This window comes from Pelobates fuscus, chromosome 1, assembly GCF_036172605.1.
Source record: "Pelobates fuscus isolate aPelFus1 chromosome 1, aPelFus1.pri, whole genome shotgun sequence".
Taxonomy (NCBI): Eukaryota; Metazoa; Chordata; class Amphibia; order Anura; family Pelobatidae; genus Pelobates; species Pelobates fuscus.
The window spans coordinates 322331271-322475449 of NC_086317.1; the positions used below are offsets into that span (position 1 = coordinate 322331271).

Here is a 144179-nt window from a genome sequence, read left to right on the forward strand (position 1 = left end):
GGAGTGGCCACAGCAGGGCGAAGAAGAGAATTAAAGGTGTGAAAGAGACGCCTGGGGTTGCGGGAACATGAACTAATGAGAGCAGAAAAATAGGACTGTTTGGCAAGGGCAAGGGCTGCACTGTATGAACACAATATGAATCTATAATGGAGAAAGTCTGCCTGGGTGCGGGACTTCCTCCAGGAGCGTTCAGCACAACGGGAGCATCTTTGCAGGTAGCGTGTTTATTTAGTATGCTATGGTTGGGGGCGGGTCCTCCTCGAGGTGCTTGTTTGGAGTGGTGCTGCAGTGTTCAAGGCAGATGTAAGAGTAGAATGGCCCGTGAAGGACAGGAGAGGGAAGGGATGGACAGCAGTTGTGAATCAATGTCAGCTGACAACTGTTGGAGATCAAGAGAATTAAGGTCCCTCCTGAGTTGAGGGGGGTTAGGCTGAGGTTTTTGGGTGAGGGGGTATGTGAGAGCAAATGATAAGAGGTGGTGATCAGAGAGTGGATATGGAGTGTTGCAGATATTAGATACTGTACATGCATAAGTGAAGATTAGGTCAAGGGTATTGCCAGCTACATGGGTGGGAGAATTTGCCCACTGCGATAGCCCGAGGGAGGAAGTAATTGAAAGTAGTTTAGTGGCTGCAGAGGTCAAAGGTGGGTTTATAGGAATATTGAAGTCCCCGAGAATTAGGGATGGAATGTTAGAAGAGAGGAAATAGGGTAGCCAGGCAGCAAAGTGGTCAAGGAAGAGAAGAGGGGAACCAGGGGGACGGTAAATAACAGCAATGTTAGCAGAGTAGGGTTTGAAAATGCGTATTGAGTGTATTTCAAATGATGGGAAAGAGAGAGAAGGGGGGGTGGGAAGAGGTTTAAAAGAGCAGTGAGGGGAGAGGAGAAACCCAACACCACCACCTTTACATTCAGAGTTTCTTGGGTTGTGGGTAAGTTGGAGACCACCGAAGGACAAAGATGCAGGGGTGGCAGTGTCAGAGGGGGAGAGCCAGGTTTCTGTTATGGCTAGTAAATCTATAGAACGAGAGATGAAGAAGTCATGGACAGCAGTGGATTTAGTTATATTGCAAACAGAGCGTGCGTTCCAGAGGGCAGTATTGAAGGAGGATTTAGAGGAACATGAGATGGGTATGAGATTAGTATGTGCTGAGTTTGTTGCGAGGGGGCCGGGGTTAGGAGAGACATCACCAGCAGCTAGGAGCAGAAGGATAGAAAGGAAGTGAAGGTGGGAGTAGGATTTGAAAGTTTTGTAGGAGGGTATGTATGTAGAGGATTTGGGAGGAGTTGGTGGAGATAGGCTGGAAAGGTATGTGTAGAGTGCATGGGATGAATAGAGAGGGGAGGGGAGTAAGGTGGAAGTAATAATTATGGTGTTGCTAGGAACAGGTGAGTGAAAGGCTAGAGATATTTTAGTGATGAGAGAAGTTAGTGTTAAAGTGAAAAATAGAAGGGAGAACATTAGAAAAAATGTGTATTATATAGATATGTAGATCATATATACAAACACACAAATATCAATGAGTGATTAAACCAATGTAAGGATGCAGTGTGTTAAAATAAACTCAGGTGAGGAGAGGTTTAGCGATTTGATTGGTGTGTTAAGAAAACCAGCTGATGTGCACTATCTATAAGTAAGTTGTCGACCATGGGGTGGGATGGTGTGGGGAGGGAAGGGTGGGCAATCTTCCAGAGATGATACCTCTGCTCTGAAGATTCAGCAGGACTTGGTTGCTTGGGAGTGCTGGGTGTTAATGCTGTTTTAAGGGGCCCAGTCTGAAATATAAGGTCTGAGGTTAGAAAAAAAAAAAAGAAATAAAACACACTATTATGGGTGGGGAGACATGGGGCTATTGAGGTAATTAATTAGAGATGAAAAACTAAAAGGAGATAACAAAGATACGTTGCCTTTGAGAGCGTATGGTAGCCCAGGAATGAGAATTATCCCCATGATGGCATAGCATTTGCAAAAGAAGACAACCCAAGGTATTGCAAATGGGGTATGTCCAGTCTTTTCTAGTAGCCATTTAGTCACAAACACTGGCCAAAATTAGCATTCAATTTAGTTTTTTACTTTTTTCACACACAAACAAATATGAACGCTAACTTTGGCCAGTGTTTGTGACTAAGTGGCTACTTAAAAAGACTGGACATACCCAGTGGCGTACACACAACCCATGGGGCCCCGGTGCGAAAACTGATCCGGGCCCCCCCCCCCCCCTCCCTCTTCAGCTCCCTCGCGCGCCGCGTACTGATGCCGGAGCCGGAAGATGACGTCATCTTCCGGCTCCGGTTTCAGTGCGGTGCGCGAGGGAGCTGAAGAGGGAGCAACCAGGGGACAGTGCTCCCTCGCGCTCCCGCCAGCCAGCCGGGTGACAGCAGGGCCAGCCTCGGGGGGGCCCGGAGGTGGCCGGCTCCTGCGCCCCCCAGCAGAAGAGGCTGGCCCAGTGACCTACATACCTGGGTCGCAGGGCGGCCGGGCCCCCTGGTGGGCCGGGCCCGGTCGCAGCCGCGACCCCTGCGACCCCGGTATGTACGCCACTGGACATACCCCATATTGAATACCCTGGGTTGTCTACTTTAAAAAAAAAATATGTGGGGTGTGATTCAGAGATTTATGACAGATAATAGTGTTACAATGTCACTATTGATAAATTTGAAAAATGTATGTTTTGAAACCGCAATATCCTACTTGTACTTATAGCCCTATAACTTGCAAAAAAAAAAAGCAAAAAAGCATGTAAACACTGGTTATTTTTAAACTCAGTACAACATTTTTTATCTATTTAGCAGTTTTTTTCATTAGCTTTTGTAGACGAGTAAAAGATTTTTCAAGTAAAAGTAAAAACATAGTTACATAGTTACATAGTTAGATAGCTGAAAAGAGACTTGCGTCCATCAAGTTCAGCCTTCCTCACACCTGTTTTTTGCTGTTGATCCAAAAGAAAAAAAAAAAAAAAAAAAACAGTTTGAAGCACAATTTTGCAACAAGCTAGGACAAAAAATTCCTTCTTGACCCCAGAATGGCAGTCAGATTTATCCTTGAATCAAGCAGTTATTACCCTACATTGAAAGATTATATCCTTGAATATTCTGTCTTTGCAAGTATGCATCTAGTAGCTGTTTGAACATCTGTATGGACTCTGATAAAACCACTTCTTCAGGCAGAGAATTCCACATCCTGATTGTTCTTACAGTAAAAAAACCTTTCCTTTGCCTTAGACGAAATCTTCTTTCTTCCAGTCTAAACACATGGCCTCGTGTCCTATGTAAAGTCCGGTTTGTGAATAGATTTCCACACAATGGTTTGTATTGGCCCCGAATATATTTGTATAATGTTATCATATCCCATCTCAGGCGACGTTTTTCTAAACTAAATAGGTTTAAATTTGTTAACCTTTCTTCATAGCTGATATGTTCCATTCCTTTTATTAATTTTGTAGCCCGCCTCTGCACTTTTTCTAGTGCCATGATATCCTTCTTTAGAACAGGTGCCCATGTATTTAAAACATTTTTCATCATATTTTTTTTTTATTAAATTACATGAAATTATATAAATAATGGTATGTAAACAAAGCACTTTTTGTCCTGAAAAAAACAAATATATAATTTGTATGGGAACGGTAAATGAGAGAGTGGAAAATTACAGCTAAACACAAACACCACAAAAGTGTAAAAAGAGGCCTGGTTGCAAAGGTACAACATCGCAAAAACAGTCCGGTCCTTAACCCCTTAAGGACCAAACTTCTGGAATAAAAGGGAATCATGACATGTCACACATGTCATGTGTCCTTAAGGGGTTAAGGGGTTAACATAACCCCACAGCACACTCCTACTCTAGAGTTAACCCCTTGTGGACTGTTCTTTTAAAACAAGCTTGTTTTTTGGCATATATCCCTATATACATTAGAATTCATCTGGCTGCTTCTGTCTTATCATCAATAAACACTAGTGACCCAGTACCATCGGTAGCCATGCATGCCCATGCCATCACTCTGCCTCCACCGTGTTTACAGATGATGTAGAGTGCTTTGGATCCTGTGCCTTTAAAGCCTTCTCCATACTTTTTTTTATTCCTCTCTATCTGGTACAGGTTGATCTTAGTTTCATCTGTCCAAAGAATGCAGTTCCAGAACTGGGCTGGCTTTTTTATATGTTTTTTTGGCAAATTTGAGACTTCTGAATGGTTTTACCTTGTGGTGAACCCCCTTTATTTGCTATTATGAAGTCTTCTCTTTATGTTAAACTTGGAGAATGATATGCCTACCTCTCCTGGAGAGTGTTCTTCAGTTGGCTGGATGTAGCAATCGGGTTTTTCTTTACCTTAGAAAGGATCATACGATCATCTACCAGTGTTGTTTTCCGTAGACGACCAGGCATTTTTGTGTTGCAGAGCTCGCCGGTGCATTCTTTTTTTCCCCTCAGGATGTACCAAACTGTTTATTTGCCTATCTTTCTGATGATTTTTATTTTTTTTGCAGCCCAAGATTGGCCTGTTGCACTTGCATTGAGACCTCCTTTGACTGCATGTTGTGGGTGCACAGCAACAGATTCCAAATGCAAATGCCATACCTGGAATCAACTCCAGACCTTTTACCTGCTTAGTTCATGAAGAAATAATGTCCACGAAACAGCTTTTGAGTCAGTTGGCCAATTGCTTTTGGTCCCTAGAATTACATACTAAAAGCTGTAATTCTTAAACCATTCAAATTAAAGCCGAAAGACTGAACATTAAGCTCATAATCATTATTTAACAGCAATTTGAATTCATTTTGGTAAACAGACTAAATAAAACTTGTGTTAGTGTCCAAAAATTTACAGACCTAGATGTACATTTCATTCCTGTTTAAAGAATTGGTTTGTTTTACAATTTTTCTTAACTTCTGTTATTCTTTTGACTTCAGCTTGATTTATTAGTCTGGTGTATTTACATGTCCAACTGACTAACATGACTACGGCAGTTGTTATATTCTGTATGTTTTGCCTCCTTTAGGCATTCAAGTTAAAACCCAACCATTCTAGGGATCGGTACATGCGTCTATCCCAGTGATGGCTAACCTTGACACCGTAAATTGTTTCTGGACTACATTTCCAGACTCTAAAAGCTAGCTGAGCATCATGGGAAATGTAGTCCAGAAACAATTTATGGTGTCTAGGTTAGCCATCACTGGTCTATCCTATTCTAGCTAAGTTAGGGTTAGTTCTGGTCATTCCTGACAGTGTCAAATTCATAATTGATGTATTATGTTTTACTTACCTTACTCTCCCCTAGAACTTCTGTGCTAAAATCTTTTCTGCTCGGTCAGCATGTAGACAGCATGGCCGCGTTCAGTTTCCATTAAACATCTTTAATTTGCGAATTGAGATCCAGCTAATTTGCAGTTGATTCTGTCTAATGATGGCATGTAAAGTCTGTAGTCAATCTGTCATCTAGATTTGTGACGATTACCTTAATACAGATTTACTAGCTAACCAAACTGATACTGCAGTTATATTAGAGGTCATATTCATCTAAAAGTAACTTGTTTTTACTTTCTAGTAGCAAAGGTCAGATCTTGGAGTAGGGTTCGATTTAATCTCCAAGTGCAGTGCTATGGTGTATCTTTTTGTGCTGTGGCCAGGCCACACATTTCACCACTTGGTTCGGGTTGGAGCCCTTCATCGAGAACCCTTCTATACTGGATTTGTGGATATTTGGGTAATAGGAGCATTCTAGTAATATGTCCTAGGTTTGCATACATTGAACAGCTCATATGAGTTTAAATCTTACACTGAATTCTGAGGGCCTCTAGTTAAAGAGTGCATTGTGTTGTAGACAAGGGAAGGCTGGCACCTTTTGGCCAGAGGCAGGTATGAACATAATTCACACAAAACCCACAAATCGCACTGTGGAGCATACAATATATATATAGAACTTTAACAAATGACGGTTGCTAGGAGTTGCAAGGCGTGTCATCATATATCCCTGTAATGTCCATCAATATGACTTGCACAGTATGATACAGCATTCACAGAAATCTGTCCAAGCCTAAGAGATGCAGACTGTTTCCTAACAACTCCATTGCCAACTGGAGTGTGTTGTGAGTGTCATGATCTCTGTCAAAGACATCCAGAGACATTATTCTACAGCCCTGGTCAGCCTCTGATACCTGGGAAATATCCCAATGGGTCATTCAAGGCCTGGTGAACATTCAGAGCACAGGTCATCAGCCCATGCACAATCCCACACGGTGACAGTCTAGAAAAAGCCCTGTGCAAATGCTGCATACTGCCTTACTCCTGCAGAACTGTACAAAAACATATCCCAACATGTCTCCAGGGCCGGACTGGGGATACAAAGCAGTCCTGGAAAAAAATGTTATGCCAGCCCCATAAGTCACTGCGCCATATATTGTCGCATGTAATATGTACGGCTATGTCTTACCACCCAAGATGACAGATGATTGAGTAATATATATATATATATATATATCTTTTTCTAATATAAAATATTGGCCATTTCAGAGTAAAAACTTTTAATTATACAGTAAGCATACTCACATGCAGACACTGACATCTCAATGACACACACAAGCTCATTGATACACACCCTCATAGACAAACAATCTCACTGATATACATCAGCTCATTGACATAATAACACAAGCTCACTTACTAGCAGGCACACACATGCAAGCAAGCTCACTCACTAGCAGACGCGCGCACACACACAGCTTAATGTAGTGGTACTGGTATCTATAGCATGTCTCTACAGGCTTTTCAACGTAAACACTAACTTTTCAGAGAAAAGGCAGTGTTTACATTGCTTCAAAGTGACACCGCTAGTGACAGTCACTCAGACGGTCACTAGAGGTGCTTCCTGTGTCAGTGCACCTACATTCAGGGCCTCCACACTCTGGAGGCGCTGAACGTTCCCCATAGAGATACATTGATTCAATGCATCTCTATGAGGAGATGCTGATTGGTGTAGCGTTTTGCAGTCAATCCTATTGCAAAGCATTGGATTGGCTGAGATCATCAAGCTTGATGATCTTAGCCATAGAGGCAGGGCCAGTCGAGGGGAGACCAGCACGCTGCGTGGTGAAAAAAAGGTGAGCAAAAACACTATTTTTAAACACACATATACCATGACACACACACACCATGACAGGCCATGACACAGACAGACCCACACACACACCATGATACACACACATATACCATGACACACACACCATGACACAGACAGACCCACACACACACACACCATGATACACACACCATGACACAGACAGGCACACGCCCCATGACACACAGACAGGCACACGCCCCATGACAGACAGACAGACACACACACCCCATGACAGACAGACAGACACACACCCCATGACAGACAGACAGACACACACACACACCCCATGACAGACACACACACACACACCCCCCATGACAGACAGACACACACACACACACCCCATGACAGACAGACACACACACACCCCATGACAGACAGACACACACACACACACACCCCATGACAGACAGACACACACACACACACCCCATGACAGACAGACACACACACACACACACCCCATGACAGACAGACACACACACACACACACCCCATGACAGACAGACACACACACACACACACCCCATGACAGACAGACACACACACACACACACACACCCCATGACAGACACACACACACACCCCATGACAGACACACACACACACCCCATGACAGACACACACACACACCCCATGACAGACACACACACACACCCCATGACAGACACACACACACACCCCATGACAGACACACACACACACACACCCCATGACAGACACACACACACACACCCCCCATGACAGACACACACACACACACCATGATACACACACCATGACACAGACAGGCACACGCCCCATGACACACAGACAGGCACACGCCCCATGACAGACAGACACACACACACACCCCATGACAGACAGACAGACACACACACCCCATATGACAGACAGACACACACCCCATATGACAGACAGACACACACCCCATATGACAGACAGACACACACCCCATATGACAGACACACACACACACACCCCATATGACAGACACACACACACACACCCCATGACAGACACACACACACACACACCCCATGACAGACACACACACACACACACCCCATGACAGACACACACACACACACCCCATGACAGACAGACACACACACACCCCATGACAGACAGACACACACACACACACACCCCATGACAGACAGACACACACACACACACACACACCCCATGACAGACAGACACACACACACCCCATGACAGACAGACACACACACACCCCATGACAGACAGACAGACACACACACCCCATGACAGACAGACAGACACACACACCCCATGACAGACAGACAGACACACACACCCCATGACAGACAGACACACACACACACACACACCCCATGACAGACAGACACACACACACACACACACCCCATGACAGACAGACACACACACACCCCATGACAGACAGACACACACACACCCCATGACAGACAGACACACACACACCCCATGACAGACAGACACACACACACCCCATGACAGACAGACAGACACACACACACCCCATGACAGACAGACACACACACACCCCATGACAGACAGACACACACACACACCCCATGACAGACAGACACACACACACACCCCATGACAGACAGACACACACACACACCCCATGACAGACACACACACACACCCCATGACAGACACACACACACACACCCCATGACAGACACACACACACACACCCCATGACAGACACACACACACACACCCCATGACAGACACACACACACACACACCCCATGACAGACACACACACACACACACCCCATGACAGACAGACACACACACACACACACACACACCCCATGACAGACAGACACACACACACCCCATAACAGACAGACACACACACACACACACCCCATGACAGACAGACACACACACACCCCATAACAGACAGACACACACACACACACACCCCATGACAGACAGACACACACACACCCCATGACAGACAGACACACACACACCCCATGACAGACAGACAGACACACACACCCCATGACAGACAGACAGACACACACACCCCATGACAGACAGACAGACACACACACCCCATGACAGACAGACAGACACACACACCCCATGACAGACAGACACACACACACACACCCCCCATGACAGACAGACACACACACACCCCATGACAGACAGACACACACACACCCCATGACAGACAGACACACACACACCCCATGACAGACAGACACACACACACCCCATGACAGACAGACACACACACACACCCCATGACAGACAGACACACACACACACCCCATGACAGACAGACACACACACACACACCCCATGACAGACAGACACACACACACACCCCATGACAGACAGACACACACACACACCCCATGACAGACAGACACACACACACACACACCCCATGACAGACAGACACACACACACACCCCATGACAGACAGACACACACACACACCCCATGACAGACAGACACACACACACACCCCATGACAGACAGACACACACACACCCCATGACAGACAGACAAAACCACACACCCCATGACAGACAGACAAAACCACACACCCCATGACAGACAGACAAAACCACACACCCCATGTCAGACAGACAAAACCACACACCCCATGACAGACAGACAAAACCACACACCCCATGACAGACAGACAAAACCACACACCCCATGACAGACAGACAAAACCACACACCATGACGGACAGAGACACCATGACACAGACAGACACACACACCATGACAGACAGACACCATGACACAGACAGACAGACACCATACAGACACCATACAGACACACACACCATGACGGACGGACAGACAGACACACACCATGACGGACGGACAGACAGACACACACCATGACAGACAGACACACACACCATGACAGACAGACACACACACCATAACAGACAGACAGACACACATTACTACTACCTGCCAGGGGGTCGTGCAGTGCGGCCGCTGGGGAACTTGTGCTGGAGTCTGGCGGCCGCTGTGGGAGGTCTGCTGGTGGCCGCTGGGGGACTTGTACTGGCAGCCGCTGGGGGAGCTGCGCTGTCTCTGCTCTCCCGCGCTGCTGCATGAGACCGCGGCCGGAATGGCCGCGGTCTCATTAAGCGGCACGCTGGGGAGCAGAGACAGAACAACTCCCCCAGCGGCCGCCAGCAGACCCACGTGTCTGCCCGGCCCCAGGTCCCGATGGCCCACCGGGAAATGTCCAGGTATCCCGGTGGGCCAGTCCGGCCCTGCACGTCTCCCACTATTTTAATTTTCAGAAGCACAGTTTGATGCTGAAGCCTTGCCAGCTCTACCATGATAGGCGCCTGGGTGACAATTGCCTCCCATGGTTGTAGACTTATTCATTTGTGGATTGATTATGTAGGTGAAAACCGCACACATTATTACAAACCTTTGTTTAGTTAGCATATGGGCAATAAAATTATTTTGGTTAGGATAGGGAAGTATACATTTACAATAATAAATAAAATATCTTTAATGATAGAAATTAGCATCAATTATCTCAATTGTGGTTTAGAGTTCTTTCTGTGCAATCTAAAGAGCAAAATAGATAAGATACCCAGCCACAAACATACAAGAAAAAAAGTTAGAAGCTACATACATACATACATACTCTTTTCCAACTTGACTCGTCAGACTGTTCCTATCGTTGTTCTGCATATACTTAAAGGGAAACTCCAGTGCCAGGAAAACAATCCGTTTTCCTGGCACTGCAGGTCCCCTCTCCCTCCCACCTCCCACCTCCCAATCCCCGGTTGCTGAAGGGGTCAAAACCCCTTCAGTCACTTACCAGAGGCAGCGACGATGTCCCACGTCGCTGCTTCTCCCTCCGCGGCCGCTCCTCCTCTGCATTACGTCGGTCGGTGTGCGAGACTGATCCCGCCCACCGGCCGGGGAGACCTAATGCGCATGCGCATTAGAGCTCCCCATAGGAAAGCATTGAAAATGCTTTTCAGTGTTTTCCTATTGGGAATTGAGCGACGCTGGAGGTCCTCACACAGCGTGAGGACGTCCAGCGACGCTCTGGTACAGAAAATCTGTGCTATAGACACGGAAGTGCCCTTTAGTGGCTGTCTGGTAGACAGCCACTAGAGGTGGAGTTAACCCTGCAAGGTAATTATTGCCGTTTATAAAAAAACTGCAATAATTACACTTGCAGGGTTAAGGGTAGTGGGAGTTGGCACCCAGACCACTCCAATGGGCAGAAGTGGTCTGGGTGCCTAGTGTCCCTTTAAGTATGTGTATATTTTATAATTATGTGCAGAAGGTTTAATCTATGTGAATGAGTCACCTGTACTGGCAATGCAATATTTGGTCTATTTTTGAAGAACCTGCATATATACACATTAAAAATAATATTCTGATGTAACAAAAAAAGAAAAAAATGAAAGTTATTAAGAGAGTTGTACATTATACATACATAAATCTGATTATATGCAAATCAAGACAAAGCAAAGGAGAAAGTGATAACCGATATTTTCAGATTTTTGGAAATAATATCAAAGATCTTTGTCCATATTTACAAAGACAAACACATACTAACTGTATGACTATATTTGAGGAATACATAGTAATCATATTAAAACATAACTAGCCAAACCTCTTTTAATTTAGGAATGGGACAAACACAGTTCAAGGAAATTCTTCTTACAAACGGTGCAGATACCTGTGGAGTTATCTTCCTAGGATACACTGTAGCATGTTTTACAATGGGTTTGATACAGTTTTGAATCCGAGATATTAATTGCTAAATTATACTAATTAATGATGAGAGTTTACTTTTATTACCTGAGAGCAGATCACTATCCACCATGGTTACCACAGCCCTGCCTGCCACCTACCTTTCTACAGCACAACCCACATCATGAAACCCATGACAAACACACTCACAGCACACCTGATCCCTGTCCATTCACTAACACGCCCATTGCTCGCTGAAGCCACGCCTCCTTTAATTCCCGACCAGAAAGGAGGAGGCTGGGGGGAAAAAACACAACCCACAGAACGTTCGGTAGGCCACGCCCCCTTGGCGAATGATTGACACTTTGTCAGAGAGCTGAGAAACAGGATTAAAGTACACTGCCAGCAGAGGAAATGGAGTGCAAGGTGAGCTGTGCACCCAGCCAGCCGTGACTGTACCATCTCCAGCGGGGCAGGAGGTAAGTGCCACACACAGTGTGCTTTATGATAAAGTTAGGGGGGCAGCCTGTGTGTAATGGAGGCTGCCTGCTGGCAGTGCGATGGAGACAGGTGCAGGGAGCAGCTCAGTTGTGACTAATATTGGACACTCAGATCTGGGCGTTGTGCAGAGCTTCTGTTAAAGAGACCTGTTTATCTTGTCTATCCTTCAATAAGTAACAACCTACCTCCACATAGACCTACCTCCTGTCCTGGGGATGTGCTTCATTTACTGTTCATGAAAAAGGAGCTTGGCAGGAGCTGTGGGTGGGCCCTGTGTGAGAGGTGAAATGCCAGGAGAAGACCTGTGGCACTGCATAATGAGTTGGCACAGTACCACTGAGGAAGGCTTGGAGTTTTTTCTTCGAATTATTTATTTATCAGCTCTCTAGAACGTTAGTTTTAGTGTGTGTGTCGGTGTTAGTTATGCATAATACATACATAATATTTTGTATTTTCTATTCATTGTGGTTGGTAAACATTCGAGTGGGTTATAATATCATAACTGTGATTGGTTAGATACCGATTGGATATATATTACAAATGGATACTTAAATACTTTGCCCAAAAGTTTAAAATGTGAAAACTATGCAGAGATTGGCACTGAAAAGTTGTATTGTGCGATTTATTATGTGCCAACTTTCTGCAGCTATATTAATGGTGTACAATGCTTATTCAAGTAAAAATACTTTTTCATGCCAGATTAATAGCTGCATGTCCAATCACAGTAAATGCTTGGGGCAACATTTGCTCATTGCAGTGCTGTCTAACTTATGGTATACTTTAAATAAAGATATAACGCTTTTGTTGTTGATTTGCCCTCCAGCTTGCTGCTGTCTGCATTTGGATTTGAATAGGGTACCTTTTCCCAATGGCACAAGAGAATGAGACACCGAAAGACAAAATACCCAGGTAACAACTTCGCTAACTAACCAGTAATGATTAATAATAAGTAACCAGCATAGTTACTGGACTATGAAATTCTGCTTCAGCAATTCACTTCTATGTTAATCATAACCGTTTCAGTTAGTACATCACAACTAGCTTTGGCTGGATTCTCCCACAAAAAAACACATCTTTCATGACTGGTATGGTTCTATAACTCACAGTCCTCATTTTATTTCTTTAGAGAGTTTATTATTGTCTTTTTTTAATGATCTCAAAACAGAATGCAATTCATATAGCTCATTTCTCCTAATAAGACATGTGTGGTTTCTCTTGTGTATACTTGATCAATATTCTGCATATGTGATAGATGAACCATAAAGTTACTTATGTTCAAAAAGATATTCTGACATATGAAAAAGCTAATATTTTGTACAATATATGACCGTGGTTCCTAACTTCTTGTAAACCCAAACCAAAGAGCACACTTCAATAAGAGAGAACATTCAAAAGCGCCTCTACTTCTCTCCCCACTCCCTGTTTTTCCTTCTTCTTTTTACCTTCAACACCACCTTACAAATATCGCATTTGATTCAAGCCTTTTTAGAGAAACATGTAAGAATCTAGCAAAATGTATTTTAATTATTTGCTAGATGGAAATACAAGTTTTAATGCTGATACTTTTTTTTTTTTTCTTAAAAATAAAAAAGGAAATATGGACTGCATTCAGCCTATTGCAATTCTGACGTCAATGTGTTTGTGGAATAATGTGAGACGGGTTAAGGCACATCAGTGTGCCATGGATGCCTGGTTGAAAATAATTGATATAAGGTTTTATGAGGCCCGAGAGACCTGATTACTAAAAATACTACTACAGGTGCCTAACCATTTAAGTACTTTCTTTTCCTTATATAGAATTTCATGATAGTACTGTACAAATACTGCATTTGGGCATAACTACATCTTACTCACGAGTTGTAAAAAATATCACGCACTGGTTTCATATTTGTTAAAATTACGCAGAAACAAAATGGCCTGGAAATATTCTTGGTTATGAGTAAATAAACCTCTCAGGTGATTGGAGTGAGATCATCGGAAGCTCAGCAATGTCTCGTATGTTATTTATATATATTTTTAATGTTATAATTTCCTGGTTGTCGCTTGCATGAGGAGGGGCCCTGCCCTACCTTCTCTTTCCACCTTCCCCACTGCACTTATCCTGTGTATATGGAACAATTTACATCCTAAACATACAAAAACATTAACATCTTCACTGCCAGGTTACCTATACAGTATACCTGATTTGTAAACATGCTCAATATGCAAGGCATTCTTAATTGGTGATCTAACATGCTTATTGACTTTACTGATTTAAGTTCTTAGTTTTTATATAAGATAGAGAAAATGTAGTATTTTTAAGGACGTTTGTAAGCAGGTGTTAAACAGACCATATAGGGTCTGGTGCCAGGAATCCAGAGCCAGGGTTGTCTGGGGCTTAACTCTTTTAAATTAGAACACAAAAATAAATAGTAAATTTACTATTCTATTGGCATAAAGGTGTAGTTCAACCAGGCTGGACTAGATCATTATTCCAATAGGAGTAGTCAATTTTCTTTCTTTTTTTTTTTTTGTGTGTGTGTGTGTGTGTGTGTGTTGTAGCAAATGTTTACTGTAGTAATGTCACAGAATTATTCTAGTCTATATTTAGTCCAATGCATTAATAGTCTAGTGAAAGGGAAAAAAAAAATTGGGAAAAATGAGGGCTTGGTGTTTGGTATATCACACTTACTACGTGATGAACAGTATTATAGTAGAAAATGTATGGTCAACAAACACTGCAATTTCTAAAAAAAAAATTATAGACATTAAAAAAAACCTCATTACTAAAGAAGATTTATTGTGCTAACATATTGTATGGAATTATCACATTCTGAGCATTGTCCTATTGTTGGGGCAGCGGTATTAGTGCTTTGGCTGCGCTCAATAGGTATCTAAGAATGGTTTTCCGGTACGTCCCAATGGTGTCTGGTGTAGAGTGTAGGAGAGCTGTTTCTGCGTCGAACTTTACATCCGCCCCTAAGATTTCCTCTGTTTTCTGCTTCACTTCTTCCCAAAACGGCGTAATGAGTGGGCATACCCACCATATGTAATGTTGTGCCCCGGTCTTTCCCACATCTCCAGCATGTGTTAGACTGCACAGAATCTTTCCAAATGCACCTATCAGGTGTTCTGTACCAGAAAGAGAGAAGTTTGTAGTTTGGTAGTGGGAACTCGATGAGCATTTATGGTGAAGAATAAGAATCTTATCAAATTGGGCTGCGGTAAATGATGTATGCGTTCCCAGCGGCGGTGGTGGAATAAGTCGTTGGTGAAATGTCCCACTAGGAGGTGTTGATATAGAAGGGATATTGTCTTGTCCAGGGTAGTCTTGTGATCGCAGAGTGTTTCGAACCATGATAGGTCCCGATGTAGTGCTTCTTTGCATGGGAGTGTCTGGTAGTAGTATTTGAGTTGCATATAGCGAAAGGATTGTAGGCTAGAGGGTTGAGTGCCTTCTAACCGTTCTCTTGGGAGGGTCATACCGGTGTTGTTTAGTATCCTGTGGATGGGGAATCAGTCCCCCACCCCCAGGAGAGTCCACAACATTGGTGGCAGTCCCCCTCCTATCTGAGGGTTATGTTTTATCTGAATCATCGGGCTTGGTGTTTGAGATACATGCGGGGCTCATCTGACAGTATCCCATGTTTTTAGTGTCTGTGCTTCTGTAGAAGATGGTTCAAGGATCGTCTGTGACGGTCTCTTTGCGTTCCATACCGTTGTCAGAAGGGAAGGGCCGATATGGTGTTTATCTACTTCAATCCATTGTTTGTGTGCCGGTTGAGTATGCCACTCCAGTACCCGTTGTAGTACTGTCGCATGATGGTATTTGTGCAAATCAGGGAGCACCAGTCCTCCCCACGCCCGCGTCAGGCATAGGATTTCCTGCCAGAGTCTTGCCTGTTTCCCATTCCATCCGAATTTCACCATTGCGGATCTGAGCGATGTGAAGTACGCTGTCGGCAGGCCCTAAGGAATCGTCTGGTATAAATATAGAATCCACGGTAGCACATTCATTTTGAGGATCGCAATTCGGCCGAGCCACAATATGTGCGGGTATGCCCACGACTTCAGATCTTGCTGTAGTCTTTGTAGCAATGGTAGGAAGTTTGCTCAGTACACGTCTCCCAGATCTTTGGTTACTGCTATTCCTAGGGAATTTTTTTTTTTTTTTTTAGTGAGTCTGCTTGGGCCATCGGGACTGTGATGTTAAGTACTTCGCATTTGGACATGTTCCGTTGGAATCCTGAGACCTCTCCATAGGCTTCAAGCATTGCTGATTTAAGAGATTTCTACCAACACTTATGCTTACTGACCCCAATCGGCCAATAGCCATAACAGCGGTTTCACATATCACATAAAAATTTTCAACTGGTATAAATTACACATATTGTTTTAACAATAGCCAGTCTGTACTTAATTAATTTTCATGAACACATACAGTTGCAAGAAAAAGTATGTGAACCCTTTTGGAATGATATGGATTTCTGCACAAATTGGTCATAAAATGTGATTTGATCATCATCTAAGTCACAACAATAGATAATCACAGTCTGCTTAAACTAATAACACTCAAAGAATGACATGTTGCCATGTTTTTATTGAACACACTGTAACGGATCACCTGGCACCCCAACTGGGTACCTCAGTTGAAGGATGCTCCTAGCGCTTCCTGAGGACTCCAAGCACTGCAGCAGACACCATAACCACCGTAGACTCCTTCAGAGAGCAAAACAGGAACAAGCTCTTACAAGAGCTTAGCAGTGAATATAGCAAGAGCGTATGCAGAGCATAGCAATCCCTTGTAGCAGATTCCCCCAATAAGAGACGGCACTCCAAATTGAGGGTGAAGTAGAACTCATTTACTGGGGCTACCTGCCCGGCTTTTATACAGGTCTCCCACCTGGTGTACACTCCCCTAGGGGACCAGATGGAAGACTGGGACACAAAGGGTAAAAGGACCAATCACAGACTCGCACATTTCAACAATCCCACAATGCATCACAATCCCTCCTCTCTGCCCTGGAGATAATTGGGAAGCAATCCAATTATCTCCAAGAACCGAGGCAAAACTCCATTACACACATTTTCAGTAAAAAGACATAAAGTTACATGTATTACATAAAACATACACATTCTACATATCCCCAGATAGCTTAGATCTGAGCGCACATTATTACCGAATGGCACTCAGATAACATACATACAGTTCAATCGCCATGGAGCCAAAGTCTTTCCCATAGTCTTTTGTTACACGAATAGGCGAGATTGGTTCCGCCACACACACCATGTAAACATTCACAGTGCAGATGGAAAAAGTATGTGAACCCCTAGACTAATGACATCTTCAAGAGCTAATTGGAGTGAGATGTCAGCCAACTGGAGTCCAATCAATGAGATGAGATTGGAGGTGTTGGTTACAGCTGCCCTGCCCTATAAAAAACACACACCAGTTCTGGGTCTACGGTGGTTATGGTGTCTGCTGCAGTGCTTGGAGTCCTCAGGAAGCGCTAGGAGCATCCTTCAACGGAGGTACCCAGTCAGGGTGCTAGGTGATCCGTTAGTCATTTTCAACCAAAGTGTCTGTCTGGCACTCTCTCCCAATTTGGCAACAGAATCAACTGGAGCAGGCTGGATACAGAAATTTTCTGCAGACACTTTGCAGGTTTCAAAACACCAGTTTGTGCATCCTGCTCTTCCACTACCCACACGAAAATTTTTTGTCCAAGCACGGTGGACGATCACTCTCAGGCTCCAAGCACTAGCACCTCTGGTGGAACGGAGAGAACTACCAGAGAAACTGGGTCGTCCCATCATATTCTTTGGAAAATCCCGGATTTGCAATAATTTTAACGTGGGTACGTGTAGCTTCAGTGCATGCAGACTATTGCATATATGCTCTAAATGTTTCAGGGCACATGCAAAAACCATGTGCCCCAATAAAATGTACCCAAAACCGTACTTAATGTCTGTCAACATTCATGCTTTTTCAGCACTACTTACGCATCACCCTTCCAGACATTTAGTAGATTTTCTTATATCTGGATTTTCAGAGGGCTTCCATACAGATATCGTACATATGCCCTCAGGGTATCTAGAATGCCCTAACTTGCAGTCAGCACAACAGAATCCAACGGCTGTAGACTCGCTCATAGCCCAAGAACTGGCAGAGAGGTTTCTATTTGGGCCTTTCAAATCACCACCATTTACAGCATGGCGCACAAACCCCATTGGGATTGTCACAGGGAATTCTTCCCTCAAACAAAGACTTATCATAGATTTATCAGCACCTCACACCTCTGCTACCCAAAGTCTCAACTCCCTCATTCCCTTCGAAGAGTTTCCCTACAATTGTCACCATAGATCATGCCATTACAGCTATCACCCAAGCAGGGGTTGGAGCCTGGTTAAGCAAGACAGACATAATCAATGCTTTTAAACTGCTACCAATCCACCCTACACTCTGGCATTTACATGGCATCCAATGGGCAGACAATTACTATTTCTTCTTCCGCTTAACCTTTGGGTCAAAGAGTAGGCCCAAAATCTGACATATTTGCTGAAACTCTTTGCTGGCTGTTATTAAACATATCCAGAGGCCCCACAGTCATACATTATCTAAATGATTTATTTATTTTTTTTGGTAGAAGAAAACACCGCCTAAAGGAAGCGATTTAGTCTGTTCGACCACTTGGGCGTCCCAGTATCCCCTAAGAAAACTTAAGGCCCAGACACTATCATTACATTCCTGGGCATACAACTTGACTCCGCATCCATGCAAGCAAGCAAGCTTACCACAAGAGAAAATAGCAAACATTCTCAACAGCATCAATCACTACATCATCAATCACTAATCATAATATTTTCCCCAACAGGTACTTGCAACCGCAATGAACTACATACTCTTCTAGGTTCCTTAAACCATGCGCATCATACCACAGGGTCTGGCTTTCATATCCAGACTTCTTTATCTTTTCCCATCTTTTCCCGACATGACGACCATGAACTGTCTTTAGATATTCAAGCCACAGCAGACCTGCACATGTGGAAGAAATTCTTAACCACATGGAATGGTAAAAGCTTGTTCCTCCCAGGATTGTCTGACACGTCAACAATATGGTCAGACGCGGCGTCTACCACGGATTTCGCAGCAATATTTGGGGACGAATGGCTTTGGGGTAGTTGGCCGGAAGAAGTTCAGGATTTGGAAGGTTTTTTTTCACTACCTCAGCTCTTTTTGAGATCTACCCTATTGTAGCAGCTGCTGTGGCATGGGGTAATTTATGGTCAGGGTCATCAGTCCGTTGCAACTCAGACAACCAAGCCACATGTCAGATAATCAACAAGGGCCGTTCATCGTCTCTAACGATCATGAGATTTTTCAGGAAACTCACTTGGTTGGCCGCATGTCACAATTTCTTTTTGGTTTGCATTCATGTACCAGGCCTTTGTAACATAGCTGACAATTTATCTTGATTAAATTTTCAGGCATTTCATCAAGCACTTCCTACAGCCGCTCAAGCAGCCACAGCCACTCCTTCGTTCCAGCAACTAATCCTGGATTAGACATAATTATGCAACATAGCAGGGATCTGTCCATATTAGCACTGTCATCCAATACTCGTAGGATGTACAACAGAGCCTTCACATTGTTCAAAAGATTTATATTAGAACACAACATATCTCAACCTTTCGCTATGACATCATCCTGGGTTTCGCTTCTTTTTGCCATCTCAAACTACAACTATCGTACAACACCATTAAATTTTATTTGACAGGCATACCACACCACATGCCAACCCTATGGCCAAACAAATCTAGCTTTATGTCATCATATCCGGTTCCCCAAGTACCTCTCAGAGATTACCGATAGATAACAAACTTTTTCAATCACTATCAGATCTATTTAAAAAACATTTACTGCTACCACAAACTTGGTCATTAAAGCGGCCATGTACATAGCCTTCTACATTTTTCTCAGGCCAAGAGAGTTCACTATCATCACCACCACTCAGACCGATGTCTTCAACGATCCCACCTACGCTAACACATGGATCAATACATATTGGCTCTCCCAGTGGGTGAACCTCTCCTAAATCCAGAGAGCGTAGCAGGAACAAATCAAGCTCTTACAAGATCTTACTCTGGGGAGCAAGTGATTATAGCAATCCCCAGAGTGTAGGTATCCCTTCCCCCTAGCATGAGCCAAGGCTTCAAGAAAGGTGCAAGTAGGTCTGCTTTATTGAGGGCTACCTGCCCGATATTTATGCAAGTGTGCACCAGGTGGACACTCCCCTAGGGGACCTGATGGAACAGTGGGACAAATATTGGATATTAGCCAATCACAGACAATACAAACAAAACACTCCCACAGTGACCTCACAATCCCTCCTCTATCCTGGAGATAATTGGGAAGTAATTATCTCCCAGGACAGAGGCAAGACTCCATTAACCACATGGTTACAAAAAGACATAAAATTACAATGTTTCAATTAATACATAAAACCTATACATGCAACATATCCCCAGATAGCTTAGATCTGAGCGCACATTATTACGGAATGGCGCTCAGATCACCTACATGCAGTTCAATCGCCATGGAGCCAAAGTCTTTCCCATAGTCTTTTGTTACACGAATAGGTTCCATGCACTACTCACATACTGAAAGTCCCGAACGCCCCGGCAGAAATACACAAATAAACCTTTTCTGCGGGGGAAAATACAGCTATCAGCACAGGGGCCATAGTCGGAAGGCAGGAGGCTAGCCAGTAGTCCCCTCCAGGCACAAGTGGCGAAGGGCACTTCCTCACACCATCAAAACCATTATTTGTATTCCAAGGCTCAGCACTTACTACCGCTACTTTCATGAGATGTCAGGTCACTGTTAACCATGCTAGGTCCCAACCCTTCTACCTACTCGGGTTACTCCTTCCGTATAGGGGCGGCCTCCAGCACCAACATACCAGTTCATATTATAAAATTACTGGGGCGATTGAAATCTGCTGCTTACACAAGATACACACCCAAACCAGTACAGGAAATAAGGAATGCATTTAAGGAAATGTCTGGTTAGTTTATATGTAATTGTGGACTGTATTACATCTTTTGGTTATTCACTGTTTGCCCTTTTTAGTTACAGGCCAACCATATCGTCGGTCCAGGCACACCACAACCAACTTGCTCTTTTATACTATCCTATGCCTATACTAGAACATTACTCCATATATAGCTATGTGCCTCTAACACAAGTATTAAGGCCATTTGGCCTCTAATTGTGTGAGGAACTTATAATTATTCACTAACCTATATAAGGTACACCCCTTACCTGGCTCCATACCATTCAAGGTCAGCATCTGAATGACCCTCCCACCACTCCACATTCTCCCAAATTTTTCCTTTCTTTCTTTTATCTTTCTTTTCTTACTCCTTGGTGGGCCCTCTTTTTATTTACAGGCCTACCGTATCGTTGGTCCCGGCACACCACAACCGACTTGCTCTTTTATACTGTCCAATGCTTATACTAGAACCTTACTCCATATACGGCTATGCGCCCCTAACATAAATATATATCTCTATCCCAAAGAACACCATATTTTTGCTTCTGTTCTCATGACAGGTATACAGGAATGTGTTAAATTTTGAACTCTATGGATTCAAACCATTTCCTAACATAAATAATAAGTACTTGGAACCTTGGAATGTATTTTGGCTAGCATGTTAGTTTGAATCTGACGTCACATTGTCTGAGAGCACATGTTTGAGTGTTCTCTGAGTGGGATGTACAACAAATAATTTCAGTGAGAAGCAATGCTGATGACTGATATGGTTCAGTACTTATTCTTTCTTATACTAATAGGTGTATGTTGACACTCTGTAACATTTTCTGAGCAAGTAAATAATTTTAAACTTTGTACCTGAAGTGGGAACAGGTGTGATTGTCCTACTACATTGTCCATCCCTTCTCCTCTGGCACCAGGGACCAAAAACCCACTAATTTATTTTATTTTTTTACATTTATTTACACCTTTGGAGTGGAGGAATGTAGTCATGCCCTGACACCCTATCCCTCTGCCAAGTTCATTTCCACAAAGACATCATCTTTTATCTTGTCGCTGGTCCTGGTAAACTTCATGAGCCAAAGCAAAAGCCCTCTGTAGCAGGTTCCCTCTGCTTTTAGGAAGCATGCTCTTAAATTTGCCACTAGAATACATGAAAAGAAAAGGTCGTTTTTTTTTGTTGTTTTGTTTTTTAAATCACAACTAAACTTTCACAACTCTACATTTAATTCATAGACAGAAATGTAAAACACAAACATAATAGTATGGGGAAACATACAGGAAACAGTACAACACAATATAACATAACTGTGAAAAGGTGGGGTGGTTTAGGATTTAGTTGTGGAAAGAGTTGTTAAAGAGGGCCCTTGTAAAAATTTGGGCCCCCTCTAGCACAAGGATGGTTAAAATGTAGATCTTTAAGCATGTTTTTCAATGGAGTAAGTGTGTTTTTGGATGTACTGTTGCTATTTGAATGTAGTGGTGTGTTTTTGTATGTAGAGTTGGCATTTACATGCAATTGTGCATTTGTGTGTAGTGTTGGTGTCCTAATGTAGGTGACATATACACTGCCACACATAAATACAGATACATCTATAGATACATACCCCATACTGACAGATAAATGCACTGACACACTAATACATATCTACACACAGATACTCACATGCTGACACAGATGCACATGCACACATTGATACACCCACCTACTGACAGATATACATATACATATACATTCACTGATATATACACACACACACACTGACCCAAACATACATAAATATATAAAAACGGTAATATATATATATATATATATATATATATATATATATATATATATATATATATATATATATATATATATATATATATATACACACAGTGACACATACATATATACACACACAGTGACACAGAAACACACAGCCACACACACACACACACACACACTCATGCAGTCCCATCTTCAGTGCAGGATTATGCACATGCAGTTTCTGACATGCCACTCTAACCAGCACTTGGCCAGTCCTCCTTCTCTCTATCTTCAGCCGTCAGGATGATATCCCGGGAGCAGACAGCATCCATGTATACTGTGAGGAGCAGAAAGGCCTGCTTCTATTCCTTGCTCCTCTTTGTTGCTGGTGGCTCTGTAAAAATCTGGTCCCAGGCTCTGCATATTGCTGGGCTCCCACCTGCGTGGCTTCCATAGAGCGCATGGAGAAAGTGACATGATGGAAATACTGGTTGCTTTACATACTCACATGTACTGTAGAAACCTATGGCCGTTGCTTCCAGTAAGAGCTTTGAACATGCACAATGTGAGCATTATATATTTGCACATTTTGTGCATGATCTTGTAGGGGATGAATTTCATGTTTCATGAACACAGACTTCAGCTAAGGTAAAAATATTGGAAGTGGAGATGCCTTTTAAGTATGACTAGGTAAAAAAAAAAAAAAAAAGTCATGCCAGAATAAAACATCTAAAAATATACATTAAATGTGTGCATCTCTCTTTCATTTTCTTTCCTTTTCTAATGTTGAATCCTCCAAGCACACTTGGTACTGAATTTACATTTTATGTTTAGTAGAATAATATTTTGGCAGATCCTATTAAAATAATAGTAAATTGTATTTATATAAACTGTATTTGTCATATGCAGCCTACGTTTCTGTTCTTTCATCTGTTAGGAGAGAGAGCTCAGCCCAAGTTGTGCATACAGTGTCTAGGCTGGGCCAGATTAAGAGCCCAGTGGGCCTGGTGCTGACAATTATGATGGGGCCTAATTACAGAATTGTCACGGCCCCCGGTGCGACCGCACCAACGATCGGGAGCCGCACTGCTGGGTTCTCCTGACCGGATTCAAGATGGCGCCGACCACGCGGTCGGGGACAGATAAAGCTCTGCCCCCAGGATCACACGCACGTTCTGGGGTCAGAAGCCAGTGGGATATTTAACCTAGGTTATTGCCCTGTCGTGGTTTTCGTTCCTTGTTCCTGAGAGTGCGTTTTCTTGTGCGTCCTGTTTTTGATATTCCCGGTATTTTGACCTTGGCTATTCCTGACTCTTCTGATTTCTGGCTTTCCTTACTTGGCTTTTTAACCCCTTAAGGACCAAACTTCTGGAATAAAAGGGAATCATGATGTGTCACACACGTCATGTGTCCTTAAGGGGTTAAATGGTATTGTATATTTCTGGCTTCCTTGACCTCAGCTATCCCTTGACCATTCTCTGTTTTTAACGTATTAGTCCGGCCATTCTAAGGACCGGTTTACGTTTTTATCATTTTCTGTTCTGTCTATGTAGATGTTACATAGTTCTGCGTGCTGGACCACACTAGCAGTCATGACCAGAATCTTATCGACCATAAACACTAAAACAGTCATACATCTGATGGAGATGGTGTTGGGGGGAAACTCAAAGGATGCAGCTTTAAGAAAACACAATCTCTCTCTAATTTATGCTTTCATCTTTCAAGTAAATCCATACCCCCGAACAGCAGTCTCCAGTGAAGCAGGAAATCAATGGGGACACAGACACTAGGGACACTGAGAGACATGGGAACACAGACACTGGGTGACTAGGGGACACTGAGAGACATGGGGACACTGAGACACTAAGGACACTGGCTGGGAGGCATGGTGGCACTTGTGGACATAGACATGGGGACACTGAGACATTTGGGACACTGAGAGACATGGGACCCGGACACTGGGACACTGGGACACTGGGAGACATGGGTACACTGGGGACACTAGGGACACTGGGAGACACTAGGGACACTGGGAGACTGAGACACATGGGGACACAGACACTGGGAGACTAGGGGACACTGGCTGGGAGGCATGGGGACCCTGGAAGACATGGAGACACTGTGTCCCATGTGTCTCCGTGTCCCAATGTCCCCATGTGTCTGTGTCCCCAGGCCTCCTAGTGTCTGTGTCCCCCATGTCTCCCTGCTGCCTTTCCCCCCATTCTTCACTTACCTGAGCTGTAGGCTGTCTCTGCAGCCTGGGAGCTGCTGTCTCTGTGCTGTATAGCTGTTCCCCCGCGGATCAGTGAGTAGAGAAAGGCAGGGAGGGATATGCTGTAACTTCCTATCCCTGCCTCTCTCCACACACAGTGACCCCTACTGGCTGGTGCTGGTATTGCAGAGTAATCTCCGTTTATACTGAGAAAAATATCTGCATTTGTATTGCCGGTATTACTGCAACACCGGCACGGCCAGGCAGCCTTAAATACCAGCTGTATCAGGTGGCAAACGAGCAGTGTGAGTAAAAAATAAATATATATAATTTTTTATTGTTTTTTGTTTGTTTTTTTAAATGGGCCTATTCCATGGGCCTGGAGCTGCAGCTCCATCAGCCGCTATGTTAATCCGGCCCTGTGTCTAGGTATCAGGTAGGCAACCTTTAGTGGTACTGTACTAGAACAAGATGCTGAAGTCCTTTGGTGTGCCAGTACTATGGGAGGTGTACATGAGACCTGTTTTGTGGAATTGTGTGTTTGAGTGAATATGTCACATTGTATGTTTTAGTGGTGTGGATCTGCATGGGTTATTGCATGTGAGAGGCTGCTTGTGTGGTTATGAGTGCGTATGTGGATTGTCAGTGGTGTTGTGTTGGTTGGGACTGTGTGTGTGTGTTTTGTATGGATGCTGTTTGTAATATTTGTATGAAGGGTAGGCTTCTTCTGCAGCGCTCTGTTTATCCAACTTTGTGAATGGCTTATCTGGGGTCCAGTGGGGATTGGGCTGGCCAGGTACAGGTCAACCGCAGGAGCTGCGATAGCTGCTGTGGGCTGCTCTACTCCGTGCAGATTCATGTTCACAAGAGCTGGGAGGATGTTTCCTGAGATCACTTCCACTAAGTGCTGCAATGCGTAAATAGAGGATTACCCCTCATCCCCTGCAATCACCGCTCAGATTGCACAAGCAAATGTCTGTCTCTGTGAGACCTCTCATAGGCCAGAGACTGTATGACTCCATCAGCCTTGAGTGCTGTGCAAAGGCACCTTGAGGGCCTTGCATGGCACATATGCCATAGATTGATGTCTCCTGGTCTAGATGCTGCCCATGGGCGTCCGCAGGAATTTTTCCAGAGGGGGGCATAATTGTAATGACATCTATGCTTGGCCCCTTTTTGACAGTGTCATGAAGGGGAGGAGCATAGTGATTATCACATAAAGCCAGGATGAATAGCATTTTCACAACTATGGTGTCAGGATTACATGTTTGTATTCCTGACACTATAGTGTTCCTTTAAGCAAATTAAAGGAACATTCTGGTCACCATAACAACTTCATCTAAATGAAAATGCTATGATGCCAGGAAGCCCCTGGGTGCTCTTTCCTTTAAGGGGTTAAACCGCTCTCAAATAGTTTAACCCCAAAGGCTTCCTCCAGCTCCAGGTCCCTCAGTGGTATTCGGCATCTGAAACGGAGTGTCAGGAAGTGCAGATTGACGTCAGGCATGGGTGCCGCTGATTGGCTAGAGTTGACAGTTGACGCTCTAAGCCAATCGCTAGTTCCCGGTTCATAATTTTTTTAAACTTTTTTATGAATAGGGAGCTACTGATTGGCTTAGAGTGCCAGTTGACCGCTCTAGCCAATCAGCAACACCACTACCCAGCGGCACTCTGTGCTTCCTGACACTCAGTAAATAAAAGTGAACACATTAACACTGATATTTTTTTTTACTTGGGGAGATGAGAAGGTCCAGAGTTTCCCTGCCAGGCCCAGGTACCAAAGCCTTATGATGTGGTGTCCAGAATAAAGTGGAGGGTTCACTTCATTTGTCCTTCCTGCTCCAATCTCCTTTTCTTTTCCTTCATTTGACAGTCTTCTTTTTCTTCTGACACTGTCTTCTATATTTGGCTCCTTCTGCTTCTTACTGCTTATTTTGCGCCCTTCTGCTCCTTTCTCATTCTGATTCCTTTCTGCTCCTTGCAGACCCTTTCTGCTCTTTCTCCTACTTTAGCTTTGTGCTCCTTGCTGTCCCTTTCTGCTCCTTCTTCTACTTTACCTTTGTGCTCCTTCTGTCCCTTTCTGCTCCTTGCAGACCCTTCCTGCTCCTTGCTGCCCCTGATCCTTGCATACCCGTCAGGCTCCTTGCTGCCCCTGATCCTTGCAGACCCTTCCTGCTCCTTGCTGCCCCTGCTCCTTGCAGACCCTTCCTCCTCCTTGCTGCCCCTGCTCCTTGCTGACTCTTCATTTAGCCCCCCCTCCCCCCCATGCCTCTGTTGCCTAATCTATGGGCTGCCCCCCATGCCTCACTTGCCTAATCTATAGGCTGCCCCTCCATGCCTCACTTGCCTAATCTATAGGCTGCCCCCCCCATGCCTCACTTGCCTAATCTATAGGCTGCCCCCCCCCCATGCCTCACTTGCCTAATCTATAGGCTGCCCCCCCATGCCTCACTTGCCTAATCTTTAGACTGCCCCCCATGCCTCACTTGCCTAATCTTTAGGCTGCCCCCCCATGCCTCACTTGCCTAATCTATAGGCTGCCCTCCCATGCCTCACTCCCCTAATCTATAGGCTGCCCCCCATGCCTCACTCCTCTAATCTATAGGATGCACCCCATGCCTTACTCCCCTAATATATAGGATGCCCCCATGCCTTACTCCCCTAATATATAGGCTGCCACCCATGCCTTACTCCCCTAATATATAGGCTGCCCCCCCATGCCTTACTCCCCTAATATATAGGCTGCCCCCCCATGCCTTACTCCCCTAATATATAGGCTGCCCCCCATGCCTTACCTCTCTAATATATAGGCTGCCCCCCATGCCTTACTCCCCTAATATATAGGCTGCCCCCATGCCTTACTCCCCTAATATATAGGCTGCCCCCCATGCCTTACTCCCCTAATATATAGGCTGCCCCCCCCCCCCATCCCTCACTCCCCTAATATATGGGCTGCCCCCCCATCCCTCACTCCCCTAATATATAGGCTGCCCCCATCTCTCACTCCCCTAATCTATAGATTATTTTAACCCCCCCCCCCCCCCCCATCCCTCACTTACCTGATCTGTAGGCTGTCTCTGGCTGCATGTGTTGCATCCTGTCCCTGTCTCTCTCCATACACAGCGCCACCTACTGGCCGGCGCCGGTATTGCAGTTCATTTTAAATCTCACACGAAAAATAGCAGAACAAGCTGAAAAATCCAGGTGGGGGGGGCGGCGGCAAGTGCCCCCCCTTGCACCCCCCCTGCGGACGCCCATGATGCTGCCTTTAAAATTTGGATACAATTGACAGCCAGTCTGTTAGCAAATAATCCAGCTGGCTGATTGGCATGAGCCTGAGGCAGAAAAGCTAAATATTTTGGAACTGGCAACAATTCTAAATAGTGTGTGTCCACACACAAATTGCATTTTGTTTTATACAAACACACTTCTCAGTGATTGGCCTTACTTACTAGTGATCATATAATGTTCTCTTTCTAGAATTGATGTGTATGGTTTTGAAAGGCCGGAAGAATTTGATTATGCATTCTATGAAGACTTCTATTCCAGATATCTCCCTATTCTCACAAGAAGAGCTATAAAGTGGTCCAAACTACTAAAGAAGTCTACAGCGGTAGAAAAAAGCCTGAAAGGTACATTCTAACTAACACAACATATGAACTGTTATTCCATAAATAGGATACATGTGAAATTGCCAATAAATGTTCCAGCTTTCCTTCACTTTTACATATAAGAACAACTGTAGCTACTGTGTGAACACCATGAACCAACTAGTGATTTTTTTGTTTGTTTGTTTCTCCTGCAAATAACAATAAATATCCAGGTTTAATATGAATATAAAACATTTATTTAATTTATATGTATTTATCTGTATGTAATATGTATGTATCTGTATTTAATTTATATGTATGTATCCATGTCATGTTGTGATTGATATTTAAATCTCTTTAATTTCAACCCACTGAGTAAATAAGTTGTATATAAAGGGAACAAAGAATACACATAATGGCGTGATTAGGCTGCAGATACCAAACCGTTTCACCAAAACCAGGAGTCCACAAGGAGCACACACAAATCCTACTAGAGATATATAGACTGTTAATAAAGGTATCCTAGTAGTAGTAATAATTAGTTAAAATGTATCCTAATTATAACATCAAATTGCAACTATGTTCCCTGTGGCCAAGATCCCTGCTGTTTTACTGTGAATATGGACATTCAACTTCAGCTGGAATACTTTGGAATATGTATAAAATTGATATGAATAAAATTTATATTGCTAATAAAGAAGTGAAACTTCTAGGTTTGAAATTGTGGCAAGCCGGTACAGGGCCCCTGGTGCCTTGGTTACCTGTGGTTTTACAGAAAACGGTGTGACAAAGAAGAGAAGGATAGAGCAGCCCAGTGGAATCAGAACTACTGCATCAGCATGTAGTGTTTATGGTGCCTAAAGTGGTGTATTTAAGAAAAATGTATTTTTGTAAAAACCCTCACTATATAGAGCATCTAGAATTGACTGAGTACTGGATCTATAGAAACAACATTGTAGTGTTTACCAAATTAGTTTCCATTAACGCTGTTTTCTTAAGGTGTTCACTAATTTCTCAAGATGTGGTTTTAGAAACTATTGACCGTTTTAATCCGATGGCTAAATTTGGTTAGATTTACATCAGGAAGGTCAATCGTAAAGCTGAATTGATTGTTTAACAGTGTATTAAAATATCCACCTAAATAAATGTGGGGTGTGTTAAGCAGGGAATTGATGTTTGTCATTTAAAGATTCCGTTTCCTATTACATAGCACAACAAATATTCAAGTTTCTTTCTCTATACATATTCCTGTATCTCACAGTTGTATTGTCAAGATTTGGTATAGTTTGTGTTAGAATGTTGTGTAAGTGAATATAGCTCTTCCCATAGAAGTCAATAGGGTAGCTGCTATTCTTTTACAAGTAACTATTAGATTATAAGCTTATCTCATCTATATGGAAAATGTGCAAATCAGATAGACCCCCTCCTTCTTCAGGACCTACGGCATGGAGGTTTATCTATGCATTTATGTTAAAATAACTCATATTCTACATATCCAGTTAAAAGTTGATAAGAATTATTGCTAAATAAAGGGCATCCGCAGATATTCCAAAACAGAGCTTTTGGTTTTTGTGGGAATTCTCTTCAGAACCTCTTGAAATAATTTTTAGAGATGTGCTAGAAATAATTTACGTTTCACTGCGTTCATTAGCTCTGACATGGTTTTTGTTTTAAATGTATTTTTTTTTTAACCATTCAGCTCATTTAAACTCCTTTAAATTTTCGTTTGTTTACCAGACTTCATTCAGCCATTAATATCTATGGAAATGAATGAATCTTGTTTGTGACACAGGATTATGGCATAGTTTGTTCAGTGAGCTTTTCATTCTGTTTGTTTATATGGCGATCGCTATTTGTTTTTGGCCAAAACTAAAGAAAACTGCAATCTTAGTTAATTTTGCCTTTCACCTGAAAATGAATGCACATGCCTATTTTCCCATAACAGTAATGGGGAAATTGACATGTTAACAGCTACAGTAATCCATTAATGGTGTCTACAAAAACGCCTTACACTTTCAGTGTGAGGTGTCATTGTTTAAATATATCCACTGCTATTGTCTTGGTGACTCATTTGCAATATTTGAAATATTTATTTAGTCGTTTTAGCATCTGGACCAGTTGCTATTTACTGGATAAATGTTTGTGCTCTGTTGACACCTGAGAGGAAAGCGGAATATTAATCATGTTATGGTAAATGACGGGCTTAATCCTTTTCTCCTGCTCAGGTTTTCATGGCTTCAAAAACACAGAAATTATGGAGCTTCAGAAACACAATTTTCATGGGCCTTAGCGTTTTTGTTATTTTATATATATATATATATATATATATACAAGCGAAGATATATAGATATTTTTTTTTTTCTGTTAAAGTCACATATCACATTGAAATATAACTTGCTCCTAAGTTCTACATATTTTTTCTGCCCATGGCTAAAGCATTTTAAAAGGGTTATTTTAACTTATATTGAATACAGTTTAAATTAACATACCAAGCATGCTGGGAGCAATTGTTTTTTTTTTTTTTTAGCAGACATGCTCTATTTTGAGGTTTAGCACAATTTAGAAATACATTATTTTTAGTAATGGATTTTTGAGACGTGATGTGTAAATTGAATTCTTAATGCTGATTCGAATAAGAAAATAGCTGCATTCAGAAAACAGAGTATTTTAATTTGTCTTCCGATTAAAGACTAAGTTTGCTACCTTGTTTTAACAAATGTTCAGATAAAATGATTTGACAAATTTAATTTCAACCTATAAATGAAGAGCCTTCATACCAACCCATTTTTGTTATGTTTGTTTACAGTTAAGAGGTATATTCGAAAAGGCATTCCAAATGAACATCGCTGTAACATATGGATGATTGTGAGTGGAGCACAGGTCCAAATGGAACAGAATCCTGGGTACTATCAAAGCATTCTGGATGAAGGGAATGAGGATGCAAAACTAAAGGATGCAGTTATTACTGGTAATGCTTTGGTCATGTTTTTTGGCTACACTTTTTTTTTTAATTTTAAAGAATAAAAATCAATGAAAGGACATTCATGTCATTGGGGACCATTTGCTGGCTGGAGATGTCCTTTCTTTTGGTAAATCAGTTTTTTTAATTGATTTTTTTTTTTCAGTATTACAGAGATATTACAAGAGTAGCGAAAAGTAGGTAGGGACGGCCTTTAGGCGTCCTGTGTAAAAAATCTCCACAGCACCCCCTTCTCCCCCGTCATTCATGTATAGGAGTGTAGTGATTGTACAGGGAATTTTATTAAATTAATAATGATTTAAAAACAAATATTCATTCCTCCTTTCCTGTTGGGAGAGGAGCATGCTGATCTGAATTTGGTCTGCTCCTCTACTGGGTACAGACTATGCGTAACTGTCTCGCAAGCTCAGGGACTTGCAGCGCTCTGATTATCCCGAGCTAGGAAGACCGCTACTTATGGTCTGCAGCCAATAGAACTACAGGCCAGAAGTGCCAGACTGCCTCTACATTACAGAGGAGCAGTCTGAGTATGTCACATAATACTGTGATGGGTTTTGCTTTGGGGCTCTGGATTACACCTATTTACCTTGACCTCTTTGGAAAACAAATTTGTAGTAATGCGCTACTTCTCCATTTATCACAGAGCTCCACAACAATAAAACTCTCCAGTAATGCTGTGACAAGATCATACACAATACAACTTGAAGTAATGTGTCAATTAGTGTATCACAAGCTCCCTAACTATAAAACACAGAGTAATGTACATTTTATATTTTAGAGCTCCACTGTAATACATCTCACTATAATATGGGACCGCTTCTATTCAGCATTTATAAATGATCTTGCAATAGGCATTGAAAGCCATGTATCAGTGTTTGCAGATGACACAACACTTTGTAAAGTAATAAAATGTGAGCAGGATCTTGCTTTGCTGGAGAGGGATTTGGATAGATTGGGGGACTGGGCATTAAAATGGCAGATGAAACTTAATGTAGAGAAATGCAAAGTTATGCACTTCGGGCTCATGAGTGCACAAGCAACTTACACCCTAAATGGTAGTGCATCAGGGATAACCACACATGAAAAGGATTTGGGAATTGTTATAGACCACAAATTAGGCAGCAATATCTAATGTCAATCTGCAGTTGCTAAGGCCAGTAAGGTTTTGTCGTGTATAAATAGGGGCATAAATTCTCTGGATGAAAATATAATTTAGCCTCTTTTTAAATCGCTGGTAAGACCACACATTGAATATGCTGTGCAATTTTGAGCATCTGTTCTAAAGAAAGATTTCATGGCACTAGAGAAAGTGCAGAGACGAGCTACAAAATTGATAAAAGGAATGGAGCACTTTATTTACGAAGAAAGGTTAAAAAATTTAAATCTTTTTAGTTTGGAAAAATGGCGCCTGAGAGGGGATATGATAACATTATACAAATATATTCGGGGGCACAGAAGTCCCTCTAGTGGCTGTCTGGTACACAGCCACTAGTTGTGGAGTAAACCTTGAAAGGGTTTACTCCAATAATTGACTTTGCAGGGTTAAGGAAACTGGGAAACTGCACCCAGACCACTTCAATGAGCTGAAGTAGTCTGGGTGTCTATAGTGTCCCTTTAACTCCTTCAGGTTCAAAGACAAATTCTCAAAATAATACGGGAATTGCCTAACTTGGTCCTATTGGAGATAACGTATAATCGTTTTGGCCTTCTCTCTGTTTTTCTTTGCAGATCTAAATAGAACATTTCCTGACAATGTTCAGTTTCGTAAAACTGCTAATCCATGTTTACAGAGCAACTTGTACAATGTCTTAGTGGCTTATGGACAACACAATAGAAGAGTCGGCTACTGTCAGGCAAGTTACACAGATTACTAAATATACCATTTCCAGTATTGGTCTGTAAGAGGTTCAAGTTTGAATGTGATATTTATACCTTGCCATTTGTACGACCAGTGATGGTCATCGGGATATTTAGGGCAGAATGCTAACAGGTTATTGCTGTCATAATAAAAACTACTGACATTATTTCCTTTTATAAATACATTAATATGCAAATTTCCATTATTACACCATGCAGTACTGCAGAACTAATCTTTTTGGAGTCAAATACCATTGATGGAGTATGCAACATATTACAAATTCAGCATTTGCCACCATATGTGACAAGTGTATGTGTGTACATCTATCTATCTGTCTAGATTTGTGTACGGCACATTGAGAAGAATATGGTTATCAGCAAAAATCAGCACGGTTTTATGAAGCACAGGTCATGTCAAACTAACTTGATTGCGTTCTACGAAGAAGTAAGTAGAAGTATAGATCAGGGTGTTGCAGTGGATGTGATCTATTTGGATTTTGCCAAGGCATTTGATACAGTTCCACACAGAAGATTAGTGTTCAAACTCAAGGAAATCAGTCTAGATGAAAATGCTTGTTCTTGGGTAGAACATTGGCTTAAAAACAGAATACAAAGAGTTGTCGTTAATGGTAAATTTTCAAGCTGGACAGAGGTGGCAAGTGGTGTCCCTCAGGGGTCTGTTCTGGGACCCCTTCTATTTAACATTTTTATAAATGATCTTGAAGACAGCATTGAAACTCATGTTTCAGTGTTTGCAGATGACACAAAACTTTGTAAAATAATACAATGTGAGCAAGATATTACTTTGCTGCAGAGGGATTTAGATGGACTGGGCACTCAAATGGCAGATGAAATTTAATGTTGAAAAATGCAAAGTTATGCACTTCGGCGTAAAGAATACACAAGCAACGTATACCCTTAATGGAAGTGAATTAGGGATAACAACACACGAAAAGGACTTGGGAATTGTTATAGACAACAAACTATGCAACAATGTGCAATGTCAATCAGCAGTGGCCAAGGCCAGTAAGGTATTGTCATGCATGAAAAAGGGCATTCATTCTCGGGACGAGAATATCATTTTGCCTCTCTATAAATCACTGGTAAGACCACATATTGAATATGCTGTGCAATTTTGGGCACCTGTTCTAAAGAAGGATATCATGGCACTAGAAAAAGTGCAGAGGCGGGCTACAAAATTAATAAAAGGAATGGAACATATCGGCTATGAAGAAAGGTTAACAAATTTAAACCTATTTAGTTTAGAAAAACGTCGCCTGAGAGGGGATATGATAACATTATACAAATATATTCGGGGCCAATACAAACCATTGTGTGGAAATCTATTCACAAACCGGACTTTACATAGGACACGAGGCCATGCGTTTAGACTGGAAGAAAGAAGATTTCGTCTAAGGCAAAGGAAAGGTTTTTTTACTGTAAGAACAATCAGGATGTGGAATTCTCTGCCTGAAGAAGTGGTTTTATCAGAGTCCATACAGATGTTCAAACAGCTACTAGATGCATACTTGCAAAGACAGAATATTCAAGGATATAATCTTTCAATGTAGGGTAATAACTGCTTGATTCAAGGATAAATCTGACTGCCATTGTGGGGTCAAGAAGGAATTTTTTGTCCTAGCTTGTTTCAAAATTGTGCTTCAAACTGGGTTTTTTTTTTTATTTTTTATTTTTATTTTGTTTTTGCCTTTTGGATCAACAGCAAAAAACGGGTGTGAGGAAGGCTGAACTTGATGGACGCAAGTCTCTTTTCAGCTATCTAACTATGTAACTATGTAAGGTTATGATATAATGTAAATTAATAAGAACAAAAGTCGGTTGAGGTGTGCCGAAACTGACATGAGGTTAGACCTGTAAAAAAGAGGGCAAAAATTTAGGAAAACAATTTCTTTTGCCAGACATATTTTATTTAGCACAACATTATTTAGACATTTCATGGAAAGCTAATCTGATTTCTTTTTCTGGATTAGGGATGTACCTGTTGTAAATGATATGTGTTGGTACGTGATTACTGGAAGCTGCTGTGGCCGCCCCAATACGGAATGAATGGCCAGAGAATGAATGCGGGTTGTGTCCCAGTCTGAGTAACAATGTGCGTATGTATGGTGGTTAGGGGCTTCCCTTGAATGGCTAATAGTGGGGATTCGGGGTCAGTTGTGTAAGCTGTGTCTTGACTAAGTTATCCAATATGTGAATACCACTTGGTAGAGGTAGGGTAATATTTAATCTCTACGGGGGGGCCAGTCTGGCTTGTTTTGGTATGAGATATTGACAGAATATAGTGGTCGTTTACTTTTAGTTAGGTGTTTTCTCTTAAGGCATGACTTAAAGTTGGATGCCTTCTCCACAGAAAATTCCATGGGTCTAAGGAAACAGTAAAAGGCTAAACGGGCTGCGGATTTGATTATCAGATTAGTGATATTTTCAAAAGGGGTCTCGTCTAGTAGATCGGAGATGTTCCTAAATAAATTACTATCTATTGGAAGTGTTTTAATTGGATTATGAATTGTTAGTCTCTGAACGCCTCTAAGGACACTTTTGACTGGGTAAGAGGCTAGGAATGGAGCTTTGTTTGGATAAATAGTTAACATGTAGTGTTGTATGCCTGTTAAGTAAAGTTTGATTGTATTGTATGCTAATTTTAGAGATATGTGGCAAAATGTTGTGAACGCAACCATAGTTTCTATGGAAAAAACATTTATTACATGGTAATCACGTACAAATTTTTTGAACAGATCATATGCTCTGGCATAGGCTTTCTTAGTACTGAGTGACAAACCAGCCTGTGCGAGCGACCTACTGTGACTTAACAGGGTATTTAGAGCATTATTAGGTCTGTGAACTGTGGAGGTTCTTTGGGTTGTAGGTTTGCTGTCAGGTGGACTCTGAAAAATTCCTGCAAATTAGAACGTGAGCGTGCGTCAGCTGTGTTATTCTGAACGCCTGGAACGTGAATACAATTTAGGCAGAACTGCAGATTTGTCGCTAACCGGGTAAGTTTCCTTACTAAGTTCATGATGTTAAGGGACTGAGAGCGGCCTTTATTAAAAATGTTACATGCTGCCAAGTTGTCTGAAAAGCACCTCACTGATTTACCTCTCCACTCTTTACCCTAAATGTGTGCTGCAGCTACAATCGGGAAAATTTCACACAATGCTGAGGTTGTATTGAAATTTTCTAGTGAGGTAGTCTCTGGTAGCCAAGAGTCGTATACCCAGTCATTGCCAAAAATCGCTACATAACCTATGGCTCCTGATGTGTCAATCTAAATTACCGGGAAATTAATGACCTGCCATTCCAAGAGGATAGAAATAAATGCCACATTTTTAAATCGGCTCTAGCTGGTTCTTCTTAGTTCTGGAATAGTCATCGGGGAGACCGTTTAAGAGAGAGAGAATTCTGGAAATAAATTACCTCACCTGTGGAATTATCCTCATCACGAAAATTGAGTGACCCAAGAAGTGACTGTAGCTCTTTCTTGGTGCAAGACCCTTGTGAGGTGCATGTGGCGGAACCAACCTCGCCACTGGCCACTGGAGGAGCCTGGTCACCTGCCTCCTGCCACTGGACTATGGCCCCATGTTTAACACTATTCCTTTTCCCTGCAGAAAGCCTGGTTCGTGCCTTTCTGCGGACTGTTAAAGCCATGCTACCCCAGATAGCTATGCCATGGAGCCCAGCCATATACTGAAAGACTGTATTAAAGACTTTGGCTCCATGGCGATTGAACTGTATGTATGTGATCTGAGCGCTATCCGGTAATAATGTGCGCTCAAATCTAAGCTATCTGGGGATAGGTAGAATGTGCATGTTCTATGTGATAAATGTAACAGTATGTATTTTTGTCTTTTATTGTCCTTTGTCTGCCATGTGGTTAATGGAGTTTTGCCTCTGTCCTTGGAGATAATTGGATTACTTCCCAATTATCTCCAGAACAGAGAGGAGGGATTGTGATGCATTGTGGGATTGTAAGCTTGTGATTGGTCAAAGTCCAATATGTTTCCCAGTCTTCCATCTGGTCCCCTAGGGGAGTGTCCACCAGGTGGGAGACCTGCATAAAAGCCGGGCAGGTAGCCCCAGTAAATCAGTTCTGCTTGACCCTCAAAATGAAGTGTCGTCTCATCATTGGGGGAATTGGATTGTATGCTGATTGCCATGAGTGTAAGCTGTTCATATGGTTTTTCCTGTTCGGCTGTTTAACAGTATTCGTGTGTTTGGGAGTTGGTGAATTTGTGTGTTTCCTGTTCGGGAGTTTGGAGCATCCCCTGGTTCCAGTTCGGGAGATTGGTGAATTTGTGTGTTTGCAATTCGGGAGATTGGTGCTTGCAGTAGCTGTCTGTGCATCTGAAAAGGGGAATATCACCTAAACGTTTTTTAACCTCTTGTGTGCAAAACGGTCCGTTACAGTGCAGATATCGATATATGCTAGAATTCTATCTACCTTTTCTCGAGGCAGGCTAGCTTGCATTGAAACTGAATTAAGTGTTATCCCCAGGAATGTAATCTCAGTGTTGGGACCTTCTGTTTTGTCCGGGGTTACTGGAACTCCTAAATCCTCAAACAGTGACAGCATGTGATGTAGGCTGCTTAGTATGAAGTGGTGTGGTTCAATATAGAGTAAATCGTCCAAATAGTGAATGATTACTGGACATCTGCATTTGTTAAGTAGGAGCCAGGTCAAAGTTTCGGCGAAAATATCAAAAATCTTGGGGCTACTTTTGGAGCCAAAAGTTAGTCTGGTTGCGAAATAGTACTTGTCTTCCCACTTAACGCCATGCAGGTGTCAGAGTGATTGATGGATTGGCAGTAGTTTGAATGCATTTGCAATATCTGTTTTACTCTGAGTTAATGATAGCTTGTATGGCATCGTCTATTCTTGCACATTGTAAAGAGAAATCCTCGGATGGTATCAATGCATTTAAGCTAGGTGTCATGGGAGAGTGAGGTGCTGAAAAATCAATGATGAGTATTTTTATTATTAAACTTCCCTGTAGCTATGCCTAGAGGGTTCGTTCTCCAGGAGGTGAAAGGTGGGGTTGTAAATGGCCCAATTATGAAACCTTTGTCGATTTCTTTATAGAGTAGTTCCTGTAGACTACTAGGGTCAGTGAGTGCTGACTGTAGGTTGGGGCATTCCAGAATTCCTGTGGGGAGTGCAACGAAACCCGTGTGAAACCCATTAGGGTGTTGGCCTCTCGGTGACACGTATAAGATTTTAATATCGATTGACCATGACAAGTGAGGCCCTAACTATAACCTGATGCAAGGTGATAACTATGCGTTGGGCCGATTGGGCTTGTACATCTGATAGTAGGGATGAGTGTTGGCCTTGCGGGATCACTCAACTAAAGGCGAAGAGGCATATGGAATTATACCTAATTGGCAAGGGTTTGTTAACCTTGCGTTACTACCAAACTGTGTTTTGGTTTTTTTTTGTTTGTTTGTTTTTTCACAGATACCTGCTATTGGCCTGTAGGACGTGGTCGGTAAGAATGACCCCTACTTGTTCCTAAAACATGTTATAATGATTGACTTCTAACCTAAACCCCCAGAAGTATGAAAAATGACAAGGACAAACCTAGGAAAGAAACTAGATACTAACCGTATATAATTGGAATAGAGTTGGGGAAGCTTGGACTTGTCCTGGAAGGGCGGTCACTTGAACTAATGTTTGGAGAAACAAACCATGACTTGTTTTAATTTACAGTCCTGGTTATACCAGAAAAAGGACTATAGGGGAAAATACAGGTAGGTAACTTTCATTAATTAAAAAAAAAAAATTCGGTGTTTTTATATTAAAAACTTACCTCCGTTCCAGCGCCGAGCTCCCCGCTAGGCCGCGCCCCCTTTTTCGTCAAAATGACGAAATCGCGGGGCCCAATGGGACGGCTTCGCGCTGCACCAATCGCGTTCTTCATAGAGCGGCATTGAATGCCGCCCTATGAAGAACCTGAGCGCTTTACCGCGCATGTGCGCGGAATGCGCGTTCGCGAGCTGAGCTGTCTGACTGACAGCTCAGCTCGCTTTCTAAAATTATCAATAAGGGGGGGGACCTACTGTCCCCCCCCCGGCCCCCACCCCTGTGCGGCGGGTGGGGGCCCTAAAATTATCAATGAGGGGGGGGACCTATTGCCCCCACCCCTGAGCGGCGGGTGGGGGCCCTAAAATTATCAATAAGGGGGGGGACCTACTGTCCCCCAACCCTGTGCGGCGGGTGGGGGCCCTAAAATTATCAATGAGGGGGGGACCTACTGTCCCCCCCCGGCCCCCACCCCTGAGCGGCGGGTGGGGGCCCTACAATTATCAATAAGGGGGGACCTACTGTCCCCCCTCGGCCCCCACCCCTGTGCGGCGGGTGGGGGCCCTAAAATTATCAATAAGGGGGGGGACCTACTGTCCCCCCCCCGGCCCCCACCCCTGTGCGGCGGGTGGGGGCCCTAAAATGATCAATAAGGGGGGGGACCTATTGTCCCCCCCCGGCCCCCACCCCTGTGCGGCGGGGGGGGGACCTATTGTCCCCCCCGGCCCCCACCCCTGAGCGGTGGGTGGGGGCCCTAAATACAAAGGGGGGGGGGACCCTAGTTAACCCTCCCCCCCCCCCCCCCAAAAAAAAATAGCTCCCTACCTACCCCCCTCACCCTAAAAATAATGAGGGGGGACCATTAACTAAAAACCTGTAAAAAAGAAAAAATGAGATAAAATCAACTTACCATTCGATGTTTTCTTTCTTCTAAAATCTTCTTTCTTCAGCCCCAAATAAAAATCCATAATAACCGACGCAATTAAAAAAAAAAAAAAAAAAAACGAGCGCAAAAAAAAATAATCCATCTTCACCCATGGAGGGCTCCGCGCAGACTGAGCTCCGCAGGGTGGGGAAGGCTTATAAAGCCTTGCCCCGCCCTGCAATTAGGCTAAGAACACTCTGATTGGTGGGTTTGAGCCAATCAGAGTGCTCTTTGTCATTTTACAAGCGTGGGAAAGTGTCAGGGTCTTACCTGAGTTGGGAGTCTGTAGCGCAGATATGTCGCTCACCCTTGCAGATAGCCACAGGCCGAGGTGGTCAGGTAAGAATTCACCTGGCCTGTGGGTCTGTGCACGGGGGCTGTGCAGGATGCAGTACCAAATTCGCAGGACAGGCAAGGACAGAACCAGCAGGATAGTCGAGGGATAGCCGAGGTCAAAGGATGCCAGAGGTTAGAATAAACGTAGTCACAAGCCGAGGTCAAATATACGAAGCAGAATAAACAGGAACACTGGTACGACACAGGAACACAGATCAAAGACTTGACAATGAGTGCAGGGCGAGGCTGGGTTTAAATACCCTGCTAATGAAGATCAGAGTCAGGTGAGAAGCAGACAAGTCATGGTGCAGCCCCCGGTGTAGTAGCCAAGCCAGGATGAACAAGACCGGAATCAGAAGTCTCAGGTAAAGCTGCTGTGGCTCAGAGGCAGAGAGCAGGACTGGGATAGATAAGTACCCCGGTTCAAGTCCCCTGTTGGGAATTCCAGGGGCGACCACGTCTGGCCGTCTGTCTCACAGGTGAGTACCCTGACAGTACCTCCCCCTTCAAAAACGACCTCTGGGCGTAGGTAGGCTCCTCATTGAAACAATCCGTCTCTCCAGAGTCACTCTCAGAATCCGTCGAGTCCCCATAGTGAAAGTCCTCAGTATGGGATCCCTGATTAGCTCGGGATTTCCCAGTACCAGCTTCTGGTACAGCTGACGATCGGTCTAGGTTCCGGGTAGGGGTGACAAAAACTTCCACAACTTCGGGAGGGACAGTGCTCGCAGCTAGCAGTGCTTTTTCGAACACTTCCAAGTCTTTTTTACAGACCGTAGTGCCATTAGAAGCAATGACACAATCCTTAGGTAAATCCTTTTCAAGTGGGCAGGAAGTAGTGGTGGTAATACAGGAAGCAACTTTGGTAGTAAAGGCAGACGACTCTGGAGCAGGAGGTCTAGGAGGGCGAACAGGACAAAGCGTAATGAAGTGTCCACCTTCTCCACAGTAAAAACACAGACCATGGCTTCTCCTTCGGTCCCTCTCCCCCGGTGTGACTTTGCAGTGGACACGTCCAATTTGCATAGGTTCCTCAGGATCAAGTTGAACACAGGATACCTCTGGAGTTCTCCTGGGAACTGGATCATAAGAGGGTATCACCGGGGTGTGGTGACGTAGACTCCGCGATTTTTTAGTAGGTGGAGCTGGCTTGGGCTTAGTGGTCCTGCACTGTGAGTCCAAAGCAATAATAAAGGACTCCCAGCTGACAAGGACAGGACTCTTCCTCTGCAACATTTGGTAAGCCCAAACTTTAATGCGTCCAGACAACAGGTTGATAGCCGCTCTGACCCTGATGAAATCCGTGGCGTAAGTTCGAGGCTTTAAAGAGAACAATACCTCGCAATCCATCCTGAATGACTGGAAGGACGTGTAGTTACCATCAAATCTGTCGGGCATGATGACAAAGGGTTCCGGAGCTGGATGTACTGCGCCTTTAAGAGAAAAAAGTTCCTGCTGCAACTCCGAAACAATCTGGGCCAGGCTGGACACTTGCTGGAGTGAGGGTGAGCACATTTCTGCGGACTCCATAATGGTCAAGTCTTTTGTCAGGGTCTTACCTGAGTTGGGAGTCTGTAGCGCAGATATGTCGCTCACCCTTGCAGATAGCCACAGGCCGAGGTGGTCAGGTAAGAATTCACCTGGCCTGTGGGTCTGTGCACGGGGGCTGTGCAGGATGCAGTACCAAATTCGCAGGACAGGCAAGGACAGAACCAGCAGGATAGTCGAGGGATAGCCGAGGTCAAAGGATGCCAGAGGTTAGAATAAACGTAGTCACAAGCCGAGGTCAAATATACGAAGCAGAATAAACAGGAACACTGGTACGACACAGGAACACAGATCAAAGACTTGACAATGAGTGCAGGGCGAGGCTGGGTTTAAATACCCTGCTAATGAAGATCAGAGTCAGGTGAGAAGCAGACAAGTCATGGTGCAGCCCCCGGTGTAGTAGCCAAGCCAGGATGAACAAGACCGGAATCAGAAGTCTCAGGTAAAGCTGCTGTGGCTCAGAGGCAGAGAGCAGGACTGGGATAGATAAGTACCCCGGTTCAAGTCCCCTGTTGGGAATTCCAGGGGCGACCACGTCTGGCCGTCTGTCTCACAGGTGAGTACCCTGACAGAAAGTTCTTTGGAATTTTCCCACGCTTGTAAAATGACACAGAGCACTGTGATTGGATGGATTTCAAGCCATCCAATCACAGTGCTCTGTGTCATTTTACAAGCGTGGGAAAATTCCAAAGAACTTTCCCACGCTTGTAAAATGACACAGAGCACTGTGATTGGATGGCTTGAAATCCATCCAATCACAGTGCTCTGTGTCATTTTACAAGCGTGGGAAAATTCCAAAGAACTTTCCCACGCTTGTAAAATGACAAAGAGCACTCTGATTGGTTTAAACCCACCAATCAGTGTTCTTAGCCTAATTGCAGGGCGGGGCAAGGCTTTATAAGCCTTCCCCACCCTGCGTAGCTCAGTCTGCGCGGAGCCCTCCATGGGTGAAGATGGATTTTTTTTTTTTGCGCTCGTTTTTTTTTTTATTTTTTTTTTTAATTGCGTCGGTTATTATGGATTTTTATTTAGCCTTTTTTGGGCTGAAGAAAGAAGATTTTAGAAGAAAGAAAACATCGAATGGTAAGTTTTTTTTCTCTTTTTTTTTTTTTTTTTTACAGGTTTTTAGTTAATGTTCCCCCCCTCATTATTTTTAGGGTGAGGGGGGTAGGTAGGGAGATATTTTTTTTTTGGGGGGGGGGGGAGGGTTAACTAGGGTCCCCCCCCCCTTTGTATTTAGGGCCCCCACCCACCGCTCAGGGGTGGGGGCCGGGGGGGACAGTAGGTCCCCCCTTATTGATAATTTTAGGGCCCCCACCCACCGCTCAGGGGTGGGGGCCGGGGGGGGACAATAGGTCCCCCCCTTATTGATAATTTTAGGGCCCCCACCCGCCGCACAGGGGTGGGGGCCGGGGGGGGACAGTAGGTCCCCCCCTTATCGATAATTTTAGGGCCCCCACCCGCCGCACAGGGGTGGGGGCCGGGGGGGGACAGTAGGTCCCCCCCCTTATCGATAATTTTAGGGCCCCCACCCACCGCTCAGGGGTGGGGGCCGGGGGGGACAATAGGTCCCCCCTTATCGATAATTTTAGGGCCCCCACCCGCCGCACAGGGGTGGGGGCCGGGGGGGGGGACAGTAGGTCCCCCCCTTATTGATAATTTTAGGGCCCCCACCCGCCGCACAGCGGTGGGGGCCGGGGGGGGGAAGGAGAGTAGGTCTCCCCCCCCCCCCCCTTCAACCACTATTGTGGACAGTAAGCGTCCCTGTGGGTTCGGGCTTCAGCTGTCAGCTGAAGCTGAAGCTGTTAGCTGAAGCCACGCCCACAGCAGTGCTGACAGGCTATCAGCACACAAAGCGCGTTCACAGTGCTTTGTGTGCTGATAGCCCATCTGATGCATTCACCCAGAATGCATCGGACGAGAGGCCTTTTTAGGGCCTCTGAACTCGGAAGTCCCTCTGGTGGCCGTCTGATTGACTGCAACAAGAGGTGTTCCAAGCTTCCAATGTAAACACTGCATTTTCTCAGAAAATACAGTGCTTACAAGAAAAAGGCTCCGGGTAGCTGTAGCACTCACCTAAACAACCTCATTAAGCTGAAGTTGTTCAGGTGACTATAGTGTCCCTTTAAATGAAAATAAATGAAATGCATTTGGGGAATATGACTGTAAATTGTGCCGAGATGCATCAGACAGAAATAAATGCTAGAGCGTAAATACAATCTCCTAATTAGCATTCTTTATATAGTACTATGCAAGATACACTAGCTACAGCTTTAACCCCTTAAGGACTAAACTTCTGGAATAAAAGGGAATCATAAAGCTCTTAAAAAGAACATCAAGTTAGCACAATTTGTAGTCCGTCTTAACGCAAAAAAAATTGTAGTACAGTATCTCACGGCAAAGGATACTGATAAACAGTGGTTATGGTGCTTTGACTGTCACAAACAAAACTGTTTTAACAGTTGAACCAACCACTTTAACACTGAAACAGAGATTCAGAAACGTTTCTATAGTTCTATAGCAACATCGAATTAATTTATATTTATTAAACCTATATAAATATATTACTAGCTGCCTGTGAAAAATGTACACATAACATAAAAATTAAAATGGGAAATGCCAGAGGCTGTCTCTGTGGTGCATGGTAAATAATTACTCCTAAAATACTATAACAAAAATAACATATCTATGGCTAAACGGTTCTCAGTGACCATTTATTCAAGACATGATTTACCTCTCCTGTGCTTGTTGCACACTGTGCACATCACGGAGTCTATTTAATGCCTGTACTTTGCCAACAATATGGCGACGGAAGTTCCTCTCCTGCCAACCACAACAGAAAGTCCCTTCCATCATATGGTGGCAGCCATTTTTGCCGTAGACTAAAGTTCACTTAGTTCAGTTGGCATGATCCACGTTAAATGGCTGTTGGAATGGAGACGTGAATACGGCAGTGACTGATGGTGGGGTTGCGGCAGGCAGGTATGCATAGCTGTGCGGACCCCTAGGCTTCCACGGAACACCAATTTGAAAACGCTGATCTAGACCAATTTCTTTTAGTTTGAAGACTAACCTATATATAGGAACCGTATCAAATGTCTTGGCAAAATGCAAGTAGATCACATCCACTGCAACACCCTGATCTATACTTCTACTTCTTCCTAGAATGCAATCAGATTAGTTTGACATGACCTATGTTTCATGTAACCATGCTGATTATTACTAATAACAAAGTTCTTCCCAATGAATTCCTGAATATTATCCCTTAATAGCCCTTTAAATATCGTCCAAGCCACAGATGTTCAGCTCACAGGTGTATAATTTCCAGGCAAGGATTTTGAACCCTTTTTAAATATAGGAATGACATCTGCCTTCCTCCAATCCTCCGGTACAATACCTGAAACAAAGGAATCTTGAAATATTAACTACAGAGGTTCAATTATTTCCCCACTTAGCGCCTTAAGTATTCGTGGGTGAATACCGTCCGGATGCGGAGCTTTATTTACGTTAATTTTCTTTAACTGCTGTAGCACCTTGTCTCGAGTCATCCAATCACAGGTTATCTGCAAGTTTTTTTGCAGCAATCATTTGCATATCTCTTGCCATAGGATCCTTATTAATATATACTGAAGAAAAAGATATTTACAATTTCTGCCTTTTCCTGGTCTTCATTAACTAACAGACCCATCTCTGTTTCCAGTGTACCTACACTTTCATTTTTTTTTTTTTTTAGAATTAATGTACTTGAAAAAAATTGGGGGCTTGGTTTTGCATTCTTTGGCTATCAATTTCTCATTTTCTAGTTTAGCCTCTTGAGTAACTTTTTTGCAAGCATTATTGGCTTTCTTATATAAGATGCCTCTGTTTTGTCCGATTTTAAATGCCCCTTTCTTATTTTTAATCTCTTGTTTTACTTCTCTACTAATACAAAATAAGCACACCACGGTTTTGCACATAAAGAGTATTTATTTATGCATAGAAAATTCAACAATATATCATTATAGCAGAGAGAAAGTGCATAGTGTAGTGCTAAACCAGTATATAGTACCAAAACCACAATGTAAGTAAGGTGCTAAATGCAAAAACCCATTAAAAAAGGTATACTGACCAAGAGCAGGAGAAATGAAACCCCAAAAGTACTATGCACTTTCTCTCTGCTATAATGATATCTTGTTGTATTTTCTATGCATGAATAAATACTCTTTTTATGTGCAAAACTGTGGTGTGCCTTGGGATCACTTCTTATTTTTTTATTATATGTATATATCTGGTATGGGAACAGATTATCTTCCTTTAAGAGCACCCTGTACCTTATAAACCACACACTTATTACCCATTTTTTCAGTAATTTTTCCTGTAATTTTATGGTTGTTTACGTCTCTACTAAGCCACATTGGTTTCAATTTGTTTACTTTATATTTATTACCCAATGTACCTTTCTAATATTTGTTTGAATAGTTTCCTCAGTGTTTTTTTTTTTTTTTTCCACTAAGGAGTTTATGCCAGTTGATGCCATTTTTGTTTTAGTCAGTCATAATTATGTCTGTTCTATGGTTATACAGCCATATACACTGCCCTCATCTAAGTATGTTAGTCTGATACTTCAAATCGAGACCATACTAAATTGCAACCAGTCTACTCAAATATCAATATTCATTGAGTTAAACCACCAGGCAGACCAATTGTCAGTGGCATTGATGTGGCTATGTAATGTCGACACTTATTAAATGTCGGCTTTGGCACACTACAACCGACTTATTATAACTATACTTATTGTCCCTGACCACAAATAGGAAGGCCGACCCTGTAAGCAGCGCTAGAAGTTGTGGGCAGAGTTACCCAGCATATTAATACATATGCCTCCCTTTCCTCTGGGCTGATTACTGCCTGGCACAGCCAACCCACTGCTCCCTTTATCAAGCAATTCAATTTTGGTGGACCCTCTCTTTATTGGCCTGCCGGAATGTCAGTTTCGGCCTGCCACAACCAACTTACAGCACGACTACTATAACTCCGTTTGTCTCCAACTACAAATATATATTATTTATATATTATTATATATATTGGCATCAGCTCAGATTTCTAAAATTATAATTCTTAACTTGTACATTGAGATATATATATATTGACATGCATGTGTGTATGTATGTATATTTCTGCGCTCTTGTTTGTTTTATTATGTTCTAAAACACACACTGACTCTAAATCTAAATTAGGCCGTATTTTGCTCATTATTAAGAAATGTGCATCTGAATTGCAAAATTCAGGGAAAATCTCTTAAATGGAACTAAAAATTAAATATCCAGTTAGATGTAATACTGCAACATTGTCTATAAACTGTTAATAAAATTCAGATTTATTTAGTCTCAAAAAGGTATTGAAAACTTATTCAGTTGTCAAAAACTGAATTTGTCCAAATTTGTAGGCACGGTCTAGGTTTTTCACTTTATACCTCTACTGTTTTGTGCACCTTGATTAAGGGTGCTGTAGTGTGATGGTTCAACTCCAGTTTTTTGTGACACAATTGGAAATGGCTTGTTTTGAATCAACAGCAGAACAGATCCCTTTTGTTTTTTTTTGTTTTTTTCCAACCTTGATTACTATATACACTATATATGTCTTACTTGGCCTTTCCCATCATCTTTAACGGTATAAGTTTCTTGTCTGCAACTGCTAAAAGTAGCTATTTTTTTTTTTTTATATTCTTTATTTTTTCTTTGCAAGACAGCAGATACATATCATACATAAAAGCAACAGTACAGAACGGAAATACGGTATGATGGTGTGCAACTATGTAATGTTAATGGTATTCCATGATAACCTCTTCCGTGACGACGCACTGTGCAAGTGTCACATTCCAATGTCCATGCTCGTCCAATATGGTGTTGCCCATAATTTCCAGTCCTGATAAAGCGATCTTAAGTATCGCTGTACATCTCGCAAAGTGTTTTTAGTTTTTTTTAAATCTTAAAACAACAAGATATAACAAGGAACTATCGTAATGTATTCACAATACTATGCAACTAAGGGAGTTATGAATAATCGCATTTGCATCTCTAGCTGTACGGCAAGCCCCCCATAACCCCGGCGGCTGCAAGCAAACCCTTATGCTGGTCTCATAAGATAGTTCAAAATATCGGGATTTCAAAGGTAGGAAAGAAGGTAAGTTTCCTCGAAGATTCGAGTAAAAGGAGATATGCAGATATAAAGAGGGGAGAAAAAAGAAAGGAGAAAGGGAAGGAAAAAAGGGAGGGAAGGCGAGTGGGAATGAGGCGGATTATGGGAAGGAGGTCGGTCCGAGCAGCACCTCTGTTCCAGTAACGATAATAGGGAAGGGGGAGTGATCCCCCTCCACCAGTTATCTGTCCTAGGCGTCCCTGTGAGCAATCGCTCTGCGACATAAGATACAAGTGGGACGGTGGGAGTCCAAACCTCCCAACTTCGTTAGTGTGGCGGGGTTTTAATCAAGAACAATCTTGTCTGGTTACATCTCAGTCGTTAGCTATGCTGTTAACCCACGGGTCCCAGATCTTTTCGAATTTCCTGATAGTCCCCCTAACCTGAGCCGTCAGTTTATCCATCAGATATGTGTCCTTTATTTTATGTTTTGTGAATGCTAAGGTGGGGTGTCGCTCTGTAGCCACGTTTGCGCCAAGGCTCACCTTGCGGTTAGGGTTATTCTGTGGAGGAGGGTCTGTTCTGTTCGTGACCAATTCTCTAGGGATCTCGATAACAGGAATACCCACGGGTCTTGCTCCACCACCCTGTCAAATACATCTCCTAATAACGTCGCTATTTTCTTCCAGTATATCTGCACTATCGGGCATTCCCACCACATATGAATATACGTACCCTTCTGGCCGCAGCTTCTCCAGCATACGTCCGTCGGAACCTTTCCCATGCGGAAAAGTGTCGCCGGGGTGGCATACCATCGGAAAAGGGTCTTATACGATTGTTCTTGCAGGGGTACGCACACTGACGAGGTCGCGGCTGCTTCCCAAATTTCTTGCCACTCAGCTCCTTCTAACACTTCGTTTAAGTCCGCTTCCCATTGATCAGTGTATTTTATGGTCCCCCATTCCGAGGTGTGCGTACTCAGGTGTGCGTATATGCAGGAGATGAGTCCTCTCGGAAACTGTTCCCTGGAGCATATCTTCTCGAACGTAAAGGGCATCTGTGCCGCTCGTTTGATCCTGGCAGCTCGGGCATAATCCCGAAGTTGAATATAACGGAAGTAGTCAAAAGGCTTCAGCGGGGTCCTGCCGTTCAAATCCTCGAAGGAGATCATAGACTGATTAACATATAGATGATGCAGTCTCTGCAGTCCCGCGGTTTCCAAGCCTTTAAAGTCTCGGGCCCGCATACCTGGAGGGAAATCTCTATTTCTCAAGTACGGAGTCATCGGGGATAAAGCGGCAGTCAGGTCATGTTTAAGGGCGTTCGTGTCCCAGACCTTCAAGGAGGTCTGAACCGCTTGGCACGGGACTCTGTCTAGGGGTCTAAATTCTTTTGGGGTCCATATGAGGAATTGGGGGAGGTCCGGGTTCAACAAAGAGGATTCTAAGTCCACCCACCGCCTCTCGTCAGGGGGTGTATGCCACAACACAATCTGGGCTAATTGGGCCGCCACATAGTAATAATAAAGATTTGGCAGCCCCAGGCCCCCCCTCTCTTTCGCCCTGTAAAGTATATTTCGCGACGTCCTATGTTTCCTGTTGTGCCAGATAAACCTACCGATTGCCTGTTGGAGCGGCCCCAAGCTGGATTTGGTCAAGTGTATCGGGAGGGCTTGAAAGAGAAAAAGTATCCGAGGCAAGATATTCATTTTTACCGAATGAATCCTCCCGATCCACGAAATAGGTTTATCTACCCACACCTCCAGGTCACGCATTAATTGTCTAATTAGGGGCACGTAGTTCTGTTGGTGTAGCAGGGAGGGGTTGGCTGTTAGCCAGATGCCTAAGTATTTAATATGATCCCTCACCACTTGGACGTTAAATACTCTCCCGATGTGCGTAATCTCGGCATCGCTCATCCCTATGGGGAGTGCGGACGACTTGTGGAGGTTAACCTTGTAACCGGCCACCATGCCGTAATCTGCCAATATCTTCTGCAGGGCTGTCATTGACTTCAACGGAGCCGTCAATGACAGTAGTACGTCATCGGCGAAGCCCGAGATTACGTATTCCTGTCCCCGTATCGCGATGCCCTCGATCTCTGGGGTGGTGCGTATCTTTTGCATGAGCGGTTCCAATGATAGGACGAATAGCAGCGGCGACAGGGGACAGCCCTGTCTCGTGCCGTTGCTCAGCGGGAATGGGATCGACCTCGCTCCCGTTATCCTAACCTGTGCCCTGACATTAGTGTATAAGGCTTGTATTGTCGTGATAAAACGATCCGGCATCCCGAAATGACGCAGTGTTTCGAATAGGAACGGCCATTTAACTCTGTCGAACGCTTTTTCAGCGTCCAGTGATAGCATCAACGTCGGGATCTGTAGTCGAGCTTGTCTCTCTATGAGATCGATGTTTCGTCTCGTATTCTCGAACAACTGCCTCCCCGGCACGAAACCCACCTGGTCTGGATGGACCAGGCTAGTGAGGATCGGGTTCAATCTGATCGCTAACACCTTCGCTAGGATCTTGGAATCATGGTTAATTAAAGATATCGGGCGGAAATTCTCCGGGAGGGAGTCGTCTTTTCCTGGTTTTGGCAGTAAGACAATATTAAACCATGACTCAAGGTGGGGTACCAGTTCTTCCCGGAAAGTCTTATAGTAGCTTCCGTCGAAGCCGTCCGGACCAGGTGCCTTATTGCTCTTCAGAGTTGATATCGCCGCGTCTATCTCCTCCGCCGATATCTGGCTACTAAGGGTGGTCGCATCGGCTTCGCTCAGTGTCGGGAGATGGATCCCCGATAGGAAACCACGAATCTCTTCCATACGTTTTTGAGGTTCCGTGTCTTCACCTCTGGAGTGGTTGTATAGGTCAGAGTAAAATTCTGAGAATATTTTGGCGATATCATTGGGATCCGTCCGGTACGCTCCCGCAGCATCTTTAATCCTTGTAATATGCGTGTTCCGCGGGCGCGGCCTGAGGGATCTTGCCAACAAGGTGTCCATTTTATTGGCCTTCTCATAAAAGGACCGCCGAGACCACAAGACCGCTCTCGTGGTATCCTCCATAAGTAAGTCGCGAATACTGTGCCTCAACTCTTGTACTGTGTCCAAGTTGGTCCGTGTGGGATCCGACTTGTGTCTCTGTTCCGCCGATCTCAGAGCGCTCAACTGCGATGTCAGCAATTGGGTTTTTCGGCGTTTCTTTAAGGTCGCTTCCCTCATGAGTATTCCCCGAATGACAGACTTATGTGCCGCCCATATTACGGCTTTAGATACCCCCGATGCGGCTTCTCTAAGGAAGTAGTCGGCCAGTTCCCTGCGTACAATTTCAACTATCTCCGGGTCCCTCAACAGGGAATTATTCAGTCTCCACGTCCATGGAGTTGCCGCGCTCAGTTTGTCCAGGGTAATGGAGACATCCGCGTGGTCCGACCAGGATATGGATCCCACCGTGGAGTCCACAATCCTAGAAACAGTCTGGGGGTTGACCAGGAACAAGTCGATCCTGGAATACGTGTTATGGGGCTGTGAATAAAACGTGTAGTCGTTCGTGTCCAGGTGCTGGGCTCTCCAGATGTCGATAAGGCCCGACTGTTGTATAAACGTATGAAGCAGCTTGTCCTGGCCTCCTCTTCTATGGGACCGTGGGAGTCCTCTGCATGGCCCCCTGTCTGCCGCCGGGGATGGGGCTGCATTAAAGTCTCCGCCCACTATCACCATACCATTCGGGAGTGTAGTGACAACTTTGGCGAGGTCTGCCCAAAACTCTTTGGAAGGGTCGTTGGGAGCGTAAACATTGGAGATGTGGATCGTGTGGGAGAACAGGGAACCTGACAGGTGTACGCTACGTCCTGCTGGGTCCGTACTAACTCTATGGAGGCTAATCGGGCATCTCCGATGCACTAGGATGGCGATGCCATTCCTCTTGTTGAGGGCTCTCGCTTCAAAGGTGGTGTTATAAGTGTGGTCTTTAAGTGCGAATTTGGCCGATCTGGGAAGATGTGTCTCCTGTATAAGAGCTATATCCGGGTCTAAACGTTTAAGTTCCCTAAATAAGATCCGCCTTTTTTTGGGTGCGTTTAGGCCCTTTACATTAAGTGAAACCAATTTAATGGGCATGTGTCAAACTATGGTGGACCGCTATGTATAGGCCGTGTCTCGTCCCCGTGTCTTGCCTATGAATTCGGACCGCCTCCTCCCGCCACCCCCTACGAGATAAAAGAGGGAGAAGGGGCAAGGGAGTGGAGAGTGGGGTAAAGGGAAAATAGAAGAGGGTTAGAGAAAGTGATAGAATAACTTTGTACAGAAATCGCCTGGTCTTACCCACAGCCAGGCCACGTTAGGGTAAATGTCCCATTCCCCCCAGCGCCTGATAAGAAAGCCCTGGAGCAGAAGGGACATGGACCAGCCAATGCGGGCACTGTCCAGTGCCAGCTTGCATCTAAAGAGATAAACTCCTCACTCTGGGTGACAAGAGCCCATGCCCGAGGCCTCAGCCTGGCAAAAATGCAATTATTCATAAAAAAAAAAAACGTATAAGATGGAGGCATATGACCTATAACCATGTGCGTTACATTAAGGTATGCAGGAGAGGCGTCGTAAAGCATCAGTCATCCACATCTTTATACCAAACACATTCCATACGCCACAACAGTATACATTTTTATAGCAGCGGAACGAGAAGGCCTGACATTCATTACAACCGCTGCACATTTAAAGATTCGGTGCTTACAGCAGTACTCTAGACAAATCATGAGGCAAACATAATCTATAGCCGAAATGGGGAGAAAGCATTCAGTGTTCAGTCCTGAAGGGACTGGACTAGATGGGAAATCACGTTATATTAATTGTGCTGCCAGTAATTCGCTAGCGTGGCGGAGGAGCCGCCGTTTAGGAGCGCAATCCCATGGAGCACAACCGAGCCGGCCACAGTCATCCCCCACGCAAATTAGCATACGAGAAGCCTGCCGCCGGCTCAGCCGCCCAGGGACCAGCGCGTCCGGACACCAGCAGTAATACACACTTTGTTACGCATTCCCCCTAGCAATTATATGGAGGTCCCCGATCGGGGGGACAGACCTCTCGCGGCGGTGGCAGCAGCCCGTCCTGTTATGTGATTAGGCGATACAGGGGGACACGGTGATATCCGGAGACAGCGTATCTATACGTGATAGAGGGGAAACGCTTCAACCCCAACTGCCCCGACCCCCCTGGACCGGCTTGCCCCTCAACCCTCCCCGTGACTCATAGGAAGCAGCCGCCCCCTAACGGACCCCCGCGTTAAAATTACAATCAGTATAATAAGGATCCGCCTGAAAAGCCCCCACCCCCCCTTTGTCGGTAAAGCTACCATCCCGCACCTCTTAGAAAACCCGCTCTAAGTTTGTTAGCCCGGGGTGTCAGGCCACTGCCCCCGCTCCCCGCTCCCCCACCCCCGGCCTGTGACCCCATCGACTCGAATCCCACATGCCCCCTCCTCGAGAACCAAGCAGCGTTGGGAATACCCCAGCGCATCCCTTGAGGTTTGGGCCTGTGAAATGACCGCAAAAACTGCGTACTATCGAGCGTGAGAGCCCCAACTTCCGCTCGGTTGCTATCCTGCCCCCACCCGTCCGACGAAGGGAGAGGACAAGAGAATATACAAGCCCAAAAAACACATACGTTAAACACGTTTAAACAGGCATGAGCATAAACATGGTCTATACATCGCAAGGGTGTAGAAACTTTGAAGTCTCAGTCTACTAACGACCCCCAGGCCTCCATACGTGGGCGCAGCCCAGCGGGAATAAAACCAGCGGGTGGAGGGGTCCCCCCACCGAGGCCTTCCCCCCCCCAAAAAAAGATGAAAAAGGTCGCTGCACCGGCCAGAGACCCTCCGACCCAAACAATGCCCCCCCGTGCAGGCAACCGGTAGCCTAAACTCTCACCCCTAACCCACCCAAAGACTGGCTCCGGCGGCCCTGGTGCGCCCCACCCATTGGCCCCAGGAGCTCTGCCAAGCGCCCCTCCTAAAAATAGCACAAAAAAAGGGGAGAGAAAAAAAATAATAATAATAATTTGGCTCTCTACACATTGGGGCCCCCCAGGCTTAGCCCGTCACCCGCAAGAGCCCCCCCAACGGTCCCTCACCTACCCAGCCAATAATGCAGGCGGGATCTCACCGCCAACCGCTAACCCACCTGGCCTCGGTCGCCTGCCGAGTACCATTCTCGTGGGAGGGGTCGGAGCTCCTCTACCGCCGGGGGTAACGCCGCTGCCTCGAGGCCATCCTGGATCCCCACGCTCCGCAAGAAGGCAACCGGATCTCCTTCCGGGTACAGGGTTCTAGTGCGCCCGTCCCGGAATGCAAGTAGACGAAAAGGGAAGCCCCAAGCGTACCGCACTTTATTTTTCTGGAGGAGTTCTGTCACCGGCCGCCACCGCCTCCGTTTTTGCAGAGTCTACGGTGTCAAATCCTGGTAAAGGGTAAGTTCAGTACCGCCGTGTCTGATGGGGGCCTCACGCCCGCGTCTCATAAGGGCTTCTTTCGTTTGAAAGAACATGAATTTAATGATAATGTCTCTGGGGCGTTTATCATCCGCACGTTGTTGCCTTAGTGCCCTATGTGCCCGCTCGATATGCCAGTGGGAGTCAGGGATCTCGGGGAGAAGCGGCCTCAGTATCTCCAGTACGACCTCCATGAGGGGGCCTTCACCCTCCTTCTCTGGCAGACCCCGCAGTCGAATATTATTCCTGCGGGATCTGTTCCCCATGTCATCCAGGGCAGCTTCCGCCATAGACAGTCGCGAGGTCAGCGTGTTAATGTGAGCTGTAGCAGTGTTGTGAGCCAGGACCGTGGACTCAACCCGCGTTTCCAGCTCGGTCGTTCTCGCGCCCAGGGCGCATATTTCCGCTTTAATTTCTTTCGTGTTTCTGGCGATTTCGGTGGCTAGGTAGCTACGCACCTCCACCAGATTTGCCAATATCTGTGCGGCACTAGTGTCTGAGACCTCCGACGTCGCCGCCATTCCAGGGCTGGAAGGTGAGTGGGACACTCGCGGGCTCACCCGTCCGCCATCTTGAGCCGTGGATCTCATGGCGCGGGAGGCCGCGAACATTTCAGAGACTGTGTTGCCCTGTTCCGTCTGCTTTTTGGGCTGTTTTTTCAGGGTCCGCTTCTCCATGTCCGTTTCCCCGGTAGCACCCGAGGTTTCTCTGTGAGTTTATGTGCTAAAATAAGCTATTGGCTGTGTGGTCCCAGCGGAGCTTCACATGGAGACGTCCATCTTGCTCCGGCTGTAAACCACGCCCCCTAAAAGTAGCTATTTTAATAAAAGATAAATCTGTGCCTTTATGGAGGGACTTGTTGTGTTTTTTTTTTTTTTTGTCATTCAAAGTTTATTCGTTATAGCCATAGCATACGCAGAGAACCGTAAATATAATAAATAATAATAGTTAAAAAAAACAAATATACTGCCATTGATTTATTAACTTTCGTATCACCATATTTAAACTTTCTGCTTCTTGGTGAAAATTGATTGGGTTTGTAGCCAAGTTAACTGATCTCTCAGATGAGCAACTGTATTGTTGTGAGCTGGCCTGGTGATGAGACGGGTGAATGCCCAGCTCTGTAATTCTCACTTGCAGAGTTCAGCATAGTTCGGTCACTATGGATACAGTCATTGTGAACTTGGCAGGAACTGAGGGTTTTGAGTCTATTTCACTATATGACAAAGACCGGCTGTGAAAGTATTTTACAGAGTCCTGTTGGAAAAACTGAACAAATCTTTGAATCTCATTAGAAGTCTTATTCTATTTCTAGCCACGTACAATGCTAGAAGAATTTTCTCTGTATATGTATGTGTTAATACAATAATGTTGGCCAACATATTTTTATTCCATTTTATTGATCACAGTGGCTCTTTTTCATTTTGGCTTGACACCTATAAATGTCATATACAAACTTTGCAAATGATGATGAGAAATAGAAACGTGAGAACAGATCTCTGAGATAAGCTGGAATTGGGGAATAGTGCTAATGCACAGGTTGATTTGTTCTGCGCCTGCACCCAATGTGTGCTTACACTGTACAAATATATAAAAATAGCCAGGCAAAGAGGGAAATCTCCCTCAATTTGTCAGAAGCATTAATTTATATGAAGGAAAATAGATACTTGTGACAAGGTTATTTAACCCCTTAAGGACCAAACTTCTGGAATAAAAGGGAATCAAGACATGTCACACATGCCATGTGTCCTTAAGGGGTTAAAGAGAATTTAATGTCGAAATAGCCAAATGGGAAAAAAATTCTCCAAGTCCGCTATGCTTCCATTACTGGTGTCACATATAGGATATTGGATAAAGTATTGGCAGATTTATTGTATTGGCGATTGGGCAAAAATAGCTGCCCAATCGCTAGTCTTTTTATGGCTGTAAGCGATTTCATAGACATGCCCCTACAGGTGGCATAACAAGTAGGGGCTTGATAGATATTCTAGACTTCCCTTAAACTAATATGAGGGTGATATTAACCATCATAGACTTTTATTTTCTAATCTAACTCATCCAGGGATTGCATGAAGGGATCTCTGCTGGCAATGAGTGAGAGTTTAAAAATAAAGCAGTTTGCATTATTTTGTTGCAAAATAAATTTTGACAATGAAATTCAGGTAAAATGAACCAGAATATAGATGCAGTTAAGACGAGCTTTGCAAGACTATTTGAAAAAAGAAACTGTTCAAATTGCTATGGTCCAAGAGACACACTGGCGTAAACAGGATGAAAAAAGATGGACCATTAGATCTTTTCCTTTAAAAATTTGTGCTTCTAGAGAGGAGGGGAAAAGGGAGGTGTTGGGGGCGGAGCCTAGCTGTGGAGCCGAGCGGACATTCTCTGTAAGAGCTCCTGGGCCAGATCACACAAATCGTGATATAATCAGGGGGCCAACCGAAAAATATGGACCGAAACAGTCAGAACCCTACTAATTAGGCTTCGATGCACCAGGGGACACCCCACACAAGCTAATCGGACACTGGACTCTCCGGATCGAGGCTTGCGGCCTACACCACGCTGAGCTGAGGAGAGACGGGCCCTCTCCCAGCTCTCGGAGCTGCTGAGAGTTTGCTACACACTGTTGTCCTCCCCCCCCCCCCCCCCCGGACCGGTGGGGGTTATCCCGGTCCACCACGGTGGAATCTTCACTTAAGCTCCAGACCCAGGGGAACACAAGCAGCAGGCAAAGGGCCACAGCACCTAAGATGGCGGCTGCCAGCGCGGAAATTGCGCAAGGGAGCTGCAAAGAACCACAACTGCTATGCGACAGCCTGCCGGCCCGAATTGATCACCTGTTCGCAGAATTTTGGAGGAGATTGCAGGAGAGGCTAGAAACCGGAGCTGAAATAGAAGCGTCGCCAAAGCGGTCTGCCTCTCCCCACGACAGCATCACCCCCATGGCTCCGAAAACAGGCCAGACCAGGCCCCAGCTGATCCAGCGGAGAAAGAGAAAGCGGGGACACCCCACACACCCGACTCAGAGAAGTAGAGCGCGACCACCCACCCGGCGGAGCAACCGCAACAGCGAGACTACCCTGCGGCACCGTGATGCTTACCCTGGGGACTATCCCAGACCCGGCATCCGCAAACAGAGCCCCAAAACAAGCGGACAGATCAAAAGAGCTCACTCACAGCCCAAAGGCTTCCAGACCAAGCTACACGGGACGACACACAAGAGGATGCCGCAGCTGCCTACCGCTGGGACTCCCACAGTGCCGGAGGTACCAGGGAAAGCCCCCTCACGGAATAGGGCCAAGGCTACACTGGGTGACCCGCTCAAGACTTTCCCTAACCAAGGAGATCGGAAGCCAAGTCGGGGAATAGGGTGAACTCCCAACAATGTACTACCTGGGGTGTACATTTCAGTTACTGTCTTGCCTCAATCCCACTGACTGACATGTACCAACCCTTGCCTGGACTACTGGCACTATGCTTCCCAATCATATATGGCCACAACCCCAGGCATAGATGAGGTTTCATCATTTCCTTTTCATTGCGGTGTAATCACAGTGTAATTGCCTCCCCAGGGAGAAAATTGTCAGGGTCACTCCCAGATAGCAGCCGACTGCTTAATGTTTCTGGCCTATTTGTCCTAAAACTGTTGATACCTAAAGTATACACGCTCCTAGCTTTTACTACTGCGCAGCTTTACATTTATAACCTTAAGCGCTACTAACTTGGCTATATATGAATATCTAGGTTAGCATGTTTCAATGCAGAATACTGGTGTCTACTAGCCTATATCTGACTAAGCTTGTTATTAACAATAGCATATAATATAAGTGCCTATGACATGTAATCGCTATCACAAACCGTGTTCTAATATCTTTTATAGGTACTGTACCGTTTTCATCATTGTTTCTTCATGTTATCTTAAAAAAAAAAAAAAAAAGTGCTGAACTGTTGACATTTTACGCCAATCTTGCCCTTAACCTCACTGTATAATTTCGTTTACAAATGTCATTGCGAGCTTGTTAACTAAACTATGCACTATCCTATCACTGCCTCAGCTATGCGGCTTAGCATTATGTGCATTGCCAATTAGTATTTAATATACTGATCCCAAAGCTCAGCAACCTGTTAGTCATGTTTCTGTAGTGCCAGCACTAAACGACACCATTACCAAACCCTATTTTGCTAATCACACACTCACTTGCGCAAACATCCATGGGCTGTCGCCTTCCTGTGGCCCATCCTGGCACCTTAGCTTGAATGTCAACCAGACGTGTTTCCACACGACCACCTAAGCAGTCACTAAGAGCTAACCTGAGACCCACACATACGGTATCACACTCTATGTTACAAGTCCACGAGCCCTACGTGCTCAATATGCTCCCTCCGGACGCTGCACAGGTTACAAGTTAGCCTGTACATACGCTGCAGTTGCAAATTTTGATTGCCTGGAATGCGCTATAGGCGTGGGGCTCTCTAAATCTGTTCATTTATAATCGTTAAGACAACGCTTGCTTTTCATAATGTTATTTTTTCTCCATCGTCTAATCCTCGTTCAATTATAACTACTATTGTTATGCGTTTGTTCTCATACAAAAAAAAGAAAATGTGCAATCCCAACTAATGCCATGTTACTGATATTCTATGTTTATCACACTATGCTTGATAATGCTGTTGTGGCATATGAAGCTTGTTTGTACACACTTGCACGATAAAAATAAAGAATTTTTTTAAAAAAGGGAGGTGTTGCAATATTTTTTGAAAAAGATCTAAAAATAAATATAAAACTCATGGAAATAGATTTAGAAGGGAGATTTGTCATTCTTGTTTGTACAATTAATGATGAACCTTTTACTCTAATATTTATTTGTCCAACAAAAATCACCATAAGCCTTTTGAGAAAAGTATTAAATAGGGCTGAGAAAGTAGGAGTAGGTATAAAGATCTATGCTGGGGACCTTAATTGCACACAAGACCCCCTAATAGACAAGTTCTCTGAAAAGCAAATTCCCTGGGACAAAAAAGTTCTAAAAAATGCAAGGACTTTTAATAACTTGATGAAAAGAGAAGGACTATTTGATATATGGAGACTTAATAATCCTGCAGTCAAATAATTTACGTTTTATTCCTGGCCCCACAATTCTTATTCTAGAATAGATCTTATCTTTGGAGATTCAAAACTGATAGACAGAACTTCTAAAATAGAAATCAAACCAGTAATATGGTCAGATCATGATAGTGTGTGCCTGGAACTGCACAACAATAGATTAAAAAGTAGTAATAATACAATGTGGAGGTTGGATGATACTTTATTATTAAATAAGGAATATAAAGATTACATAGATAGAATGACCATGTGTTAGTTTCAAGAAAATAACAATGGACAAGTTGAGAACGATACTCTATGGTGCTCATTCAAAGCAGTAATAAAGGGACACTGTATAATGCTAAATAAATTAAAGAATAAAAAGACTTACAAGATCTCCATATTGAACTATATAATTTAATTAGGAAAAATAATGCAAACCCAACCAAGGATAATCCGTTAAAAATAGAGAATATTAAATCATAGATCCAGGAAAAAATGTATGAAAAAATCAGAACAAATATGTATAAACTTAAAATTAAATACTATCACAAATCTAATAGAGCTGATAAAATAATGTCCAATATGCTGAAAAAAAGAAATACAATCAATCAGGTTGATAAAATAATAAGCAACTATACCATCTCCCTTCTTCCAGAACAGATAGGGAAAGCTTTTAATGAGTATTATACCAACTTAAATAGTCTTTCAGTAACCACTCCTTCAGAAATAATAAAATAATATATTAAATCAGCTAAATTGAATAAAATAACAGAAATACAAGCAAATAATCTAAATAAAGAGATCACGGAAGAAGAGATCAATATAGTAATAGACTAGAAAATTATAAAAACGCCAGGTCCGGATGGTTTTGGGAATACATTTTATAAAACAATAAAACCCCAATTGATTGGTCATCTAAAAAATACTTTTAATACTGCAGTCAAAAAAGGCAGATTTCCAGACGAAATGCTAAAAGCAAATATCCTACCCATATTGAAACCAGGGAAAGATCCAACTAAAGTCCAAAGCTATCGTCCAATATAAAAATAAAAAAAAAATAAAAATATCGCTAATAATAAAGCTAGTAGACTTTAAAGAAGTTATGAAATAATTGATTCACCCTGATCAAACAGGTTTTGTTCCGGACAGAATGACAAGCAATAATATTAGACGCTTGATAGATGTATTAGACATATCACAACGGAAAGAGAGTCCCATGCTGATCCTGTCTTTAGATGCTGAAAAAGCCTTTGACAGGGTCAGCTGGGACTTTATGAAGTTTACCTTAGAAGAACTAGGTATACAGGGATGGTTGCTAAACGCAATTTTAGCTTTATATAAAGACCCAAAGGCAAGAACAATTGGCCCTGGTATATGCTCAGACTGGTTCAAATTGAATAATGGGACCAGACAAGGATGCCCTTTGTCCCCTTTATTGTTTATATTAACATTTAGAGGTTCTAGTTAATAGAATCCGACACAATGCAAATATTAAAGGATTCATAGCAAAACAAAAAGCACTGAAAGTATCTCTTTATGCGGACGATACTATTTTATTTTTAAGTAATCCGTCAACTTCAACATTAAGTGCAATGTCAGAAATTGAGCTATATAGTGCAGTATCAAACTACAAATTAAATAAAACAAAATGAATTGCAATATATATTATGACAAATCAAGAGATAGATTCCTATCAAGAAATATATAGCTTTACTAAAGCCAAAACGTTCTTATACCTAGGAATCAAAATTTGCAAAACTTAGAAAGCATTATGCAAATAAATTTTATGGTTCTCTTAAAAGAAATTAATTAAAATTTAAAAGAATGGAGAAAATTAGATGTATCCTGGGGAGGAAGAATAAATATTCTGAAATCATACGTTTTGCCAAAATAGATTTATTTGTTTAGAATGCTACCATTAGAAATACCGAAAGCATGGCTGACAATGATTAACAAGGCTTTCTCTAACTTCGTATGGCGAGGGAAAAACCTAGAATTAAAAACGGATTATTATCAAGAGGAATAAAGAAGGGAGGCTTAGGCTACCCAAATATAATAAAATATTACGAAGCAGGGATCATTACGCATGTTATGGCTAGTAAGCTTAAACAAAATAAAGAAGTAGTATGGTGGTGGTCAGAATTAGAAACCAGCCAATTAAGAGACCCCCTAGAGTTAATCTGGAATACAAAAAAATGTAATCTATCTAGATCATATATTTTAGGACAGATCATTCCAATATGGCAAAAAATAAGGAAAAAAATTGATTTGGTCAACAAAATATTCGATTTTCAAAACTTACATATAATAGAACTAAATATGGATAACATTTCCTTAAAATTATTGAGAGAAAATCGAATAAATACATTTTAAAAGATTTGACTAAGGAACTCGGAGCTGAGCGGACGTGTGCTTTATGAGCTTCCACTCGATGGACTGGCCTGGGGAAAAACCCCGGAAAACTCCAAGCGACTGACGCCAAATTAGGCTAAATCGACCTGGGATACTGCGACGACACGGCAGATACCTTTCTCAGAAGTCCACGGTACCGCAAATCGCGGTTACACGTTAAGGCCTGCAGACGGCTAGGAGGGGGAAGGGCGGACGACTTCCCTGCCGACTGGTACGTCCAGCGGACCCACTCTGCTCCTACCCCCCCCCCCTTTGGACCGGTGGGGGTCATCCCGGTCCCCGCTGGCCGGCATCCCGGAGTCTCTCTGGGAACAGAGATGCGGAGGAGCCGCACCCAAGATGAAGGCCCAGCAGCAAACCACAGCAACATACACAAGCACCAAGCAAGCGACAGGACTCCTGGAGGTTTTTGATCAGCACTGTAAGAGCTTCTGGTCGATACTCTGCAACCAGGGCCTAACCCGCAGACAAGCGGTGAAAGCAGTGGCCCCATGGATCCGCCCGGTAACCCAGCGTCGCTGTTATGGGCCCTTACCTCGAATCCCCAAAACTGCCGCCAAGCAATGCAGACACCAGCGACCAATGAGGCGGGCGGGAGAGCCGCATGGCATGGGTGCCGACACTAGCTCCAAAAATCACAGGAGCTGGAGCGTCAGGCAAAACCAACTAACATGTACCTCATATGACACCAGGACCTGGGACCGGCATGGCGTATCTCCACACTCTACAGCCTCTGCGACTAACAGAGGCATAACATGGAGGTCCACCCCACAGTTTAGCGTTGGAGGTAAATCCAGACCGCGGGACACCCTTGAAGAGGCGCAACTTGAAGCACCGAAGGGGAGGTGGGAGAAACATAGGCTTAACGACCCAAGAGCAGGAGCATGGGAGAAAGCCCACGCACGGAACTACTCCATAACGGGAATTGGCTGAGGGACCCACGAACTTCCACAGTAACACGGCTGAACCAATAGCGCACAAAACTGAAAGTGACTTTCGTTCTGTCCCCAAGGTTCTGTCACGTTCACATAGAGTTTGAAGGAGCTCAACTGCAGATTTCTGATTAAGTAGATGTGAATGTGAGGAGTTGAGAAAATAAAGAGATGACAGTTCACCAGGGAGTTAACTGATACTGTGTCTTTAATAATTTTGATTGAATAAACACAGGTACTGTATCTTTAACCCCTTAAGGACACATGACATGTGTGACATGTCATGATTCCCTTTTATTCCAGAAGTTTGGTCCTTAAGGGGTTAAATGGTTCAAGTTGTTGAGTGGATTCTTAGATTAATTTATACAATTGAGTTGAAGCAATAATATGAAGGAAGCAATGTAGCCTTAACTTGCAGAGATTCGTTTTAGCTTAATTGATAGAAAACATCTCATATGGAGGTAGAAAGGTAAATAATTAGGAATTACTCCTATAACGATAGGAGCATGTGTGAGCAGGCTGAGCGTGAGCTCAGTAGTCAGGAAAGTTCGTATAATACAGCGAGGTAACTTAGCTTCCAGAGGAGTTGAAGTTGGTTCCAGAGTGCCTTCCGGAGAGGTTCCGTGGAGAGAGGTTGAGAGGAGTCAAGTGCTAGCCGTGGTCGAGGAAGGAGAAGGAGGTTAGTCGTTTACGAGTCCGGTTCGGTACACAGGTAAGTTTGAAGAGAAAAGTTGCAGCCGGTATGATTCCGCGGTACGCCGTTCATTAATCCAGCGTCTGTTGCCTGGCGCGGTCGCATTATGTAGCGCCATGAGACCGCGTCAGAGGGGGTTGTGGCTACAGTCCGTCAACCCGGAAGAGACATGCAGTGCAAGTAACGGCCATGACAGGTTCCTATAATGTTATTATATCACTCTCCTACAAATTATGTTGCTGTAACCACCCTGACAACTCACACTAGCCTCTGCCAACACTCTTTATACACACCCAGCGGTCATAACATCCTGACATGGGCTATAGCTCTAACCCCAAACATCACTCCTCACTTACCTGATACGACAGAGCTAATCCCTAACGTCCTCAGTAAAATATTCCTGCTATCACGACACAACCACATCAGACCTGTCGTTAATCTACAAAATAAATGTTTCTTACTCATGCGTGTTCAAGCATAACCATATAGCAAGCCCTAGGGCAGTCACACACTTAAAACAGCGAGCATGATATCTTATGAAGACCTAGCATAAGTGTGCATATAATGTCTAACCTGAAGCCTTGTTGATTCAACTGTACATAGCTCCTACCCACAAATAGTCAGTTTCAAGACACGTACAACCTTGTTATGTACTGAAAAAACTTAAGCAACGTACATCACTACTGTTTATATCCTTACAAAAAAGTGCTAGACCCACCGTCTACCCCAATGTTTAAATTGTTTATAATGCGCTAGAGGACTGCCTTTGGGGTCTCTCACAAGCAAATGTTATAATCGTATGCACTACAAAAATAAAGAATTAAAAAAAAAAAATATTTGACTAAAGATGGTAAAATCAAGCCTTATAAAATGCTGGTAGAGGAGTTTAAGATCTCTGCTTATCTCTAACATAGGATGTTTATACCTATGTTAGAGTAAAACATTATTTGGAGAAGGTAGTGTTAGTTACAGAGGGTAAGATGTATGATATATTAAAATCAATCTTGTATCAGAATAAAATAAAGCAGCTCTTTTCTAGATGTGTTAGAATGTTGGAGCCACTGTATAGTTCTGTTCCTCCCATTGCTATTAAATAATGGAATACTGATTTAAAAATAAATATAGAATTAACGGAATGGCTATCTACCTTCCAAAAAATTTAATAAATATGTTCACTCCTTTGTATTGATAGAAACACCCTTCAAGATGGCTAATCAATGGTATATGACGCCAACTAAAATATCAAAATTTGATACAGCTATGGATATAAAGTGTTGGAAATGTAGAGAGGAAAAAGGGAATTACATCCATATGTGGTGGCCATGTAAAAAAGTGATTGTGGTATGGCATTGGGCTCAGTATATTATTCATACATTGTGCGGGGTTAAAATATTTTTAAAACCTGAAATAATGCTATTACATTGCCAATGGCCAAAATTAAATAAAACAAAACAATTTCTAATTACTCGTTTAGTAGCTTGTAAAATCGTAATAGAAAGAAATTGTAAGGGAGACACCCCCTTTAACATCAAGTTAATAACAATACAGTTGGTTTACCAACTTAAAATGGAGAAGGATCACTGCAAATTTATGAATGACAACTGGAACCTGTGGGATAGTTGGGGGAAAAAAATTACTACAAATGTAATATTAATACCATCTGAAGTGTGATAGAGGGGTCGGAAGTCTGGAGAACTCTAGTGGGGGGGTGTTTTTTTTTTGTCTTTGTTTATGTATATGAATGTTTTAATATATATATATTTTTTATAAATGTAATCATTTTTTCTCCAGTTTATGACAAAACTATTTGGATGAATCAAATTTTACCTCTGTGCACAAGTGAAATTTTGAAATCAAGGAGGATTTTTTGTTTCCATTTTTATTTTTTGCCTTCTTTTTGGATAACCCACAGAAACAGATATTTTGGATGGCTGAACTTGATGGAATCTTTTTTTATTTTTTTTATTTATTTTTTAACCTAGACTACTATACGATATGTGAGGCTACCTTGGCCTTTTAGCATATGACTTTTTATTGTTTGATATGTGACTGAATATATTATCATGTTTATATGTGAATCTCCACAATTGCTAAAAGATAGAAACAGGGCCTGACTGGCCCACCGGGATACCGGGGAATTTCCCGGTGGGCCGGTGGACTTGGGGCCGGCAGTGCAGCATTTGATACATTTTATTTTTCCCTCCTGTGAGTTTTTTTTTATGAGGGCTGGGGCAGATTACCTAGGTGGCTGCTAGAGGCTGGTACACAGACAGAGGTGGCAGCCACCTGCAGCAGGGAGGAGTGAGTCTCTCTCCCACATTGCCAGCTCCTCTGCATGGCCAGTCTGATAGGATCCAGCCCCCACACTGCAGCTCCGCCCCCCAACCTCAGCCTGGTGACCTTTCACACAGGAAGAGGAAGTACAGGAAGCACCTGATCAGGATCCACACTGCCAGTGACATGTAATTGTATGATTGATACTGAAAGAGTTAGAGAGAGAGAGAGAGAGAGAGTGTGTGTGTGTGTATATCAGTGAGCTTGTAGTGTGCTTGTGTGTGTATCAGTGAGTGTGTGTATATCAGTGAGCTTGTAGTGTGCTTGTGTGTGTATCAGTGAGCTTGTGTATATCAGTGAGCTTGTGGTGTGCTTGTGTATGTAAGTGAGCTTGTGGTGTGCTTGTGTATATTGGTGAGCTTGTAGTGTGCATCAGTGAGCTTGTGGTGTGCTTGTCTATATCAGTGAGCTTGTAGTGTGCTTGTGTGTATCAGTGAGCTTGTAGTGTGCATCAGTGAGCTTGTGGTGTGCTTGTGTGTGTATCAGTGAGCTTGTGGTGTGCTTGTGTGTGTATCAGTGAGCTTATGTGTGTATCAGTGAGCTTGTGGTGTGCTTGTCTGTATATCCGTGAGCTTGTAGTGTGCTTGTGTATATCAGTAAACTTGTAGTGTGCTTGTGTATATCAGTGAGCCTGTAGTGTGCTTATGTGTGTATCAGCTGGCTTGTAGTAAGCTTGTGTTTGTCAGTGAGCTTGTGGTGTGCTTGTGTGTATATCCGTGAGCTTTTAGTGTGCTTGTGTGTGTATCAGTAAACTTGCCTGTAATAAGCTTGAGTGTGTCAGTTTGACTGTTGTGAGCTTGTGTATGGGGCAGGGAGCTTGTGTGTGTCAGTGAGCTTGCCTGTAGTAAGCTTGTGTGGGTCAGAGAGCTTCTGTGTGTCAGTGAGCTTGTGTGGGTCAGAGAGGTTGTGTGTGTGTGGTGAGCTTGTCTGTAGTTAGGTTGTGTTTGTCTCTAGTGTGCTTGAGTGAATGTCAGTGAACTTGTGTACAGCAGTAAGCTTGTCTGTAGTGAGCTTGTGCATGTGTCAGAGAGCGTTTGTGTGTATCGGTGAGCTTGTCTGTAGTGAGCTCTTATGCGTCAGTGAGCTTTACTGTAAGTCAGTGTGTGTGTGTGCCATTGAACTAGTGTGATTTATTGTGGAACATCCTTTTAATATATATATTTTCTGAAATTATACAATTGACACACTGATGCCGATATGCTGATATCGGCATGGAGTGTTTCCCTGCTTAAAGAATTGTCCCCAAGCAGAGCCAGTCACAACGGACAGGGAGCGTCCTGGAGGGTGGCGGTTATAGCACTGTAACACCCATGGATCATCTAGAGCGAGGGGCTGCTGGTAAGACAAAAGTCTTCTTCAAAGTACATACATATAAACCAAACAAGCATACTATGTGACACAATGAATTAGAGGGCTGGGATAATTTCTTCCAGGGCTGCTTTCTGTTCCCAGTCCGGCCCTGGATAGAAAAGGACAAGAGAAGGGAAGCCACCCAAATATCCCAGTAAACAATAGACATTGATCCTTTTATTGCAGTATTTGTATGGTGAAAAGAATCCACATTTATATCATATTACTTGGTGAATCAACATCTAAAGCAAAAATAAATAAAAGGTATTATGGGATAAGTGAGTCCAGAAATAAGATATTTCTCACTTGAAACATGAAGGAGTCTATGATTATCTGGACAGGAGATGCTCTTGATGAATAAGAGAAAAAGTTGATCCAATGTGTGTTAAAAATGAAACCCTGTATTCGTTAAAACTCTACAAAGGTAAGCATATATTTAAAAAAATCCATAAATGTAGTTTTGGGAGGTAGATGGTAATATGGGAGAATTAGACAATTCACGAAAAGTGCTAGAAATCCTTCACTACCTCAACCGATCCAAACAGAGCCCGCTATCACTAGATGCTGAAAAAGCATTTGATAGACTCACTTGGTGCTTTTAACAAGAAGTTTTGACCAGATATCGCTTTTCGCTTACTTTCCTAAACACGATTTAGGCACTCTACAGTACACCTACAACAACGGTCATGAATTCGGGTTTCAGTTCCGCAGCATTCAAAATCACGAACGGCACACATCATGGCTGTCCCCTCTCCCCACTTCTTTATGTGCTAGTGCTGGAACCACTAGCGATAGCAATTCGTAGCAACCAGGACATTAGAAGGATTGTCCTATACAGTCGGGAATACAACCCGACAATATCACTTCCGAACCTGCACAAAGAAATACAAGAATATAGTAAACAATCTTCTTATCAATTAAATATGTCCAAAACACAAGCCATGTGCATCAACATACCCGGGAGGGATGAAGAGTGCTACAGACTTGCATTTAATGACTGGAGAGACGATTTTCTGACATTCTTAGGGATAAAACTGACCAAATAAGTAAACAACCTCTTGGCAGCCAACTACACCCGACTTCTCAATGATGTGGAAAACACATTAGTCATGGCAGAACAAATTTCTATTGTGGCTCGGCCGAATAGCTGCCACCAAAATTACAATTTTGCCAAAAATTCAATACATGTTCCGCTCACTGCAAATAACTTTACCCCAACCATACCTACAAAGACTCCAGTCCTGCTCAAATTTAGCTTGGAAGGGAAACACCCCATAGTCCCGCACATGCTGCTTATGAGACAGACTGATAAAGGAGGCCTTGGATTCCCCAACCTGAAGGCTTATTACCAAGTGACGCACATAGCAAACATCCCCACCATACATTCAACCACTTACACGCCCCAATGGATTGAGATAGAAACACACTGTAGCGGGGCAGTGGATATGCAAGCAAAAATATGGATACCAAAATGACAGAGGCGCATCTCACAGGGCACCTTACCCACCACTACGCTAATGATAACTATTTGGGACAGACACAGGGACACATTCTGCTCTGCCAGGCCCTGGTCTTTGGCAATGCCATTACGATCAATAGGCCTCTGCAACGAGACATTCCCACACCATGCATTGAAGAAACACACACTAACACATCTACACCAAATATGCACAGAAACAGGCCCGCTCATGCTGCCTGAATTACAACATTCCTCCAAATCTCACTTTCTCATACTGGCAGTTAAAATCACTCTTAACCAAACCCACAGGGACGGACCCCCACCCCACATTTGACACATCCTTCACACCTTTTGAGAAGATGTGCCTTCATCGAATCCCATTGTAAAAAACATTGTTGGTATGCTATAAACTCGGCAATACACACAAAGTAGAACCTACGTGGCATAAAGACCTAAGGAAATCCCTGACACAGGACGAATGGAACAACATATACGCAACACACAAAGGTTTCACAACATGCGCTTCTTACTTAGAAGCCTCACGGAAACTGATGTACAGATGGTACATGGTATCCTCCAGGCTTAAGGCAATATACCCCAACACAAGTGATAGGTGCTGGAGATGCTTCACTCAGGAAGGAACAACGCTTCACATATGGTGGTCATGTGACCTAGTACAGGCATACTTGAAACAAGTCACAGACCTAATTAGGAAAGCGACTCGGTGCATTTTGGAACACAATGATGAAACCCTACTGCTCAAATGCTTAGCCAAACTAATTTTCCTCACACTTACCTCAGCTACCACATTATTAGCGAAAAGATGGAAAACCCCACTGATTCCCTCAATGACGGAAGTTGCTGCTATGATCTCCACCACTCTGGAATATGAAGTGATACTATGAAACATAACAAAACATGGGAACAGTAGTACTACAGCGAAAGAGCTGTGGACAACGTATATAGGGGGTCAGGGAATAATGTAATTCCCCCCCTAGCAACAACATGACAATTCTGTATCTTAACCCAGTGTTTAAACACAGCAAATGGATACCAGGTTAAAAAAAAAAAAAGCTATGCGAGGACACCCTTGTTAAACCCAGTTACACCCCTACCCTTCCCTATGTCCAACGATAAACAGTGAGGAAGGAGAACGCATCCTTTCTCTTTCATCTACGCTATACTAGAGGTAGTCCATCCCCAGAAGATCATACAGTCACATCCAATTTCTGACCCCAAGGGCTCGCTTACGAGAAGATAGACCGCTAGCTCATATGCTTCACACAGGCAGAGAGAAGACACCTAGCCGTTAGACACAGACAGGGATAACAATGTATTTGACCAGTCTGCAGGGTCCCCCCCCCCCCCAACATATAACTGTAAGGTCAAGAGAAGCACCAGGGCATGTACCACAAGGGGTGCATAACAAAATGAACTCAAAGGGCGTGCAACCATGGGAATCATACAGCCCTGGGATACGCAGAGAGCAGGGGATCCAGGTGGTGGTGGTCCACCCCCCACGCAATGAGAAATCAAGGCATGGTACCAGTTTATCCCTACCCCCATCCCCACCTTTTGTTTTCTGTACCCAACTGCATCAATACTGAACCAACTGTGTGATGTATGTATATGCTAAACTGCTGTGCAGCTTCTGATATTGTACCAACATTATATTCCCTCCCCCCTGCCTATTTACCTTCTGTATCCAAAACAAAATAAAAATTGTCAAATTGAAAAAAAAAAACATTATTGCTTGGCTCCGATTCTCGTGAAAACGTAACTTTGCCAAATGTAACCTGTAATCTGTATTTAAATGTCTGTTTCATGATTACTTCTTTAACATGCATTGATATGAATAATGATAAAGAATATTTATAAAATATTATGTGTATACCGTATCACACTATATGTCATTTTATTCCTTAAAGCTTATCTAATAATTAGACATATTTATAATATCCATTCTGTTCTGCACCATATGATTTTATTTTTCCTCTATTGCAGGGTATGAATTTTATCACAGGGTACCTACTTCTTGTTACAAAAGATGAAGAGAAGTCATTTTGGTTGCTAGATGCTCTCATTGGGCGTATTTTACCCGGTATGTTAAACACTACTTGACATATACCTGCTTGTTCTAAATTTTATTCTTTCATATTTTTATCTTAAAGTATTTTATCCGGTCTCCATATTGGACCCCACTGTCGAATTCAGTCTTATTACAGTTTGGATTGCATGTGATGACCAGCCTTTCCCCAAAAATGATCTGGCAGAATTACTTTTTTATTTTTATTTTTTTTTAATTCTTTATTTTGTTGTGCAAAGGTTTTCAAACAAGCATGTGCTGCCATTTCAGTGGTAACAAGCTTATATATATATATATATATATATATATATATATATATATATATATATATATATATATATATATATATATATATATATATATATATATATATATATATATATATATATATATATATAAAAATACAACAGTTCTCAGCACTCACGCTAAAAGTATAAAGTTGTGCCTTAAAAGGCCTGCCGGGTGCCAGACTTCCAGGGAGTTAAATTGTAGATAAATAAAGTAAAGCAAGCTGCACTCACGGACTTATGAATTCAAATGGTGTTTCTTCCATCGAAGGTAGAAAAAAAGAAGATCGACGTTTCGGTCCACACAGGGACCTTCCTCAAGATCAAGTGATACTTGATCACTTGATCTTGAGGAAGGTCCCTGTGTGGACCGAAACGTCGATCTTCTTTTTTTCTACCTTCGATGGAAGAAACACCATTTGAATTCATAAGTCCGTGAGTGCAGCTTGCTTTACTTTATTTATCTATATATATATATATATATATATATATATATATATATATATATATATATATATATATATATATATATAGAATGTTAAGAGAGGCAAATTCATGGCATAGGGGTAAGTAGTAATAGGAAAAAATAACAGTTAAGTTAGTCACAGTGGAGTTGGTCTAGCTGTGTGTGGTAGTCGGTTAAGCAGTCTGTGTGATATGTTGCAGTCTACTGTGGGACTAGCTAGTTGTGGTATGGCTTGCATGCTGGGCAGGCGTGGTAGTTTAAAGGCCCTACAATGGCTTCTGTCAGCGGTATGTCTGGGTGGTCGTTGCTATCAGGAGGGGCATCGTGTGTGTTTTTTAGGCTCCCATGCTTGTAGCTATTCCGCTGTGAGTGTGGTAGGACGGGTGCGTGGGCGTTAGGATAGATTCTGGTGTGGTAGGGCTTCGGGCAGTGCCGTGGTATTGTGCTCTGCCTGTGCATGGGGATAAGAGTCCCCTGACCGTGGGGGCAGGAGGTGTATGCTTGTGTGGACTATGTGTCCTGTTGGGCAGAATTACTTATTTGGCATACTTCACTTTAAGGTCCTTGAATGATAAAATGGCAATAATTAATTTATTGTGGTCGGTCAGTATCTTATGTACTATGGCGTATAAGTTAAAGTGCCACATTAATCACTCCTACCATTAAAGATTATTGTAGTGGTTGTTCTGAGTCTGTGTGTCTTGACCTCGGTTATTTTAGTTTTTAGACTTTCTCCGACGCAAGTATCCTTCTTTCTCTTCAGCCACATTGATAATGTGAAAACTGCACTTCCGCATTATCGAGTGTTGTCTGTCTAACTTGGATGGCAACATTAACATCAGGGTTTAAAGTTTCCACTTCCCCGCTAGCCACTGACCAATGAATTTTCAGCCCTGAAAATAAGAGCAGTAACCTTTATTGCTATGTATTTTAGAAACCTACTTAAAATGCCAATATTATAGAGGGGATACTAAAAACATGGTAATGTTAATTATTTACACCTCTCTGCAAATTTCAATGAGAAAAAGAAATGGGGTGGGGGGAGGGAGGGGGACAATATAGTGATATAGAATGTTTGGACAACCAAAATTACCTTATAGAAGTTTACCATACGTTCCCATAAAGTTATTTTGATTCCTTTATTCCTATTGAAAATAAAATAAAGCAAAAACTAAAAAACAACAGTCTTCAATTATGGACAAAAAAAAATAATAATGTAAAAATAACATGCTGAGAACACACATTTTAAAAATCTTAATACTTTATATGTGGAATTTATTTATTTTAAATGAAAAACTATACATATTATGATTACTTGGCAGTTGTTAGAAATATGTAGATATTTTGTGAAATTAAAATAAAATTCCCAATTTACAAAAAAAAGGCACTTTTTTTTGGTGGTGTTTTTTATTTTTATTTTATTTATTTTTTATATACTGCTGCAGTTATAAACCACTTTGGCAGGAAGACAGGAGAGGGGTATTATTTTAATTCTTTTTTGACATATATTGCACCAACATATTACACAGTGCTTTACAATATTATAAAAGGGGAAATTTAACAGTAAATTTCAAAATGTTACAGAAACAGGTTGATGACAACCCTCTTAAACAAGCTTACAGTCTATAGGAGGTGGGATACTCTCAGTAATATAACTTTGCAGTAGCTCGAAGTTGGTATGGTGCTTTAAACATTCCTTCAAGCTACAAATGGACTAAAACAGAGCTTTTTACAATAACAATAGCTCTCTTCTATTATTTTTTGGAAGACCTTGGAAATCACTAACACAACGCAACTAATTGAAACAATGTAAACATTTTCCCTTTCCACTTCCCCAAACAAGCTTTCTTATTAATATAGTGTATAACCGTTGCAACTAGTAAAAATGTAGATGCAACCAGAAAAAAGTGTTTTAATGGGTATTCAATATGGTGCATATGTAGCATATTACAATTTATATAGTTTAATAGTACATTTTATCATCTACTGTTTATATCTTAAAGGAACAGGCAAAAACACCTCCCATGAATGTTTTCTTATGCTCCGTGGAGCTAACAGTAGTTTAAGGCATGCTGTGCTAGTGTTTGCTTGCTCTCCTCTACCTTCTCAAAGATTAGTATTTGATCTCCAGTTCAGAGGCTTCTCTGATTTGTGCATTCCCCAGCAGCTTCTCTGATTTGTGCATTCCCCTGGATAGACTGAAAGCCTGTGCCCGGGCAAAAGAGTAGGGTTTGTAAAGGCTGCAGACATCTGGTCTGCAGCTTCTGCAAATTTTTTTTTTTTTTTTTAATCTTTTAACATTTTTTCATATAACCCCAAAGAAAACACGCAGAACAAAATAGTTGCATATTTTCTTTGGGGGTTTATATACAAAATAGATATATAAAAAAATAAAAATAAATAAAATTATAAAAAAATAAAAAAATAAAATGGAGTGTTCCTTTAAGGGTCTACAGTCAGCTTGTTTGCAAGATTCTAGAGAATAATAAAGTTCACAATTTATCTTACTAAATTTGTTATCTATACATAAATACTGGCAACGCTGACTTCACCCAGTGGTTTTTGATAGTGTCTTGTTTAATACATTGTGCTATTTGTCAAGGCCTTGCCTGGTATTACTCACTGTAACTTCTGCCCTGGAAGCGTGTCTTGGCAAAACAGTTGCAAGTTACTTGCTGATCATGTTCATTCCTGCTTTCAGGGTTCATTTATTGTAATTTAGGTTTGTACTTCGTTTATCTGCTCTTTAATTAAATCGAAAATATAATGACCACAAAGCTTGTTTAAATGACTCTGAAATTTGGAATCCAGGATAGTCTGGAATCATTGCTTTATTGTGTTAAACCAGTAAGGATGGGGATTTCAGAGCCATGTGCAATATGGTTCAGTGTGGTATTTTGTCAGAAATACTGTATGCTTTGTACACAAACTGGAGTATTTACAGCATTAAAAGTACATTTAAAAATAAAATACTTTTGCAGTTTTCTTAACACTGGGGAATATGGTGTCTCTTCATAAACACACAGGAATAGTAACTGGTATAAGAGCTACTTTGATAGCGGGAATATAAGGTTGTAGTCTTGACCTCAAGGTTCAAGGTCTTAACTGCAATAGAATAAGTGCCAAGAAAATTAGGAATTTAAAGATTAGCATTTTATTTATGGCTCCCTCTGATCTGCAGATTGCAATAAGTAGATTAAAGGTATTTGTATGTCAAGTACATGCTTTATTTTTAGTTGTGTTCATTAGTGACTAGTAGACTTGTTCCACCCTAGTTTTATGTTTGTATTGTAAAACATTTGCATGTAGCTCTAGTAAAAGTATACAGTATATATTTACATCTGCTTAGTCTTTGACTATATTCGTGTACTCTGAGTGCATACTATGATGTTGGTTAATTTGGTTACTTGTGGTGTGATTCTGGATATGTATATGTGGGTTTTTTTTGGGGGGGGGGGGTTTGTTTTAAAAATGTGTTTTTTTTTTTTTAAGGACCGTAACCAATCATTTTGAGGAACAAGGCATTTATTTAATTGTCATTATTAAAGGGATTCTCTAGTGCCAGGAAAACAAACCAGTTTTGATGGCACTGTAGAATCCTGTGGTGCACCTTATCCCACGTTGTTAAAACCCCTTTAGTCATTTACCTGAATCCACACTCTGCCCACGCTCCCCCCCTGACGATGTCAGCTGGCGGGGAGGACCTAATGTGCACTAGGATATTAGGATATTCAATGCTTTCCTATGGGGACTCCGGTGACGCTGGCAGTCCTCATGCATAGCGTGAGGACGTTCAGCGTCATTTAGCACCCATCTCTGGCAGGTCCTACTCTAACAGCCTAATGTCTGCTCGTATGAGATTAACCCACTTACTTGGGGGAAAAATTTAATCTGGGACTCTCTGCAGTACAGTCCAAGGGCCATATTTAGCCTTGTACTACAGAGAGCCCCAGATGGATTTTTTTCCCACAAGTATGTGGGTTAATCTCACAAGAGCAGACATTAGGCTGTTAGTCATACCTGCCAAAGATGGGGTACATTGACGTTGTGGCAGGCTTATGCCATGTATTATTATTAAGTGTTCTTGCATAGCAAGACCACTTACTGTTATCTCACATATATATTATTAAGTGTTCTTGCATAGCAAGACCACTTAATGTTATCTCACATATATATTATTAAGTGTTCTTGCATAGCAAGACCACTTACTGTTATCTCACATATATATTATTATTATTATTATAGCCAAATTTGCCACCCTAACTCCTCCCACAATTTTTACACTACATAAACAAAAATTTACCAAAACGTGCAGATTGTTCCCGATCGGATTGCTATTACTTTGTGGAACGTTTTGGCGAATGGTTCTGGGAATATCGTCGTTCTTGTGGCGAAATTTGTCCCATAGGAATGAATGGCAAAGCTAGAGTGGGAGCTGGCAAAAGCTGAAAAATCAGTACATGATTTCTAAACTGCCACCACTCCCTCATTTTCAGGCCCACCTACACAAATCTTATATCAAAACGTTCAGCTATCCCTGCTGCCACTACAATGTACATGTACACAGCTAAGCCATAGTCCTTATAGTTTTCACAATATGACCATTTGTTTGCAACTCACGGAGTCCATTGACATTCATTGAAACTCCACTCTGCAAAGCTCACATTTGAAGTGCAATTTCTAAACTGCGACTGTGCCTTCATTGTTAATATCTCAGAGACATACTATACATCAAAATGTAGGTCTGGGTCTTGTGATTCTCACAATATAAAGCTCTTCACTGTAGGATTTATAGTTTTTAAAATACAACCGTTTGAAGATGGCAACCGCAAAAATACTCTGACCTGTGCCAGGCTGCAGCAGCAAGTGATGTCATAGACAGGGCCTTTTGCACCTGCTAATGTTTTTATAAATGTATGTTTTAATTTAACTGTGCAACAACATTGCAATTAAATGTGCTATATAAATAAATAATAACAGTTACTCCGCCCACTCCAGTTGTAGACTACTGGTGGAGGCAAGAACACTTCACACAATTTCCACAGAAATTGTAGCTTTTCTACTTATTATTATTCTTATTATAGCCAAATTTGCCACCCAAACTCCTCCCACAGTTTTTACACTACATAGACAGAAATATACCGAAACGTGCGGATTGTTCCCGATTGGTGTGCTATTACTTTGTAGAACATTTCGCTGAATGGTTCACGGAATATCGTCGTTCTTGTGGCGAAATTTGTCCCATAGGAATGAATGGCAAAGCTAGAGTGGGAACTGGCAAAAGCTGAAAAATCAGGACATGATTTCTAAACTGCCACCACTCCCTCATTTTCAAGCCCACCTACACAAATCTTATATCAAAACGTTTAGCTATCCGCGGTGTCACTAAAAATGTCCACGGCTAAGCCATAGTCCAAACAGTTTTCACAATATGACCATTTGTTTGCAACTCACGCCGTCCATTGACATTCATTGAAACTCCACTCTGCAAAGCTCACATTTGAAGGGGCAATTTCTAAACTGCGACTGTGCCTTCATTGTTAATATCTCAGAGACATACTATACATCAAAATGTAGGTATGGGTCTTGTGATTCTCACAATATAAAGCTCTTCGCTGTAGGATGTATAGTTTTAAAAATATGACCGTTTGAAGATGGCAACCGCAAAAATACTCTGACCTGTGCCAGGCTGCAGCAGCAAGTGATGTCATAGACAGGGCCTTTTGCACCTGCTAATGGTTTGTATAACTGTATGTTTTAATGTAACTGTGAAGCACTTTGGGCAACAACGTTGCAATTAAATGTGCTATATAAATGATAACAGTTACTCCGCCCACTCCAGTTGTAGACTACTGGTGGAGGCAAGAACACTTCACACAATTTCCCCAGAAATTGTAGCTTTTCTAGTTATTAAGTGTTCTTGCATAGCAAGACCACTTAATGTTATCTCACATATATATTATTATTATTAAGTGTTCTTGCATAGCAAGACCACTTAATGTTATCTCACATATATATTATTATTATTATTCTTATTATAGCCAAATTTGCCACCCTAACTCCTCCCACAGTTTTTACACTACATAGACAAAAATTTACCAAAACGTGCAGATTGTTCCCGATCGGATTGCTATTACTTTGTGGAACGTTTCGCAAAATGGTTCACGGAATATCGTCGTTCTTGTGGCGAAATTTGTCCCATAGGAATGAATGGCAAAGCTAGAGTGGGAGCTGGCAAAAGCTGAAATATCAGGACATGATTTCTAAACTGCCACCACTCCCTCATTTTCAGGCCCACCTACACAAATCTTATATCAAAACGTTCAGCTATCCCTGCTGCCACTAAAAATGTCCACGGCTAAGCCGTAGTCCTGATTGTTTTCGCAATATGAGCATTTGTTTGCTACTCACGCAGTCCATTGACATTCATTGAAACTCCACTCTGCAAAGCTCACATTTGAAGGGCAATTTCTAAACTGCGACTGTGCCTTCATTGTTAATATCTCAGAGACATACTATACATCTAAATGTAGGTCTGGGTCTTGTGATTCTCACAATATAAAGCTCTTCGCTGTAGGATTTATAGTTTTTAAAATACGACCGTTTGAAGATGGCAACCGCAAAAATACTCTGACCTGTGCAAGGCTGCTGCAGCAAGTGATGTCATAGACACAGGGCCATTTGCACCTGCTAATGCTTTCTATAACTGTATGTTTTAATGTAACTGTGAAGCACTTTGGGCAACAACGTTGCAATTAAATGTGCTATATAAATAAATAATAACAGTTACTCCGCCCACTCCAGTTGTAGACTACTGGTGGAGGCAAGAACACTTCACACAATTTCCCCAGAAATTGTAGCTTTTCTAGTTATTAAGTGTTCTTGCAAAGCAAGACCACTTAATGTTATCTCACATATATATTATTATTATTATTCTTATTATTCTTATTATAGCCAAATTTGCCACCCTAACTCCTCCCACAGTTTTTACACTACATAGACAAAAATATACCAAAACATGCAGATTGTTCCCGATCGGATTGCTATTACTTTGTGGAACGTTTCGCTGAATGGTTCTCGGAATATCTTCATTCTTGTGGCGAAATTTGTCCCATAGGAATGAATGGCAAAGCTAGAGTGGGAGCTGGCAAAAGCTGAAAAATCAGGACATGATTTCTAAACTGCCACTACTCCCTCATTTTCAAGCCCACCTACACAAATCTTATATCAAAACGTTCAGCTACCCCTGCTGCCACTAAAAATGTCCACGGCTAAGCCATAGTCCTGATTGTTTTCGCAATATGACCATTTGTTTGCAACTCACGCAGTCCATTGACATTCATTGAAACGCCACTCTGCAAAGCTCACATTTGAAGGGCAATTTCTAAACTGCGACTGTTCCTTCCTTGTTAATATCTCAGAGACATACTATACATCAAAATGTAGGTCTGGGTCTTGTGATTCTCACAATATAAAGCTCTTCACTGTAGGAATTATAGTTTTTAAAATACGACCGTTTGAAGATGGCAACTGCCAAAATACTCTGACCTGTGCAAGGCTGCAGCAGCAAGTGATGTCATAGACAAAGCCTTTTACACCTGCTAATTTTTTATAACTGTATGTTTTAATGTAACTGTGAAGCACTTTGGGCAACAACATTGCAATTAAATGTGCTATGTAAATAAATACTAACAGTTACTCCGCCCACTCTAGTTGTAGACTACTGATGGAGGCAAGAACACTTCACACAATTTCCCCAGAAATTGTAGCTTTTCTAGTTATTATTATTATTATTATAGCCAAATTTGCCACCCTAACTCCTCCCACAGTTTTTACACTACATAGACAAAAATTTACCAAAACGTGCAGATTGTTCCCGATCGCGTTGCTATTACTTTGTGGAACATTTCGCTGAATGGTTCTCGGAATATCGTCGTTCTTGTGGCGAAATTTGTCCCATAGGAATGAATGGCAAAGCTAGAGTGGGAGCTGGCAAAAGCTGAAAAATCAGGACATGATTTCTAAACTGCCACTACTCCCTCATTTTCAAACCCACCTACACAAATCTTATATCAAAACGTTCAGCTATCCCTGCTGCCACTAAAAATGTCCACGGCTAAGCCATAGTCCTGATTGTTTTCGCAATATGACCATTTGTTTGCAACTCACGCAGTCCATTGACATTCATTGAAACGCCACTCTGCAAAGCTCACATTTGAAGGGCAATTTCTAAACTGCGACTGTGCCTTCCTTGTTAATATCTCAGAGACATACTATACATCAAAATGTAGGTCTGGGTCTTGTGATTCTCACAATATAAAGCTCTTCACTGTAGGATTTATAGTTTTTAAAATACGACCGTTTGAAGATGGCAACCGCAAAAATACTCTGACCTGTGCAAGGCTGCAGCAGCAAGTGATGTCATAGACAGGGCCATTTGCACCTGCTAATGTTTTTATAACTGTATGTTTTAATGTAACTGTGCAACAACGTTGCAATTAAATGTGCTATATAAATAAATAACAGTTACTCCGCCCACTCCAGTTGTATACTACTGGTGGAGGCAAGAACACTTCACAATTTCCCCAGAAATTGTAGCTTTTCTAGTTAAGTGTTCTTGCATAGCAAGACCACTTAATGTTATCTCACATATATATTATTATTATTATTCTTATTATTCTTATTATAGCCAAATTTGCCACCCTAACTCCTCCCACAGTTTTTACACTACATAGACAAAAATATACCAAAACGTGCAGATTGTTCCCGATCGGATTGCTATTACTTTGTGGAACGTTTCGCCGAATGGTTCACGGAATATCGTCGTTCTTGTGGCGAAATTTGTCCCATAGGAATGAATGGTAAAGCTAGAGTGGGAGCTGGCAAAAGCTGAAAAATCAGGCCATGATTTCTAAACTGCCACCACTCCCTCATTTTCAGGCCCACCTACACAAATCTAATATCAAAACGTTCAGCTATCCCTGCTGCCACTAGAAATGTCCACGGCTAAGCCATAGTCCTGATAGTTTTCACAATATGACCATTTGTTTGCAACTCACGCCTTCCATTGACATTCATTGAAACTCCACTCTGCAAAGCTCACATTTGAAGGGCAATTTCTAAACTGCGACTGTGCCTTCATTGTTAATATCTCAGAGACATACTATACACCAAAATGTAGGTCTGGGTCTTGTGATTCTCACAATATAAAGCTCTTCACTGTAGGATTTATAGTTTTTAAAATACAACCGTTTGAAGATGGCAACCGCCAAAATACTCTGACCTGTGCAAGGCTTCAGCAGCAAGTGATGTCATAGACAAAGCCTTTTACACCTGCTAATTTTTTATAACTGTATGTTTTAATGTAACTGTGAAGCACTTTGGGCAACAACATTGCAATTAAATGTGCTATATAAATAAATACTAACAGTTACTCCGCCCACTCTAGTTGTAGACTACTGATGGAGGCAAGAACACTTCACACAATTTCCCCAGAAATTGTAGCTTTTCTAGTTATTATTATACTTATTATAGCCAAATTTGCCACCCTAACTCCTCCCACGGTTTTTACACTACATAGCCGAAAATTTACCAAAACGTGCAGATTGTTCCCGATCGGATTGCTATTACTTTGTAGAACATTTCGCCGAATGGTTCACGGAATATCGTCGTTCTTGTGGCAAAATTTGTCCCATAGGAATGAATGGCAAAGCTAGAGTGGGAGCTGGCAAAAGCTGAAAAATCAGGACATGATTTCTAAACTGCCACCACTCCCTCATTTTCAAGCCCACCTACACAAATCTTATATCAAAACGTTCAGCTATCCCTGGTGTCACTAAAAATGTCCACGGCTAAGCCATAGTCCAAACAGTTTTCACAATATGACCATTTGTTTGCAACTCACGCCGTCCATTGACATTCATTGAAACTCCACTCTGCAAAGCTCACATTTGAAGGGCAATTTCTAAACTGCGACTGTGCCTTCATTATTAATATCTCAGAGACATACTATACATCAAAATGTAGGTCTGGGTCTTGTGATTCTCACAATATAAAGCTCTTCACTGTAGGATTTATAGTTTTTAAAATACGACCGTTTGAAGATGGCAACCACAAAAATACTCTGACCTGTGCAAGGCTGCAGCAGCACGTGATGTCATAGACAGGGACTTTTGCACCTGCTAATGTTTTTATAACTGTATGTTTTAATGTAACTGTGAAGCACTTTGGGCAACAACGTTGCAATTAAATGTGCTATATAAATGACAACAGTTACTCCGCCGACTCCAGTTGTAGACTACTGGTGGATGCAAGAACACTTCACACAATTTCCCCAGAAATTTTAGCTTTTCTAGTTCTTATTCTTATTATAGCCAAATTTGCCACCCTAACTCCTCCCACAGTTTTTACACTACATAGACGAAAATTTACCAAAACGTGCAGATTGTTCCCGATCGGATTGCTATTACTTTGTGGAACGTTTCGCCGAATGGTTCACGGAATATCGTCATTCTTGTGGCGAAATTTGTCCCATAGGAATGAATGGCAAAGCTAGAGTGGGAGCTGGCAAAAGCTGAGAAATCAGGACATGATTTCTAAACTGCCACCACTCCCTCATTTTCAGGCCCACCTACACACATCTTATATCAAAACGTTCAGCTACCCCTGCTGCCACTAGAAATGTCCACGGCTAAGCCATAGTCCTGATAGTTTTCACAATATGACCATTTGTTGCAACTCACACCTTCCATTGACATTCATTGAAACTCCACTCTGCAAAGCTCACATTTGAAGGGCAATTTCTAAACTGCGACTGTGCCTTCATTGTTAATATCTCAGAGACAAACTATACATCAAAATGTAGGTCTGGGTCTTGTGATTCTCACAATATAAAGCTCTTCGCTGTAGGATTTATAGTTTTTAAAATACGACCGTTTGAAGATGGCAACCGCCAAAATTCTCTGACCTGTGCAAGGCTGCAGCAGCAAGTGATGTCATAGACAGGGCCTTTTGCACATCTGCTAATGTTTTTATAAATGTATGGTTTAATGTAACTGTGCAACAACGTTGCAATTAAATGTGCTATATAAATGATAACAGTTACTCCGCCCACTCCAGTTGTAGACTACTGGTGGAGGCAAGAACACTTCACACAATTTCCCCAGAAATTTTAGCTTTTCTAGTTATTATTATTATTATTATTATTATAGCCAAATTTGCCACCCTAACTCTTCCCACAGTTTTTACACTACATAGACAAAAATTTACCAAAACATGCAGATTGTTCCCGATCGGATTGCTATTACTTTGTAGAACATTTCGCTGAATGGTTCACGGAATATCGTCGTTCTTGTGGCGAAATTTGTCCCATAGGAATGAATGGCAAAGCTAGAGTGGGAGCTGGCAAAAGCTGAAAAATCAGGACATGATTTCTAAACTGCCACCACTCCCTCATTTTCAAGCCCACCTACACAAATCTTATATCAAAACGTTCAGCTATCCCTGGTGTCACTAAAAATGTCCACGGCTAAGCCATAGTCCAAACAGTTTTCACAATATGACCATTTGTTTGCAACTCACGCCGTCCATTGACATTCATTGAAACTCCACTCTGCAAAGCTCACATTTGAAGGGCATTTTTAATATCTCAGAGACATACTATACATCAAAATGTAGGTCTGGGTCTTGTGATTCTCACAATATAAAGCTCTTCGCTGTAGGATTTATAGTTTTTAAAATACGACCGTTTGAAGATGGCAACCGCAAAAATACTCTGACCTGTGCAAGGCTGCAGCAGCAAGTGATGTCATAGACAGGGCCTTTTGCACCTGCTAATGGTTTGTATAACTGTATGTTTTTTTTTTTTAATTCTTTATTTTTGTAGTGCAGAAGCTTTATACAATCGCGTGGGAGGTACCCCAAAGGCAGTCCTCCGTTGCATCATAAAACATATATATACAGAGGTACAGGATTAAACTTGCACAATTTTTTGAAGAGATTGAGTTCTGCGATATCCGGTTTCAATTGCCATTACTCGAGAATGGTCAATGCATAAAATAAAATAAACTAGCATAAGCTAACTTGGCAACGCTAAACTTTCTGCTCGTGGGGTAAGTAAGTGAGATGTTGTATCCAACGTTATGGTTACTATGCGAGCCCACTAAAGTGGTTAAGTCCGGTAGGGGAGTCACTTAATGGTTTCGTAAATCAATGTGAGACCACGCTGTTAGTTCAGGCTAGGTAGATTGTGGGGTTAGTAACTGGCCCCCTCTCGAGGCTTTGCTCTTAAACTAAGATAAACTTCAACTATACTTATCTGGGTAAAAAGCGTAGCATTACTTTGGTATGGTGATATCAGGGTATGTTTTTAGGGACTACCGTCAGGAGGGATAGTCAGTGCAGGTTGGGTCAGGGCGGAGTCTAGGATTGTTAAACGATAGTTGAGTGTGTTGCACCGCATCACCATGGTTATGCAAACAGTTATGCTCATTACAGTGGAGGGCAGAACGTTACCCTTTCTTATGGTTAAACAAAATACAAGATAAACTGCCGGTCATGCACCCTTTTAGCCAGCACTATGCATAGTTATATGAGAGAAAAAGAAGAATGATGGGTACCTAATAACGAACATATAGTAACATCTCCTAATAATAGCAGAGACTGGACCCAATATGTATGACCAGTGGGTGCACCCCGGGCTAGTAGCGCTCAATTTGTGGTCTAAAACACGGCACTTTAAGGTGTGCGTTACCACTTGGTCACTGCTGTCATGTAAATTAAGGGAGGAGCAGTGTAGGTCTAGGAGCAGTATATGATTGGCTAGGTGGGGAATGACATAGATGCTTTGTGTAGGACAAATCTATTGCCAGCCGGTTGATAAGGTTAGCCATTGGGGCAAGTAAGTGAGCCACCTGCGTTCCTACGTTAGTTGGTTACCTGGGTTGAAATTTTGGACCCGTCTACGTGCTGTGTTTGTAAACCATTAGTATGATATCCACTATGTGTCCCAGTGTAGTGTGCGGTTTGGTTGTGTAGCCGGGTTAGCTGGCTTATCCGAGAAACCTGGTCTAGTTGCGAGAGCAGTTGTGGTATACCATAATTTGGGAGTATGCGGGTTTAAGTAGTGGGTCCACAGTGTAAAAATAAGTGGGGCTGATGGGATATGGTAATAATGAATGGGGAGTGGATACATCCCGGCCTCCCGTTCCCCTTTTGCGTTCGTTGTGTATGTCCTGGTGTGTTTCCCTCTCTCGCCCATTACGGACTTAGCGTGTAGTGCGCTCTCTGATAAACTGGGAAGTGCCTACCTATTGGTGGAGGGTCTCCGGGTTACCCAACTGGTCCAGTTACCCTGTGTCGGTCGAGCTCCTTGGCATAGACTGTGGCCTGGTGGCATATTTGGCCTATGTGTTAGCATGAAGAGTATGGCAGGACTGGACGTCCTCGAGTGGAGCAACGCCTCCTCGGACAGGTAGTAAAGTGTAGGGGGGCAAGGTTGGCGTTACCTTATTGTGATGCAGCACCCAGGAAAACAAGGGAGGGAGAAAACAAACTTAAATAAAACAAACAAACTTTTGAGTCCCGGTATAGGTGTGCAGAGGCCCCATAGTCTGAGCAGCGGAGGTGGTTCGTACGTCAGCGGGAAAACCAAGGGTGTGGTGAGCTGACAAGTGGCCGCTAAGGCTGGAGTCCTCCATGTCTGCTACCGGCTCTGTGACCGTTTGTGGTGAGGAAATGTGGGCCTCAGTGTCAGAGTTTATGTCCCACTCAAGATAGCCTCATGTGCTGGGGTGAATCTTCGGTGTATCAATCTGTGTTTGCGGTGTGCTCCAGATTAGTCATCCTCAGGAGGCAGTCAAGGAGTGTTCGTGGATCTGGGGTTCTCCGGTCGTTGAGTCCGCTACATCGCGGTCGGGTGAGGAAGCCAGGGGCAATGTGTGCAGTCCGTGAAGCAAGTAAAACAAAGAACAAAGAACCAGGGAGCAACAGTTGGGTGAGAGTCCAGCGGCAAGATGAGCCGCTCCCCGGAATTTCAAGTCTCTGTGGGCAGCTCATGGTGTCGTGAGGGTAAGTGGAGGATCCCGTATCCCTCATTTATGTTGTGATCGAGGCGTATGCGTCCGGCGTATTATTCCTGGGCACGAATGTGGTAATTCGTGTCGGGTCCCAGCTGTGAGTTGGGGAGGTATGGTCTTGGGATCCCGTTTGGGGGTGAGGGAGCTGTGGTAGGCCCATGTTTCGCAGGAGATTTGCTGCGTCCTGCGTGTCGTGGACCTGGTGTGATTTTCCCCCATGCTGTACTAGGAGTGTTTGGGAGGGTCGCCAGCGGTAGGGAATATCGTGTCGCCGGAGTAAGGACGTGAAGTGCTGAAGCGACCTGCGCCAGGCTACGGTGCCTCCGGACAGGTCGGCGTAAAAGGTCAAGTGCATGTTCTCCAATTGCAGTGGAGTTCTGTCTCGGAGGGCAGCGAGGATCGCCGCTTTGTCTTTCCCACTTCTGAAGGTGACTATGGTGTCCCTTGTGGCTGCAGCTGGGGCCTTGGGAGGTTTTGGAACCCGGAAAGAATCTACGGGTGTGACGGACTTGGCCTGGCCGGGGGGTAGAATGGCAGTCAGTATTCGTTTTAATGTTTGCGGCAGCTCCGTCTCCGGCAGCTCGTCTGGGATCCCTCTGACCTTTAAATTATGCCTCCGCCTGGAGTCCTCTTGGGCATCAAAGCGCCGTTCCATTATTAGGTTCCGCCGTTGTAGATCCTGCACTGCTGTCTGCAGTGAGGATATATGCTGTTGGCTGTCTTGGGAGGAGACCTCCAGTGTCGAAATGCGGCCTGTCAGGCCCTGCAGCTCACCTCTGAGAGCAGTGACGTCTGTGAGTATGTTTTTCTGCAGGTCCGCCAGCAATGTTTTCAAGACCCCGGTGGTTACCAAATCGGAATCTGTGTCAGCCCTTGGTTTGGTGGGGTTCGGCTTTTGCTTAGGGGCCGAAGCTGGGGGGTAGTCATCCTCCGCATCCCCAGAGCAGTCATCCGAGTAGAAGTCAGAGCAGCCTCCGTGGAGAGCCGCCATGTTGACTTCGCCCGTGCCGCGTGCTTGCCGCCACATGTCTCCAATTGTCAGTCCCGGAGCTGGTCTGTCCGTCTGCGTTTTTTTACTTTTTCGCCCCATGATGCTGGGTGAGTTCTCTCGTCGGTGTTGTTGTGTTTGGAGGTGAGATTTTTAGTAATTAGAGTCGGTTTTCCCGTTTTTCGCTGGGAGCTCAAGGATTGTGCTTCTGCTTGTCTCGGCAGTCAGGCCCCGCCCCCCATAACTGTATGTTTTAATGTAACTGTGAAGCACTTTGGGCAACAATGTTGCAATTAAATGTGCTATATAAATGATAACAGTTACTCCGCCCACTCCAGTTGTAGACTACTGGTGGAGGCAAGAACACCTTACACAATTTCCCCAGAAATTGTAGCTTTTCTAGTTATTATTATTATTATTATTGCCATTTATATAGCGTCAACAGATTACGTAGTGCTTTACAATATTATGAGAGGGTATTATTATAGCCAAATTTGCCACCCTAACTCCTCCCACAGTTTTTACACTACATAGACAAAAATATACCAAAGCGTGCAGATTGTTCCCGATCGGATTGCTATTACTTTGTGGAACGTTTCGCTGAATGGTTCACGGAATATCGTCGTTCTTGTGGCGAAATTTGTCCCATAGGAATGAATGGCAAAGCTAGAGTGGGAGCTGGCAAAAGCTGAAAAATCAGGACATGATTTCTAAACTGCCACCACCACCTCATTTTCAGGCCCACCTACACAAATCTTATATTAAAACGTTCAGCTATCCCTGCTGCCACTAAAAATGTCCACAGCTAAGCCATAGTCCTGATAGTTTTCACAATATGACAATTTGTTTGCAACTCACGCCATCCATTGACATTCATTGAAACTCCACTCTGCAAAGCTCACATTTGAAGGGCAATTTCTAAACTGCGACTGTACCTTCATTGTTAAGATTGCAGAGACATACTATGCATCGAAATGTAGGTCTGGGTCTTTTGATTCTCACAATATAAAGCTCTTCACTGTAGGATTTATAGTTTTTAAAATACGACCGTTTGAAGATGGCAACCGCCAAAATACTCTGACCTGTGCCAGGCTGCAGCAGCAAGTGATGTCATAGACAAAGCCTTTTGTACACCTGCTAGTGTTTTTATAAATGTATGGTTTAATGTAACTGTGAAGCAGTTTGGGCAACAACGTTGCAATTAAATGTGCTATATAAATAAATAATAGTCACGCCGCCCACTCCAGTTGTAGACTACTGGTGGAGGCAAGAACACTAAACACAATTTCCCCTGAAATTGTAGCTTTTCTAGTTATTATTATTATTATTATTATTGCCATTTATATAGCGTCAACAAATTACGTAGTGCTTTACAATATTATGAGAGGGTGGATGTAACTATAAATAGGACAATTACAAGAAAACTTACAGGAACAATAGGTTGAAGAGGGCCCTGCTCAAACGAGCTTACAGTCTATATGAGGTGGGGTATGAGACACGTTAGGACAGGAAATATCAGTCAAATAGGGTGGGAGTGAAGCAGAGCTGGAGGAGAAAGTAAATCACTACCCTATAGGAGAGAGCAAGAGACAGGTATGCAAGGTAGAGGTTACTCTGGGAGGCCATAAGCTTTCCTGAAGAGATGGGTTTTAAGGCCCTTCTTAAATGTTTGAAGACTAGGGGAGAGTCTGATGGCGGTAGGCAGGCTATTCCATAGGAAAGGAGCCGCCCGCGAGAGGTCCTGCAGCGGTCAGGAGGTGGTCACAGGCAGAGCGGAGGGAACGAGGAGGGGCATAACTATGGATCAGTGAAGAGATATGAGGGGCTAGAATTGTTCAGTGCTTTTAAATGTATGGGTTAGCATTTTGAATTGACTCCTATAGGATACAGGGAGCCAATGTAAGGACTGGCAGAGGGGTGAGGTGTGAGAGGACTGACTAGTGAGGAAAATCAGTCTAGCTGCAGCATTCATTACAGACTGTAGCGGGGCAATACGGCTTTTGGGGAGACCAATCAGGAGAGGGTTACATTAATCCATGTGGGAAATTACTAGAGCATGGACAGGCTCCTTGGTAGCATCTTGTGTCAGAAAGGGGCGGATGCGGGCTATGTTTTTAAGTTGGAACCTACAGGATTTGGCAACAAACTGGATGTGAGGCTCAAAGGTGAGGCCAGAGGCAAGTATGACGCCAAGACAGCGTGCTTGCAAGGATGGACTTATGTGGATATCACTGAAAGACAAGGAGTTCAGTTTTAGAGAGATTTAGTTTTAGAAAGTGTGAGGACATCCAGTCAGAGATGGAAGAAAGGCAAGCAGTGGCACGTTGCAGGACGGCAGATAGAGGCAATAAGTTTGCCAAGAGAGGCATTATAAAGAAAAAACAGAAGCAGAACAAGGACAGAGCCTTGGGGAACACCAACCGAGACAGGACGAGGGGAGGAGGTATCCTTGAAAAAGGAGACACTGAATGAACGTTGGAAAAGAGAGGAGGAAAACCAAGAGAGGACAGAGTCACAGAGACCGATCGATTGAAGAATTTGAAGGAGAGCATGGGTAAAGACAAGTCTTTCCAAAAGCTTTGAGAATATATATAATTTTTCATCATTTTTCATGTGACAACACTGAAAAAAATATGTATAAAATGTGAGGGGTGTACACACACACACACGCATAATATAGTTATATATTATGTGTGTGTGTGTACACCCCTCACATTTTAGTTAATATTTTATCATTTTTCATGTGATAACACTGAAAAAAATTACTCTGCTACAATGTAAAGTAGTAAGTGTACAGCCTGTATAACAGTGTAAATTTGCTGTTCCCTCAAAATAACTCAACACACAGCCATTAATGTCTAAACCGTTGGCAACAAAAGTGAGGCCCAATTAGAGATTTTTCCCTCCCCGGTGTCATGTGACTCAGTGTTACAAGGTCTCAGGTGTGAATTGGGGAGAAAGTGTGTTAAATTTGGTGTTATCACTCTCACACTCTCTCATACTGGCCACTGGAAGATCAATTAGCACCTCATGGCAAAGAACTCTCTGAAAATCTGACAAAAAGAATTGTTGCTCTACATAAATATGGCCTAGGGCCCTAGGCTATAAGAAGATTGCAAAGACCCCGAAACTGAGCTGCAGCACGGTGGGCAAGACCATACAGCGGTTGCACAGGACAGGTTCCACTCAGGACAGGCCTCGCCATGGTTGTCCAAAGAAGTGCAGTGCACATGCTCTGCATCCTATCCAGAGATTGTCTTTGGGAAATAGATGTATAAGTGCTGCCAGCATTGCTGCAGAGTTTGAAGGGGTGGGGCGTCAGCCTGTCAGTGCTTCGATAATACGCCTCACACTGAATTAAATTGGTCTGCATGGCTGTCGTCCCAGAAGAAAGCCTTTTGTAAAGTTTATGCACAAGAAAGCCCGCAAACAGTTTGCTGAAAACAAGCAGACTAAGGACATGGATTACTGGAACCATGTCCTGTGGTCCGATTAGACCAAGATAAACTTATTTGGTTCAGATGGTGTCAAGTGTGTGTGACGGCAACCAGGTGAGGCGTACAAAGACAAGTGTATCTTGCCTGCCATCAAGGATGGTGGTGGGACTGGGCCTGCATGAGTCTGGTCTGGGCCTGCATGAGTGTTGCCAGCACTGGAGAGCTACAGTTTATTGAGGGAACCATGAATGCTAACATGTACTGTGACATACTGAAGCAGAGCATGATCCCCTCCCTTCGAAGATTGGGTCGCAGGGCAGTATTCCAACATGATATCAACCCCAAACACACCTCCAAGACGACCACTGCCTTGTTAAAAAAAAAAAAGCTGAAGGTAAAGGTGATAGACTGGCCAAGCATGTCTCCAGACCTAAACGATATTGAGCATCTGTGGGGCATCCTCAAACGGAAGGTGGGGGAGCGCAAGGTCTCCAACATCCACCAGCTCCGTCATGTTGTCATGGAGGAGTGGGAGGACGCCAGTGTCAACCTGTGAAGCTCTGGTGAACTTGTGGGGATATTTATGGGATAATATTAGTAAACAGTTGAATTGCCCACTATTTCAATTCTCAGTGAAATGTATTCCATATAAATAAAAAGTATTTGTTATAAAAATAGATACAATTTATTGTGACAATTTAAATAATAATAATAAGTAACATGCGTGACAATAATCAATGAATATTCAGTATAACATGGTATGCAATACAATGGCAATACAAAAACATATTTTTTTAATGGTTAACAGCCTTAATTGTCAAGACAAGATTTATGACTGTCTTTCACAGAGACAAAGAAAAAGTTTCACACAGTTTGCAGCATCAAGCCATAAAACTTTAGCTAACAGTTAAAATAACCCTTTCAATGCTGGCTAGACCTCCTAAGTAATTAAAACCTATTGTCACGTGATTTTAAATAAAATAACATTTAAACCAGTTCATTAGTCATTTCCTGGAACCATCCATTAAGAGAAATCTACCATGTTCTATAAGCAGAATTTTAACTTGCCTTAACAGATATTTTATCTTATTTTAGAGCAAATCAATACACCTGGATAAATATCACGATATGCTAACATGTGATATGTCACATTAAATACATAATTAATCTTTTCCCATCTGCAGATTGGGATGTCATAATCATATATTCTTTAGTAACTAAGATTTCTAAATACCGAAATCTAATCGTGATTTATCCAGTCATATATCATGCTATTAGAACATTTTAATTAATTTAGATTAATTAAATGAAACCAGTATATTTACCAGTTGAGTAGATATTTTCATCAGATTAGTAGGTAGTCTCAGGAACTTGTTTGGATTTCTTGCTCTGACTCTGCTTTTCTTTCTTAGCCTGCGATCCTGACTGCCTCCTTTGCATACCCATTGCTTTCTCTGCATACCTCTCTCTTCCCTTTGTCTTAACTTTTAAAGGAAAAATTCACTAGGTGATAGACCAATAGAAACACTGGGGGTGTGGTTACCTTCCAGATAACAATTTAAGTATTTGGTCTATAGAGGGCAGTCTTGTCCCACTAAACATACCTATCCAGGAAAGAGTTAACTTTTCCTGGTGGCTATTTTGACGTCATTTACCTTATCTTTGTGGTTGTTTATAATTTAAGTTTTCTGTCAGTTGAAAGAGATTATTTGGGCTTTCTTCAGACTATGTGTCTCCAAATTCTGCTATAATTTCTAATATGACAGTTATAACTAAGTATGACCCTTAAATTACAATGGGACTCTTATACATTATCGAAAGTAAAATTAAATTATTTAATCTTCTCTGTCACAAATGTCTGGGTTTTAGAATGAATTATATTCCATTAGCATTTAGACAGTCTGTCCATCCCCCGTTCTCATTCCTTATCAACAGGTTTGTATATACTAAGCATTCCTTAGCTTCTGGCAAAGTGGTTAGTTTTACAGAAGGGATAGAAATCTTGTGTCTTTTGTTAACTTGAAAATAACAAAATGGAGTCTGATCTGTTCAGAGTGATTCAGGCAATATACACTTTAATTTCTATCATAGCACAAAATGTCTGCCGATATAAATATCCTGACAAACTCCATGCCCATGAGGGCTAAGGCAGTGCTGAAAAATATTGGTGGCTAAACAAAATATGCACACTTTGGGCCCAATTTTGACATTTACACTTAAGGGTGTACTCCCTTTTGTTGCCAACGGTTTAGACATTAATGGCTGTGTGTTGAGTTCTTTGAGGGGACAGCAAACTGACACTGTTTTATATAGGCTGTACACTTGCTACTTTACATTATAGCAGTAATGTCATTTCTTTAGTATTGTCACCTGAAAAGATATAATAAAATATTAACGAAAATGTGAGGGGGATTATTTCAGTAATTCCGTGGCATTGTCTACATGAACTGTACTAGATTACACAGATTATAAATCTATCCGCACCCCATGTCTGTCCTTGTATCCATCATCACACTTGTGTGAGAGAGAGAGAGAGAGAGAGAGTGTGTGTGTGTGTGTGTGTGTTATCTCTATCTCTTTCAAACCATTCCAGACACCCATCACCTCATTAAGTCAGCTGTTATTTATGGTGGGCCCTGAATTTTGTGCATGTATAATGCTATCGGTTGACATTTCTGTACATTGTTCTAGGCAGAGCAAGTACCACTGTATATGCTAATCATGGCTGACACAGAACATGTAGGCAATAAATTATATGGGAAGGACAAAACAAACTATTTTAATACAGAGGACTTGCTGTCCTAAAGACGTCTCTGATTTAATTTTATCAATAGCTATTATTGATGTTCCTTATTCTGTAGAAAAAGATGCAGTTAACCAAGCATATGTCTCACTCTAGTCAAAACTTGCCCAAGAAGAAAGAATGCCCTGGGCATACCAGTTCTTCATACACACAGCAATATATTGCATATGGTGTTTCTAATTTAGAAATTGTTGATGAGTGCCAGATGGTCCATGGTATCCAATCTCCAAATTAACGCTATATAGAAAGTACATTGAGTTTCAGTCTGGCATGTTGTGCCACAGGAGATTAAATGTGTTACTTGGTCATCGCTGGTGATATAGCTAAAGTAACCAGTGTGAGGATGATACCTTTTACTAAGGATCTCCTAATCTAATTTGTTGACTCCTCAAAGGTTCCTTTAGGTGACTGAAACAGTTTCAATGCTGTTCCTATTTTGGATTTATATTTGCAAGTAATCTATATTATTAGTGTTATTCAACACTCATTTTTTTTTCTAGAATTATTATCCACCAACAATGAGCTGTAAACTTGTGACTTAATAAATAGCTTTGGTGGTGGTGGGTGTGGGTGTGTTCTTTTGTAAATAAATATTTTGTTTTGTTCTAGACTACTACAGCCCTGCAATGATTGGTCTTAAAACAGACCAGGAGGTACTTGGAGAGTTGGTGAAAATGAAGGTCCCAGCAGTTGCTGAACTGATGGAGAGACATGCAGTGATGTGGACATTGGTGGTCTCCCGCTGGTTTATTTGCTTATTTATAGACATTCTTCCAGTAGAGGTAGGTTTCTTCAGTCATTTGTTAATCTTATTGGGCAACCCTAGAATATTATTCAATTCTGAACCAAACTCCTATCTCATTTACCTTGGGGAAATCTTTAAAGGTTATGGCTTATACCAGTGATGGCGAACCTATGGCACGCGTGCCACAGGTGGCACGCGTGCCACAGGTGGCACGCCGGGCCCTCTCTGTGGGCACGCGGCCACAGGTCCGCTATCACTGCAGGGTAGGCACCTGCCTGCCCGAAACGGCAGGCGCCTACTCTGCTTCCGGTTCGGGAGGCAGGGGGAGGGATCTGTGATGCTGATCCCCTGTCCTCCCGCGCGATGCTGTGTGGAGCGTTGCCGAGCGTTACCATGGCAACGCTCCACACAGCATCGCGCGGGAGGACAGGGGATCAGCATCACAGATCCCTCCCCTGCCTCCCGAACCGGAAGCACTGCCTGCCACCACCGGACCACCAGGGATGACGGTACCACCACCGGACCACCAGGGATGGCTGTGTCCCCCCCCCCCTTCATTAAAGGTAAGAAGGAGGGAGGGGGGGATACTGACACACAGCACCCCTACCCCCCCAGAAGTACCCTTACACCCCCAGCACCACCCCTATCTCCCCAGCACCACCCCTAGCCCCCACAGCACCCCCCCAGAAGTACCCTTACCCCCCACAGCACCACCCCTACCCCCCCCAGAAGCACCCTACCCCCCCAGAAGTACCTCTACCACCCCAGCAGTACCCCTACCCCCCCTCAGCAATACCCCTACCCCCCCTCAGCAATACCCCTACCCCCCCTCAGCAATACCCCTACCACCATCAGCAGTACCCCTACCACCATCAGCAGTACCCCTACCACCATCAGCAGTACCCCTACCACCCCCAGCAGAACCCTTACCCCCCCCCAGAAGTACCCTTACCCCCACAGCACCACCCTACCCCCCACAGCACCACCCCTATCTCCCCAGCACCACCCCACCCCCCCAGCAGCACCCTACCCCCCCAGCAGCACCCTACCCCCCCAGAAGTACCCTTACCCCCCACAGCACCACCCCTACCCCCCACAGCACCACCCCACCCCCCCAGCAGCACCCTACCCCCCCAGAAGTACCCCCACCATCCCAGCAGTACCCTTACCCCCCCACACACACAGCACCCCTACCCCCACACACAGTACCCCTACCCACACACAGTACCCCTACCCCCCCACGCAGTACCCCTACCCCCCCACGCAGTACCCCTACCCCTCAGCAGTACCCCTACCCCCCCACGCAGTACCCCTACCCCCCCACACGCAGTACCCCTACCCCCCCACACAGTACCCCTACCCCCCCACACAGTACCCCTACCCCTCAGCAGTACCCCTACTTCCCAGCAGTACCCCTACCCCCACACACTACCCCTACCCCCCACAGCAGTACCCATACCCCGCCAGCAGTATCCCTACCCCCCACACAGCACAGCACCCCTCTCACACACACATACAGCAGCCCTACCCCACGCACAGCACCCGTCTCACACACACATACAGCAGCCCTACCCCACGCACAGCACCCGTCTCACACACACATACAGCACCCCTCTCACACACACAGCACTCCCCAAAACACACACTCAGCACTCCCCAAAACACACACTCAGCACTCCCCAAAACACACACTCAGCACTCCCCAAAACACACACACAGCACCCCCCCAAACACACACACAGCACCCCCCCAAACACACACACAGCACCCCCCCAAACACACACACAGCACCCCCCCAAACACACACACAGCACCCCCCCCCAAACACACACACAGCACCCCCCCCAAACACACACACAGCACCCCTCACACACTTACACAGCACCCCTCACACACTTACACAGCACCCCTCACACACTTACACAGCACCCCTCACACACTTACACAGCACCCCTCACACACTTACACAGCACCCCTCACACACTTACACAGCACCCCTCACACACTTACACAGCACCCCTCACACACTTACACAGCACCCCTCACACACTTACACAGCACCCCTCACACACTTACACAGCACCCCTCACACACTTACACAGCACCCCTCACACACTTACACAGCACCCCTCACACACTTACACAGCACCCCTCACACACTTACACAGCACCCCTCACACACTTACACAGCACCCCTCACACACTTACACAGCACCCCTCACACACTTACACAGCACCCCTCATACACACACACAGCACCCCTCATACACACACACAGCACCCCTCATACACACACACAGCACCCCTCATACACACACACACAGCACCCCTCATACACACACACACACAGCACCCCTCATACACACACACACAGCATCCCTCATACACACACACAGCACCCCTCACATACACACACACAGCACCCCTCACATACACACACACAGCACCCCTCACATACACACACAAAGCACCCCTCACATACAACACACACACCCCCACACACGCACCCCCCCCCCCCCCACACACACACACACACGCACCCCCCCTCCACAAACACGCAATTGCCGTGTTGGCACTTTAAGGAAAAAAAAGTTGGCATGTATTGCGGTTTGGGCACTCGGGCTCAAAAAGGTTCGCCATCACTGGCTTATACGTTCCTAAAGTGGTCATTTAAAAACATAGAAAAAATTAAATTTTATACAAGGCAAACATATTTTAGTTTCAGTGCAATTTCAAAAATGTTTCCATTTGTCTTTTAAATAGCTTAAGATTTCCAACAGGTCATACTACACACTTTAAGAGTAAAGATGGCAATCCCAAAATGATAAGACAATCGTGCAACAAACTCAAAGATGGCTAAAACATATGACCGCATATCTTAAAATAAATTTAAATAAAAAGTGTATGATTTAAATCCTTCCAATTGGATAGATGTATGGATCTATGTATTTACCATATGTCAGGCACCAGTGACATAATCAGTTTTACTGATTTGGATTAGTTCCATTAAGCTTTTGGATTTTAATTTTTTTTTTACATAACTATTTGTAGAGGATATACCTGAATGGATAGATAATCTTTCAGAATGTATATAGTCACTTGTGGAATAAAATATTGAGAGCACTCAAAACAAATAAAAAGTTACCACAAGCGTAGGTGGAAACAATCCTAAAATATAAATAAAGAGAGAGACTGTAGGGTAGTACAGTTACACACTTTGGTAAACAAACACACTACTGGTCCAACTCACATGCTGCTGAGCCACTTAAAGCAGGCTCAGACTAGAAGCTTTAAGCGGAGGGTACAGTGGATCCTTGTTGAAATCTGGATACTTCCACTTAGTGTTTTCAATGTGATAGAAACATACATATATAAAATTAGAGGTTAATAAGGGCTGAAAAAAACTGTATAAAGGGGAAAACAGGATAAAACACTTAAATATTAATCATATACAAGAATTGATTTCAAAATTGGCATTTAGGCCATGAGGTAGCAAGGTGTCAGTGTTAAAAATCCACCTCATTTCAGATTTGCTGAGGAGACTTCCAATATCCCCTCCCCTCCTGTGTACTTTAACCCCTTCAATCCCCATGAATTCCAGTCCACTAGCATTACCACCACAGGCTTCCAGGAAATGTTTAGATACGCTACATTGGTAGAATTTCCTATTACGGTAATATTATAGATATGTTCTCTAATGCATATTTTAAGAGCCCGTGGTGTTTTGCCAATGTACTGGAATCCACAGGGACATGTCAGCATATATATAATGTTTTTGGAACAACATGTTATGAATGATTTAATGGTATGTTCTTGATGCTTTCTAAATGAGGTGAATTATTTTACATTTTTATTCCTATTCTGTCTTAAAGTGCATCCTTTACAGTTGATACCGTAGTAGAAACCATTTTCCCTTTTAAAAAATGAGTTTTGAGCTTCTAGTCTGACCCAGCTTTTTTTAAGTGGCTCAGCAGCATGTGAGTTGGACCAGTAGTGTGTTTGTTTACCAAAGTGTGTAACTGTATTACCCTGTGGTATTTCTCTTTATTTATATTTTAAGATTGTTTCCACCTACGCTTGTGGTAACTTTTTATTTGTTTTGAGTGCTCTCACTATTTTATTCCACATTTTGCATTCTATTTGTGTGTTTAGAGTGATCCATACAGGTGATTGTAGCACCATATTACCTTTTCTCATTATTGTATATTTATGTAGCTATTATCACTTGCTAGCATTTGTGTTTGAGTATATTAAATAGATGTTTTATATTATATTATATATATATAGATATATATATATACATACACCCATTGTACAGCGCTATGGAATCTGATGGTGCTATATAAATAATAAAATAATAATAATATTGAAGTTTTTGAAAGCAATACTAGACACTCAAACTGCACCTGTCTGATCAACTCTCTATGAACTGTATGTGTGTGTGTATATGTAAGTATGTTTGTATGTATGTGTATATAATCACCCTCTACCCAGTACTAGAGACTCATGTAGTTTGATTTTTAGCTTTGTTTTAGTTGTGTGTTTGTAATTTTTTGTATTTGTTTATGCCAGTGTGAAAGGATACAGAAAACGAAAATGAGGCGAGGGAAGAGAATTCGGTTTCTAACAAGAATGATAGATTGAGAGATGTGTAAAATACATTAAAAATATTCCCTTGTTTTTTTGTGCATGTGCTACACTCTCTCGTACAGCACTGAATGTGTTAATGGGTTTAGGTTACTCTTTTAGAATGACAGTACATGTTATTTATTCAGAATATGTTGGGTTAGCTACACAAACCACGCAACCCAAATTTTAGTCATAGTAAAACATGTTGAATCAAAAAATGATAACAATTTTGGGGCAGGGAAACTGATTGGCGGGATTTTTTTTTCTTTTTCAGTAATCAATACTTTTAAATGTAAATTGATGAAAGTGTGAGCTCCATGCCTATGCTGGCTAGATATATGCTATTTTTATATTCTGCTCATTTATCTAATCTGTTAATGTTTGCAGATCTTGTTTTCGGGTGCATAGTTACTTAACTTCATTGGCATAGGAACAGAAAGTGTTCTGCAGTCTAGTTCAAATGTAGTCAGGGTCATGTGCATGAATGAGACTTCAGAAATGTAATTGTAAGTAGGATTTGCCCAATCATAAAAGGGTTAATTAAGGCCATGCACCTTTTAGGAGATTGTAATTTAATCTGGTCCCTGTATTTTGGTGCCACCTAGTGTAAAGAATTGTAGTTACATTAAATTGCATATACAAGATGCCCATTGTTTCTTGATTTTAATTTTGTTAAGAAACCTCATCTATCCATTTGCAGAAATTACTATTACTGGCATTTATAAAGCATTTACATATTCTGCTGTGCTGAATAATTGAAGCTCCTATGCAGGGCCGGTGCAAGGATTCTTGCCGCCCTAGGCAACAATCCATTTTGCCGCCCCCTCATGAATGCAACTACATTCCCTTTAGATGTTTATTCACTAAACTCTGAATTACAGTGAAGAGACATTTAGGGAAAGAGACGCACTGAGTAGGCATTAAAGGTAAACTATAGTGCCAGGAAAAAAACTTGTTATCCTGGCACTATAGCTTCCCCCTCTGTCAAACGCACCCCCCTTGTGGTGCAGAAGGGGTTAAACCCCTTCTGTCACTTACCTGGGTCCAGCACCAATGTCTTTCGTTCTGGCTTGGGTCCGCCTTCGCTCCTTAATGGCCGCGCTTGCAGTGGTATTTCCATGACACTAGGTTTTGCGTGACGCTGGACGTCTCAATGCATAGCCACTAAAGGACGTTAACCCAGGACAGTAATTATTTCAGTTTCTTAAAAATTGCAATAATTACCTTTGCAATGTCACACAATCTCACTAATACACACACTCTTTCACTGGCATACAGACTTACACATTCTAACTAACTTACACACTCTAACACATACACATTCTCACTGACCTACACATTGTCACTTGCACACTCTCACTGACATACACAGTGTCACTTGCACACTCTCACTGACATACACAATGTCACTCGCACACTCTCACTGACATACACATTGTCACTTGCACACTCTCACTGACATACACAATGTCACTTGCACACTCTCACTGACATACACAATGTCACTTACACACTCTCACTGACACACACACACACACTCTCACTGACATACAGTGTCACCTACACACTCTCACAACACACATTGCCAGTTACACACTCTTACTAACACAACAGTGTCACTTGCACACTCACACACACACACACACACAGTGTCACTTGCACACTCTCACACACACAGTGTCACTTGCACACTCTCCCTAAAACAGTCTCTTGCACACTCTCTCACACACACACACACACACACACACACACACAGTGTCATTTGCACATACTAACACAGTGTCACTTGCACACTCTCATTAACACACACACACTGTCAGTCAAACACAAAATCACACCACTCTACATATAGTCACACTTTATTTACACACACACAGTAATGTAACACACACATCAATTTACAAACATTGATACTATAAGCAATCCCCCATGCCATACCTGGGTGCTGTGAAGAGTTCCAGGCAGCAGGATCCAGGATGTTGTTTTTCTTTCTGCTGGGGGAGCAGGAGAGCCGTGCACTGTGAGCACAGGCTGCTTCCTGTTCCCCTCTGAGTGCTTCCTGTGTTCACAGACAGGGGGCAGCCGGGATACCAGCTTACATCCCGTCTTCCCCCAGCCTGCAGGAAGCACAGTGCTCTGCTCGGGGGATGGGGTTACAGTAAACCCCACTCCCTGAGCAGGTAATCGGCTGCAGAGGGAGCCCAGCAGCTGAATGGCTGCGCTGGGGGGGGGGGGGGCTAAGGAGCCACTCACCCAGCACAGCATCCCCAGACCGCAGCAGGGCAGCCCACCAGGAAACCTCCCGGTGGGCGCCCCCCAGAGGCCGGCGCCCCAGACGAATGCCTTATTCGCCTTAATGGTAGCGCCGGCCCTGCTCCTCCGATTTCAAATGTCTTCCCTTAAAATCGTGTATATACCATGTTCTGGGTGCAAAGAATGTCCCTTTAAATATCTTTCTAGAGTCTCTACCTTTTATTTTTGACATCTGTTCATATAATATTGTCTCCTAAAGAAAGTCGTTTTTTTTTTTTATGTGACGGAATTGTTGCACTACACACTGTCAGAATTAACATAATGGTCAACATTTCTTATACCACATTAGGCCTGTTCCTGAAAACCATTTCCTATCCACTACCCCCTACCCACAAGCAGGGACACTATTGGTACTACATTGAAGGACCCATGACCTAATGCTATGTAATTATCCTGATAGTATATCTATTCTGAAACTCTCATGCAAACTGATGTAATTAATTGAGCTGAGCAGGACCTGCACAGCTATTTGATTTCTGAAGCCAGAGATACAGTTGGGGGCAAAGGCATAACAAGAAACCACAGGGGCCTGGTGCACAAATCCCCCTCATCCCCTCCATAGGTCCCTCCCCCCCACCCCCAACCCATCCTTGTGTCCCATACCCTCGTCCCTCCCAGCCCCTCCGTGTGTTCCATACCCTCATCCCTCCCAGCCCCACCATGTGTCCCATTCCTCCCACTCTCTCCCCTCCCCTCCCCTCCATGTGTCCCATTCTTCCCTCTCTCTTCCTCCCCTCCATGTGTCTCATACATCCCCCTCTCCTCCCTCACTGTGTCTCATTCCTCCCCTCTCACCTCCATGTGTCCCATTCTTCCATCTCTCTCCCCTCCCCTGCAGGTGTCCCATTCCTACCTCACTCCCCCTCCTATACTTGCTTCTTGCCACGGTTCCCTGCCTGACCGGAAGTACTCTCACAGTGAGCACTTCCTATCAGACTGCTCAGCCGTGCTACAGACAGGCAGGAGGGGAGCAGCATAGCTCTCCCCTCCTGCCAGACATCCGGGAACCGCCAGCCTAGCCCAGAAGGGATGCAGGTGGCCCATGGTCGCAGCTGCGGCTGGGCCCCCTGGAGTAAGGGGCCGGTCGCAGCGGCGACCTGGGACTGTGGTAGGTATGCTACTGGCTGTGGGTGTAATTCTCCATACTGAAAGGGATCTATCTGAAAGTGAAATCCACTTTAAACATGATAAACTGGGCAGTAATTCCAGTGCACCAATTATATAGAACAGAAGAAAAAAAAATGTTTTTGTTGTGTTTCTTTTTTAATGATGGCAGCCACTCTGTGGACATAAAGCTTGTTCCAAGTATAAAACCAAGCAAAAACCGACCTCTCTATGTTTTAGTGTGTTGTTAAAGTGGTTGCCAAAGCATTGAACGTAGATACAGATACGCATACATTCTGGTTATTGGTGATTATGGTTATTGGTAATTTGTTTTTTACTTGGTAATATCATACTTGACACCATACCAGCACTCGGGTGTTGCAAGGGTCAAAAACCACCAGGGGCTTGAGCCCAGAAATAATTTGGTGACCCCTTCTTAAATCCTCACCCTAGTCCTTCCCCAACACTTAACACAGCTCTTGGCACACTCACAGTAACTTACAGACATAAACAGGTGAACAGACAGGCACACACATGCAAACATTTACACAATAGAAAAGATGCCTCTGCACCTTGTAATTCGTAAATTGCCTGACCAGGTACTGTTTTTGTAGGGCCTTCCCTTTGTGGAGTCTTTGCCAAGGACATGCTGTTTTTCTTTCCCTGCCAACCAGACATCAAGCATGGGAACTCGTAATGTGGCACTAAAATCAGACCTCGGTCTATTAACACCTCTTTTCATTATTCACAGACTGTCTTGAGAATATGGGACTCTCTGTTTTATGAAGGCTCCAAAATTATCTTCCGTGTGGCCTTAACACTAATCAAGCAGTACCAAGCCTTCATACTGGAAGCCCGAAATTTCCCTGAAATTTGTGAGAAGTTCAAAGAAATCACCAAAGGAAGATATGTTACGGAATGCCACGTATTCATGCAGGTACTGTATATACATACAATAGCACTAGCTTAAAGGGGCAAGCAAGTCCTTGGCAACCATACTCTGAATGCCCCTCAATTGATGCAAGTAACGTCTTCAGAGAACAAGAAATTGCTTTTGTTAGAAATATATACCTAGTATAATAGACTAGTGCTACTTTGCCACCATTCTAACTTTTGACTAGTCTACTCTTTCAGTAATCAAGAATAGGGGTCAGCAGCCTGTGACATGGATGGCTGGCAGACCCAAACCGGCTGCAGAGATCGGAGGATCTGTGTCTTAAAAGGATACTCCAGACTCCTAAAGCACTTTAGCTTGCTCAAATACTTTTTCTGAAGTGTGTCCTAAAAAGTGCACATTTCAATAGAAATTGACACTTCTATAAATTAACCTGGATACACATCCTTGGCTGTCAATCAGTCCTGTTACTTCCTGGTTTGGTTAGCAAAGTGGAGCTAAACTCAGGAGGCAACAATTGCTGAGCAACTGCCTTGCAAATACTTCTCATTGAATTGCAATGGAATGCTACTTCCGGGGAGGGGCGATGTGTACCCCTAAATATAACGATTAGAAAAGACAAATGAATAAAGATTTATCCAGCCCTAAATATAATAAAACATAACTTTTTTTAATTGGACATCTAAAACTATAAAATTATATAAAAACATAGTAATATGTGTGAATGTTGGGTACACCCCAAATGATAGATCACCAAAAGAAAAATATCTGATCAAAATATAAATAAAAAAAGAAGAAAAAGAGAGAAGCGGGAATAAATAATATTTGGATCAGGCAGTCCTAAACATGTATCAAAAAAACTAGATACGAAGAGAGCTAAATGTATATGTATGCACTTAGAGTAGCTCAATAAGTAGGCAACATTGTAACAATCAAGCTTAAATAGGAAGGCATATATTTTAAGCAGTGAATTCAACAGGTTCTAAAGAGGAACTTTGAATGGAAAATACAAGAGACAGCCCTAATCTGTGCCTTCAAGGGCACCATTCTTAACAGCCACCACCTCTCTCTAAATATACTAATAGGGGTCAACCTGACATACATAAAGGAGAAACATTAGAATGTGTGGAGTCTAATCCATTGTGTAAATAAAAAGAATCACTATAATAGTATTGTCCCCATAGAGAAATATAAGCGACTGCACAACACAACATTTCTAACAGCAATTTATGCAACCAACTAAAATGTAATTTAGAACAAGAATAATGAATCTTATTTAAATAGACTTATCTCTAAAGACACATTACTGTGATTAATATCGCGGTTATACCGTTAATGTTAGTCATTAAACTCCTTAATGCCGTTATGGCGTACTATGCCGTCCTGCACAGACAGTCCCCCTACAGCAAATATGGCCTTTGCAGGCCATGGTCCTATTGGCAGTCCAAAACACTGCCTCATGGGGACTTCCTGGGTTGATATATAGAAATAATCTCATTCTTAGTGTATTATGTTGTAAATATACATATATTAATATCAAAATACACTTAGAATTAAAAAATAAAATATCTGTAATAAAAAAAAAAAATTAAAAAAATTATGTGTCATTTCATTCCAACTGAATGCAAGATATAATTGACATGGTAGCATCAATAAGAAAACACATATAATTCAACAACAATGTTATTAAAGCATTTCAAATATTGTACATTCACCTTTTCAACAGTAAACACTGCGCATAACTCCAAGGAAAGAAAAGGGTAACTTAAAGTTCGGGTCCCACTAAGTTGCTAGTAATGTTCAGGCGGTGTGGACACAACAGTGACCCAGAAGACGTCCAGGCTTGGTATTCACTCGCTCACTTGGTATTGTAAAAGAGAGTCAAATCCCACCTTAAATATTAAAATTATTCTATAATTTGGCAATTAGACAAAGTCCGTTTTTTTATATATATATATATATATATATATATATATAAAGAAAAAGTAGATAGCACTCCACGGACTCACTTTGTTTAAAAATAAAATTTAACTTTTAATGCTCCAGGTTAAAAAATCGACGTTTCAGTCTGACCAATCAGACTTTCATCATATATATAAAAAAAGGGTGGGAGGGAGTTGAGTATGTTTCCTGCGGGCTAGAAGCGAGGGATGAAGTTACTTTCCCAAGATACGTTGGTAGCAAGCTGTGTCATCATCTACGATTTAAGGCTGCCGAGCTAGGCACTAGTATTATGCATAGCGGTAACATGAATACAAGGATTGTAGTTATATGACCTTGTCCTGTGACAATTGAAGGAATACTGCTGTGGTGCTAAAGGAGCAAGGGCACAATTTGGCAGGCATGTCAATAATTCCCAATAAGTGATGAGAGAGCAGAGTAGATAAACTATGGATTTAGTTAATGATACAATTGTGGATGAAGCCACAGTTAGTATGAAGGAACTGGGAAACTGGACAAAAGTAAAAACAAATTAAAAATAAACCACATGCCTGCTTTCCGCATCACCCTACAACCCTCTCACTCAAGTCAAGGATTTGTCTGGATTTGGAAACATTTGACAATTAATGAGTAATGCACCACCTCCGCCGAATCGCGCCGTACACTCTAGGTGAGTGAGGATGTATGATCCCCAAGTCAAATTAAATGGAAAATAAAGGGGAGAGTGAGTGGGCAATTGATTACCTTTGCTCGCCTTGAGCTCTTTGCTGGCAGCAAACAGCCAGGGTGCATAAGCAGTGCCTCTAGAGAATTACCAGCTGTGCCAGCAGTATGGATTGCCATATTGGCATTGCAGCCAAGGAGGGACCATTCATTTAACATTGACCGGTATCCATTTGCTCTGTCACAATAAATAAAGCTACACACCACTGTAGCTTTATTTATCGTGACTGAGCTCCCTGTTCCCTGGCTGGGTATCGCCTCCAAGCTCGCTTCCTAGCTAAATCCGGGAACCCTGAACAGTGGCGTCTTCAGGATTCATTTTTAGGGAGGGCACATGGTGGTCCAGGCACAAAAGTGGGGGGGAGGGGGAGAAGAGAGAGAGAGAATGAATATATATGTGTATGTATATATAAATTCTTCACACACGCTCCCTTAATCCCTCTGCAAACTGCAGTTTTAGCCAGGTAGGTAATGTGTCACACCTTAGATGTAGCCACACTGTCCGCAGCTCGCTCGCATCTACCCCATGGATTGAAGAATCCATATCTTTTTTTTTTTGCCCCCTCTTCCATCCATGTCTCTGTTCCCCTCCCTTTCATGTCTTTTCTTCCCCTTTCTTCCATGTCATGGATGTAATTTGTATTGTATGCAGTGTGTCTAGTGGATGTAGTGTTGGCTAAGTGCTGCGGGGGGAGACATTTAAATTAAATTGGGTTTAACCCCCCTCTCTGCCCCTTACCTGTAGGCTGGAACGGGAGGGACAGTGTGTAGGGGCAGTGTTTAGGAAGGTGATAGTGTGGGGATGACAGTGTGGATGGGCAGACTGACAGAGAACATGCCCTCACTGATACACACTCGCTGACAGACAGTTATTGTCTCACACACTGTTTAACACACACGTTCACTGACAAGCACTTTCTGAGACACACACATTCACTGACAGACACACACCTACTGCCACATGTTGCCAACTTCTATCCTTCCTGGTAGCACCTGAAATCCCTGCTGCTGTTTAACTTCAAGTAGCAGCTTCCTCAGACTCACAGGACTGCCACCATGTGCTGTGAGGGAAAGCAAGGCATACTGGCCACTAGGATCATTCCACAAATCTGTAGTGAAATGCTCTGACCAGCAGCCTTAGCAAGCTCCTCTTTCACAACTGCAAAGCTTGAATGAATGGGAGAGAGTGGACTATGTTCCTGCTAAATATGGAGTGTGAGGGAAGGTGGTATTTAGGAACCATTGTCTCCAGCAGCTGCTTGAAAGGCTCCTCTTCTATTCTTGAAACAGAAGCATCACCGACAGCAATAAGCTGGCCAAGTAGCATGATTTTATTGGCCTGCTTTTTGGACATGGCCCCGGAGTGAAACCTCACAAACTGTTCCTGAGTAGGCTTGTTGGTGTCTTTTAATGTGGTGTTTGTAATTTGGAGGTTTGAGTTTAATGATCATTTTTAAGCTGCAATTTCAAACTAGGTTTGCTAGAAGAGACTAAGGAAGAAGATTTTTCTCTGCAACTGTGCTAAACCGCTCATCTCAGTCTGTCTCTGCTTGGGGTATGTACAGAGTACACTTGCTGGCAAATACTGGCAAAAGTATTTAAAATGTAAATTAGTTTTGGAGAATATTACTATTTTTAATTAAAATATTGCTAGTAACCTCCCCTACCACCCATATTATGAGCAAAGCAAAACTAATAAGACTGAAAGAAAGAAAGAAACTCACCAATTGCTGTACTCAATAAAACTAAACACCAACCGTTCCCTGCTGATTGTCAAGAAAGAAAAATCACTGACACAGAGTTGGTCCACTGATTGTACAGCTCAAAATTTAATTAAGTTTCTCTGACTGCTTTTAAAATTATATACATAGAAAAAATATCTACAGTAATTGTCCAATTAACTCAACATCATGTTCAAATTGACATCATTATTGCCATTTATATAGCGCCAACATATTCCGTAGCACTTTACAATATTATAAGGGGGGATTTAGCTATAAATAGGACAATTGCAAGAAAACTTAAGGAACGATGATAGGTTGAAGAAGACCCTGCTTAAACGAGCCAACTGTCTATAGTAGGTGGGGTGTAAAACACAATAGGACAGGGAATGGGGGCGTGGTTTAGGTGCCGACCAAGATGGACGCGTGAGAGAAGAGCTCCGCTCCACCATCCCTCGTAACAGCTCTTAATAGCGCTTACCAAGGCTAAATGGGTCGCACGAAGCGACCAGACAACCCCCAGACTCCGAGGAAACAACTTCAAAGACCCCTGGACACTTTTCTGCACCCGCATCCTACCACGAGCGGGGAGCCGAGCAGCCCCAAGATGGCGTCGCCGCCTGCGGCGGACTCTGGCACCGCTCCCTTCGAGAGGATTGAAGAGAAACTGCAGACCCTAACAGCAGCAATGGTCACTAAAACCGACCTACAGACCCTTACCACATCCATCCAAGAGGCGGTAAGGGCAGAACTGGCGGGGCTCCGCGCAGAGGTAACCGCACACACAGGCCGCATCACCGCCGTGGAGGAGTCTGCTGCGGCCTTCACAGCGCGCCTCCAAACTACAGACACAGCCGTGGCACGCCAGGGAGGGATGCTCTTGTCCATGAGGAGGCACCTTGAGGATGTAGATAACAGGGGCAGGAGGTGTAATATCCGAGTCCGTGGCGTGCCGGAATCGGAGGGCACCGAGAATGTGGAGGGGGTGCTGACGGAGTTATTCCACTCTATACTCCAGACTCCCACCCCACACGTGATTGAATTTGAAAGAGCCCATAGAACACTACGACCGCGATCTGTGGAGGAAGGCCCGAGGGACATTCTCTGTTGCCTACATTCCTTCCCAACGAAAGATGCTATCATGCAAAAAGCACGGGACCGACCGGCATGGCCCTACCGGGGGGCACAGGTATCGTTATTTAATGACTTGTCCCCGTTAACCCTGGAAGCACGCCGCGCACTCCGCCCGGTCACTACTGCCCTCAGGGACCGCCGCATCACGTATAAATGGGGATTCCCATTCGCCCTCATGGCACGACACGGTAACCGCTGGATATCTCTTAGGGGGCCAGAAGACATACCGGGTTTCCTGGAAGAACTCGGCCTCCCCCTGCTGCCAGTACCGAATTGGATATTAGGCCCCCCAGGCCTGCCCCCAAGACCGCAAAGAGGGAGCAGACGCAGGGAAGCAAGATCCCCACCACCTGAGCTCACCAGGCGGCGCAGAAACCCAACCTCTCCTGAAGAATAAGAATCCTACCCGATGAAGGCTACCAAGGATCATCCTGGATATCCTCACTTTCCCCGGCCTGCTCTTCGCCCCACCTCAACGCCATTGCAGTTCCAGCTTGCCTTGGAGGTACCTCACTGTCCTACCATGGGAAGATTGTTGCCTGTGTTCCACACGCCCGATGATGGGGACAGAATACTCACAGCTGACACCCTCAGGTACATTGGGGTTATTTTTTCTGAATGGGGCCCCCTCCGGGACTATAGACTCCTGGCGCTATGTCTGATACGGTGCCGCTCCCCCTGCATTACCCTCCCCGCCCCCCTGATTCCGCTGCTACCGGGGCTCTGGAAATATATGTGGGGTGGGGGATATCGGGTTGGGGACTTTGGGGTTTTGGGGCCAGTCTCCGAGTTGCCTGCCGATACCAGTCTTTGGACATCAGTTCAGACGGCAACATAGCAGAACACGTGAACATGCAATCTCAATGTTAATTATATGGACTCTATATTGCCTGATATATGTTTACACACTGTTTCCCATTTGTATGCTACCTGACTCTATCACCGTTACATTGCTGTTAGGTACTGGGAACGGGGTCTTTAGAATTACACCCATGTCATACATGCCACACGCTGCAATGAACAGTAGATATTTGTAAATGAGCTTTGATAGTGCACGGCAAGACACATACACCTCAGACCTCTATGAGCCTCCCCGGTGATTGATGTCTAACCATAACTATGGGAAGTACCACGCACACACTGCCCACTTCATGACCTCAACGTGTCTGACAACCCATCGGCAATCTCACCATCGGGTGGGCAGGGGTGACAATGACAATGACCCTGATCTCGAGGTTCACACAAACCCGCACTCCTAAGGGGAGGGGATGGTCTTATTCCTGGGGAGAGAGGGCCGTATATACACCGCGAAGTTGACATGGCTCGGAGGGGAGCAGGGACACGGGGAAAGATGACACAGGAATTCAGTGGGTAACGCATAGCCTAAGGGGACCTGAACCAGGACACAGGGGTAGTCTTAATTTTATAACATTCTATGATTGATACTTAATATTTCATGTTTTCTATCTTGTATTTAGTATTTTACTTAAAGAGTTGATATGTCTGGCTGTGAAACAAAACTGTAATGTTGAAAGTTAATACGATATTGCATATAATGTCTGTACACGTTTGACACATGTGACCATTTACACACGACGCATAAGTAAGCCTAGCACTCAAAATAGATAAGAGGGAGGAGACGGGTAACCTCACATTCCCTACATTCCTAACACCTTTCGTTATCTCCTCTACCACTACATCTGGTGCGGACCCTGCATCACGCTACCCACACCTTCACTAGTGCTCAGGCTTCTCAGCCAGGCTGTAGGCTTTCCCGACCTCTGGGCGGGTCCCAGGTCTGGTGCTTATCGGCGCTGGTTGCAGCACTTGTTCCTTCCCCCCCCCCCCCTCCCGAGGGAAAGGACCTAGTTTACGTTAATTCTCCTAGACTCAGGACGCACCCAATCATTGAAGACGACCACTGTTAGTAGTTGGGATCTTTCCAACCCTACTCGTTACACTCATTGACTGACTCTCTTCCCAGCCGCCTCGAACTCCTGAGGAATCCCCCCCCCCCCCCTGGTACCTCACAGGCTAACTCATCTCTTTCCTGCCTCCCTCCCCTTCTTCCACTCCCTGGCGCAGACCTGTATTGTGGGCCCTAGACCTGACTGACGCTCGAACCGCATAGATCGCGATTTGGCCATGGCGTACCGTTGCACCCCCCTGAGGGTCCTCACACAAAACTGCAGAGGCTTAAATGCTCCGGAACGCAGGTCGCATTTACTTAGAGCGCTGAAGAAACAACAGATCTCGATTGCCATGCTACAGGAAACCCATTTCAGGGAAGGCTCAGCGCCCAGATTGCACAATAGGCATTACCCTGACGCTTACTTCTGCAACCACCCATCGGCCCACAGGGCAGGAGTAGCTATTGTTGTGGCGGCCGAGCTATCGTTCCGGGAACTAGAGCGAGAAACTGACCCGCAAGGGCGATACCTCTTTTTAAAGGGCGTTATGACCGACAAAGTTTACACTTTAGCGACGATATACGCCCCCAATAAGAAACAGGCCCCCTTTCTACGTAATGTCTTACACAAACTGGAAGATTTTACGGAAGGGATCCTTCTGGTAGGAGGCGATTTTAACGCTCCTTTGGATCCGACACTAGACTCCTCATCAGGGCATAGCTGCCTGTCACAACGCCACATTAAAAGCATCCGAGACTCTCTGAGCTCTATGAGGCTGGTCGACTGCTGGAGAACCCTAAATCCCACGTCTAAGGACTATACGTATTACTCAGCCTTACATGACCGATACTCCCGCATCGATTTCCTCTTTATTACACAGGAAGGCTTATCTAGGCTACGTAAAGCCAATATCGAACCGGCTGCATGGTCAGACCATAGTTCAGTTATAATGGAATTAGAGTCCCCTCTATTTCGGCCATCTAGGTGGACATGGCGACTTAACGAAACTCTCCTGTCAGACCCAGGGACCAGAACACAAATCACTCAAGAGCTGGAACAATTTTTCAGGGACAATGATACTCCCGGGATATCCCCCATCACCATCTGGGAAGCCCATAAAAGTGTCATCCGAGGAGTACTCATACGCACTGCCACGATCAAGCGACGAGAAGCGATGCAAGCAATGACCGACCTCTACCAATCTATAGCGCTCCTGGAACGCCAGCACAAAAGAACCCATCTTAACGCAGTATATGGCGAATTGATGGAAAAGAGAAGAAACCTTAGAGAACTCATCCTGAAAAAGCACCTCAGGACGCTACGGCGCTCGAAAGGCTTCTACTATGCTCACGCGAATAAAGGGGGCAAATACCTGGCAAGAATTCTCAAGGGTCCTTCGCCTCACAGACAGATGCACAAAATACGGCTCGCGACAGGAGAAGTGTCGCCCCTTCCACAAAAAATCGCGGAGGAATTCAGGGTATACTACCAAAACCTGTACAACCTGCCTTCACCGGCAGACAGAGGATCTCCGACACGACAGACTGCGCGGATCCAGGAATACCTACGCAGCACCATCGCGAACACAATTACCCGGGACGCGGCCTCGATACTGGACTCCCCGGTTAGCACTGAAGAACTCACGGCAGCTCTTAAATCTTCCAAAACCGGCAAGGCCCCGGGACCGGAGGGCTTTTCGGTCGGGTATTACAAAAAATTCTCCGATACCCTGCTTCCATGGCTGACCAAGGCCATTAATGAAGCTGGGGAAGGGGGAAACTTCGGACTGGAATCACTGGCAGCCACCATCACGGTACTATTAAAACCAGGGAAAGACCCGCTGGCCTGCGCTAGTTACCGCCCGATCTCACTGCTCAATGTGGACGCTAAACTATTTACCAAGGTCCTGGCCACTAGATTGAAACAACTCCTTCCAGATTTGATCCACGTTGACCAAACCGGTTTTATCCCGGGCAGGGAGGCTAGAGATAGCACTCTCCGACTCTTCTCCATTCAGCACCACGTCAGGCGATCGAAAACTCCCCTAATGCTGTTGTCGACGGACGCTGAAAAAGCGTTCGATCGCGTTAATTGGAACTTTATGATAGCGACTCTTCAACAGATGGGCTGCGGACAAAGGCTACTCACCTGGATAGCGGCGTTGTATAGCAGACCCCGGGCCACGATCAGAGTTAACGGAGCCACGACAACCGACTTCGCAATTAATAACGGCACCCGCCAGGGGTGCCCGTTATCGCCCCTGCTGTTCGCAATAACGCTAGAACCACTACTTCAGTCGATCCGCTTGAACCCCGACATCCAGGGATACGAATGGAAGGAGAAGTGTCATAAGGTAGCCGCGTATGCGGATGATCTGCTTTTCTTTATACGCAACCCCAGAACCACCCTACCTTGCCTCCTCTCTGAAATTGAAAAATACGGGAAACTATCTGGATTCAAGCTCAATCTTGCAAAATGCGAAGCCTTGAATCTCACGTTACCCTCTTCAGAATACGATTCACTGAAACCGCACTTCACGTTCCGATGGTGTCAGGACAAAATGAAGTACCTCGGCCTCTGGATACCCACTGACCCGTCGGACATATACAGGTTCAACTTTCAACCCATGTCACAAAAGATAGTCGCTGACCTGACCAAATGGTCATACCCGCACATCTCCTGGCATGGCCGTATTGCAGTTCTGAAAATGAACATACTCCCGAGACTCCTCTACCTAATTCAGACCATCCCAGTTGCTCTACCAACAACCTTCTTTTCTCCCCTGAAATCGGCAGTTATCCGTTATTTATGGCGAGGCGCAAGATCCAGGCTGCGGTATGACATACTTACCCGACCCAGACAGCGAGGAGGCCTAGCACTGCCGGACTTCAAGAAGTACTACCAAGCCACAGTACTACAACGTATCCTGGACTGGCACGCGAAAGCACCATGGAAACAATGGGTGGAGCTGGACAGAGGCCTTATAGGCCCTACGATCGAGGCTAAGATCTGGGGAGGCGATGGGCATACTGTCTCACAACACCGAGAGGAAGGGACAGTCCTACAGACGATCCAGGGATGGAGGACCATGAGAGGCCAAACTCACATCTCTCCCATTCCTAGCCCGATGACCCCTTTGACACATAACAAATCGGTGGGAGGAGGGCTCCCACCCGGCGCATGGCCTATCACAACCACTGGGACATATATCCCAATATACAGAGTATTGGGGGCTGGGAAGCTTCGCACTCTAGACTCGCTGCTGGACGGTGAACCTCAGACCCCCATCGTCGTCTTGAGGTACATACAACTGACACACTACTACAATACCATGCCCCACAAGGATCGCTTACACCGGAATCTATCTTGGTTCGAGAATCTTTGCTACGAGGGCGACCCCCTGGACCATGCAATCTCGGTACTTTACCAGAACCTTATTACGGCCGACATACCCACCACCGGTACATTCCAACGACAATGGGAAGAACAACTGGGAATGACCTTCTCAGCCCCTCAATGGGATAAGGCACTTATCTGGCAACAGAAGAGCTCTATGAGCTCGCATTATCAAGAGGTAAATTATAAGTTGATCTCATTGTGGTACAGAACACCGACAAGACTGCACCAGATCTTCCCATCCATCTCTCCTACCTGTTGGCGCTGCAATACGGACAGGGGCACTATGGCCCACATTTGGTGGTCGTGCAGAGACATCACCTCATATTGGATAATGATAAGAGATGAGATAACATCTATCCTGGGGGACATAGCAGACTGGAATGCAGGACTAGCGTTACTCCATATCTCGACGCAACCAATCCCGGTATATAAGAAATCGATACTCCGGCACCTCCTGAATGCAGCTAAAGCTTCCATACCGGTCCACTGGAAAACAACCAAGACACCCTCTAAGGAGGAATGGATACAACAAGTCAAGGATATACAGGCAGCTGAGGCGGCATATGCCTCCCTGACGGACCGTGGAACTAAACACGCAGAGATGTGGTTCCCGTGGTTCCAATATATATCGCGATACCGGCGAGACAATAGTACTGCCGGGGCAGCGGAGGGAACGTCTGCGGGGATGGGTCCCACGTAATGGACCGCGACCAACCCTAACCCCCCCCCCCCCCTCTATCCCGCCTTCTCGCCTTGCCCACCTTCCAATCGCTACTTAGTATAACATGCCAGTGAGGTGCCAGTATAGGGGAATTCGGGAGCAGAGAGGACGGTGGTGGAACACCTGCACAACATTGCACATTACCAGTTCCTAACTCATAGCACACGAGGCATTGTGCCACTACTACCTACCCCCAACGCCTAATCACTAAAGTCTCAAGATACAAACTGACCGCTACACTACATACAGTAACTTACAGAACTACCGTGACCGACCATGGTCCCTGCACCTCCCTCCCACCCCCCCCTCCCCTTTCCCACCCCCTCCCCCCCCCCGTTCTCCCTAATAACCCAAGCACAGGCAATATTGCTTATAATCTCGAACTACCTGCACCATAGCAAAAATGACATAGCCTTCTCCACCACGACCTTAATATTACTCACCACGCAATTACGCAGTAGATGGGAAGGAGATGATCACCTACTTAACACGCACTATACCCCATTAATTCGCACATGACCTCAGACTAGGGGGGCTAGGATACAGTGGAACGATACATCGACGAACTTATACCTCAAAATGCGACTGATCACATCCACGACCCATGTACCACTACTCTCGAGCACTGACAGACCCAAGACAGAAACGCTTTTGGAGAGGACACAACCATGAAGACCGACTCTGGTTACTGACTTTAGACGGAAGGGATACACCTGCTTCCTACCGACGGGCTAGGGGTAATGACATTCACTGCTCCGCCGTGGGGTGGTTTTGTTGAGATCTGCGAGACCTAGGATAAGGCCAATTTCACGAACCCAATTGCTATAGCTCGGCTCTAGTGGGTAATGGCGGGTAAAATGTCATGGATATCTGATCTATCCTAATTGTTAAATATAGAACACCAAGTGGATCCTCCTATGCTATGTCCTACACTTGAACGATGGAATTATTCTTAATTGCACTAGCAGGTATAATCAGACTACGATTTAATGCTGACCATGTGCCACACCCTTACCTTTAAACTTCCGATTATGCTATTCATTGTGATATAATCACCCACAAACTTTTCTTACATGCATGAAAAATAAACAATGAAGAGAACACAAAAAAAAAAAAACAACCACGCATGTGGATTGTTAAGTTGTAACAGTGGTTATTCGCAAACTCATTGTTCAGATGTACCGTTGATTTGCTCAGGTTAAACTTAAGTATATTGATGTTGTTGATACAGCATAAGTTGTGTTACACTGATGTCTTTACCTCAATAAAGATTTACAAAAAAAAAATAGGACAGGGAATAGGAATCAAAATAGGTGGGAGTGAAGCAGAGCTGGTGAAGAGTAAAGTGCGGCCCTTTAGGAGAGAGCAAGAGACCGGTACAGGTGATACATGAAAAATTTGAATATTGTGCAAAAGTTCATTTGTTTCAGTAATGCAACGTAAAAGGGGAAACTAATATACGAGATAGACGCATTACATGCACAGCAAGATAGTTCAAGCCGTAATTTGTCATAAGTGCGATGATTATGGCTTACAGCTCATGAAAACCCCAAATCCACAATTTCAGTAAATTTGAATATTACATGCAATCAATAATACAAGGAGTGTACATAGAACAATATCGGACCTCTGGAAAGTATAAGCATGCATATGGACTCAGTACTTGGTTTGGGCCCCTTTTGCAGCAATTACTGCCTCAATGCGGTGTTATGGAAGACCAGGATGCTTCAATAGCGGCCTTCAGCTCTTCTGCATTGTTCAATCTCATGTCTCTCATCTTTCTCTTGGCAATGCCCCATAGATTCTCTATAGGGTTCAGGTCAGGCGAGTTTGCTGGCCAATCACGCACCGTAATCCCACGGTCATTGAACCAGGCTTTGGTGCTTTTGGCAGTGTGGGCAGGTGGGCAAGTCTTGCTGGAAAATGAAGTCAGCATCCCCATAAAGCTAGTCTGCGGAAGGAAGCATGAAGTGCTCCAAAATCTCCTGGTAGACGGCTGCGTTGACCCTGGACTTAATGAGGCACAGTGGACCTACACCAGCAGATGACATGGCTACCCAAATCAACACAGACTGTGGAAACTTCACACTGGACTTCAAGCATCTTGCAGTGTCTCTCCATTCTTCCTCCAGAGTCTGGGTCCTTGGTTTCCAAATGAGATGCAAAAGTTGCTCTCATCAGAAAAGAGGACTTTGGACCACTGTAAGACACTTCTGACATTGTTTGTTGTTCAGGAGCGGCTTGACAAGAGGAATAAGACCGCTGAAGCCCATGTCCAGGATCCGTCTGTGTGGTGGCTCTTGATGCACTGACTCCAGCCTCAGTCCACTCCTTGTGAATGGCCTTTTCCTGACAATCCTCTCCAGGCTGCAGTCATCCCTGCTGCTTGTGCACTTTTCCCTTCCACATAACTTTCTATTAATGTGCTTTGATACAGCACTTTGGGAACATCCAACTTCCTTTGCAATTACCTTTTGAGGCTTTCCCTCCTTATGGAGGGTGTCAATTATGGTTTTCTGCACAACTGTCAGGTCAGCATAATTGTGATTACTACTCAACCAGACTGAGAGACCATTTAAAGGCTCAGACCCTTTGTAGGTGTTATGGCTTACTTAGCTGATTAGAGTGGGACACTGAGCCTAGAATATTGCACCTTTTCACAATATTCTAATTTACTAAGATTGTGGATTTGGGGTTTTCTTGAGCTGTAAGCCATAATCAATCGCACTTATGACAAATCACGGCTTGAACTATCTTGCTTTGCATGTAATAAGTCTCTCATATTAGTTTCCCCTCTTATGTTGCATTACTGAAATAAATTAACTTTTGCACCATATTCTAATTTTTCGAGTATCACCTGTATGTGAGGTAGAGGTTACTCTGTGAGGCCATGAGCTTTCCTAAAAAGATGGGTTTTAAGGCACTTCTTAGAAGATTGAAGACTAGGGGAAAGAGTCTGATGGCGGTAGGCAAGCTGTTCCATAGAAAGGGAGCCGCCCACGAGAACTCCTGCAAGCATGAGTTGGCTGTACAGGTGCGAGTAGTGGACAGGAGCAGGTCATGAACAGAGAGACAGAAGGGGAATACCCATGGATCTGTGAAGAGATAAGAGGGGCTAGAATTGGTCAGTGCTTTATAGGTATGGGTTAGCATTTTGAATTGACTCCTACAGGAAGCCAATGTAAGAACTGACAGAAGGGTGAGGTGTGACAGAACAGACTAGAGAGGAAAATCAGTCTGGCGGCAGGAGAGCATGATCAACGGTGTCAAAAGTAGCAGAGAGAGGACAAGAAGTAATAGTATGGAGTAGTGTGGCCTTTGGATTTAGCTGCGATTAGGTCATTAGTAACTTGACAAGAGCAGTCTCAGAGTGGAGGGGACAGAAGCCACATTGAAGAGGGTCAAGGAGAGAGTTGGAGTTGAGGAAGTGAGACATACGGGTCAAGACAAGTCTTTCTAGAAGCTTTGAGGAAAAAGGGAGCAGCGATGTGGGATGATAGAGGGGGTGGATGCGTAGAGGGAGGTTTTGTTTTTTTCAGGGTAGGTACTACAGTAGCATGTGTAAGGTCAGCAGGGACAAGGCAAGAAGAGAGCGCAGTTAAATTGGATTATTACTAGTACTAATTTAGATAAACTTAATTTGGAATGCAGTCACACCATCGTTCTGCTTGCCTACCCCAGACATTAGTATACAAACACTGTTTGAAACTGTATGTGCACGTGTCAGTGTGTTTATCTGTGTGAATCTGGATCTAGAGGTGTCAGTGTTTGCATCTGCATGTGTCAAACACTGACACACATGCAGATACAAACACTACATACATATAGAAACAATGACACAGACGTACAGATACAAACAGTACATACAGATATAGACACACAAAACACATGTAAAAATGTTAGCTGCCTTTCAGTAATCTATCGTTTTAATACAGGAGGGTGGCTTCTGCTTCAGATCCTGTAAGGTAAAGTTCCATGGAGTCTAGGGGCTGCGCTACAGTACAGGGTATTAGGATATTTTGGCTTAGGGACATATTTAGCCCAACTAATTCTTATTCTAACTCTTTATGTAGCTTTTGGAAGGATTACACCAAACGTTGAGAATCTCCTAATGAGTGTTCAGTTTTAAACATAACCCTAAAGTTTGTTTTTTTTTTGTTACAGAAAATCTTCACTGAGCCTGGAAGTTTATCAAGCGTTACAATTACCAAACTTAGAGAAAAACACAAGTCAAAATTACTTACTCAGGAATAATAGCAAGCAGCTTATGAACACTCATTTATGAAAGATACATTCCTTTGATAATTGCACTGATTAACCCTATAAATGACTGATGAAGAAACAATGGATTTCTATGGGTAAAGGGTTAAAGAAGCCACTGACTTTTGGAGACCAACCTACCTGTCCTGAGGTGCTTCGAATACTTTTGTACTGTACTTTTCAACTGTTTTGATGACTGACAAATTTAACACTACTTTACAACCAAAACCTATGGACAAGTTTTTTTCCCAGTAAACAGCAATAAAATATTTATTTCCAAAGTGTGTTCTTTCTTTCAGTTAATGTGGCTATGCAACTGCACAGAGTGTAAAAGTGCTCCTAGAAGTCACATTCACACCTCACAAATACAGAGCTTGAAAAGTCAATCCAACAATAACACTCTTGAAATAATTAAATTTTATTTACATAAGCATTTTCATTTTAGGGATTAATATGACCAATGCCAGTCTACTTTATGCACTATAGGCTTCCAATCTGCATAGTTAATTACAGAGTTACAATTATTATAGAGCATTGCATTACCCATCAGCAACTACAATCTTCCATCTAATAACAAAAGAGGGAAATGGAGAAATGGTAAACACACAACTGCCATTCTCAAGATGGCCAATATCAACAGGATTTAGAAATACAAGATCTCAGATACTACACATGACAGACCACTATACATAAAGAATCAATTAATGTGCCTTGGCATTATAGATTACATAGTTACATAGCTGAAAAGAGACTTGCGTCCATCAAGTTCAGCCTTCCTCACATGTTTTTTGCTGTTGATCCAAAAGAAGGCAAAAAAAAAAAACCAGTTTGAAGCACTTCCAATTTTGCAACAAGCTAGGAAAAAAATTCCTTCTTGACCCCAGAATGGCAGTCAGATTTATCCTTGGATCAAGCAGTTATTACCCTACATTGAAAGATATCCTTAATATTCTGTTTTTGCAAGTATGCATCTAGTAGCTGTTTGAACATCTGTATGGACTGATAAAACCACTTCAGGCAGAGAATTCCACATCCTGATTGTTCTTACAGTAAAAAAAACCTTTCCTTTGCCTTAGACAAAATCTTCTTTCTAGTCTAAACGCATGACCTTGTGTCCTATGTAAAGTCAGTTTGTGAATAGATTTCCACACAATGGTTTGTATTGGCCTCGAATATATTTGTATAATGTTATCATATCCCCTCTCAGGCAACGTTTTTCTAAACTAAATAGGTTTAAATTTGTTAACCTTTCTTCATAGCTGATATGTTCCATTCCTTTTATTAATTTTGTAGCCCGCCTCTGCACTTTTTCTAGTGCCATAATATCCTTCTTTAGAACAGGTGCCCAAAATTGCACAGCATATTCAATGTGTGGTCTTACCAGTGATTCATTCTTCGTCCCGAGAATGAATGCCCTTTTTCATGCATGACAATACCCTACTGGCCTTGGCCACTGCTGATTGACATTGCACATTGTTGCATAGTTTGTTGTCTATAACAATTCCCAAGTCCTTTTCGTGTGTTGTTATCCCTAATTCGCTTCCATTAAGGATATACGTTGCTTGTGTATTCTTTACGCCGAAGTGCATAACTTTGCATTTTTCAACATTAAATTTCATCTGCCATTTGAGTGCCCAGTCCATCTAAATCCCTCTGCAGCAAAGTAATATCTTGCTCACATTGTATTACCGTATATACTCGAGTATAAGCCGACCCGAATATAAACCGAGGCCCCTAATTTTACCCCCAAAAACTGGGAAAACTTATTGACTCGAGTATAAGACTAGGGTGGGAAATGCAGCAGCTACTGGTAAATTTCTAAATAAAATTAGATCCTAAAAAAATTATATTAATTGAATTTTTATTTGCAGTGTGTGTGTATGAGTGCAGAGTGTGTGTATGAGTGCAGTGTGTGTATATGAATGCAGTGTGTGTGTGTGAATGCAGTGTGTGTGTGTGAATGCAGTGTGTGTGTGTGAATGCAGTGTGTGTGTGTGAATGCAGTGTGTATGAGTGCAGTGTGTGTGTGTGTGAATGCAGTGTGTATATGAGTGTGTGTATGAATGCAGTGTGTGTGTGTGAGTGCAGTGTGTGTGTGTGTGAATGCAGTGTGTGTGTGTGAATGCAGTGTGTGTGTGTGAATGCAGTGTGTATATGAATGCAGTGTGTGTGTGAATGCAGTGTGTATATGAGTGCAGTGTATGTATGAGTGCAGTGTGTATATGAATGCAGTGTGAGTGCAGTGTGTGTGTGAATGCAGTGTGTATATGAATGCAGTGTGAGTGCAGTGTGTGTTTGTGAATGCAGTGTGTATATGAGTGCAGTGTGTGTGTGTGAATGCAGTGTGTATATGAGTGCAGTGTGTGTGTGTGTGAATGCAGTGTGTATATGAGTGCAGTGTGTGTGTGTGAGTGCAGTGTGTGTGTGTGTGATGCAGAGCCTTGGTGGGGGGTGGGCTTTTTAATATATTTTTTATTATTATTATTTTAATTTTTTTGGTTATATTATTATTTTTTTATTACTCTTTTTATTATTATTGTATTATTATTATTTTAATTTTTTTGTTATATTATTTTTTATTACTCTTTTTATTATTATTGTATTATTATTATTTTCATGTTTTTTGTTATATTATTTTTTATTACTCTTTTTATTATTATTGTATTATTATTATTATTTTTTTTTGTTATATTATTAATTTATTTATTTTTATTACTATTATACATTTTTTTGTCCCCCCTCCCTGCTTGCTAGCGTTCCAGGGAGGGGGGCTCCTTCCCTGGTGGTCCAGTGGGATTGGTAGTTCAGTGGGGGGGAGGAGGGGGGCTGTGAGAGATGTTACTTACCTCTCCTGCAGCTCCTGTCAGCTCTCTCCTCCTCCACGCCGTCCGGTCAGCTCTTCTGTCAGCTCACACTGTAAGTCTCGCGAGAGCCGCGGCTCTCGCGAGATTTACACTGGGAGCTGACCGAGGTGCTGAACGGACGGCGCGGAGGAGGAGAGAGCTGACAGGAGCTGCAGGAGAGGTAAGTAACATCTCTCACAGCCCCTGTCTGTATTATGGCAATGTAAATTGCCATAATACAGACTATTGACTCGAGTATAAGCCGAGTTGGGGTTTTTCAGCACAAAAAATGTGCTGAAAAACTCGGCTTATACTCGAGTATATACGGTATTTTACAAAGTTTTGTGTCATCTGCAAACACTGAAACATGACTTTCAATGCTGTTATATATGCTGATGAGAAGGTTTATCTGCCACCTTAATCAGGTCATTCAGTAACCGTACACAGATTATTGGAGAAGATTTAGTAAAGCAAACAGTCATGTAACACTTCACTTGCATAAGCAACACATGAGGACAAAGTATTGTGTTTAGAAAAATACTTGTACTGGCTCAACACAATATTTGGCAGACGTCTTTAGATAAGGATTTATTTCCTAGACCGAGTTAAGTACTGGCAAGTGTAAAAAGAAAGAAAGGGAAAAAAAAAAAAAGTCAGCAGGCGAGTGGCAGGATGGTGTGATGTGTATCAAAATAACCAAATGACCAATATAAAGAAAACAGGGTTTTTATTAGCATTGTTAAGGCAATGCAAACATTTCTTGAACTTTACAACCCCAACCAGGCATAAAGCTAGGCAATCAGCATATACTTATCTATACTGTACATGTGCGCAAAGATATCATCCAAACCTGAAACTTCAAAAAGGAAAGAAAATGCAACATTTGGGGAAAACCCTAAGAAATGACACCCATTTTTAATATTTTTTACAAAATTAATGGCTCTGAAAAAGCAGAGCATCAAGAACAGCAAACAAGAATTCAAAGTCATTTTAATATTACATTGTTAATGCCCTGCACAAGTGTGGCATTTGCTTATTTATAGCTAAATGAGAATGTAAGCTTCAGAAAAAGATAGAAGAAACACAATACCCTGCAAGTGGTTGCATTTAGTTTGATGTCAGTAATTTACTTTCTAAATCTAAAATGCAGAGTGATCCGCAAAACGTATTTACTGTAATACAGAACAAATTCCCTTTAAGTATGAAAGTGTGAATAACTATACATTGTTACGGAATGAGAACCGCTGGGAAAGTTTTATACTGCGCTCTCTTAGAAGAAAGCAGCATAACATCTCATTCATCTAACCCAGGGATAGGCAACCTTCGGCTCTCCAGATGTTGTGGACTACATCTCCCATAATGCTCTTACACACATAATGCTGGCAAAGCATCATGGGAGGTGTAGTCCAAAACATCTGCAGAGCCGAAGGTTGCCTATCCCTGATCTAACCAATTGAGGTGAAACATTTGATTTCTTATTCTGATGATTTTTTCTTCATTTTTAAACACAAATTGAGCATGATAATTTCGGTTGCATAGTCAACAAACGCAATAAAACAGGAGTTCTCTTAAAATATCAGAGCATTTCATTCTGTGAACACACAATTATTTCTAATCATAAATGACTGTTTCAATGCGATCTGTTGAGCTAGACTAGTAACATGACACGTGTTGGAGGTATTAAATTATATTGTCTGATATCCAGCATGGCTCCTCTTTCGTCCAATGAGATAGGCGATTAATACAATCAAAACAAGTCCAGCTAGGGCAGCACCAACTACAATGGGTACCAGCATGCCATTCTCATCTTGTACACATTCCACAGCTAAGAGGGAGAAAAAGAACACATTTTAGCTTCCAGTATCAAAACTCTTCTCATATAAAATGCATATATTCAAGATTTGAAATGTGTTTTTTTCAGCTTGATGTACATAGAACAGAAAAAAAATTAAAATAAATAAATAAATAAATTGATATATGTTTAGTATCTGAATTCCCTTGTAGTGGAATTTGCCATGCTGCTACTAGATTCCCATGAGAAAGCATAAAATAGTAGAACATGCTGATAATCCAAAATCTACTCTTGGCATGTGAGGGATAATAAATGGGTGACTAAACACAAAAAGGTCTCCCTTCGTGCACAGTTGCCAAGAGTTTACCTTCAGCTAGGCCAGGATGGAGATAACCAATGCACATTTATATATTCCAGGTTGAGATATATAAGAAAATCAAAACCTACATAAAAGGAAGGTCATGCTCCTTCAACTACAGACCTAAATAAGTTATTAAAACAGCACAGTCACTCACCCCTTAAAAAAAATAGAATAGTTATGAAATACAATTTTTATTTTTTTATCTTTATGAAATACTTATTTTGACTGTTAGCATTTCACAGAAATTCCAACCCAGTCAAGAGATCTATAGAGACAAATTAGGTACTATATTTCTTCCACGTAATTTTCTAAAACTCTGGGTGGAGCTTTAGGGTCAATACCAACAGCTGTCACTAGTGATCGGTGCAGGGAATTGGCTCTATCTATGGAGGATCCGGCAGACCTCAATGCATGCGTGAGAGTACAGCGATGACGTCTGCTCCTAGCATTGAAGCTCCAGGAGCTGAAGAGGAGCAGATGGAGGAAGATGGCAGAACCTGAGAGGGACATGTTCTGGTACGTAAGTTCCCAGATGGTGACAGTGCCCCTTTAAAATAACTATTGGGATGTAATACTAACGCCAAAACAGGTACAGGTTATGTAAGCAAGGGGTCTTTTTCTGCACACACTGAGCTTTAGTGCTAAGCTTTTTGCTTAGTCTCAAATACTATGAACGCAGAACAACATGCATCCACTCAGTGCAAGATTTTCTAATTGCAGCTCGAAGAAGGATAATATACCTTTACTCATTGATATTTACTGACGATAAACAAAAAATTGATAGCAAGTATACAAGAAACAATATCTAGACAACACTTAATTTCTAGTCATGAATCATGAGTTCCACTTAACACACATTTTGGTTTTAGCCGGGCCTAGATGCAAGTGCATGATATAAACACACCTCTACAGATTAGCATTCTACTTTCAACATTCTATGTACCCTGCAGATTTGGCAGAGAAGGCATGTTTCTTTATCAGAGATCATCCTATTATTTTAATTACAGGGCTACTAATATGTCATCCATTTTAACACATTCCTTATCCTTTGTGCATTGCTGCCGTAGTTGGCCTGCATAATGCAACTGAAAAGGGCCTCTTGTCTAGTCTAGTGTGATCAACATAGATTAGGTGTGAGGGAGAGATAGGGGACACAGATTAGCCATGGATTTCTGATCCCATTCTCAAATCGCAAATTACAGTATGGGTTGCACTACACTGTACATTGACAACATAATTGCATATTGTGACAAGCCCTGTGCAGAGGCAGTAATTATAAGTAAATATCTGAGAATGGTGGCAAGCAACATATCCACTACAGCATGCTGCAGTGGTTTTAGTGCCAGGAGTGCCCTTGTGAACTCCTAGGGCAAGTAGTCAAACCATTAAACAATTTGCACACTGGGATCTTCCAGGTGCCAGTCACCTCCTTTAGGAGACCCAGAAACACTCACCTGTGAGCTAGCAGGACATATTTTGGCTCTGTTGTAGTCAGAGACCAGCCTCCTGATTGTTAGGCTACTTCTACTAGGAAGTCCAAGTGCACTCCTGGTACCATAGCCACTACTCCTGCCCATATAGTAATAATACAAAAACTATAACAACAAAACCCCACACAATATATAACCAGACAAACAAACCCCATAATAAAGTTAGCCCAAATGGTACAAGAGCATGGAAATCACAGATATAGGTCGAAAAACTGTGCATACTTACCAGGTCCAAATTTGTCTCCATTCACATCAAACGGCTGAATCTGAAGGTCGTAGGTGTTTAGGGTAAAATTATTTGTTATTTCGAGAGCCTGTTTAGACTTGCACTTGAAGGACTTTCGAGTGGCTGTCTCAAAGTAGGTCAAGCTGGAATTACTGGCATTTAAAACATGATCTGCACATAAAGCAATATTTTTTTTTGTAGAACAAAAACAAGAATCATACTCTAATCAAAAACAAGGTATCAATAATAGAGAAACAATCTAAAATTCACATGACAAAGCAAAACTAATTATTTAGAAGCGTTTGGAAAGGGGGTCTAAAATTTGAACTTTAATTCGAGAAAAAAAAAAAAAAAAAGAAGAGGTAAAACCCGAGAGGCATAAGAAAAGAAAAAAAAAGAAAAAAAAGAAAAGAAAGTTATAGGTTAATACAAGGACGGAAGGGAAATTAAAGGTAAGCTATGTAAACAGATCCTCCTTATCCCACACCCTCTCAAAGTGTGCAATCACTTTTTCATAATATAAATAAGAGGTTATAGTAATGTGGAAAGGTGGCCCTTTTCAATTAACAGATTTTTAAGAAGGTGACAAAGAAAAGTATCATGCAAACATCTTGTCACATTATATTACCTTTTGCATCCGGAGGCAGGATTGTGTTTAGTGCTACACCTTCAAGGTAATATTTGGTGGAATTCTGTAACAAAATTAAGATTTACAAGGGGAATTATTGTAGAATACAAAATTACTCTGTAAACTGTGCTAAGGGCACATTTGAAATAGAAAGAAACAAAAACAGAATTTTATTTTTACAAAGCACAAAACACACTTACCAGTACAAAGTGAAGGGAGAGATTTGCTGTAGCAGAAACTAGTAATAAAGTTGCTGAACTATTACTGCAGGATCCATTCACATTAACACCGCTTGGATCAATATTGACGACAGATTTAACTTCCTGAAACAGAGGTAAAATGTTTACTAAATAAAATTACTATGGAACCTACAAAATTAATAAATTTTCAGTTGCAAGAAAATAAGATACATTTCTGTGATATATCTATGTATCTATAAATATTATTTGTGCATCATCTGCATATCTCAAGTTGGACTCTGTGATAGTCGTGGAAACTATTTCTTGAACACCTTTCAGAGTTCCCAGCTTGACATGCAGAGGAGCATAATCAAATTGTGTTTCAGACTTCATTCTGCACTTCTTTGCAATGGACGCAGTTTTAGAAAGCAAAACACACTATAAAACAACGTTTGCCATAGAGATATGCATCAGTCTGATCATGATAAAAGTAGTTGCTAGCAATATGTATAATCGCATACAGAATCCTTTTTTCCCCTCTGGTAGCATGGTTCTTTGTATAATTTGCAAAGTCCCTCTGAGGTGACATTGTGGTACGGAGGCCCAAGGGTGCATTGGAATGTAGCTATTCATACCTGAAACTGCCCTACGTGGTATTTACCAACTTCTTTGATCAGCTCCTGGTTCTTCCATAGACTAAGACCACAGGAGCTTCCATAGACTAAGTCTTGAGATCTGCAAGAAGCAACCAGATTCCCTCAGCTGTGCCTAGCGACAGCTGGGGAAACTGAAAAAACTTTAAAGCTCTCCCGCTTACAGAATTCTTGGTCAAAGTTCTGTAAAAAGGTTGGTCAGGGCTTTACCATAAAACAAAATAATCCCTACTTTGTCTCATGCTCTCTTTTGACTGCATTCAAATTTCAAGATTCTTTCGAATTAATGAGTATTTTATAAAATACTCAAAATGTTTAGAGAGGTTACGGAGTAGTTTTAAGCTGCACAGCGCAGACAGGTTACATCATCTCATAAAAAGCACATGTCCCTTCTTGGATTCTTGTGTCGTAAATTTCTTGTTTTCCACTGAAACACAGTCAAATTATATTTCTGAAACATAAACAGCCATTTGCTTATAGTCTTAGTCTTAAAGTTAATTGGAGGTATGTCCATAAGAAGCAAGCCATGTTTCATACCTTGCCATCACTTTTACTGTAGGAGATGTTAAGCTGCAAGCCCATTTTAGCAAGTATGCAGGGACCAGATGACCCATTAAAAGTGTAATCTCCTTGTTTAGGAATTTCACTTGGTGTAGGTGTTGGTGCTGCAGTAGTTGGTTGGCGAGTCGTCGGTGTTTTGGCAGTCGTTGGTAAAATATCCTCAGAGCATGGAGTTACTGGGAAGGAAAAAAAGCACGTTTGCTATAATACATTACACATTTTCTATGATGTAACAATATACGGTCTATTTTTTTATTTTTTTTTTAAATGTACTATATATAAAATGCAAAAAAAATAAAAAAAGCCTACAAGATGACATCCTCATACGGACAGGGTAACTACCCCAAAGAATGTGCATAATGTGTGTCTAAGTATAGTGTCTTGATGCACTCTAAGAGGGTGGGCACCAACCTGTTTGAATACAAGAACCCTTAACCTTTTACACTCAAAATATTTATTGTTATCCATATGCCAAGAATAAGGATTTTCCAGGTTTTTTAATGCTTAGCCCCCAGGTCCCAGTCCCCTGACCTTTTACACAAAGGTCTCTTACAAACTTAAATGGACATAATAGTCACCAAAACAACTTTAGCTTAATGCAGCAGTTTTGGTAAATATACCATGCAGTCTCACTGCTCATTTCTCTGACATTTAAGAGTTAAATCACTTTCTTTATACAACCCTAGTCATACCTTCCCTGCATGCAGCTTTCCTAAACATTTCCTGAAAAATAACCTAGATAGGTTAGGTTCCTGTATTGCACAGTCGGTTTAATCTAGAATTTCTTGTTGCCTGCTCTGTTAATAGTTTTAGACCCTGAAGGAGCCTTCTGTGCGTGATTAAAGTTCAATTTACAGATCAGACGATAACTTAGAAAGCCTGCTATGGTCGGATTAAAAAATTTTGTTTTTTTTTCCCATGCAGGTTGTACGACTCAGCCAGTTGAGCTGTGGTTATTGCTGCATAACTAGAAACAAATGTGATTTAACTACTAAATGGCAGAGAATTGAGCAGTGATAATGCAGGGCATGATCTGCACACCCAAAAGTTGTTTTGATGCCTATAGTTTATCTTTAAGGCCCGGTCATTCAGCATCTCCTTAAGATTTTCTTCAATTCACTCCAACTGTGCTCCTCCCACCCCTGTCATTCACCATAGCGGTTCCACTCCTTTCCCAATACTACAGCCTTCTTATACTTCCTCCCACAAAACTCTTCATTTTGCAATTCCCTCACCCACAAATTCTTTTCAGATACCATTGTTCCCTGCAATTCTCTTTCATTCTTCCTCCATTTCCTGTGCTTTTTCATTCACTAATCTTTATTACCTGTCGCATTCCCCTTTCATTCTATTGTCCTCTCTTTTCTATTCACAAACATTACATCCTACTTCTAAATTAATTTTCCTCTCAATTATTGTATGCAGAAAGAATCTTCTTCCTCCTCAGATGTACAAAGTTATGTAAATGGATGTTTTCTAGAAACAAGCATTCCAAATAAAACTAAAGACAACATTTCTGAATAGATTAAGAATGAGCATGTTACCCCATTATATTTACTCACCCAAGTGTCAGGCTACAAAGCATGTCTCCGTTAACCCTTACACATATTCATTTACTGACAACTTGATTTAGCCTGTGTAACTTTTCAAAAAAAAATGTGCAGTTTCAATTACATACCATAATATCCTGTCTCTTGAAATGTTTATGTCAACTGTTGTGGCATAACAAGCATGATTGTTAATCTTTTGCACAACAAAAAAATAATAAATAAAAAAAAAATGACAAGCTATCATCTGAGCACTGCCTCCGTTTAGCCACCACAAAAATAGTCCCTAAAATGTAATTATTAAAAAAATATAAATAAATAAATAATAAAAAAAATCCAGTGATCTCGATAACTGAATCTTTCATTGTTATTGTACTGTACATAAGAGTTGTCTATAGTGTACCCCACGATGTGTACCACATTTTCACAGTGGCCCCCGATTACCAAAGATTGAGCACCCTTGCATAACCATTTCAGATATACCTTGTACGGTACACATACAACAGGATGAGAAAACGGGGTCTGACAAACGTTAAAAACCTTTAAAGAAATACCAGTTCCACTGAAATCTATTTAATTATATCATACCATTTTCACTGTAATTATTTTTCGTCAAATAGGCTTCAAGTTTAATATCATGAAATGTAGCGTTGACGGCTTCCATCACAATGAGGTGTGGATTAGAGCATTTATACGCTGTATCAGTTTTGGCAAAAATTGAAGTACTATTTGAAGTCGCCGTCTTTGTTCCTAGATAAAAAATAAAATAAAAAAAGTGTGGGGGACGGGGGGAGAAGCAAGGTTTAATTTCTCTGAAAACCATACATACATTCAAATTATTATGAATCTGAAAGACATAAGAAACTGTGCAACTTACCATTTTCTGTTGCATTTGGGAACAGGCTAGTGTCTGATAAGTTATATACAAAAATCAATTCAACGACTTCATAGCGTTGAGAGTCTTTTTTAAAATTTATGCTCAGGGAGTGATTCGCTCCAAACTGGATGGTTAAACTTGGTGAGATGGTTGCATTGCCACAAGTGCTTTGTACACCTACTTTTGCATCGCTTGGCAATGGAAAAGTAATTTTCTCCTGAGGAAAAGATAGGTGATTAAGTACAACAGGCATAACTGGTCTGGTTAGTTGGTGAATGATTTAGAAAGATATAAAGCCTCAACTATGAATGAATGTAACTTAATTCTAGCCAAAGGAATTTTATATACCACCCACCCTTTAAAATTAAAAGTAAATAAGTACTATATAAAAACAGAGTAAGATAAAAAAAAATAAAAAAATCTTGCCAAGAGTAAAATGAGAAAAATACCTGTTTAAGTGCTTTGTATTCAACTGTAAAATTAATAGATAGATCTGCAATTATGCAAGCATTGCTTCCATTTTTTACTTCAAATCGAATAGAGGATGCAGTCTGAAAAAGACCTGCAATGAACAAATAATTATTAGTCTTGATAAATGCACACTTTACAACGGAGTCATTTTAAGTTTCAAAAAGAACAGGTGTCATGTCACAAGACATTTCAAAAAATGTTTCAATATCAGGGTTTTTATTTTGACACTAGGGAGAGAAAGCATGAATAAGATGGGGCAGTTTTTTAATCAAGGCATTCTAACGAAGTAGTTACTAGATCAGTGGAATGCAGCCTTTTAGTAGTACTGTGACAAAACAAAATCTTGAAGTCTCTTGGCGTACCTGTCCTATTTGTTTAAATTGGGTTGAGTTGTGTCGGTTGCCATATTCTACTTGTGTTATTTATGGGTGCTGCAGTCACTTTGTAACATTGTATTTGTTTGTATATGAGCGGTTATAATGTAGATGTTCATAGCCAGTTTGGGGTAAGGTGTATGATACATGTGACTATGGGCTGCTTGTGGAATTGTGTGTGTGTGGATATGTCACATTGTGTGTTTGGTGGGGTGTACATGTGGGGCTGCTTCTGGTATTGCATGTGAGAGGCTGCTTGTAGGGTTGTGTGCATGTATGTGGATTGTCAGTAGAGATCTCTTCCTCTAAATGTTGCAATGCATAAATGGAGGATTGTCCCTCACCATCTGGAATCACAGCTCAGTTTGAACAACATATCTGAAGTCCCACTGGAACTCCTGATAGGCTAGAGCCGGTTTGACTCTGGCATCCTCCAGTGCCTTGCATGGCACACATGCCATAGGTTGTTGAACTCTGCACTAGATAGTCTCTCTCGGCTATCGAAAAGGACCCATTATATATCTAAAAACAATAGTGTGAAACTTATCGAAGTGTCTGACATTTTTCTGTCTAATTTCCGGCTCAATTTATTAGTTTTGAATATGCATTTTTTTTTTTTAAATAACGCAACGGATTTATGAACATTTCCATAATTTATTCCCAAAAATAAATTTGGAGGTCTTCTCAATGTAAGACTTTACTATATCTTTAATACATGCAATCAAAATAATGATCACTAATAATTAAATGGTCACTTTTTTTTTGATCACAATACATTAATTTTATTTTAAATTCTTTATTTTTGTAGTGCACGCATATAGTACAGACAGGCTCGAGGTACCCCAAAGGCAATCCTCAGGCGTTTTCCACGCGAGCATGTGGGGTGTATTCTTAACTGGCACATTTTTTTTTGTTATCAGGCTTAACAAACATATATAAGTAAGTTATCGCTTTACATAAGTATAAGTAACATGCTAAAACAAAGTAGCTTATTTCCTTGTAGGAGGTACAATCATAGTGTGTACATTAGCAAATTAGGCACGTGTTAAGGAGGCCGATACATGACAGGTAAACTGGCATATCTTTAGTTATCAGCATACAAGTAAGTTTTCGCTTTATATGAGTATAGGTAACTTTAAAGATGATTGAGGAGTACATTTAACGTCTTAATTTCTGATAGCCATCTTAGCTGAAAAAGTAATGTAATGTTACAATACAGGAACCAGGGTTTAAAAGAATAAAAACATATTATAACATGTTTTCAACATAAGAGTCCCTAGCTCATCTGTATAAGAAAAAAATCCCTGACAGTCCAGGGTTATGCCCGAGTGGCCATGTAACTAAATACTAACACGTTGAACAGGAATGAGAAGTTGCAGTGAATTACTACCGTATGGTGGATGCTTGAGCATACTTATCAGTGGGAACAATCAGGCAGGAGCATCACACCGGGAGAGACCTGGCATGTAGATGGTAAAATTATTAAGTAAGTGTTATGCACTATAAAAGATATGGCATGAGGTTAGGCTTAAACAGTGCAAATATCTCTCGGTAAGGCAATTAAAGTTAAGACAAACCTTAGTACAGAGCATTATGTGTTAAGGTTAATTAAGTTTATGCTTTCCCTAGGTGGGGCGAACTGTTAAACAACAACTTAACATGACATTAGGTCGACTTTGCACTGAGACTACACAGTTTAAAACTTATGTGGAATTAATTGTTCAATGTTGCTGAAGTATGGAGACATAATAATAATAGTAAAGTGTTTGCAGTTCAATAGGTACATTTATTGCTAGGTAGGTGTCCGGGCCGTGGGTTGCTGCCAGTGGTATTAGTGTTCCTTTAAGTTAGTCCCTTCAGCCTATGCCCACCTGACGGACCGACCTGTCCAGCATGAGGGTACTGAACAGGAACTCTGTGCGGTCAGGAAAAATGTTAAAGTGCTTCAGCATAATCAGAGGCATTAGCATCTGGGGGTGAGTCATGTACTTGCAGGTGCTAGTCTGCCGTGGCTCGTCCGGTCCCTGCTTGTCAGGCTGAAGCTTGCACCGAGCTACTGTGAAGGACGTTAGTTGCTGCTGCGGTTTCTCTGGTGAGGTCTTCACCCCAAGCTTATGTTTCTGCGCAGTTTTGATCTTGTGAGGTGGTGCCTGGTTCGCTGCCCGCACGGAGTGTCCGCCACCGGTGCCTTGTAAGTGCTGTGACTGGCGCCCTCGGGGTAAGCGCTTACCCGGTCGTGGAGGGGCGGTCATGCATTGTGGGTCGGTTTGTGTCTGTATATCATTTACCGGACAGGCGGGGCTGTCTGAAGCTTTACGGCTTCCCCTTACTCTCCTTCTCTGCGGGGTCCGACAGGGCCCATACTGTCCCGATTTCGGCGCCATAGAGGCGTTACGTTGAGGGAGGGAGGTAGGTCGTTGTGGTGCCGTGCTTTGTCCGGCTCCGATTACCAGTTTCTCCTGCAGCCTCTTCCAGAAGTTTGCGAACGATAGGTCGATGCGGGCTGGCAGGTCGTCGCTTAGTAGTCGTGGGCCAGCGTGTGTCATTCCCTCGTGTGCAGCCTCAATTTTAAATAGGTGCTGTGACTTTGTGTTGTCGGCTTGTGCTCCTTTGGGTCTGAAGCTGGACCGGGATAACCCCCTCCGGTCCGGGGGGGGGGAGGAGGGCAGCTGTGTTGCGGCATTTGCTCAGCGGTTTCGTGGGCTGAGAGAGCGGCCGCCTCTCTGCAGCGCCACGCGGTTTAGGCAGTAAGCCTCGGTCCGGGGATTCCAGTGGCTTAAACACTCGTGAGGGGTATCCCCCGGTACCCAGATGCTTACCGAGCCTGGTTCTGCCGGTTCGGGTCCAAATCACCAGGTTGGCCCGAGTTTATAGTCCAATCTGCTTGTTTAGGCCCAGGAGCTCTTACAGCGTGCGTCCTGTTAGCTCCACAGCCAGGCTCCGCCCCCCAAAATTGTCACTTTTTAGTAGTTGCTAATGCTAGTTATAAAAGTTTGCTCCAGTTTAGATCCTTCCATAAAAAGTACCAGCACACAAGGGAATGGAAATTGCAGAGACAATTTTCTATGCAAACATGAAAATGTTTTGAAAAATGGGAATGAAGGTGTACTGCTGCTTCTATTATTGAAATACGTTTGGGTACATATACAGTTTGTTTTTTGCATACATAGAGCGGTAGTACTCCCCAAATCCTACCACCTTTTAGACAATATTTTTTTGTCAATCTTTCTTTTATTGAGGCAATTGGTAAATGGGATACAGAATAGAGAGAAGAGGATGTACGTTTGTCATACAGGTTGGGTTCATGCTAACACAATGCATCATCTCCTATGAGTGACTGCCTCCTTTTATATTATTCAAGCATTCTATAATATTACTAACAGGTTTAGAGTAATAATAGTAAAGTAGTTAAACATAAGCGAACCATCCAGTGGATTACAACATTTATGTAACATGAGAAGCAATGCATGTTTTATAAAAACTGTGGCTTATCGGCACACCTTATCACGGAACTGCTGCATATCTGACCACCTTTTTGAAATATTGTATGAAGATGTCAGCCGTGTAGCCATGATGTGTGTGGTATAATTTGCTGTGCTGAGTATGCATAGGGTTGAGCTAGTTGCGCTTAAGGTTACAGGTGCGTGGCTTGGGTGTAGTGTGCCATACTTAATAGTAGTATAGTAGCGTGGAGTATCAGAAGGTAGAGTAAAGCACTGCCTGTAACTATAGCGCGTGATTATTAGAGCAGTACTGGGGCGGCGGTTATGACTGTGTGAGCGATATAGATACACACTACTGACCGTCATTTCAGGCTATGGCACAGTGGTTATACAATTGCCTATTATTTAGTTACATGCTAGACAGTGATTTATTAGAGTGTAATTAAACAGGCTTTTATCTAGTAGATAGGTCGCAGGCTAGGTAAGATCAGTCAATATACACCTGAGGTTTGTCCGAAGTCAGTCCGTTTGCCTGGCAGCATGAAAGGTGCGTAGAGGGGCTTTGTTTGCTGGGTTCAGCCGATTCCCTGTGTATGCTTTTGTGGACAGTCCATTCCCTGCTCGGGTGCATCAGTCTCCCTATCCGGCGTGCGGTCCGTCGGGCTGGGCTTCAGATACAGCAAACAGGTTGTCAGCATTTCGTGGCATGGCAAATCCGCGACTCTGCAGCTCCGGGCTGTAATGTGGGCCTCTGCTCTTGGTCTGTGGGTCTTCTTCCTCCGATTGTCAGGATCTCGGTTCTTTCTGGGCTTTGTAGTGGTGGTCATCTGAGAATCTTGGGGTAGGGAGGGTGAACTCGTGCAGTGGGAGGCTTCTCCCCAGCTCCAGGCTGTATGTGGGGCTGACACCAAATGACCACAGACTCGGGTGCTTCTTGAGGCCGGGTCTTTCCCTTTGTGGGCGCTGAGGAAGGCCCTGGTGGTCGTCCGCCGCCAGCGGCGGGTGACCTTCCTGCGGTGTGGTCGGTGTTTTGGAGGATGTCTCCTAGTGACCCCCAGCCCAGATGGGCACTCCGCCCTTCGAGGTAAGGCGGCTTTGCCCGGGATCTGCTACGTCCGCCTAGCGATATCTGTTAACTCCTCCACCTTGTATCGAGTGGGGATTCGTTGGGCCTCCCTTCGCTCCAGTCTCTCCCAGAATTGCCAGAGAAGGGTTTCCAGGCGCTCATGTAAGGGTTGAGATGGTGCAGGCTCAGCCGCGTGGTCTGCAGCCGCCATTTTACTAGCGGCGGTTCGCTTGTTTGATGCATGTCCCTTTCTGTAGCTTTCAACCGCAGTCCAGGTCGGCTTGTGGTACATGCTGGTTTGGACCGTGATAACCCCCACCGCTCTTGGTGGGGGGGGGGGGGGGTGACGCTTGTTTCGGTGGGTCGGGAGAGCGGCCGTCTCTCCCCTTCCCTGCTCAGTGTAGGCCCCAAGCCTCTGATCTGGGAGCACTGTGGGTGCTTGAGTGTGCGAGGTGTCCCCCAGTTCCCATGTCTCCATGGTGCCCGGTGAGGTGAGTAGGGGTCCAGGGTTGGGTGTTTTGCCCCCGGTTTTTAATGAAAATCGGGTCCAGGCTCGGGAGCTCATGAAAAGCATGTCTGCACAGCTCCCCGGTCAGGCTCCGCCCCTAGACAATATTTTTTTCACTACAGATATATATGTTTTTTTTAGGAATTGAAGAGCAGTCTCCAAATCATTTACTATAGACTATTTTGAGTCTGTGTCCAACTGTCAATTGTGACAGATACCCTATTTCTTAAAAGATACTGGAAGGGCGTTGGTAGCAATTAAAGGGTTGGTTTGTTTTTTCAAAAATAGTCTTTATCATCTTTCTCCCAAAGCTCACATAGTCCAGCTTCCGTGCCTGGTGAAAATATGAATGACTAGGTGGCCGCCCTATAAAATTTGACCAGGAGAGGTTTCTGACAACCAAACCGGAGGTGGATAATGCTCTTGTTCAATGTGCATTTAATAGTTAGAGTCTGCAGACCTGCTCTCTCACGTGCAATTCGAATACCATATTTAATCCTTCTGGCTATAGAACATTTTCAAGCCTTGTAACCATTTCTAGGACCTATGTAACAGCCTGAAATCTGCCATTTTATTGATTTACTACAGTCTTTTTGATGGCTTTCTGAAACCAACCACCAGGACCTGTAGTATTTTTTTCTAAAGTCTGGTTATTGAGATAGAAGAAAATATACCACTTGCTATTTTTTATCCGTGTATTTGTTTTGGGGAGTATAATAATTCCCTTCAGTCTTTTTGCAGTAAACACTGTCTTTTCAGAGAAAATGCAGTGTTCACATTACAGCCTAAGGATAGCTCCTGTGGCCACTCCTTATATGGCTACTAGAGGTGCTTCCTGGGGCGTGTTGCACACTACATTCAGTGTCTCTGCATGGAGACACTGAAGTTTCCTTATAGAGATGCATTGATTCAATGCATCTCTATGAGGAAACGCTGATTAGTCAGGAATGTGTTCAGCTTGTGCTGGCTCTGCCCCTGATTTGCCTCCTTGACCGTTTCAGCCAATCCAATGCTTCCCTATAGGAAAGCATTGTGATTGGCTTTGATCAACACTTCTGATGATGTCCGCCAAGCAGGCAGATCAGGGGCAGAACCAGCAGCAAACTGGAATAAAAGTAAGATTTTACTATATTTAGGCGGACAAGGGGGGCCCCAGATGGCCACAGGTTTGTGTTCCTGACCCTACAGTGTTCCTTTAAAGAATATATATTCCCCAACTGATCATCCAAGTGTTTGCAGAAACTGAAACATAATCTCCATATCTTTTGCAAGGCAACCTTTAACAGCCAACCCATGTTATGACAACCTGTTTCCTAAGAGATGATGCTGCTTTTTTTTTTTTCTTCCTTGCAACGAGTTTGTGTTCATTCCACCACAATTTCCTCCTTTTCCATTTGCAGGGTTAAGAGTAGTGGGAGTTGGCACCCAGACCACTCCAATGGGCAGAAGTGGTCTGGGTGCCTGGAGTGTCCCTTTAATGACAACAACAATGCTTAGTGTTAAATAGCCCTCATACATATATCGAGAAGTTGGGCTATACAAGCCAGGCCATGTTTGGGTCAAAGTCAGCCAATACCTGCTACAGGCAGGGTAGAGTCCCATAAGGCAGCGTTGGTTTGTCGGTCAGGTAGTTTGGGTGTGGTAGGTGTGATGTCAGGAAAAATATGCAGCCTCTCTGGCTCCCTCCGTGTACCTCTTCTGTCTGCTGCCCGCTCAGGGGTCTTAGGGCTTGCACTGTGTGGTGCTGGAGCAGGCCTAGTCGCAGCCCGTCTCGAGTTCCGCTTTCTCCACCTGAGGCGTGTTTTTCGCCAATTGGTATCCTCCGGTTGTCCCCGAGGACATCGAGATGATTGCTCAGGTGAGTGGGGTAGAGGAGTCTGTGGGGCAGGCAAGCTGCATCTGAGGGGTAGCTTCTGCCAGAATGCTTCAAAGATGCTGTCCAGCCTTGAGAGAGCTCTGGCCAGCGCTTCATGATGATCACCATCACACGTGGCGTCCGCCATTGCGCCAGTCAAGTTGCCCCTGCTGAACTTTACGCGCTGATTGCGGTGGAGGGTGCATCGCTGGTAATCCGTCACCACAGCTTGCGAAGAGTGTGCCGGGATGACCCCCACCGGAAGGGGGAGGGGGGAAGGAGAGACTGCAGGCATACAATACAGCACTCTGCCGAGGGGTCGGCCGCCTCCCTCGTAGGTAGTGTGAGTAGGCCTCACGTCAGCTCCCCTTATTAGCCGCCGATCTCGACCTGGAGCAAGAGTTTTGCCACTGATGTGATCTCCCCCTGTTACTTGTAAAGTCCAGCAGTAGAAATTCAGGTTGCCAGGCTCCGCCCCGAGCATTAACAGTTTTAAGTCAGAATTTCTAGTTTGAATTTGGCGCCAACTAGTCATAATAGAGCTTCATAAGAAAGCAGGTTTTTTTTGGTTTGTTTTTTAACTGCTTACCCAAATAGCAAAGTGTAAACATGGGCCCAAATTCTATTCCACAATTTAGTGTGCCTTAAGAGCTTAAAGGGACGCTGTAGGCACCCAGACCACTTCAGCTAATTGAAGTAGTCTGGGTGCTGTGTCCCTTTTGCACTTAGTGCTGCAATGTTAAACATTGCAGTTCCAGAGAACTGCAATGTTAAACATTGCAGTTTCAGAGCAATGCAACTGCAATGTTAAACATTCCAGAGAACTGCAAGGTTTACATTGCAGCTCTAAGACTGCCCCCAGTAGCTGTCTACCAGACAGCCACTAGAGGGCTTCTTGAATCCAAACAAAGTTTTGGTCCGTTATTGGAAGCTGGATGTTCTCACGCTCCATTAGGACCTCCAGTGTGTGATTACAGTTCCATTTACATAGCGGGAGATAAAAACTTTTAAAGTAAGTTACATCTGGTTGAAAGTGAACGCATTTTGTTTTCATGCAGACAGTATCAGTCACAGCCAAGGAAGGTGTGGCTGGGGCTGCATGGACAGAAACAAAGGTGGTTTAAATCAGAGTTGGGCAGTGACACAGCAGGGGCATGATCCATACACAAAAACTGCTTTATTAAAGGGATTCTCCAGTGCCAGGAAAAAAAACGTTTTCCTGGCACTAGAGAATCCCGGCGTGCCCCCCTCCGTCACTGAAGGGGTTAAAACCCATTCAGACACTTACCTGAATCCAGCGCCCATGTCCCTCGGCGCTGTGTCAGGCTCCGCCGCCGCTTCTCCGCCGGAGACCTAATGTGCATGCATGGCAATGGTTTTCCTATGGGGATTCTGGCAACGCTGGAGGTCCTCATGCAGAGCGTGAGGACGTCCAGCATCGTTTAGACGACAAAAGTCGTCTAAGAACCCGGAAGTCCCTCTAATGGCTGTCTGGTAGACAGCCAGTAGAGGAGAACTTAATCCTGCAAAGTAATTATTGCAGTTTATAAAATTACACTTGCAGGGTTAAAGGGACACTATAGTCACCTGAACAACTTTAGCTTAATGAAGCAGTTTTGGTGTATAGATCATGCCCCTGCAGCCTCACTGCTCAATCCTCTGCCATTTAGGAGTTAAATCACTTTGTTTATGAACCCTAGTCACACCTCCCTGCATGTGACTTGCACAGCCTTCCATAAACACTTCCTGTAAAGAGAGCCCTATTTAGGCTCTTTATTGCAAGTTCTGTTTAATTAAGATTTTCTTATCCCCTGCTATGTCAATAGCTTGCTAGACCCTGCAAGAGCCTCCTGTATGTGATTAACGTTCAATTTAGAGATTGAGATACAATTATTTAAGGTAAATTACATCTGTTTGAAAGTGAAACCATTTTTTTCCATGCAGGCTCTGTCAATAGCAAGGGGAGGTGTGGCTAGGGCTGCATAAACAGAAACAAAGGGATTTAACTCCTAAATGACAGTGAATTGAGCAATGAAATTGCAGGGGAATGATCTATACACTAAAACTGCTTTATTTAGCTAAAGTAATTTAGGTGACTATAGTGTTCCTTTAACCCCTTAAGGACACATGACATGTGTGACATGTCATGATTCCCTTTTATTCCAGAAGTTTGGTCCTTAAGGGGTTAAGGGTGGTGGAGTTGGCACTCAGACCACGTCAATGACCTGAAGTGGTCTAAGTGCCTACAGTGGCCCTTTAAGCTAAAGTTGTTCTGATGACTAGTTTCCCTTTAACATTTAAAGAAGAAAAACATTAACAGGAGTTTTATATTTAATGTAAAAGTTTATAATTAATATGTTGCCTGGTGTTAGTGGGTAAAGAAGACAATGAAACTAGAAAATGTAAATTGTAAGGGTTACTCCATTGTGGGTTTATATACCACTTGGGCCAGCATTGTTGAACTGTTTTATAAACAGGATCAAAATGTGTTATATAATGTATTTTCTCAGTGCCTTCTTTCCTTTGCAAATAGGAAATATACAAAGGCAGTATTGTGTTTCAGCCTTCTACAGTCACATGTTATAAAAGCCTTTGCCAAGACAAGAAACAGGTTTTAAGGTATCACGTGTATCTGCAACAGCAAATATTATGTTACAATTACAGTTTGAGTAATGCAAAACGATTGTAAGATAGCTGCACCCTAGCAAAGTTATAAACAAAACACCTCCGGTATTGTAGCAAAATCAGCCTGCTCAGCAAACTGCAACAATAATGTTAACAAGACAAATAAATTGAGAGAAAAAAAAAAAAAGCCAGAATTGCAAATACATTTATATTTTAAGAAAATGTAATATTGGGGAATTAAAGTCAACATTTACAAATGAAAATACTGCTGCTATTAGAGAGGTAACCCTGTTTTTGACTTTCCGACACAAACAGGTTATCATGCTGGAAGGTGGTATTAAAACAACTGTCATATATAGATTTTTTTTTTTTATGCTTCACCAATAAGTATTTATTTGTTCCCAATTCACCACCCTGTACATTAAACTTTGATTGTTCACAAAGCTGGATCCCCATTCCTGGGGACGCCATATTCTAATTGTTGCAAGTGACATAATATCACTGCTTTCTCATGTGCACAATATGCAATGGGAAAGCACTATGGTGACTTCCATGAGCCGCGCACACCCAGTAAGCGGCAAGCAATGAAAACTGAACTAGGTTTACGCTTGAAAATCTCGCAAGGCATCGGAGGAAGGACAGGATAAATAGAGAGGCATGTATTGTGGGAAAAGTTATCTTAAAAAAAATGAGTGACTCTTTTTGGAAAGGCATTTGATTGAAGAAATGTCAAATTCAAAGTTTCCCATAATACCTTCTACACAAGTCACTGCAAACAGACAATTTCTGTTATAAATACATTCATATCAATTTGGATGGTTTGCTTTATGTTGTACCCTATTGATTTTTAATGGGGACGTACCACACCAACAAAAAAAAAAAAATATTGTACACATTGACAAATAGAAATGTATACCTTTAAAAATGCCTCTAGTGACTGCCAGCCACTATAAGTACATTAAAGTGTTAGGAATACAAACTGGTATTCCTAATGGTTTAGTGTCCTTGGCCCTAGTTATAGAGGCCAAGGACACTAAACCATTAGGAATACCAGTTTGTATAAATAAAATGTAATAACTTTTACTTATGGTTTACCATTGCCTTGGCTCACTCGCACAGCTTAGCTCCCCTCTTTCCGTGATGATGATGCTACAAACCAATACTACTCAGAGCAGCACTGGTGACCTAAAACGCATGAACGGCGAACACGCATGCTTCTCCATAGGAAAGCACTTAAATGCTTTGATAAGGGGGCTGTTTGGTCACGTGGCTGAATTTTACTATTTCAGTGCCGTGGAAACCCCTCTAGTGACGGTCAGGAAGACCGCCACTAGTGGCGGATTTTACCCTGCAATGTAAAAATTATAGTTTCTAAAGTAAATAAATAAAATAAACGGCAGTGTTTCACACTGCAGTGTTAAAAGGACAGGGCCACTGCAACCAGGCCACTTCACTGAGATTCTTTAGTAGTCCTTTACAAAAGACCTTCAACTTTCTAAGGACTTCATGTTTAGTGTCATGTCATAACACACACACACACACCATTTTAAAAACATTGGTTTCAATGTTTCTCTATGAGATCATCAGTTCTGATTATCTTTACAGGAGTCAGATGGGCTGCTACAAGAAAACCGACTTTGCGCGGAAATAAAGTTTAGTTTCATTTTAAATTGAGAAAAAAATTTTTTTTTAAAAATGGTCCCTTAGTCTAAAGAAGTAAAAGAACAAAAGTTTAACGTTCTAGTGTTCCTTTCAATGACATGCAACCTATGCTGTAAACTAAGTCTATTTACTAAGGACCAAGTTGACAAGAAAAAAAGACAAAAAAAAAAAAGACAAAAAAAAAATGACATTTTCAAGATGATGTCTGCCTAATAATACTTTTACATTGAAGGCTTGCTTACCTATTTGTTGACAGAATAATTTTAAACATTGCCAACCTTATACAAACTATAATAGTCTTTGGATATTTAAAGAGCAATATTTCATAACAATTAACAGCCAATGACCATTGTGGACCTTTGCCACTTTAGGATGTCATGTGCACTGCAAACTATAATTAAATGGACACTATAGACACCCAGACCACTTCATCTCATTAAATTGGTCTGGGTGCAGCATCCAAGTCCTACTCAGTCCTGCAATGTAAATAAATGCAGTTGTTGAGAAACTGCAATCATTACATTGCAGGACTAAAACTACCTCTAGTGTCTGTCAATCGGAAAGCCACTAGAGGTGCTTCCTGGCGGCGAATCAACTTTTGATTGCCTGATGTTGGACGTCCTCACGGTCTCCATAAGAACATCCAGTGTCAGTAAAATCACCATAGCAAAGCATTGAAGCAATGCTTACCTATGGGGAGGGCCTAATGTGCTCGTGGCCCATGCATCATGGGAGTTGTTCTACAATATCTGGGAATCCACCTTTTGGGCACTCCTGCCTTACACTATAGAATCCCTTTAAAACACCACCAAAAGACTAACAGCACATTCCCATCCAACTCTAATCCCACAAACAGTCCCATAAAAACGCACATCATGCACTTTGAAAACCACAAACCCTTAAAGGACCACTATAGGCAGCCAGACCACTTCAGCTTAATGAAGTGGTCTGGGTGCCAGGTTCACCTAGGATTAACCCTTTCTGCTTTAAACATAGCAGTTTCAGAGAAGTTTCAGAGAAACTGCCATGTTTACCTAATGGTTAATCCAGCCTCTAGTGGCTGTCTCACTGACAGCCGCTTTGGCGCTTCTCACTGTGATTTTCACAGTGAGAAGACGCCAGTGTCCATAGGAAAGCATTGAGAATGCTTTCCTATGAGACTGGCTGAATGCGCGCACGGCTCTTGCCGCACACGCGCATTCAGCAGACGACAGGAAAGGAGTTGAGTTCCCCTGGAAAAAAAAGATTTAACCCCTTCCACCCCCTAGAGCCTGCGGGAGGGGGCACCCTCAGAGCACTATAGTACCAGGAAACGAGTTTGTTTTCCTGGCACTATAGTGGTCCTTTAATAAAACAACCCATACCAACAATAGATAATATAAGCATATAACAAAGCTGCTACTCCTTTAAAAAACAGTCTGACTTCCGCATAAGGAGTGGACTGCCCCAATGTCTACTATCCTCCTGTGTGCATGTACTGGTTAGCTTTTTAGGTTTTCTATATTTATTTAATATTTGGAATGAAGGTATAAGACCTCGCTTTATTTAATATATATATATATATATATATATATATATATATCCATACAGTTTGATGTCAACCAGTATCAGCAGAAGAGCAATCCGTGAAGAAGGCAGGGATAATAAATGTAATCCAGTGTATAATAAATCAGCCAAGCAAACTAATTAACTAATGGCTGAAAGATTTCTAGGCGAATAAAGAGGTCAGCCGAGGGCTCTTCCCCTCTGGCCCGGTCAGTGAGATTGGGGGGGGGGGAGCCCGGATAGTGTGATGGGGGGGGGGGGGGGGAGCCCGGATAGTGTGATGGGGGGGGGGGGGGGGGGGAGCCCGGATAGTGTGATGGGGGGAGGGAGCCCGGATAGTGTGATGGGGGGGGGGGGGGAGCCCGGATAGTGTGATGGGGGGGGGGGAGCCCGGATAGTGTGATGGGGGGGGGGGGGAGCCCGGATAGTGTGATGGGGGGGGGGGGAGCCCGGATAGTGTGATGGGGGGGGGGGGGGGGAGCCCGGATAGTGTGATGGGGGGGGGGGGGAGCCCGGATAGTGTGATTTGGGGGGGGGGGGGGTGATGGGGGGGGTATCCCCGGGCT

At 43.0% G+C, this 144179-nt stretch overlaps 2 protein-coding genes across 3 annotated transcripts in view; one reads left to right on the forward strand and one right to left on the reverse strand.

Annotated features, from left to right (window-relative positions):
- Nucleotides 1-12186: 12186 nt before the first annotated feature.
- Nucleotides 12187-119147, forward strand: GRTP1 (growth hormone regulated TBC protein 1). Of its 2 annotated transcripts, none has more exons than XM_063459607.1 (9): nt 12187-12320; nt 13166-13251; nt 28823-28974; nt 31739-31900; nt 33641-33765; nt 71275-71371; nt 94022-94194; nt 102955-103140; nt 118812-119147. In XM_063459607.1, the coding sequence occupies exons 2-9, from the start codon at nt 13211-13213 to the stop codon at nt 118899-118901; spliced, it is 1026 nt and encodes a 341-aa protein (XP_063315677.1). In that variant the 5' UTR covers nt 12187-12320; nt 13166-13210; the 3' UTR covers nt 118902-119147. The 2 variants fall into 2 exon arrangements, with proteins under 2 accessions (XP_063315677.1, XP_063315686.1); XM_063459616.1 differs by lacking the exon at nt 12187-12320 and adding an exon at nt 12539-12624.
- Nucleotides 119148-122460: 3313 nt separating this feature from the next.
- Nucleotides 122461-144179, reverse strand: part of LAMP1 (lysosomal associated membrane protein 1) — a 22142-nt gene continuing 423 nt past the window's right edge. The window contains exons 2-9 of the mRNA XM_063459672.1: nt 130514-130626; nt 130065-130281; nt 129776-129937; nt 127617-127816; nt 126448-126570; nt 126248-126311; nt 125620-125790; nt 122461-123575 (exon numbers count right to left, since the gene is read on the reverse strand). Coding sequence (XP_063315742.1) covers nt 123436-123575; nt 125620-125790; nt 126248-126311; nt 126448-126570; nt 127617-127816; nt 129776-129937; nt 130065-130281; nt 130514-130626 — 1190 coding nt within the window. The 3' untranslated portion in view covers nt 122461-123435. The remainder of the gene's footprint in view (nt 123576-125619; nt 125791-126247; nt 126312-126447; nt 126571-127616; nt 127817-129775; nt 129938-130064; nt 130282-130513; nt 130627-144179) is intronic.

What these genes read in the sequence shown, in the direction of transcription:
- GRTP1 (XM_063459607.1), top strand. Translation starts at nt 13,211, where the DNA reads ATGGCACAAGAGAATGAGACACCGAAAGACAAAATACCCAG. An exon ending in GGTAGAAAAAAGCCTGAAAG is followed by an intron (nt 28,975 to 31,738) that starts GTACATTCTAAC and finishes GTTTGTTTACAG; the next exon opens with TTAAGAGGTATATTCGAAAA. An exon ending in TAGACATTCTTCCAGTAGAG is followed by an intron (nt 94,195 to 102,954) that starts GTAGGTTTCTTC and finishes CATTATTCACAG; the next exon opens with ACTGTCTTGAGAATATGGGA.